The following is a 144179-nucleotide window of genomic DNA, read 5'->3' as shown; positions in this document are numbered from 1 at the left end:
ACTTCCTTTGCTTAATACTAAGATTCTAATGTACTCTCTTGATGTTTATTGAAGGCTTCTTCCCGAATGACAGGTTAAAAAAATCCCATTAAACGCCAATGTGTTTTATTCCTATCTAGACTGAAATGCCAATTTGCATTACTTCAGGAAATGCACCTTACTGACGCAGATATTAACAAATTTAAAAAACAATGGGTGGGTGAACTCTATTTTTCCCTCTCTGTGGTAAAAATGGTGTGGCAATACTTATGTCTAAATATATCACTTCTTACCTAGGAGAATGACGAGGAGGGTAGATGGATATTAGTTCAAATCAAAATTGATGATACAATTTTCATGATAATGAACGTTTATGGTCCTACACACCCTCATCTAAGTTTCTGGAGAAATATCTCTCAAAAGATATGACCCCACACGGGTCCAGGACTATGCACAGGCAGTGAAGATTACATTAATTTTCTATGACAAACTGTCAACTGCCACTAGGCTCCAGCTGAGGCATGATGTGCAATACAGACTGTGCCATCACTCCCCTACACAACTTTGACATGGGACCACCAGGAATGCTTGGAACTATATTCTTTTGTAGCCCAGTATGTAAAGATTTTTCCCTCCACAGGTTTTCTGCGCTAACACACCTGGGATACAGCCCCCAGAGACTTTCTGGTTGTTACAATTAGTTTCCACTTGTTTATTAATGATTACCTATTATTTCCTCCTGTATTTGGTGACAAATCAGAGTCCACTACCTATAGACCATACACTCAAAGCCTAGATAACACTCTCTGTGTATTGCAGACCCGAATCGATAGGGGCCAAAGAAACTTGTACACTCCCTAAGGAGGCCGGTCTCCTTTGGACAGATGGCTGCTGACCCACGAGCATTTCGGTGAGGGAAGGGTAGGCTGGCACAGACACTATAGAATACACATGGTCCCTGCGTGTTAAATACATATTTGCACGATATACGGACACAGTTATTGAAATATAGCTGTATATGAGGGTACTGTAGTGTCCTAAATTAGCAATAAAGATATTTTTAAAAAATATCTCTCAAAAGGTTGCACAATACTCCACTGAGAACTTCCTATTGGGTGGTGACTGCAATCAAATCATTGATTCCTTCCTCGACCGGCACTCAACTACTAGATTCCTTCCCCATAAAGCCCAAAAAGTATTCAAACACACTATCACGCACAATGGCTTATAAGACTCTTGGAGACTATTCAACACCACTCTCCAAGAATGTTCCATTTACTCATTCCCTCACAATTCCCAAACCACAATTGGCTATGTGTTTCTTAGTAAAAATTTGACCCAAAACCTGGTTCATTCGAACATTGGTTCCGTTTTTATCTCGGACCATGCCCCTGAATGTATTGATCTTGATATTCTTCAGGATAGCCCATCCAAATCTCATTGGAGGTTCAATAATAACTTATTCGTGACAAGGCTTTCCTCACTTCCTATGAAGCTTTTTTACACAATTATTTTGAGATCAATGACACAAGGGAGGCCTCTTTTCAATTTGTTTGGGATGTATTTAAAGCTGCCTTTAGAGGCTTCATTATTAACTATTTCTCTACCAAACGGACGGCTATGGTAAAACAATCTTCTTCCATTCTAACTGTTGTTAAATTATTAGAGGACAGGTACTTAACGAGTAAAAATAAAGCTGATTTGGATGTCCAGGTAGCAGCTAAGATTCAGTTGAATAAATCTTCTATGGTTAAAGCACGTGGTACACTCCTAAAGATTCATGCTAGCTATTATGGGGGTTAGAACAAAACTGGCACCTGGCATTTATTAGAAATGTAGGAAAGAAAAATCCTCCATCAAATCAATCACTAATCATTTTGGCGCTCGTCTTTCTCCAGATTTGGACATTGCTAAGTGCTTCGCTGACTATTATCAAGCCCTGTATGCCCTTGAATCTTCACCCTCTGAGGAGTCAATTGCGTCAATGTTCTCTCACTCTACAATTCACAAGTCCACAGACATCAATTTGGCTTATCTCGAGCTCCCACTACAAGTAGAGAAATTGTTTTCAGCAGTCAAACATCTCCCAACAAGTAAGACGTCAGGTACGAATGGGTTCACAGTTAAATTTTATCTTCACTTTTCGAAATTACTGTTCCCTAAGTTATTAAGTTATTTAAATTAATTAATACATTTCTCTCATTGAATAACCCCTCAGGCTCCTTAACAGAAGCTATGATTTGTCTCATTCCAAAAAAAGATCGTGACTTATCACTATGCCAAAATTATCGTCCAAAATCACTAATGAACACAGACTGCAAAATCTTCGCTAAAGCATTAGACTCAGACTCAATCACCTCTTGCCCGATCTAGCTCATATTGAGCAATCTGGATTTGTTAAAATTAAAAATATAGCAGATAATTTGCATATATTTCTCAATATTCTTAGCAAAGCCCCTAAACTTAATCATTCCCTTGCTGCGATAACCCTGGATGCCAAATATGTTTTTGATAGGGTAAATTGTTAATTTCTAATGCATGCCTTACATTGGTATGGGTTTGGCCCTAGATTCCTACAACTAATCTCTTTATTATACTCATCGCCCAGTTCCTCTGTTGTGGTAAATGGAGTACAGTCCCCATACTTCCCTCTCAATAGAGGTATGAACTAAGGTTAACCCTTATCGCCCCTGTTATTCATTCTTGCTCTTGAGCCCTCTTTGTATCGACTAAAGCATTCTGATAACCTCTCCAATGTTCAACTAAAGAACATACATATTTAATTTACTGCATATCCGGATGACATCCTTCTTTATATTTCTAAACCGGAATCCTCCCGCCCAAAATTCTTTGAAGAGTTAAGAGCATATTCACAGGTGTGTGAATATAAACTTAATATAGAAAAGTCTGAAGTAATACCCTTGAGCAAAGTTCTATTTCAAAACCCCATTTGCTGCAGTAGACCTATCCTGGAACCCTGAGAAGATAAAATGTCTGGGCATTTTGTATCGCAATATTCTTAGAGACACGCTACAATACAATATGAATGCTCTTCTCTCTAAGATTGCTAAACTAACGCAGGGTGGGTCACCCTTATTTCTGTCTTGATGGGTTCCCTTGATACCATCAAAATGATGATACTTGCTATCATTAATTGTTATCTTATGATGCTACCTATCAAAATTTCCGGGAAGTATTCCACAGCTATAGACAAGCTTTTATCTCGATTTCTCTGGAATGGAAAACCTTCTTCTATATCTTTACATCACTGGAGGCTACCCATGTGCATGGGCAGGGTGAATTTCTCATATTTTTCCCTTTATATTAAAGCATTTGGCATTAAGCAGTGGCAAGGTTTTTTTTTTTGACAACACCCCCCTCCCCAAATTCTCAATCCAAATTGTGGTATACCTTGGAGCTCACCATGATTTCTCCTTTTTCTCACACACACATTTTTTATATGTCTCACCCGCCCAAATATTGGATTCCTTCAGTTATATCTCATTCCTGTTCTAAATTTAAGCAGTTTTTGGTTGCTCATTTATCCCCTTATGATCAATTTATCTAAAGTACCATCTGGAATAACAAATGGCTCTGGAAAAATGGAAAGTAGCTGTTATGGCGATATTGGTTGAACAAAGGTTTATTTACAGAATCTCATTTACTACACCATAATAATGCAGTCATTTCATTTGAATCACTTTCCTCTTCCTATAATCTTCCTCCTAAGTAGCTGAAACAATATCAGCTTTTAGAATTAGCCTTTACTGTTACACTTGGCTCTTTCTTGTCCTCTCTCATTCAGGGTCTTGGTTCACAGATCAACCCTGACTCCATTACCAACCCCTCCAAAGCTGCACTTATATATAAAACATTGACAATGCCTCCAATGGACAGACCTAAATCTAAACTTGAACTCCTATGGGAATTTGACCTTCAATCTGGCTGTCCTATAACCTTACGGGATCAAAAATGGGAGAATATTCATACTACTGCATGTCCAGCCTACTTTACTCAAACCTTATACCAGCCAACCTTGCTCAAACCAGATATTTGTGGGCGTTGCAATTTCAATCCTGGTACCTACATTCATATGTTTTTTCTATGCCCTAAGTTATCTCAACTCTAGGTGCATGTTTGGACAAGGTTTGGGGTTATTACTGGCATCCATACTCCATTCTCAATTGCCGCTTTATACTTGGGTGGTTTCAGTAATTTCTGGTCTGATAATAAAATGTCCGGAAAATTGGTGGATCTTTTAATCTAGATTGGTTTGCAAGTGATTACCTCCACTTCGACAATATCACTCTCCGACAGTGGTAGAACCTGGCTTGTCATAACCATTGACTGGATCAGTATAAGTTACATTTTATCTGTTTTTAAGCCAAATGCGATATAATATGGGCACCCCTTACCAGATATTTGTCTTCAATGGAAAGGGATAGAGCCTAATCCATTTCCAAGGTATAGCATATTGCCCCTAATTTATTTATTTATTTTTTGTTTAAATTTGTTTTATTGAATTTCTGGTTTTACATATATCTGGTCATACATCAAACAATCAGTGACATTGTACACATATAAATTTGTCCATGTCTGCCCGTGTTGCAGCATATCATGAATAATTATCTCAAAGACATGTCCAGTGTGCTTACAGTAGTGGTGATGACCTTCAATCAATCAATCAAAGACATTTATAAAGCGCACTACTCACCCGGAGGGTCTCAAGGCGCATGGGGGGGGGGGTGCCGCTACTGCTCGAACAGCCAGGTCTTGAGCTTCTTCCTGAAGGAGAGGTGGTCTTGGGTCAGGCGCAGGTCGGTCGGGAGGGAGTTCCAGGTCTTGGCGGCCAGGTAGGAGAAGGACCTTCCTCCTGTTGTCGCTCTTCGGATGCGGGGGACGGCGGCGAGGGCGTGGCTGGTTGATCGGAGATGGCGTTTGGGAGCGTAGAAGTTGAGGCGGTTGTTGAGGTAGCTCGGTCCTTGGTCGTGTAGGGCTTTGTGTGCGTGGGTGAGGAGACGGAAGGTGATTCTCTTGTTGACGGGGAGCCAGTGCAGGTCTCTCAGATGTCCGGAGATGTGGCTGCGTCGGGGGATGTCGAGGATGAGTCTGGCTGAGGCGTTCTGGATCCGCTGGAGTCTCTTCTGGAGCTTGGCGGTGGTTCCGGCGTAGAGGGCGTTGCCGTAGTCCAGATGGCTGGTGACGAGGGCCTGGGTGACCGTCTTCCTGGTCTCGGTGGGGATCCACCGGAAGATCTTCCGTAGCATGCGCAGGATGTTGAAGCACGACGAGGAGACGGCGTTGACTTGTCTGGTCATGGAGAGGGAGGAGTCCAGGATGAAGCCTAGGTTGCGTGCGTGGTCTGTCGGTTTGGGTGCGGTGCCCAGGGCGGGTGGCCACCAGGAGTCGTCCCAGGCGGAGGGCGAGGAGCCCAGGATGAGGACTTCTGTCTTGTCAGAGTTCAGTTTCAGGCGGCTGGTCGTCATCCACTCGGCTACGTCTTTCATCCCTTCGTGAAGGTTGGCTCTGGCGGCGGCGGGGTCGTTGGTCAGGGAGAGGATCAGCTGGGTGTCGTCAGCGTAGGAGATGATGTTGAGGTTGTGTTGGCGTGCGATGTCCGCGAGGGGGCTCATGTAGACGTTGAAGAGGGTGGGGCTGAGCGAGGATCCTTGAGGGACGCCGCAGATGACTTCGGTGGCCTCTGACTTGTACGGTGGTGGGCGGACTCTCTGTGTTCTTCCGTCGAGGAAGGAGATGATCCATTCCAGTGCCTTCTCCTGGACTCCGACGTTGCTGAGGCGCTGCACTAGGGTGCGGTGGCAGACAGTGTCGAATGCCGCGGAGAGGTCTAGGAGGATGAGGGCCGCTGTTTCTCCGTTGTCCAGCAGGGCTCGGATGTCATCGGTGGCAGCGATGAGGGCGGTCTCGGTGCTGTGGTTGGCTCGGAAGCCAGACTGTGAGGGGTCGAGGGATCCATTCGTCTCGAGGAAGGCGGCCAGCTGTTTGTTGACGGTCTTCTCGATGACTTTGGCTGGAAACGGGAGGAGCGAGATGGGGCGGTAATTCTTGAGTTCGGTGGGGTCCGATGTTGGTTTCTTTAGTAGAGCGCTGAGTTCGGCGTGCTTCCAGCTCTCAGGGAAGGTGGCGGTGTCGAAGGAGGTGTTGATGATGTCCCGCAGGTGGGGTGCGATGACAGCGTCGGCCTTGTTGAAGACGTGGTGAGGGCAGGGGTCGGTCGGAGATCCGGAGTGGATAGAGTTCATAGTGCGGATGGTGTCTTCTGTGTTGATCGGGGTCCAGGCGCTGAGGGTGGTGGTGGGAGGCGTTGGTGCGGTCGTGGGGAGCGTTGTGTGTGTGCTGAAGCTGTTGTGTATGTCAGCGATCTTGTTGTGGAAGTAGGAGGCGAGGGAGTTGCAGAGGTCTTGCGATGGGGTGATGTCGTTGTTTCCGGCGTTGGGGTTGGAGAGCTCTTTCACGATGTTGAAGAGTTCCTTGCAGTTGTGTGCGTTGTTGTCCAGCCGGTCCTTGAATGCTGTTTTCTTGGTGGCGTGGATCAGTTGATGGTGCTTCCGGGTGGCGAGCTTGAGGGTGGTCATGTTGTCCGGTGTTGGCTCCCTTCTCCAGGCTTTCTCGAGGGCTCGGCAGTTCTTCTTGGAGCTCTTGAGTTCGTCGGTGAACCATGGGGCCTTCTTGCTGCCGGGTCTGCTGGGCGGGGTCCTCAGTGGGGCGAGTTCGTCCGCGCAGTTGTTGATCCACTTCGTGAGGTTGTCGGCGGCCTGGCTGGGGTTCGCTGAGCTGGCGGGAGGGTGCTGGCTCAGGGAAGCGGCGAGCTGGTCGGCTGTGATCTTGTTCCAGCTTCTTCGAGCGACCTGTTGCTGGTGGTGGTGGGTCGTGTTCTTTTTGAAGCTGAAGTGGACGCAGCTGTGGTCCGTCCAGTGGAGTCCAGTGGCGTGGCTGAAGGCGATGTCTTTGCTGGATGAGAAGACGGCGTCGAGTGTGTGTCCGGCGAGGTGGGTGGGGGTGGACACCAGCTGCTTGAGTCCGAGGTTGGCGAGGTTGTCAAGCAGGGTGGTGGTGTTGCGGTCGTTGTTGTTCTCCAGGTGGAAGTTGAAGTCCCCGAGGAGGATGTAGTCAGCGGAGGGGAGGGCGTGCGGGCTGATGAAGTCTGCGATGTCTTCGCTGAATGGTGTGCGTGGTCCCGGTGGCCGGTAGATCAGGGTGCCTCTGAGGGTGGTCTTGGGGTCGGTGTGGATCTGGAAGTGTAGGTGTTCGGCGGTTGTCAGGGTGTCGTCAGTGTTGGTCGTGATGCGGATGGTGTTTCTGTGGATGATGGCGATGCCTCCTCCTCTGCTCTGGTTGGCGCGGTCCCTCCGGATGATCTTGTATCCCTCTGGGATGGCGATGGCGATGTCGGGCGCTGAGGAGGCGTTCATCCAGGTTTCCGTGAGGAAGGCAACGTCAGGAGATGTGGTGTCGAGGAGGTTCTTCAAATTTAAACATGAACATTATGCAACATAACATTAATATAACAAAAAATCAGTGCATTTACCCTTCCTCCTGCTCTTGAGTGACCAACAGAACATCCCATACTGACAATTATGCATCGCCATTGTACTTCGCCTGCCTCACCTTCATGTACACTTTTTTGCTGTGGCAATTTTTGTATATTTATTACCACTATCAACTGTTCTCATTATATTCACGTCTCCACACTTGTTCCTTGAATAGTCGACATGTAGCTTAGATACGCGCGTGGGGCACACCACATCTAGAGTCCCATGTATAGCATCTGCTGACTGTGACTTGTACGCCTATGCTTTCCCTGCTCTACTATATTTAGCAGATTTTACACTTCTTCTCTAACAGATGCGCTATTTATTGTTTCGGAGTAGCTCTGCCATGCTGCGCGAAAATCTGACAATATCGCATCCCACCCTGTCGCCAGTGGCTGCTTCCCTAGCCCCACCCATCTTCGCGGCGAAGCGCTATACTTTCCTCTTGTGCCCAGCAGAGAAGTGATTGAAACCAGGCATTCACAGCTGGGGGTTCAGGGGATTTCCAGCGACTATAAGTCCCAAGTCTATGTAACAGGACGTCACTCAATATTTTTGGGGCCTTTGGTATAATCCCAATATACATGTCTCCCATAACCAATCTAGTGTACGTTCCGTGCAGTGGGCTAATTGATTGGTGACTATTTCCCAATATGATTGGATAGCCATGCAGGACCACAGCTTGTGTAGCAGGCCTCCATCTATCGTGTCACATCGCGGGCACTTGGCATTGGTACGATTAAAATACTGATTTATCCTAGCTGGTGTCAGATAAGCTCTATGTACTAATCAGTACTGAATGAGTCTGAATCTGGCATTTTGAGGGATGCATGTGTGACTCTTTAGAATGTCCTCCCATTCCCGTTCTGTACTAGGGCGCTGCAGATCTGTGTCCCAAAGGGCTCGGAGGAATAACAATGTTGGTGCGGTGTGCAGGTTGAGGGAGTCCCCGAACCATCTTGTAAGATGCCGGCCTGCCCCTAATTCATGTAGGTATTGTATTGTTACGGGCTCTTGTGTTGCGTTACCCCATAATGTGCGTAATGTGTGTGTCACTACGGCGTACACTAAGAACTGGCCCTGCGGCAAGTTGGATTCTTCTGTGAGCTCTTCAAATGGCAGCAGCTGACCATCCCTGTATAGGTCACCTAAGGTTTGCACTCCTGTTCCCTCCCATTGGGAAAGCTCTGCACCAGTGATTGCCTGACGCTGTCTAGGCGTGCCAAGTATGGGTAGGGACAGCGCATAAGGGGTGACCAGCTGCGTAATTCGCAGGCTCCGACAAAAACAATTGTAGGCCACCCTTACTAGTAATTGGGTAGGTGATGTGCCCATTCTTCCTGGATGGAATAGCGTTACTATCTGAGGATGAGTGAATCCCGGCTCTTGTGTGGCAGTGTCTTCTAAATATCATGAACCTAGCATTCTAGCCACCCATTGAAGCTGCGCAGCAAGGTAGTATTGCTCCATATTCGGGGCAGAAAGGCCCCCTCGCTCGGCCGGAGTGTACAGTTTGGATAGCGCTACCCTGCTGCTCGTCTCATGCCAAATAAATCGCCTCATGTCCCGTTCTAACCCCTTCAAAAACACTGGCTTGATATGCAGTGGTAAGTTCGTGAAGTGGTAGAGGAGCCGCTGGAGTACCACCATTTTCAGAAGCGTGATACGCCCCATTACCATCAGGGGCAGGGTTCTCCAAAATGCCATTTGTGACCTAATTGCTTTGACAGCTCGTATAAGGTTACCCTCAAGGAGGTCCACTGGATCCCTAGACACAAGTATCCCAAGGTAGCGGAACACTGCTAGCTGCCATTGTACTGGTGTGGCATTAATGAACAATTGCGGGTCTGAGGTGGAGTCTAAGAAAGGATACAGGCACGACTTCTCCCAATTTACCTGGAGACCTGAGACAGAGGCAAAATCAAGCAATATTGTTTCTATGGTCTCACAGGGCAGCCTGACATCTCTAAGGTATACGAGTAGATCATCTGCGTACAATGAGACCCCATGTGTGCAGTCTCCTAAGGTAATTCCCCATTCCTCCTGTGTCCTGCGTAGTGACTCGGCCAGTGGTTCAATGGCCAACGCAAATAACAATGGGGAGAGAGGGCATCCCTGCCGCGTGCCACTTTCGGTTGGGATCTGTTTGACAGGTATGGGCCTGTTTTGACTCTAGCCACTGGCTGCGTATATAGCAATCTAACGAGTCCTAAAAAGGTGGCCTTGCTCCTAATTTATTGTTTTTCATATTTATTTCTTCCCACCATGTTGCTTTCATTTATTACAGAAATGTTAAAATACTGTTTCAGGAAGGTTTTATTGTTGAATACTTTCTTTTCCCTTCTCTTCTCCTTTTGATTGCTTACTCTCTTTGTTCTTTAATATTGCGCTAATGGAATGGTATGTTGGCTCTTATGTGCACTCTGCTCTTACTTTAATAAACATATTACATTTTTTTTTAAATTATCAGTTTCTGAGACGGAGCCTTGAGGAGAGGGCACAGTCAGGAATGGAACTACAGATATACTTAAGTGGAATATCAGTTTTGTTTATTCTGCAGAATACAAATTGTTGTGGATCTCAATTAACTTGTTTTTAGCACAGCAATGAAAAAGAGGCAAATAAGATGTAATGCTCACGAGAATATTAAAAGAAACTACTGAATTTTTCATCTCAATCCCAATTTGTTTTCCCCTTCTTTTAGAAAAATATGCTCCTTGAAATGTGCTACACATAAACAGAATAGTCAGTCTAATGAGTTTTAATAGCACACATTTTTTTAGAGGTTTTTGTTTTTTAACTGTAGTTGACATCAAACATATGAGGGATTAAGTTTTTTGTCCTTTCTTCTTCAAGTTGAGAAAGAAGCCTTACTGGTTTCCATGCCTTACCACCGTTACATGTATTGTAAAATGCTAATGGTTATGTGCGCCTTATCATGCACCATTACATTTTATCACTGAATTGCCGTACTGTTTTTATGCCTGCCTCCAGGCCACTAAGAACCTTGTATGCTGGCTAAGTTTCTAATGCACTGCAGTCATTTTATTTCGTGTTGTAAAATTTCCCATTTTCTGCACAGTGTAGTAAGTGAGGATTGGCACCATGAAGCAAGATTTTAGAAAATTGTGACTTCAAGGCCTTCCTGCGCTTTCAGTATCAGCGCTTTAATGTTTTCTCACCTTATGCTCATGAGAAGATCATAACGCCTGCTCTTTAGTTAGTATCAGTTAGTCGCAGTCTCATTAACATATTCTTGCTCCCATTTACTTGTATTGAGAAAAAAACTGTATACAAATGATCACCAAATATATGGATTTTAGTGTTAGATATGGCAAATGAAATAAGGTGGTATCTCAGGACCTTTGAAATGGCATTTGCCATGCATTATTGTGCTTGCTTATTGCCTATTTTGCATTAAACACATGTTAGACCAAATAGGCTATCCGGAGCGTTCTGTTGTATTGTGAGCCCCAATGTACCCCAATATAGGACGAGGTAGCGGCACAACCTTTTACCCTCATTTGTCCTACTTTGCTCTGCATAACGGATCTGGCGCTGGCCTATTACCTAGTTATTATTATTATTATTATTATTATGGGATTTATGGAGCGCATGGCTACCCTAAGGCGTCCCGCACTAGGAGGTCACATAGCTGATAGGGGTCGGGCGGGCCTTAACGGTATTGCTTAAACAGTCAAGTTTTAATCACTTTGCTGAACTGTAATTCTTTGTTTATCAACCTATAGTCCAGTGGTAAAGAATTCCAGAGTTTAGGAGCAAGGTGGGAGAAGGATCTCAATCATGGCAAGCTCTGTGGGCGATGACCAGTATTTTGAATTTTATTCTGGCCTCTACTGGGAGCCAATGAAGCCCGGTTATGTGCTTTTTCACCAACTCCCGTGCCGGAACATTGCACAGGAGCCTTGCAGCTGCATTCTGGACCACCTGCAATCTGTGGGTTACATATGTAGGTGCCCCCAGGAACAATGAGTTTCCATAATCTAACTGCGAGGTGACTAAAGAATCGGCCACTGTTTTCATAAGCTGTGTAGGAATCCTGTCTAGAATTTTCCAAAGACTTCTGAGTAGTCCAAAACAGGTCAGTTCAACATTCTTAGCCTGTGTCACCATGTAGAGATCCGTTTCTAACTTGAAGCCCAGATTTTTTGCTATTTCTTTGGGCATGGGTGGACTGCCTAGGCAAACAGGCCAACCTATGGTGGGCCTGGGTATTGCTTTACTCCTGAGAAACAGTAATTCAGTTTTGTCCCCATTTAATTTTAGACAACTTGTTGTCATCCACTCCTTGACTTTCTCCAAGATAATCTCTCAGCATCTTTGGTATTTGTTTGGGTTAGGTGCCGAATAAATGTTGTGTGGTTTTCTTCGAAAACTTGCCTAATTTATTATGCATGAGGAATGTTAGTATCACAGCAGAATTACCATCTTCTACATTATAACTCTGTACAAAAGTCACCGCAACCATCATCCTTGGACGACAGGCCCACAGTGCCATGGCACATCTAGGTAGAACTTCTAAGGGTACCTTTCGGGTATATAAGTACCACATCTTCGCTGGGATTAGCAGAGGAGAAGCTTCCATGCTGACACGAGATGCTGAAGTTCCTGCACGCAGACACTCCAGTGGTCTAACATCCCTCGCGGGGGGTCCAGCTCGAGACCAAGACGGGGTCCTTTGTTCTTTCCCATCAGGTAATGAGGTTGGCTCTTTCCTAGGGGGATTCTTGGCTATACACCTACATACATGCTAGGTACACTTAGGTACATTTAGTTAGGGTTTGCATATTAGGAGTACTCATGATTACTGCCATGTATCTATATGCCTGCGTATATTCACTGTTTTAACACCATGGTTGAATTCTACCTTTTATTCACTCTGTTCGTACTTATAATCGTATATATCTGTTTCTGTCTATTGGTTGTTACAGCACACGTATTTTATGCTAGAATGACATTGGTTCAATAAATGCTTCTCATTTGAGACTGCAACACTGGCTTTGCCTCTGTGGAGAGGTGCAGTAGTCCGCTTTCTTTTTCTAGGTTTTATGCTCTTCCAACTCACCCCCCACAAAGGCTATCACTTCCAGTCATCTTGCCCCACCATTTACTGCATATCAATGGGCAACCCTAATCGCCTGCTGCCTGTACCCATCAACCTCCACCACACCTCAACTTCGGATCCATTTATACCAAGTAAGTGATACAGCAGAGCCGAGGAAGCGCCAAGACAGGGCTACTGACCATGCTGCATTCCCATCAAGCCATGACCACATCACTCCCAACCCAGAAGGATCTAAGAACTTCTTAAGTGCAAAACCTCCTTCACCCTCTATAAAGCAACACGAATTAAAACGCCAGTATACCCAAGAAACCAGGAATGGGCAAGCTTCAAAATAAGAGATACAAAATGGTAGAACCAGGAGCCATGCCTTCTCCCTTGCTGCACTAAAAAGTGAATCAACATCCCACCCAACACAAATTTACAAACTCACTCAGTTCATAATGGAGCACAGTATTTTCAAGATGCTCCGCGCTCACAGCTAAGCATTCCAAGGCCTTGAATCAAACGTTCCAACAACTTGAGGAATGATAGAATGTGGCAAGGTGGTTTGGAAGTTAAACTGGGGCAAAACTAGTCGTAAACTGTCAAACAAATGTTTTATTTAAGACTAACGCCATCATTCAGAAAAGAAAGATTTGTTTCAAATGTGACTGCACCAGAGCAAACCATATTTGACTCCAAACCTATTAAAAAGCTCATACAAATCGTTTTCTTTTCGTTGACAGCGCATACAGCACAATGACTGAAGGCCTCCTGTCCTCATCCATGCATGAATTACGGTTTACAATGCATGCTGCTGTCATTATGTCCTGGAGGGAACAGCTCTCGCTGTGAAGAACAGCAGCTTCACCGGATCCACATAATTCACAGGATTGTCTGCTCTTTACATGTGCATCTGCGCATAGGATCATGCATACTTCTGTGCTATCAATGGCCATGTGTGGTATGAAGATGCAAAAGGGCAGCACGTTCATATTAGTTGGGTCAATCAGAGCCAGGTCCTGGGAAGAATGAATGTGGAACCTGTAGGTCACATGCTCCCTGTGTTGGGCCATTACCAATTGATAGTTGGAACAACCCACTGCTGTGCATGGGTGTGAGCGCCTGCGGAAGATGCCACCCATCAAGGGGGACACCAGTTCACTGACTGTGCCTACTATAGCACTGGAATTGACAGGTGGGAGATCAGTCTGGGGGCCAGCCAGAGCACTGTGGTAGAGGGGGTGTAAACATTGGCTATAAAGATTACAAGGCAGAAAGGCATCTTTGCTCAGCTGTAGAGCAAAATCTCTGATCTCTGTCATACTGCCAGAAGTGACACCATTAGAAATGGCAATGAAGGAAAAGGCAGCGCAGAAAGTGATACTACAGGAAATTATTTTATGTGGTCACTGTGCCTAATGTACGTTTTACTTCCCAGGTCTTATGCTACACACGTACCTGATAGTTACGAAGTGCTAGGCAGCTTCTTCTGTGCAAATCCGTACTGGCCCTGGGGGGCGCCCAAACATATTGGCACAGTGGGCAACACCAGCGCTAAAGCCAGCCCTGTTGTGCCGCTTATTGGGGTGGAGGATGCTAACATCCCTCAAAATGGTCTTTCATTGGGTCCTCAGCTTCTTGGATGTGCTTAACAGTGAATGTGTGCACTTATGTTATATTTAAATTCATGTTTCATGTTTGACACCTTTTTTTGTGTTCCCAGTAAGAATGACTGTGAGTATGACTGGGAATCCTGGTGCACAGTAAGGTCATCATTTACCCAGTGCTTAATTTGTACAAAAAGAAGTGCCAGTGCTGAAAACGTTGCCAAGAAGGCCACAGCCCACATCTTCCTCCGGTGTGCCCAACTCTAAACTCCCGCACTGCCTCAGTCTCTACCCTGTAACCATGCTCTGCTGTCTGTTCCCTAATGTCATGCCCCGAGGTTCGCGTCGCCCGGTGCATTGGTATTTAAGGGATCTCGAGACCAGGAAACGCGCTTAGCGTTCTTGTCTCGAGACCCCTTCGTGTCCCAACGCTCAGCTGCCTGACTTCCGTTTCAGGTTCTTCCTGTTTCCGGCCTCGTCCGTGTGTACGGAGCCGACTCGCTGGTGAACGCCGCATCCTGAGTTCCCGCTGGCGTGTTGTTCTACGTTTGCTGAGAGGTACCCTGGTAAAAACAACCCAGGGGGTATCCCACAGGACCTGTGTCCTTTACCATAGTGCCCGGGTTAGTCATAGTGCCCGGGATCGTTGTCCTGTTCTCCAGTGCCAGGTATTCTGGTGCTAACGCGGAGTGAAGCCCAGGCCTTCCTTGAGACCCGGATAGTTCCCCATTTCCTTCCATGCATACGCTGGGGATGTATATTCTCCGCTCACCCTGATTCGTATTATCCCATTTCCGTACTGCCCTTATTCTCCCCTTGTTTACCCTTTAACCGTCACTTCAAATTGGGTAGTAGCATTCCTTCCATCTGCCACTTACCTGGGTATTAGTACTGTTCCCTTGTATATTCTCCCGAGAGAGAGAGAGAGAGGATTGCAAGCGCCCTCTCCCCTTCCATTACCTGTAACTCCTTTGGGTTTGCGTGAAACACTGCGTGAAACACTGTATTGTTGAGCTCCATCTCGCCAGAAACACGGTAAAGGCGCCTTGCGCTATTTCTTTATTTCTAACGACTAAGTAAGGTACTGGTTTACTTTAATGTGTTATTATATGTTTCTGTAGATGACTTTCCACAGTGCGCCTCACACAAACAGAGTCCAGGGAGTTGGTAGTTCCACTCGATCATTACAAGAGGGGGTAAGCAGATAATAGCGATACAACCAGATACATAAGACTACGCTGTACTCTGTAGTGATGGTGTCTTCTTTTTTCGCATAGGGTTTAATTTGCCATATGAATGCCTTCCTGGTACCCACTAGAAAACACGATCTACGGGTAGGTGAGGTCCAGGTTGACGAGATATTACAAAAGGGGGGGATCATTAGCTAAGTGATATTGTGACATAGTGTTTGCTTTACAGGGAGTGTGCCAGTCGTACATTGCAGTCCATCCCGGTCAGAAGCTGGTGACTCATTGAAGTGTACCCTCCTACCCTTGTTTTGTTTCCCTGTTTTCCCTAGCGCATCTCCTGAGTCTCTAGAGTCTGATAGAGTCGGGAGACCGCTGGGGAGGGCTGAGGACTAAGCTTCAGGTTCCTGACGCTCCCGCGGAACAGCAGTTAACCCTTACAGAACGCTAAGCCCTAGTGGTGTGTTCTGCCCGAGCGTCATGGATCTGGGGGCAGTTTCCCTTGCCGATGTAGCCGGCATGATAGGGAACTTACAAATAGAAACACAGGCTTTGGCTGCGAGAGTAGATGCTCTGCAGCGACAGCAAGGAGAGAGGCCAGAGGCCCCGTCATCTATCATCCAAGTCACTACCCCTCCTTCCATTCCTTTAGCACCCCCTGAACGGTTCTCGGGGGATGCTGCTCGGTGTGCCACATTCCTGAGCCAATGCCAATTACACTTTACATGTAAAAGTAATTTTTTTCCATCTGACCAATCTCGAGTGGCTTTCACGATCTCATATTTGAGTGGCTCCGCTGCAGATTGGGCCATCCCTTTAGTAGATAGAAATGATCCATTGCTGCATGACCATGCAGCATTTAGAAGAGAGTTCCGCAAATTGTTTGATCGACACACATACACTCACTCAGCAGACACAGAGTTGTTAGCGCTCAAACAAGGAAATCAAGACTTGGTCCAGTATATCACGTCCTTTCAGAGACTTGTAGTGGAGGCTAACTGGCCAGAAGAAAAGCGTAGCACCCTCTTTTACAGGGGTCTACGCGATGAATTGAAAGATGCTTTTTCCCAGATCGTAGATTTACCCGAGGTATGTGGGGAACTCATAGACCTAGTAGTCAAGATTGAACATCGTCTACAAGAGCGAAAGCAAGAAAAGGGAAAAGGGGAGCATCGATACATACCGTCTAGGGAATAGAAGAGCGAATCTCCCAAAACCACAGACGAAAGTGAGCCCATGCAAATAGGATAGTAAAGGGTCCTCTAACTCCAGAAGAAAGACAACGAAGGCGTACTAACAGACTCTGTTTATATTGTGGGAAAGCAGGCCATTTCTTGAGATCCTGTCCGGTTAAACCCACTCAATCGGAAAAGACGGGAAACTAGAGAGCCCGGGGCCCTGTGAGGCAAGGATCCCGGGTGGTTCCAATGGTTTTGTCTCTTCTGTTCACCTTTCTAACCCTGTTTCTCATCTCTACGTATCCGCCCAACTAATCCACGCACACATAGGGCTGCAGGTTGCCATTATGATCGATTCCGGTGCATTTGGGAACTACATGGACTCAGAATGGGCTAGAGAAAATATGATACCCTGTAGAAGACGAAATGCAGTGAATAGGGTTACTACCATTGACGGGCGTCCCCTTGTCTCAGGACCTGTAACTCATCAAACAATCCTGTTACATATGGTCATAGATCCTGATCATCACGAGGAGATAGAGTTTGACTTGATTCAGTCTCCTCATATTCCGGTTTTACTAGGCATACCATGGCTAAAACTCCACAATCCCGTGATAGATTGGGAGAAATCCACTCTTTTGTTTCGCCCTCTTACAGAACCAGAGGTGAAAATTGCAAGTACACACGTCACCGAGAAGCAGAAGAGGCCGTGGGTCTTTCTAAATTGCCCTCTCCCTACCAGGATTTAACTACAGTATTCGACCCCAAGGAGGCGGAAGTTCTTCCTCCTCATAGGGCATATGATTGTCGCATTGATTTAGAGACAGGAGCCCGAATACCGTGCAGCAGGGTGTATTCCCTGACTGAACAGGAGAATACATATTTGAGGGAATATCTAGACACCATGTTGACCAAGGGTTTTATCCGTCCCTCACGCTCTCCTGCCTCTTCCTCATTATTTTTCATACCCAAACGTGAGGGGGGTCTTCGCTGCTGTATAGATTACAGGAAGCTAAATCTGGTCACTATAAAAAATCGGTATCCTCTGCCCTTGATTTCCTCCCTCCTTGACAGAGTACGCGGAGCCCAGTATTTTACGAAACTGGACTTGCGTGGCGCCTATCATCTGGTGCGTGTCAAGGAGGGAGATGAGTGGAAAACCGCCTTCTGTACAAAATATGGATTATTCGAATACCTCGTGATGCCTTTTGGGCTGTGTAATGCTCCGGCAGCATTTCAGTTTTTCATAAACGAGGTACTCCGAGATATGCTTGACGATTTTGTAATTGCTTACATTGACGACCTGTTAATCTTTTCTGCCTCTATGTCAGACCATGTTCTCCACGTGCGAAGGGTGTTGGAAAGCCTTCGCGATAATCATTTGTACTGTAAGTTGGAAAAATGTACCTTTCACACACAGGAGGTGCCGTTCTTAGGTTTTGTTGTTTCCCCATGGGGTTTAGCTATGGATCCCAGTAAGGTTGCAGTGGTTCTCTCTTGGCCTGCCCCTGGTTCGGTTAAAGAACTACAAAGCTTTTTGGGCTTTGTCAATTTTTATCGACGTTTTATACGTGATTTTTCGGACTTGGCAAGCCCCCTCACCGCTCTGTTGAAGAAAGGTGTTTTGTTTACTTGGTCTAGGGAAGCAGAGGATGCGTTTCAACGTTTGAGATTGGCATTCACGAGAGCTCCCGTCCTGAGGCATCCAGATCCGGCCTTACCCTTTGTAGTAGAGGTAGACGCATCACAGGTGGCTGTGGGAGGTGTCCTTAGTCAAAAGGACCCTGTTTCAGGACACTGTCACCCTGTAGCCTATTTTTCACACAAATACACACCTGCTGAATACAATTACGCAGTGGGGGAGAAGGAGCTTCTTGCGATAAAAAAGGCCTTTGAGGAATGGAGACAGTATCTCTTAGGTGCACGTTTTCCAGCTACGGTGTACACAGACCATCGCAATCTCCAATACCTCAAATCCGCCAAGGCATTGTCAATGAGACAATTACGGTGGTCTCAATTCTTTGGGGAATATGATTTTACGATTCACTACAGGCCTGGCAGGAGGAATGGGAAAGCTGATGCTTTATCACGCTTAGGTTTCACACAACCCAATGAGCCAGTAGAAATACCACACATCATACCCTCAGATGCGATTGTAGGTGGGGTGTTCACCGAAGATGAGTTCCGCAAAAGGATTCGGCTAGCTCAAGCCTCAGGCCAGATGCGGGAGGTGGTGGGCACCCACGAGACAGGGATGAACGATGGGTATGTCTGCGTTCAAGGTGGGGTTGTGTTACCTACCCCCGAGCTACAAGAACAAGTTATGAAATGGTATCATACCCATCCTTTAGCAGGTCATCCGGGCATAAAGAAGACCATCCAGACGATTCGTGAACGGTTTTGGTGGCCTCACATGTCAAAGGACATTGAAACTTACGTCAGGGTTTGTTCTACATGTGCCCAAACTAAAGCATCCCACCACAATCCGGTAGGTCTTCTCCTGCCCTTAGCCTCTCCGCCTGGTCCCTGGCATACGGTATCCCTCGATTTCATTGTGGAGTTGCCGGTTACCAAAAGACATCACGATACTGTCTTGGTGGTAGTGGATCTGTTCACAAAGACAGCTCACTTTATTCCTCTAAAGGGTTTGCCCACATCTATGGATTTAGCGGCAGTATTCTTGCAGCAGATAGTGCGTCTGCATGGTTTCCCTTCTGTTCTGGTTTCTGACAGGGGGGCACAGTTTGTGTCCAAGTTCTGGAAGGGCTTATGTTCTTTGCTTCACATAGATGTCAGGTTACCTTCTAGCCATCACCCGCAGTCAGATGGGCAAACTGAGAGAGTCAACCAGTGTTTTGAGCAATATATTAGAAACCAAATATTGCAGTCACCGTCAGATTGGGATGAGTGGGTGTGGATGGCAGAGATAGCATACAACAACAGCCCACACTCCTCCATCAAGTACTCACCTTTCTTTTGTTCTGCGCGGTTCCATCCTAAACTGTTGCCATCCGGGTGTTCTCCAAATAGTCCCATTCCAGCAGCAGAGAATCTGATACACAAACTAGTAGAGCTACACAAAGACACTACAGTGAACCTTGACATGGCAAAGGTACGATATAAGGAGGGAGCAGATTTGCACAGGAGACTGGAACCTATCTATACTCCGGGGGATAAGGTGTGGCTTTCCACCAAACATTTGACACTCAGTGGTTCACGCAAGTTCAATCCCAAATTCATTGGTCCATACAAGGTGGTGAAGGTAATCAACCCGGTGGCCTTGAAATTAGATCTGCCTGCTTCCTTTAAGATTCACCCTGTTTTCCACGTTTCATTGCTTAAGCCAGTGGAGCCGGGGACTTTGTTACCTAAACGACCCGCGCCCCTTAAAGTTCAAGGTGGCGAGGAATACGAGGTGGATCACATTGTGGATTCTCGTATAGTAGGGAAAACCCTCCAGTATTTGCTGCATTGGAAGGGATATGGTGTGGAAGAACGTACATGGGAACCGGCTATAGCTGTGCACGCTCCGCGGTTAATTCGTCGTTTTCACCAACGATTTCCTGATAAGCCCAACCTGTTGGGAGGACGTTGTGGGGGGAGTGTGCTGTCATGCCCCGAGGTTCGCGTCGCCCGGGGCATTAGTATTTAAGGGATCTCGAGACCAGGAAACGCGCTTAGCGTTCTTGTCTCGAGCCCCCTTCGTGTCCCAACGCTCAGCTGCCTGACTTCCGTTTCAGGTTCTTCCTGTTTCCGGCCTCGTCCGTGTGTACGGAGCCGACTCGCTGGTGAACGCCGCATCCTGAGTTCCCACTGGCATGTTGTTCTACGTTTGCTGAGAGGTACCCTGGTAAAAACAACCCAGGGGGTATCCCACAGGACCTGTGTCCTTTACCATAGTGCCCGGGTTAGTCATAGTGCCCGGGATCGTTGTCCTGTTCTCCTGTGCCAGGTATTCTGGTGCTAACGCGGAGTGAAGCCCAGGCCTTCCTTGAGACCCGGATAGTTCCCCATTTCCTTCCATGCATACGCTGGGGATATATATTCTCCGCTCACCCTGATTCATATTATCCCATTTCCGTACTGCCCTTATTCTCCCCTTGTTTACCCTTTAACCGTCACTTCAAATTGGGTAGTAGCATTCCTTCCATCTGCCACTTACCTGGGTATTAGTACTGTTCCCTTGTATATTCTCCCGAGAGAGAGAGAGAGGATTGCAAGTGCCCTCTCCCCTTCCATTACCTGTAACTCCTTTGGGTTTGCGTGAAACACTGCGTGAAACACTGTATTGTTGAGCTCCATCTCGCCAGAAACACGGTAAAGGCGCCTTGCGCTATTTCTTTATTTCTTTATTTCTAAAGACTAAGTAAGGTACTGGTTTACTTTAATGTGTTATTATATGTTTCTGTAGATGACTTTCCACAGTGCGCCTCACACAAACAGAGTCCAGGGAGTTGGTAGTTCCACTCGATCATTACAAGAGGGGGTAAGCAGATAATAGCGATACAACCAGATACATAAGACTACGCTGTACTCTGTAGTGATGGTGTCTTCTTTTTTCGCATAGGGTTTAATTTGCCATATGAATGCCTTCCTGGTACCCACTAGAAAACACGATCTACGGGTAGGTGAGGTCCAGGTTGACGAGATATTACAAAAGGGGGGGATCATTAGCTAAGTGATATTGTGACATAGTGTTTGCTTTACAGGGAGTGTGCCAGTCGTACATTGCAGTCCATCCCGGTCAGAAGCTGGTGACTCATTGAAGTGTACCCTCCTACCCTTGTTTTGTTTCCCTGTTTTCCCTAGCGCGTCTCCTGAGTCTCTAGAGTCTGATAGAGTCGGGAGACCGCTGGGGAGGGCTGAGGACTAAGCTTCAGGTTCCTGACGCTCCCGCGGAACAGCAGTTAACCCTTACACCTAAGTCATGCCTTTTACTTCTTTACCTACACTGACAGGTGAGTGCAAAAACAAAATGCAATTAATATTGAGACCACCACCTGCAGGGTCAAAAATCGTAGCCCCGGCCCTGTGAAAGAAGTGCCGGTGCTGAGCACCTGAAAGCCCCGGCTCAAATTAAGCACTGCATTTACCATGCTTTAAAAGCGAATACAATTGAATATATAATGTAAAACGTGCTGTAGAATGCACCATTTTTGCCTTTTTTCACCAAATTATGTTGGTAGGAGAAAAAAAAAAACACCCTTGTAGTGGTCACCGTATGGGGGCTAGTCTGACAACATTTGCCAGGACTGCTTTGGGTTCCCAGTCTGACCCAGCGTCTGTGCAAACAAGAGCCGAAAATCAACAGGGGTTTGCTCACCTTCGCTTGAGGCAGAGTGGATTCCACTTTTCACTCTCTTTTGCATTTATTATCGTTTTTCGTCACCTAGCGTCTGTTGTTCCCAGCCGTGGTGTAGCATGGGGGGCCACAGTGGCGGTTGCCCCGGGAAATAAATTCCTCGGGCACAAAATTGGGGGCGAAAACTGCAAATTGCGCCATGTAACACATAATACTTGCCTTGCCCCGGGCGCTGGCAACCGACGCTACGCCGCTGGGTCCCAGCACTGTTCATTTAGCGTCAATTGTCCCTTTTGCAGAAAGCTTTTTTAAACACATTTTATTCCATGTTAAGGCTTTCAATTGCACCGATTACACACGTTAAAAATGTTACTTTGCCAGAAAGCTTTATAGTGTTCCTGTCTCTCTTATTCCTTCTTAAACCCCATCATCATCATGTACAATGTCTTAGGAGTGATCTCTGAAGGCCACCAGTGAATTGTAACAAGAAACCATTAACAAAACAGCCTTCCAAACTTGGACCTTTTCGTCGAAGGTTAAACACGCAGAAGATAGATAATATAAGGCGAATGGGGATACGCATCAGCGTCAAAGAGTGAGCTAAGTGCGTCCTTATGGGAGTAGCCGTGCGCTCCATAAATACCCAGTAACATTAACATTAACATTATCACACATATTGGAACTGAATATATATATCATTCTAACAAAGGGCCTTATTATGATTTTGGCGCCATACCACCACCCGCTCCGATACCACCAAAGCCATTAAAAAAACAGCCCGCCAGAGTACGACTTTTAAAGTCTCTGGCGGCAGTTCTTTGACGGTCCTACTGCGGTGCCTTTGAAAAAGGCAACGTAATGGGAGCGTCAAAGGCAGTTCCTGCAGGGCATGGACTGTTAAGTCCATGCCTTGTAGGAACTGGGAGTGCATGGAGACAGGGGGGCACAACATGTGACCCCCTGCATGCACCCCATGGCGCAGAGGCACAAGGGGTCCCTGTTTCCTCACCGCCACATTTTTCATGGTGGTCGCATCGTAATATGCTTGGCGGGACCACAGTGGCCCCGCCAAGCACTTTGCGGCCTCAAGACTGCCGCACCACCGCCAGGGATCTCTGATCTCTGTCCCAGGACAGCCCGAATGCCCAGAAGAATGCGACCGCTGTGCCCCCACGAGTCTTGTGGTCCGTGGACTGCCAGTTTCATAATGAGGCCCAAAAAGATTTTAACAAATTGGTTAAGAGAATTTTCAACTTTCTGATGAAACAGTTTGGCTGTGGCATGCAGGTGAAAATGAAATGGAAACAAGGAATAAAATCAACTAGACAAAGGGCCTGATTTAGAGTTTGGCGGACAGGTTAATCCTTCACAAACGTGATGGATATCCCGTCTGCCGTATTACAAGTGCTATAGGATATAATGGACTTGTAATACGGCAGACAGGATATCCGTCACGCTTGTGATTCTGTAACCCAGTTCGCCAAACTCAAAATTAGGCCCAAAGAGCTTTACTTAGAGATCAACGAATATGAGACGTCTGCCAAAAAGTGGCAGGTTTCCTCTCCATAGTATTAAGAGGGCATTGATGTGTCTGGCACTCTAAATAGGGTAGACGGGAAATCCAGCACTTTTAGCAGATGTCCCTGCACCACTAAGCTCTAAATAAGGCCCTGAGAGCGGGTTACTTTATTAAAGGTAAGCAAATTAACCAGCAGTGTTATTTTGCATGCCGCATCTATCCCCTGGTTTCAAATAAAAACAACTGCTGTGATATGGGCACAATTAGCCACTCCGGGTCTGGTGCCACTGCGCCCACTGCACTATTGCTAGTTACAAACATGAACTACACTCTTTCACCTGTCCATGTTTCAGCTAATAAATAAATATCGACCATCATCTATCAAGGAACCCTTACTAACCAGGTACACAATAAAAAAACATCATGATAGGCTAAAAGTTGCTGCTGAAGTAGAGGCATTTTTGGAACAGTACTGAACATTTGCAATTTTGGAAGTGAGTACATTACATACTCCAATTTTGCAACTGTCGTGTTTTCAGAATTTGAATGCTGACAGTGATTGCTTATAAACAGAAAATAGATTCAGCCTTACTAGCTAAAAGGTTTTCAAATGGCAGTTAGATTGTAAAAGGCTCCTAGTAATTCTCAAGGAGCTATAGTGGTTACTTTTCCTTTTACCACCTCAAATCAACAACATTGCCTCCAAAGTACCGGGAAGTTTCATGGTTATTTGTTTGCTTACTATTTGCAATGTGCTATATTGCCAGGAGCATATGTGCAAGCCCCAACAAACAATAACTGCACAATGCATAGTAAAACATCTAAAAATAAATACCACTAAAATAATAAAAGCCAAAAACACATGGGGTAGGCGCTACAAAAGAAATTATTCAAACTAATGTGGAAGAACTAATCTAGGGTGCATAAAATGTACAGTGAGAGGGCATCTGTTTTTTTGTCAAATATTTTCATTAACATTTTCTTAATAGAAACCCATTGAGTGGTCGTACATTTAAATTGACTTTGTTTCGTGTGTTTTTTATTTTTTTGTGTTTGATAAGCTTTATTGAATAAACAGAGAAATAGACAATAAAAATACCAGCAATGAAATCAAATATTGTGGTGAAGTTATCACAGAAGAAGAAAGTAGCTAGTATAATAAAAAGGAAATAAAGCTATTTTTAAAGTTTTATATGGAGTGAGAAAGGGAAGAAGGGAAGGGAAAGGAAGGAGGGGAAGGGAATAATAATAATATACTATTAACACAACAGAAAATTGCATATTACATTGCACATTGTAACGGAATGTAAACAAGGCATTGACCAATTAATACTATAAAACAGAACATCGGAAATGGTAAAGAAAGAGAACAGAGAGAGAGTATTCAAGGGGGTTTAAAGTTTTCAGAATTGAGGGAGGATTTACGATAAACAACAATCCGGTCTAAAAAAGAAGTAAGGGGTAACCAAAAAAGGACTCTATTAACTGTTGGTGTACAAGAAGAGGCGAATGCAACATCAAGCCTATGAAAATGGCAGAGACTATTCCACCAGTGTTGTATAGAAAGTTTAGAAAGAGTTTTCCGATTGAGGGTAATGTGTTGAAAGGCTAGAGCAAGCATGAGATCAAAGAGACCATGATCACATGAGGGTATAGGCAAAGAGTCGAAGAGACGACCAGCAAACAGTAAGGGAGCAGAATAAGAGATAGAAAGTCGAAAAATACGAGAGATATAGGACCAAACGGATCTAAAAAAAAAAAAAGACAGAGGGACAAAGAAAAAGAAGATGCATAAAGTGAGCGTTGGGAGAACCACAAGTCCAACAGTTAGAGTCAGAGTTAGAGGAAAAACAAGCAATAGAAACAGGGGTCAGATAAAGTCTTTGATAGAGAAAAAAAAACAACATAGATTGAGTAAGGGAGGCAGAGCGAGAGATTTTTAAGGACCTAGACCAAAGTTTGTCCCATAATGAGATAGGCCATACGCATCTCAGATCAGACTCCCAGCAGAGTTCTAGTTTAGATTTAGCCCGATATGGACAGGGGGCTGAGTAATATTTATATATAAGGGAAGCTTTGGGTAACGAAAGGAGAAGTTTAAGAAGAGGGTTTTGGGACTCAGAAAGGGGAGGAGGAGGAAGAGAATAGTAGACGTCAAGAATAATAGTCATGAGAGAAGTGAATTTCTGTAGAAAGTAACGGGGACAGTGGAATAAGACTTGAAATTGGGAAAAGAGCATGACGAGAGACCATCAAAAAGGTGTTTAACCCAAATAATGCCTTTTGATCTCCAAGACCTCCAAAAGATGGGTCGGTTGTTCAAAAGAATAAGAGAATTATGCCAAATAGGAGAGTCGAGGAAGGCATGGCGAGAGAGAGGGTTAGGCAAGACTAAAGGATTCAGAAGAGAACAAGTATGTCTAAATAGAGGGGAGGATGTGTGAGGGGTTTTGACTGAAAAAGCTGTTACTTCCTTGAGGGACAATGGTAACAATAGGGCTTGTTCAATAGATAACCAAAGGTGGGTAAAGGGAGAGTGTACGTATAAGAGCCATTTCGAGGCTTGACGAAGAGAGAAAGATTTATGATAAAGGCGAAAGTCAGGAATGCTGATTTACGAAGAGAAGAGAGGGCAATTCTAGGTTTCTTATTCTTCCAAAAGAATTTAGTTAGGGAGGAATCAATACGCTCCATGTATAAGGCAGGAATATGAACGGGAAGCATAGAAAGCACATAAGTTAAGATGGGAGCAATCATCATTTTAATTGAGTCTAAACGACCCCACCAAGAGAGGAAAAGGGGATTCCAGGAAGAAAGCAGGTTATCAATACGAGACAGAGCAGCGGTCATATTTAATTTAACAGAAGATTGAATAGAGTTTGAGAACCAAATGCCTAAGTATTTAAGTTTTGAATCATTCCAGGAAAACCAGTGGACGAAAAAGAGTGGGGAAGACAAATTTTAGTGAGGGGAAGAATTTCTGTTTTGTCTGAATTGATCTTGTAACCAGAGAACTGGGAGAAGGAGTCAAACTCATGAAGTAAAGGAGAAATAGAAATGTCAGGTTTGGAAATGAATAAAAGGATATCGTCCGCATAAGCGGAGAGTTTTAATTGCTGGTCCCCAAAAGGAAAACCAGATATAGACTCATTGTTACGGATAGAGGAAAGAAAGGGTTTAAGAGCTAGAACAAAAAGAAGAGGGGATAAAGGGCAACCTTGACAAACTCCACGTTGGAGAGGGAAATAGGACGATGTACAACCATTAACTAACACTGAGGCTTTGGGAACAGAATATAGAAGATAAATAAGTGAAAACAATTTGGGGCCGAAACCATGCCATTGTAGTGAGGCAAATAAGAAGGACCAGTCTACTCTATCAAAAGCCTTTTCCGAGTCAACAGAAATGGCTGCTAAGAAAGGGGAGATGGAGGGGATTTTGTTTAAAACATTGAGAAAAAGCCGTGAGTTATCAGAGGTATGTCTTCCTTTGACAAATCCACATTGTTCTTTCTCAATAAGATGAGGCATGAGAGGATCTAAACGTAAGGCAAGAATTTGAGCAAATAATTTATAATCAACATTAACCAAAGATATAGGACGATAGTTCTTACAATATTTAGCATCTCGGCCTTCTTTATGAATTAAACAAATTGTTGCTTCCTGAAAGGTACCTTCTGTTTTACCAATTAAAGTAAATGTTTGAAAGAGTGACAAAAGTTTTGGTAGTAACAAATCAGAAAAATGCAAATAAAATTCAACCGAGAACCCATCTGGACCAGGAGTCTTTCCCTTGGTGAGAGAATTTAAGGTATGGGACAGCTCTGTGAGGGAAAAGTCTGATTCAAGATCGAGAAGATTAAGATGAGATGAAGGAGGAGAAGGAATTTTGTCAAGGTATTGTTGAATGGCAGAGGGGGACGGAGGAGATTCTGGAGTGTAAAGATTTTGATAGAAGAGCTTAAATTCATTTAATATTTCTTGGTCTTTATGTAAAAGGGAGTCACTAGAGGAGTAAATGGCGTCTATGAGGGTGCGTTCCTTACGCGTCTTAAGATAATTCGCCAGAAGTTTCCCTGACTTCTTACGGCCCCCATAATAATGAGCATTACTTCGCAGAAGGATGGAAGATGCATTATCAGAAGTGGTTTTATTAAAAGCCAGTTTAGCACGAATCAGTTCCGACAAAACCGAATCTTTTGAAGAAGTGTAAAATGTATGTTCTAAAAGTGTGATAAGTGGATTTACGTTGCTGAATAAAGCGTTTCTTTTTTTTAGAGACAAAATCTATGATAAATCCCCTTGCAGTAGCCTTAAAAGAGTCCCAAATGATATGAGGAGAGGAGTTAGGGGTACAATTAAGATCAAAGAATTCAATTACAAAAGAACGTAAAGACGAAGAAAAAAGAGGATCTGAAAGGATAGAGTTGTTAAAACGCCAACGAGGGGATCTGGGATGTGGAGGGAGTAAATCAAGATCTGTAACTATTGGTGCATGGTCAGAAATAACAATAGGTTCAATAGAGGAGGAGAGAAGATTTTGGGATAAAGGTTGAGAAAGGAAGATGTAGTCCAAGCGGGAAAGAGAGGCATGAGGAGGAGAGAAAAAAGAGAAGTCTAAGGAGTCAGGGTGGGAGAGTCTCCATGAGTCAATGAGATGTGCTTGGGAAATAGTATCAATACATTATTTATGGGATTTGTTAGGAACAAAACAAACTTGAGATTGACGATCGAGAAATGGGTCTACAACCTGGTTACAGTCGCCTCCTAGTATAAAAAGATCATCTTGGAATTGGACACATTTCTGTGTAATTTGAGGTCAAAAAGAGCAATCAGGGTGGGTAGGATCATATATATTAAATACAGTCAAAGAAACATTATTAATTAACAGCTTAACTAGTATCCATCTACCTTCTGTGTCAATTTCTTGAGATAATACTTTGCATTTTAACTTTTTATGATATAGAATTATGACACGATTTTTCTTATTGGTAGAAGGAGAGAATAGGACCGTACCCACCCAGCCTCTCTTTAGTTTCAACGCTTTGGATTAAGTGAGGTGGGTCTCTTGCAAAAGTGCTAAATCAGGGATATAAGAGGCGAGGTGGGAAAGGATTCTCTGTCTCTTAATTGGGTTGATAAAACCCTTTACATTCCAGGAAATAACTCTGAATGCAAAAACATTAAAACTTTAGACAAAGTTAAATATGCAAGAAATACATTAATGGAAGAGTGAAAGGAGAAACAAACATAGGAAAGGGAAAGAAAGTTAAGAAGGAAAGAAGGGATAAAGGAGACAAAGGAGAAACACAAGGAAAGACAGTACACATCCGTAAAGGACGACTGCAAGAGACATACCTGAGGGGGACAAAAACAAGAGAAGAAGAATGGGGCAATGGCGACGAACGGAAGACGAGACGCCCAAATCGAGGAGTCCAGCCACACCAGGACACAGAAGAAAGTGCGGACGTACCAAGCAGCTATGAATATGAGGGGAATTAAAAAGGCATAAATTCAATAAAGAAATAACGGAGAGAAGCATGTCAAACAACATTAAGAAATACAAAAACTAATAAGTATGACAAATATAAACATGTTAACCTAAAGAACAAACAGAGAAACCGAACAGAGGAAAGATATAAGTATAAACATATGCAACTCATATATTAACTGATGACAACCATGAGAATCTTGAGAACGAGGACAGAGGACATCATCCCATAGGAGGATTAGAAGTATCCATGTTGGCCAAGGAGTGAGAGTGAAGAAACTTCTTGAGTTCTGCAGGGTCATCAAAAGACAAGGTGCGATTTTGATAAGTCACTTTAAAGGTGCACGGATGAAAAAGGCCATATCGGGCACCCATCGAACGGAGAGAAGGGCGAAGGCTGAGAAACTCTTTTCGCCTTGCAGCTGTGGCATTGGAGACATCTTGAGAAAGAAAAACTCTCTGACCTAGCCAAGAAATTTGTCGTTTGGCTCTAGCTGCAGATAGGACAGAAAGGAGGTCCCTAAATTTCAAGAAGAAGATAATAACCCCTCGAGGTCTGGTTGAGGATGAAGAGAGTGATGGACGCGGACCAAGTCTATGAGCTCTCTGAATGTTCAGTGACGTTGAAGTAGGCATCTCAAGTAGCTTCGGTAAAAAAGAAGAGAAAAAGGTGACAAGGTCATCTCCCTCCAAAGCCTCCGACAAACCATAAATGCGAAGATTATTCCTTCTGTTCCGATTTTCCAAGTCATCTGTGTGTCGTTGGAGATTGCGGACTTCCTGTTCAAGAGAGGTGAGTCTTTCAGAGTCATCCTGAACCAACGAGAGTTGATGTTCCATAACAGAAACTCTGTTTTCCATTGAAGACCATTTCTCTTCCAAAAGCTGCATCTTACTATTTGTCTCTTCCACGAACGGGCGCAAGGCGCGAATTTCCTCCAGTACTAATTCCAAAGAGATAGTAGGAGACGATTTATCTGGAGACGGAGGGTCCTGTTTCAGCCGTTTAGAAGTGGAAGAAGGTGGAGAAGATTTCTGAGACGACGATTGCGTTGGTTGGGAGCGAGCAGAAGATACTCCAGCCATATCAGCAGTGGAAGAGGGAGGAGCAAGTGCAGAATTAAAAGAGTACGAGGGTGACGTTGTGGAAGCCATCTTGGAGACAAAAACAAACTGAGGTTTACGTAATTTGCCCATATGAGGATGACAGAGCAATGAGAGAGACTTTGTGTTAACAGCGAAGCGTCACAAGGGGGAGTAGCAGTCCAATTGCAAACCAAGGTGATGACTTCAAGTAAAGATAAGTTGAATCAATAATGCCATCAAGGAAAAGGCATAACATGGCACAAGTTAACAGTGTCCGGTGAAGCAAATGACATCAGGAAGCATATCAGGGAAGGAGATGTTATCCACTGAGAGACATCAACAATAAAAAGTAACACTGTGGTAGCGATTTGGAAGCTGAGAAAAAACATGCGCCCAAAAGTTGGCCAGTAGGGTCGAGTGACAAACAATATGCTGAGGCAAATGCAAAACCAAAAGAGTCACAAAAGCAAGTCACTCAGCAGACAAAATGAGCTTACTGAAGCAGCCAGTGTCTTGGAAAAGTAGCACACTGCAGCTGCCAGCACGATGACAGGAAACTTGTACATTGATGAGAGCGGTTGTAAAGATGTTGCGCTTGAAGGTGAAGAGAGATGACGATAGCGCGCTACACAAAATGACAGCAATGTGAGGAGAAACTTCGGCGCTGGAAATTAAATGAAGCGCAGCGTGCTTTAAGTTAAAAAAAAACCTCACCCAGTAGGCAGCATGTTCCAATTCACCACGTCATGTTGTCTGCTTAAAAATAGGTACGGGAAAACGCATTTGCGGCGTGTTCTGTGTCCCGGTACGGCGGAGCTCGAAACTCAGGCGGCCATCTTGCGCGGCGCCGAGACCACGCCCCCTCGTTTCGTGTGTTTTAAACATTAGGAATTACAGTTGTTTCTCTGGGTTGATATCTATCTAATACATAGTATAATTGCTTCAGTAAACAATATCACACTATTGTGCATGTCTTTTCACATGAAGATACATCTCCTTCCTGTGGATTACTGGTGTACTAACTACCGGCTATAGTGCTCAACTATTAACTGGGGTGGCATTCGTGAGATTCGGGATATATGAGTCAGACGGGGTACGGGGGCTACTGTGTATCCTGCTTGTGAGTGTGGCTAATTTCTGCGGGTTGGGGCCTGTCCAGCCATCACCGTCCGTCTGGCTGACCTAGTGTGTGAGTAGTTGTGTCATCGTACGCTGTTGCGCACTTGCAGTTGTGTGGGAAATAGTGTGTGTGCTGCCAATCTGGGTCTGTGTTTGCGAATCTGCTGGGGCTTGCCAGAGAAGTCTGAATTGTCACGCGTCGTTTGTTGTTTGAATTGGTGTAACAATAGGGTCCACTCCATGGATATGGGGCATTTGTGTATCCCTTTTACTTCCTCCTCCCTGAGTGTTTCTTCCTCTGCTGCTGCCCATTTGTTCACTGCTCCCACCCAGGCTGCTATCGGGGGTCCCATAGGGGCCCGCCAGTGCATAGCTATTCCTCTCTTAGCTAGTAGTATTGCTAGTGATGCGAAGCGGATTAGAACTTTGTGCTGTTTCCGCCTTCAGAAGATTCAGAGTGTGCAGGCCTCCTAGGTGTTCATGTTAGATAGACCCGCGAGGTCCCTGAGTGTCTCGTTGATAGTGTGCCAATACCATCCTATTGTAGAGCAGGCCCAAAACATGTGATGAAAGTCCGTGTCCAGTGTTTGTCTTCTGGGACATAGGAACTGAGTGGATGGATAATACCGCTGGAGACGCGCTGGTGTTTGATACGCTCTGTGTAATATATAAAATTGTATGTTTTTAAATCTCGCATTTCGGGACACCTTCTTGGGGTATTCGAATGCTGTCTCCCATTCTTTATCGTGTAATTGGCGCCCCAGCTCTTCCTCCCATGTTACCTGTAGCGCATCTAGTGGTTTGTTTATGAGCTCCCGTATGGCTTTATAAAGCCAAGTGATCAGGTGCCGACCCGTCCCCATGTGCATGATTGTGTGAAGGACCGGGTGGATTGCTGGTTCTCCTTCTGTCAAATTATGATATGAACGGTAGCTTTCTATGATTTGCCTGTGGAGTAAGAATTGGCCAGGGGGAAGGTCAAAATCTTCCATTATCTGGCGGAATGGTCTGAATTGTCCGTCCTCAAATAGGGATTCTATCTAGGTTAGAGAGTGCTCTGTCCATATGCGGAGCATATTGGCTGTATAGTACGCCTCTCTTCTGGGCCAGTCCACCAAAGGCAGTAGAGGACAGTACAAAGGCACCCCTAGCAGACATATGGTGTATCCTCTGCAGGCATTTACGAGCTACCGACACCTGTATTGGGTATGTGCGTCACAGCTTAGTGCCTGGCAGTAGCAAACAGTGGATTTCCGGAGTGGGAGTAGGGCCCGTCGCTGCGTGGGCCTCCCCTACGTGCCTACCCTCCGTCCAATAGGACAGACACTGTAGTTGCATTGCCAAAAAGTATGATTCGAAGGATGGTGCACCCAGCCCTCCCTCATTGGTGGGCAGTTGTAACTTAGCCAATGCTATTCTAGGTCTGCCTGCTCCCCAGATTAGCAAGCTAAGTAGTAAGTCTAAGTCTCTGAAAACTGCTCGGGTGGGATTACAGGTAAATTTGTATAGTGATACAATAGTCGTGGGACTATTATCATCCTGGCTAAGGCCTACACGTCCTATCGGGGTGAAAGGAAGGTTCTCGCAAAATCCCACCCTGATCTAATCCCAGCCAGCGCTCTGCAGTGATTGCCTTCGAATATATCAGATGGGGAGTAATACAAGCGAACCCCGAGGTATCGGCGGGTGCTTGCGCTCCATGCTATGCTCTGCTCCCCTATCCTAATGTCCTGATTGGTAAGGTTTGGGTGTAGTCGATAAACCGTGGACTTGTCCCAATTCGGTCTGAGCCCATGATGCCTCTGTGAATTCTTCAAGTGTTGTCCATATGGACGTCAAGTCTGCGGTGATGTCTCGTACATATATTAAAAGGTCATCAGCATACATGGAGACACTATGTATGATGCCCGCTATGGGGATGCCCCAATTTCCCCCTCCTGGCGTAATCGTATTGCAAGGGGCTCTCTTGCTAAGGCAAATAGCAGTGGTGAGAGTGGGCAGCCCTTTCTCGTGCCTTTCTCCACCCTAAATGAGGATGATATGTATTGTCCCATGCGCATGCTCGAGATAAGTTTAGTGTACAAGAGTTGTGTGTATGCTAGGAGAGTTGGACTTATCCCTATCCATTGTAGGACCGTACAAAGGTATGGCCACGTAAGAGTATCGAAGGCCTTCTTGAGCTGTAAAATGAGACAGGCTGCTCTGGGAAATGCGGTGCTCGCCTGATCCTGCACATGGAATAGTCTGCGTACATTTTGGGAAGTGTTTCTCCCTGGGACAAATCCCCATTGGTCTGGGTGGACCAGTGGCCGCAGAATTTGTGTATAACGGTCCGCTAATATCTTTCCTAATATCTTACAGTTAGCTGATAGCAGCGTGATGGGACAAAATGAGGCCAGCTGTTGTGGGTCTCGGTTTGGTTTTGGGAATGTTACTAAGACTGATTCCCTAAGGGATCTCGGGAGCTCTCCCTTTTCTAGCGTGTCTGCAAATACCTCCACGAGACTGGGGAACTAACAGGGGGGAGAAGGCTGCATAATATTCCAGGGGGAAACCATTCAACCCTGGTGCTTTGTTACGTGCCAGGGCATGGGTTGCTTGGGTAATGGCCATAGATTGGATCTCCGTGTCTGGTGCGGTTTTCTCAGCCGCTGCAATTTGTGGCATTGTCAGTGCGTCAAGGAATTGGTCTACTGCTCCCTGCCTGGTCTGTGCTGGATTGCTGTATACCTTAGTGTAGTACTGTTGGAACAACTGTAGTATTTCTGTTTGGGAGCGCACTGGATTACCAGTGGGATCAAGCACTTCTGTAATGGGTATTACTTCAGTATCCTGTCTAGCTAGCCAGGCTAGTAGTGTTCCTGTTTTATCCTTCTCCTTGTGTACCTTAGTTGCGTATGCCTTAAAGTTGTATCTGCGCAGGTCTGAGCCAGCGGCTGCATGGACCGTTTTCGCTACTGCCACCTAAGCTATAGTCGCCCTGCTCGCATCTTCCTTTTTTGTTAGGGTTGCTAGCTTCGTTTCAGCTTGTGTTAGTGCTCGTTCCAGTGTCCTCTTTACTTCCACTAACTGTTTTATACAATCTCCCTGGGCTACTACCTTGAATGCATCCCGCTCTATTAATTTGAATGTCACTGTTCCCGCGTTATTAGAGAAGTATTCTTGTATGCTTTGCCCCTATTCATGTTTGAAAACCTGGCCCATCAGGCAAACCCGTGGTATTCTCCAGGTGGGTACTGGGGGGTGGGGGGTCTCCATTGTAGTCTTAGTATATGGGCGTCATGGTCGGAGAGGACCCGGCCTAGGTAATCCGCATGCTGAATTTTGGGGACTAGCGACGCTGTGCATAGAAATCTATCTAGTCTTACTCGTAGATTGTGTGGGATGGAGTGGAACGAGTATAGTCTGGATTGCGGATGGCACGCTCTCCATGCGTCTGTAAGTTCCCAATGTGTGACCCATGTTTGATAACGTTCTGATTGCTTGTGGGCGAGAGAGTGTGGGGTGGGATTGGTCTAGGGCGAGGTTCAGTACGCAGTTATAGTCACCCCCCAATATCCATGGTATAGATCTGAATTGGGCTAGGACTCCTGTCAGGTGGTCCCAAAACCTTTCTTGTTCGGTGTTTGGGGCATATACTCTACCCAAAAGTACTGGTTGCCTATTTAGAAGTCCCTCCAAGAAAACATACCTCCCCTCTTTGTCCACCGTTCTACGGAGACAGGGCATCTGTCTAATGGGAAATCTGTAGGTAACGAGGGATGGGTGGGGTGGTGTAGGAAGCTGGGTTCCTGTTGCAGCAACCCCCCCCACATTTTGCCATACTACTGATGCACGTTGACTTGATGTGCCCTGGGACCCTGCCAATCAGGTTCCCAGGGCCTCTGTTCTTTACCAAAACTGTTCCTAGTACAACCAATTGGCACCTCTCTGGCCACATGTCAGTTCCTTGTAAAAGGTACCATGGGTTCCAAGGGGGCTGTGGCCAGGAAAGGCTTCTCAGGGCTGCAGCACTTATTGTGCCACCCTTAGAGGCTCTGTACCTTTACACACACACTGCCATTGCAGGCTGCGTGTTTTTGTGCAGAACAAAGTGAAGAGTCGACATGGCACAAATCCCTGTGTGCCATAACTACAACCCACTGCTGTGGCATAGGTCAGCAACCCTCTAGCTGGGTGCAGTAAACCAGTGGTGAGGGTACATGTGCATTAGCCCTGTACCCCTACAGTGTCTAGAACAATTCTTAGACATTGTAAGTGCGGTAATGCCATTAAGAGTATATTGTGCTGGGAGTTTCCCATTATGAACTACACAGCACCATAATGGCGTTACTGAAAACTGGGAAGTTTGATATCAAACTTCTCAGCACATTAAACCTACACTGACGCTAGTGTGGGATTTAATGAAAAATGCATTCAGAGGGCATCTTCGAGATGTCCCCAGAAAAACGACCATCCTCTGGTGGGTTCTCTGACTGGTACACACCAGCCTGCCACCACAAGACATGTTTCTGGACACCTGGGGTGGGAGCCTTCGCTCCCTGAGCCCAGAAACGAAGCCTTTCCTGAGCGGAGGTGGTCACACCTCCTGCAGGCCAGGAAGAGCCATCTGTGGCAGGGGTGAGCTCCAAAGGCCTTGCCGCCTTTGTAACACAACCCCCACCCTCTCCTGCTATCAGGAGCAGGCCCCCTTCCTGTGTCCCCTCCTTTTCAGTGGGAAAACAGGTGGGAAAAATTAGCACAGCCCAGAGGGTGTGCCCACCTCTGCCAATCCCACCCCTCCGTGGGATAGGTGAGGTGAAGCCCCCTCTTCAGAGCCCGCCATCTTGCAGATGGTAGGCACTCTCCAATCAGGATTAGGGATTGTGCCCACTCCCCCACTTGAGATAAGCACACCAAGGGGGTAGTCACCATAAGGTCAGTAGCCCATTGGCTTCCGACCTTCAAACCCCTAAAATGGCCCCTAATACAGTATTTAGTGGGTAGCCTTGAACCAAGAAGACAGATTCCTGCCTTATATAAAATGATGGCTCTGCCTCGATTTGTTTACGCGCTACAAAATACACCCTTCCCTGTCCCACCAAAATATTTTCAAGCTGTGGAGTCGGAGGTCAGGACTATTCTCTGTAACAATGGGATTCCCCTTATCTCATTGACTAAGCTCACGAAGAGCTGGTACGATGTGGAATTGCTCTTCTGGCACTCAAGAGATACTACTGGGCTTCCCAATTAGCTGTCACCAACCACTGGGTACGCTTACAGAATGGATAGGTACAATTTGATAGCTGGGTCTTATCAACGGGCACTATATGGAGGACGGAAAAATGCCCCGATATATACTCCAACCGCAACCACGGTTACAATTTGGCATGCGGTGACCTCGGCCTTGGGTTGGAAAAACAAGATTACCCTGGCCACCCCTCTTTTCGAGTCTGATCAATTGGGGCTTCTGGCACACAGTCCGGGATTTTATAAATGGGACCTCAATAGGCTTTCGACAGTAGGTGATTAATGAGCGAGAGGCTCAGTGGTCCCCTTTAGTGACCTTCAACAAGACTATGATTTATATCCGATTGAAACTTTCCGAAACCTCCAGGTCCGAAATGCGTTGTATAAAGCTGTGCCCAATGGTACAGATCTCACAGCCTTCTCACCATTGGAGGAAAGATTCCTCGATAATTATCTGAAAGAAAAAGTAATCTCCCTGATCTATAGGAAGAGTTTAAATAATACCTCAGACGCTTTGGTGAAGATCCGATCTAAGTGGGTGGAAGATGTGGGAGACTTAGATGATGAGGAGTGGCAGGAAGCACTAGCCTCCCCTCTGGAAGCTGCAATCCAATCTAGATTTAAATTAATCTAGCTTAAGCTCCTCTACAGAGTTTACTACGCTAGTGTGGCACTGGCTATGATGGGTATTTTAAGCTCATCACTGTGTCTCAGAGGTTGTGGTCAAGTGGGCACGTATCTACATCAGTGGTGGGAATGCCCAACTATACAGTTATATTGTAGAAAATAACCTAAAAAATGTGGAAAGTTTGTGGTAAAAGTATGGAAGTCACCCCCCGACTGATTGACAAATTGATGGTGGCAAATGTACGAATGCACTGTGTCACTTTATTATATGTTAATATGTTTTTGTTTTTCTTATTCAATGGAAAAGAATTTATTTTAAAAAAAAAGACAGATTCCTGCAACCTACAAAGAAGAAGGACGAAAGAAGATGCCCAGCAGAGAAGACTGCAGAGAAGAACTGACTTGGCCCCAGCCCTACCGGCCCGTCTGCGGCTTCCAGAGATCCTGCGCCAAAGGTCACCTTGTCCTGCAGCCAGCGACCTCCAGAAACCCTGGGAGAACTGACTGCCTTCAACAAAGACCGGATCTCCTGTGAACAGCAGCTCTGTTCAAAAGAAACCCAAAGACAGACTCTGAGCCTGCTGAGGACAAAGAAACCTGACGCCTGGAACCACCACTGGACCCGAAACCTACAGCCAGAATCCGGGTGGCCCACCAGTCCCAGCAAGGTCCCCCAGTGCTGCAGACTCCAAGTCCACCGTGGGTTGACCCCTCCAGGACTCCCCGACGTCGCCTGCATCCTCTGCAGGGAGACCCGCCAACTGCGAATGGCCCGGTAATGTGATATCCAACCTCAAAAGACACCCCTGTATCCAGCTGCCTTGTGCCCTAGGGAGGAGAACCTGAGGTGCACTTACATCCCTGAGACCTCCAACTTACCTGTTCAGCTGTTGGTTTCTCCCAGAAGTCTTCCTGGACCGTGCCTGTAGCCAAAATCCAAAAAGGCAACTCCCATTGAAAACAACAGGGAACACGACACCAAAACAGCACCCTGCACCCGGCCGCTCCTGTGTTGCTGTGGGTGCAACTTGTGTGCTTAACTGGATCCCCCTTGCCCTGAGCTTAGGTCCAGGAGCTTTGCTCCCACAAACCGGAGGCCCCCTATCTCCCATTGGAAAACATTGGGCCTCAGCACTCCGCATCTGGCCGCCCTAGTGTCGCTGAGGGTGTTCTGAGAATGCATCCTCGACCGTTGGGGGACCCTGGTTCTAACTCCAGAATACCAACTCCCACAAATAAGTATGTACCTGCAAACCGTTAGCTTCATTTCCTTCCATAGGATTGCATTGACTGCTTTTCCTTGAAAATTGTGGAGTTGGTTGGTATGAAACATTGAAAAACTGCAAATGTACTGAAAGTGAATTACCTTTTGTCAAAGAAATGTCTCAGTGTGATATCTAGGCACATCACACTGAGTAGCAAAAGTAATCTAAAAAGTAACGTGCACAGTAATCTCGAACATAACTGAAAAGTATTTTCGAACTGTTGACTTACCTGTAATTCAACCAACTGCATTTGAACCTGAATTCAATTGTAAATCACTGCATAAGATTTTGCAAAGTACCATTTACACTTACCTGTTCCAGGCTTGCTTGGTTCTAGAAAATAAATATAATTAAATAATATTTTATACAAACAAATTGGTCTGGTTCAGTCTTTGAGTGTGTGATATAATTTGCTGCTTGAGTGTGTACAACAAATGCTTAACACTGTCCTCTGATAAAGCCTTACTGCTGGCCCACACTACCACAAATAGAGGGTAAGGTGCCATCTACTTTTATCTGTGCCTACCTTTGGGGTTCCACTGGACTCTGTGCACACTATACCTCATTTTTGTATCGTATATACAGAGCCAGCTTCCTACAGGTGGGAATAGGATAAGAGAACAGAAGAAAAAGCGAGGAGTCAGAGACAGGCCTCATTGCTGAAGCAGATACTATTGTTTCTGTTTAAGGGCAGAATTCACCCAGGAAGCTGATAATTGTACTCTTTATTTATTTTCAGCAGTTTTTTTAAATTGAAACTCTCCTCTAGTCAGGTGATATCACATTAGGTAAACACTTCAGAACTTCTAATTGAGGGGTCCACAAAAATAGTGTTTGGTCATTAATATAAAAGTCTTTAGGGACCTTTGAACTCGGACCTAAAGAAAGCCATCTAACCTTTCAGGCGACTTCTAGTGGCTGAAACATGTAAACCTTGGATGTCTGGTTATGTTGCATGATCCTAGGACATCTTCTATCATTTTTAACCTTTTGAGAGGTATCCTGAATGAAGAATTGTACAATAGGAATAGAGCTTACCTGTAGGCAATTTTAATCTTAGATCCCATTGCTCCCTCTAATAAAGAGCTTCGCTAATCAATGGCATCAAGCACAAACAACACATTTGGGCAATTAGGTGAGGACCCAAGGATGAAGCATACAACCAGTGCTACTGGTGGGTGAGGTTTTTTTTTTATAAAACCAAATAGGTTCCCCCTCCCCTTATTGATTTAAAAGAAGGACTAGACACGGTCTCCAACCAATAGCTTGTGAGCTCCTGTAGCTCTCCAGCTATATCTGAGTAGCTCACCTGTGTGCAGTGCAGCTTGTTAAATTTGAAAGCTTGTGCTGGGTTGAATTAATATACATATTTAAAAAAATGAGATTATACAACAATAATATTAGTAGCTCTCAATGTTTCATTAAACATAAGTAGCTCTCAGTATAGAAAAGGTTGGGGATCCATCTTCTAATTGAATTCCTCCTCGTAACTCCTCACAAGCTACTCTGTTGATTTCCATGTTAAGGACATGATGGTTGACAGTGACCGGATAGAAACGAGCTTTATCACATTTTCCTTTTGAAGAAGGTCAGATTGTTTTCGAGCCTCAGCTCCTTAACACTGCAATTCCACAGCTTTGATCCTGCAACTTTTAGAGTTTTGCAGTGCCTAATTTGTGCCGGCGGTTTCCGATGCTTGGCAACGGCACTTCGTTCTCAACACCGGCACCAATGACAGTCCACCACTTGGTGGCTCTGTCTGTCTAATTTTGAGGTGAGCACAACAACAGTGTTTAACTATTCTATACACATTAAAAATAAATAATAGTGTAGTGAGCCACCCGGCCACTGCAATACATTGTAGTGCAGTCAACTCCCTGGGCCGGGTGCGGACCAGGGAGTATATAATAAAAGGTGACGTCAGCGCACGTAGCTGACTGGACGAACTGAGCAACCGAGTAGACGTCCCTTATTTCAGCTCCGCTGTCAGTAGTTAGGCCTCCCGGGCCCCACGCACCTAGAAATCGGTTGAAGCCCCGACCGCATGTCCCAGGTGTTGTCCCGTAATCCCTTTAGGTTATTCGTGCCCCTCTGGGCATTACATTGGCGACGAGGTAAGAGCGGACCCTGCGGGCTGCCACGTGGCGTGCACGTGGCATGGCCTTGGCCTTCGGCTGGGTGTTTGGGGCCTGCACGGGGAGTGTGGCGAACCTGCCTCTGATCTCGCTGTGTTCTCCCGGCCTGCTCAGCCTGTTGCTGGGCAGAAGTTGCCTGTGCCTACTCGAGAGGAGGTGTGGCATGGCCTGGCACAGTCAGAGTGGTGTAGTTATTTTGCCCAGTGGCCTGGTGATCAGTGACTGCTCTGGTGTGACTTGGCTGAAGGCGAGGTGCTCCCAGCGGTGATGCCGGACTCTCCGGATAGAGCCGTTGCCTCGGGAGCGGGGGCGGTGGGGACCCAGCCTGGTCGCATGGCCACGAAGGCTCTCCCAGAATTCAGTCAAGTGGCAGACCCGGCGACGGCAGCTCCGCGCTGGTGGAAATGGCTGGGGCAGCTGGAAAACGACTTTGTTGCCACACGGGAGACGGACAATTCAGTAAAGCAGTCACTGCTGCTGTTGATGGGTGGCGATGAACTATATGACCTGTTCCAGGATTTGCCTGACACTGGTGACCATGATGACTATGAGAAGGCGGTCAGGGCCCTGAATCGCTATTTTGATCCGCAGGTCAAATCGGATTTTGAACATTTCAAGCTGCGGCAAGCAAAACAACGTGACGACGAGTCCATTGACATGTTCTTCGCAAGGCTGAGGAAATTGGCCAGCACCTGTGTGGGTATTGACTGGCCGTTCGAGACCAGAGCCCAGCTGATTGTTAGGTACAAGTCCATAGAGCTACGCAAGCTGATCCTGCGGCAGCCGGGGATCACGTTGGATGAAATTTTGGTTTTGGGACGGTCGCATGAGTTTGCCGACATGAGGGCTAGTGAGATGGAAGTGGCGCTGGCGCAGAGGTCCGGGGGAACACAGCCACTGTTCTCGATGCCCGTCAAGGAGGAAAGGGTTGAGGCGCTCAAGAAGGGGTATGGCCGAGAGGCTGGAGCTGGCGCTAAACGAGTGGAGAGGCGCCAGAAGCGCGAATGCCAAAACTGTGGCATGGGAGCGCATGCACCAAGAGTGTGTCCTGCACAAGGGAGACAGTGCCTCAAATGTAACAAATATGGACATTTTGCCAAGGTGTGCCAGAGTGGGGTGCCACAGGGTGGAGGTAAGCCTCAGGGACGGGGACTCCCGAAATGTGCAAAGGCGGTGAATAAGGAGGATGACCTGAACGGCCGGTGCCAGCAGCTGGCCGTCACTGAGGACAATGAGGACAATGTGTTTGTCATTTCCCTCATCAGGGGGGTCAACACTGCCAAGAAATCGCCATCTACGTGCCAGGTGTGGATTGGGGAGTCGTGTGTTCGGGCACTGATTGACACAGGAGCGTCAGTGAACATCCTGGACGCTGATCAATATAAGAGGCTCCACCCGAGGGAGCACTCCGATTCCATTGCAGGGAGTTATTGATGCGGAGGTCAAGTACAAGGACAGGGTCACCAACACTCGATTCTATGTCACATGTGATCGGGCTGGATCGCTGATAACTTGCCACACAGCCGAAGATCTGGGGTTGGTGATGTTCGCGAGACATATCGTCGCAGGCAGACCAGATCCTTGCTGAGTTCCCTTAGCTATTCCGGGGGTTGGGTTGCTTGAAGGGAGTGGAGGTTCGGCTGCACGTTGATGAGACTGTTCAACCGGTGGTGCTTCGCCATCGAAGGGTGCCGTTTCATCTCCGACCACTGGTGGAAGCCGAGCTGGACCGTCTGGAACGGGATGGAGTGATCAAAAGGGTGTCCGGTCCAACGCCGTGGTTGTCGCCACTGGTTATAGCACCCAAGCCCAAACAGCTAGGGGCCATTAGGCTGTGCGTAGACATGAGACTACCGAACAAAGCCATCCGCCGGGAGAGGCACATCACCCCGACCATTGACGAAATTGTCACGGACCTCAATGACACACAGTGGTTTTCAAAAGTAGACTTGAATTCTGGGTACCATCAACTGATGCTAGCGGAGGAGAGCCAATACATTACTGCGTTCTCTACACACGTGTTATGTTATGTTATGTTATGTTATGTTATATGGCATTTCTATAGCGCACGGCTACTCCGACAGAGTGTCCCGGCGCTTTTCACTTGCAGCTCAGCGAGAATAACATAGCAACACAGAAACAGAACGGGAGAGATCCGAAGAAAAGAAGGAAAAAAAAACCTACAAATTAAAAAGCCAGGTCTTAAGGCTCTTCCTAAACAGAAACAAATTAGACATGCTGCGTAAACCCAGAGGCAGCGAGTTCCAGAGCAGGGGGGCTTTCAAACTAAAAGAGCGCCCCCCAGTGCGAGCTTTCCTAACCCGAGGCACCACGGCCAGGTATAGAGCTTCTGATCGTAAAGAGCGGGCTGGGCGATAAAAAGTCAACCTCCGCTGCAAGTACTTTGCCCCTGTGCCAAACAGAGCTTTATGCATCAGGGTCAAGGTTTTAAACATAATCCGTTTCCGGATAGGCAGCCAATGCAGCGCCTGCAGCAGCCCAGAAGCTCCTGCTCGTCTATGGAGTCCAAAAATAGCGCGAGCCGCAGCATTCTGCGCCACCTGCAGGCGCTGGACCAAATAGTCCGGAAGCCCCAGAAAGAGGGCGTTGGCGTAGTCCAGTCTAGAGCCTATAAGAGCCTGGACAGTGATCCGCCTGTGCTCCTCAGAGAGCAATGGTAGAAATTTGCGGAGCATCTTCAGAATACCAAAACAGGTGCCGACCAAACCAAGGATATTTGATCTTAACGTAAGCTTGTTGTCCAGCTTAACTCCCAGGTTTTTGGCGACCAAAGAAGACTGAGCCGGGGGACACATATCCATAGGCCACCAGACCTGCCATTCAGGGTCAGCGGTACATCCGAAAAACAGGACCTCCGACTTGCTGGAGTTGGCCTTAAGGCTGTTCCGCTGGAACCAGTCAAAGACCATCCCCAGACAGCCCCGAATACCCTCTCCATCAAATGCCTGATCTTTCCCGCATGTGAAGAGCAGCTGAGTGTCATCTGCGTAGGAAACAATCTGGGCCCCAAACTCCTCCACCAATGCCGCCAGAGGGGCCATAAAGATATTAAAAAGAGTCGGGCTCAACACAGATCCCTGTGGAACTCCGACTCCCAATGGCGGCATCTCTGAGGTACTCTGGGAAACCCAGACTGTTTGACGGCGGCCCTCAAGAAAAGATGTAAACCATTTGAACACTGTCCCCCTAAGACCGATGTCATAAAGCCTGGCGAGAAGCGCCTCATGGGGGATGGTGTCAAAGGCCGCCGACAGGTCAAGCATGACAAGCACGGCCCTGCCGCCTACATCCAGCGTCTCCCGGATGACCTCCGTGACCTCCAGCAGTGCCGTCTCAGTACTTAAATTGGGACGGAACCCGGATTGTGATGGATGCAGGAGATGGTTGGTTTCTAAGAAACCAGACAAGATGCCATGGACATGCTTCTCCGTGATCTTAGCTAGGGCCGGGAGAAGGGAGATTGGCCTGTAATTGGCCAGCACCTCGGCGTCTAGTCCAGGCTTCTTCAGGAGGGGGATCACCATCGCCCTTTTCCAGGCGCATGGGACCCTACCCTCCCTCAAGGAGGCATTAAGGAGAGGATTAACCAATGGGTTCACCACCGATGCCACCCTGGCCAAGAATTTGGCCGGGCAGGGGTCCAATGGTGAGCCAGATTTAAGATTGGTTAGCAGCAACAGGGAAGCTTCGTTGGAGATAGCAGTGAACTCCTCCAGCACGGCAGCTGGCATGGACGATGAAACAGGTCCCACCCCAATGCTGCACCCCCCCTCACCGGACCTCTCCGGAAAAGAGGCCTGGATGGCCTTGATCTTCTCAGTAAAGAAGCTAGCAAGATCACAGACCCATGTGTCAGATGACGCTGGAAGGGGCACAATGGCTCTCAGGGTCGTGAACTCCCTCACCACAGTGAAGATCTCCTTACAGGAGTTCATAGACGCCTCTATCCTCCTGGCCAAGTATTCCTTCTTCGCACACAAGATGTCACGATGGTACACTTTCACTACCGCCCTATAGGCAAGTTTGGCCTCCTCGTCATATTGGAAGCGCCAAGCCCTCTCCGCAACCTTACACTGGCAGCGGGACAGGCGAAGCGCCTCTGTAAACCATGGCGCAGATAGTCGTTTGGCCGTGGACCGAGGGGCAACTGCAGGGGCGAGATCGTTCAGCCTTTCTGCCAGCCAGATCTGCAGGGCCTCGATGTCCCGCTCCAAATCGCCCGTGAGGAAGCACGGATGGTCCACCAGCGCCTGCGCCAGCAACTCAGGCGTCTCTTTGTGCAGTGCCCTTGAGACTGAACTAGGTTGTATAGGGGTGTCGCTGTGTAAGAACACCACCACCGGTATAGAAAACTTAAGCAACCTATGATCAGTCCATAGCACTGGCACAATATCAATGTTGACAAGAGAAGTCGACGAAAACACTTGGTCCAAAGTGTGACCCCTCTCATGAGTGTAGCCCGTGACAAAGGGTGCGAGACCCAGCGGAGACGTAATGTCTATCAATCTGATTGCGTCTGGGTCGTCCTCCACATCCAGATGGAAATTAAAGTCACCCGCCAACAAGCAGTGCTGTGTGGACAGTGCCAGCTCGGAAATGGCCATCTGCAGGTCCTCAAAAAAGGAACCCGCGGGACCTGGAGGCCTGTATACCAGTAGCCCTTTCAGTGCTTGGTGCGGGGACAATCTAAGCAAGAAAGCAAGAGCCTCAGAACCACGAAGAGGATTGAAGGGGAGAAGAGAGCAGGAAACACTCTTCTTAACCACCACCGCTACTCCCCCTCCCCTACCCTTAACCCTATCCTGCCGGAAGATGTTATAGGCCGGAGGGATGGCCGCGAAGATATCCGGGTTAGACGCCTCACCCAACCAAGTTTCTGTCAGTAGGAGGCATGAAGGGCTTTCCCTGACCAACAGATCATAAATGTCCAAGGCATGGCTGCCTAATGATCTGGTGTTAAGCAAAAGGCAAGAATGAATAACACAGGCCTCATCAGGTCGGCGGGCAGCCACCGGAGCCCAAGTAGGCGACCAGCCACAACCCGGGCAACATCGTTTCCCCTTGTAGCGTCCCGGGAATGTAGTCCGACAGGAGCGAGAGGAAGGCCGCATGGCATGAAGAGTGGATGACGAGTAATGAATCATCCTAGCGGGGCGCCAGGTTTGGCCAGAGCCTCCCGCCAATCCGTCGCCTCCGAGTCGCTGACGGGCGCAGACGGGCAGGACTCTGGCGAGACTCAGGCGTAGTGAAGGCGCTTCACCGCTGCGCGTGACCACTGCGCTGCGGAAGTGATGTAATATAGGAGTGACAGGCGGAGTGCTAGAGCGCTCACCTGGATGTTGCAGGAGCGTCCCAACCCACTCCAAGATGGAGGCCAAAGTGCGCGCGGGAGCCCCGTGAGCCCGGACCCGCCAGGACAGCGGTGCGTGTTGTGAAGATTTTACAATGCAGGTAAGGGCCAGGGAAGGAAAACCCCGCGATAAAAACAAGGAATAACGAAATAATAAGAAACCAAAATACAGAACAAGGAAGCTTAAAAACAGTACAAGAAGCCAACAGATGAGCGTGTGTGCGCTGCAAGCGCTAGATGCCCAGTGACGGTCACCTTTACCAGGCTGACCAGCAGGGACTCAGCGCCTGAAGTAGATTTTCCAGTCGGAGCACTAGAGCGCTCACCTGGATGTTGCAGGAGCGTCCCAACCCACTCCAAGATGGCGGCCAACGTGCGCGCGGGAGCCCCGTGAGCCCGGACCCGCCAGAACAGCGGTGCGTGTTGTGAAGATTTTACAATGCAGGTAAGGGCCAGGGAAGGAAAACCCCGCGATAAAAACAAGGAATAACGAAATAATAAGAAACCAAAATACAGAACAAGGAAGCTTAAAAACAGTACAAGCAGCCAACAGCTGAGCGTGTGCGCGCTGCAAGCGCTAGATGCCCAGTGACGGTCACCTTTACCAGGCTGACCAGCAGGGACTCAGCGCCTGAAGTAGATTTTCCAGTCGGAGCACTAGAGCGCTCACCTGGATGTTGCAGGAGCGTCCCAACCCACTCCAAGATGGCGGCCAAAGTGCGCGCGGGAGCCCCGTGAGCCCGGACCCGCCAGAACAGCGGTGCGTGTTGTGAAGATTTTACAATGCAGGTAAGGGCCAGGGAAGGAAAACCCCGCGATAAAAACAAGGAATAACGAAATAATAAGAAACCAATATACAGAACAAGGAAGCTTAAAAACAGTACAAGCAGCCAACAGATGAGCGTGTGCGCGCTGCAGGCGCTAGATGCCCAGTGACGGTCACCTTTCAAGAGACTGAGCTTTGGGGTGTCCTCGGCGGCGGAAGTGTTTCAAGAAGCAGTACTACAGGCGCTATCTGGCCTTGCGGGTGTTCTCAACGTCAGCGATGACATCCTGATATTCTCGAAATCGCTGGAGGAACACAATGTGAGGTTGACAGCGGTTCTTTGGAGACTGGGGGAACAAGGCCTCACCCTACATCACAACAAGTGTGACTTCTATGCTACGGAGGTCGAGTTCTTTGGATATCGGTTCTCAGCCCGGGGATTGCAGGTGGATCTGGCTAAGGTGGAGGCCATCAGGACAGAGGCGATTCCCCAAATGGCCTCCGAAGTGCGAAGTTTCCTGGGAATGGCCAACTACTGTGGCCGGTTCATTCCTCGTTTGGCCACCATCTCTGAACCTCTCCGGCGGCTCACCAAAAAGGATGTCCAGTGGCAGTGGTCTGATAAGGAATCACAAGTGTTCGCCGACGTCAAGAAGGCTCTGCTGAAAGGCGCAACCGAAGCATATTTTCGGCCGGGAGCCGCCACCAAACCTATTGTGGATGCTAGCCCGGTAGGACTGGGAGCTGTGCTGCTACAGAGGACAGATCAAGATGAGTGGGTGCCTATAGCCTACGCCAGCCGGGCCCTCACGGCGGTGGAAACCCGTTATGCTCAGATCGAGAGGGAAGCCTTGGCCATACGGTGGGCGTGTCAACAATTCCACATATACCTGTGTGGGCATGAATTCACGGTGTTGACCGATCACAAGCCACTGGTGCCTCTCTTCGCGGGCACGGCCAGGAATGGGCCTCCACGAATTGAGAGGTGGGCTGTCCAGAGCCAGCAATACCGGTTTGAAGTGGTATACCGCCCTGGGGTGAACAACCCGGCTGATTATTTGTCACTGCACCCTCTAGCGCCAAGTTGAGTCCAGGAGCAAGTGATGAAGGAGCAGAGGTATTTGTAAGGCAACTGGTGGAAGAAGCAAGCCCTCAAGCTATGCTCTTAGAGGACATCAAGGAAGCGTCGCTGCAGGGTGAGTGTCTACAGGGGGTCCCCCGCACACTACGTGACCATCAGTGGGAGTGGTTCCTAAGGGGAAATAAACAGCAGAGCGGCCGACGACAAGGAGTATCGGGAAGGTCTCTGGAGGTGTCAAGGGGAGCTGAGTGCGTCGGGAGACAGAATCATCTTGCGGGGCCCAAGATTAGTGATACCAGCAGCACTGTGGGGCCGGACCGTTGATCTGGTACACCAGGGGCACCAAGGGATAGAGAAGACCAAGGCCCGCCTGAGAGCGAAAGTATGGTTCCGGGCATGGATCGGCTCGTGGAGGAGAAAGTACGGAAGTGCCATGCATGTCTGGTGATGGAGACTGACCCGCCGGAAGCGCCCATTATAACGGAAGGGCCGAGCCTATCGCTATGGTCGCGAGTAAGCTTGGATTTTGGACGTTTTCCAGATGGGCGGCAAATGGCCGTGTTCGTAGACAGCCATTCAAAGTTTACGGTGGTGGAGGTGGTCGCGTCGACGGCTTTTGAATACATCCAGCCGGTACTGGAGAACACTTTTGCATTGTTGGGAATGCCGGAGGAACTCCGAACAGACAATGGGCCGCCGTTCCATGGACAGGAGTTCCGTGATTTCCTTGATAGGCATTGTATACGACATCGGAAAATAACACCACAATGGCACCAGGTGAATGGAGATGTGGAGCGGTTTATGAGGACATTAATCAAAACATTGAGGATTGGGGTGGCTCAAGGTACCAACCTGGAATCCAGTTTGCACCAATTTCTAAGTGCATACCGTCAGACGCCGCACTGCACGGCCAAATGTGCGCCCAACGACCTCCTGCTGAAAAGAGCAGTGCGGGATGGTATACCAAGCAGTGAAGTGTGGACTCCTGCGGTGCTGGACGTGGAGCGATCCAAGGCCCGCCGACGAGTTAACAATGAGAGAGCCAGCAGGAAGAGAGGAGCTTGACGGGCCGATATTCAAGTAGGCAGCCATGTGGTCGGAAAAGACCGACACCCAGGATCTAAGTTCCACACCTCGTTTGAGCACGAGTTCTGGAAGGTAGTGAAGGTACAAGGAACTCTCATTGTGGCAGAGAAAGGAGATCAGCGGATAGCCCGGAACATGTCATGGTTCAAAAGGCTTTTGGTCCGAGTGAGGCAGTGTCGGAGTCCGAGAGAGAGCTGTGGGAAGAAGCAGATGCCGAAGTGCCGATGGAAGGGAGCCCGATGATCAAGGCCACCCCAGAAGGACAGGGGGGTGTGGCCGAACAAAGTACCTCCAACCACAGCCGTGACAGTCATCCCACGGGGACCAAAAGCAGTGAGTACCGGAGTAGGCACACTCTCTACGTGTTGCGCAGCAATCCGGAGCCGAGCTCCAGGTTGCGGGACTTCCTGTGCTAAGGGCTGCAGGAGGAAACAGTGGACATTCGGACTGCCGTGAAGATGCCTCATGAGGCAGTCTCTGTAAGTGACTGTAATGACTTTCTGTTTTGGTTGTTTGTTCTACATTTATAGGTTGGATGGGATGTAGTGAGCCACCCAGCCACTGCAATACATTGTAGCGCAGTCAACTCCCTGGGCCGGGCGCGGACCAGGGAGTATATAATAAAAGGTGACGTCAGCGCACGTAGCTGACGGCACGAACTGAGCAACCGAGTAGACGTCCCTTATTTCAGCTCTGCTGTCAGTAGTTAGGCCTCCCGGGCCCAACGCCCCTAGAAGTCGGTTGAAGCCCCGACCACAAGTCCCAGGGGTTGTCCCGTAATCCCCTTAGGTTATTCGTGCCCCTCTGGGCTTTACAAATAGCTCCCGCCCATGCCATTCTTATAGCTTTGGGAGACCTGGAATAGTCTGAATTGTTGCACTTGTAGGAGTGAGATGGCATTTATATTTCCTCATCACATTTTGACCCATAGTAAGAGGGGGAAAGAAGGAGGAAAAGACAAACATAGAAGCAGCGACAAAGAAAGAAAACAAGATATACAAAGAACCTAAAAGAGTGAGATCAAGGGGCAGGGAGTGTCTTGTGGTGGATGAAAAAGGTATAAGGTGGAATCAACACTACGTAGGCTTGGTATTCCGAACTCTAACCTTCAATAGCTTCTGAGTAAAACTTTGGGCACCAGCACTTATTCTTTTACAAATCAAGCACTGGAGTTTTGCCTACAAAAGAAGTAGCTGTCTGGAATATTTTACACTGGAACAAAGAGTTCTGGGTTTTTCAATCCCAGACTCCTCAATTTACCACCTTGAGTGGCGCTAGACAAAACACTGTTATGAGGCATACCTTCAAGGCGCAGCGTGGCGTGTCACACCTCCTGAAGACATGCATTCTCAGTTTGGTAGTCGGGTCTGGTGGCTCCTAGGTGAATCTGGAAGTGTCTGTATCAGGTTCCACCTGGAATTAACATCCCATGTATACGGTGAAGTGTTCATTTGAGACTGTCTCCCACACACCACAGTTACATTGGGAACACAGGGAGCCATTAACATGCATTGGTCTGATGACTCTGTGATGACGTCTTGCAGAACCTTTCACATTTTAAACCAGCTTGGCGCCCTTTCTGCCCCCAGAGAACTCCTCACTTACTTATGTAATCTCCAGCCACTAGAACCCTCACCGATACATCTCAAAGTATTGAAGCTTTTATGGGAAGTGTTAAACAGTAGAAAAACCAAAGCAACCCTTGTTTTGCAGCTGTTCTCTTTTTAGACAAATGAAAGGAGGTGGAGTGAGAGAGGACAAAAGCACACACGATCCCTCTTTGTGAATTTATTTTTTATTAGAGAAAATAGGAAATGCGCTTAGAGAGCCCTCGATGCACCATTCATGCTTCCAAGATTTGTCTCTACTTATTGCCTCAAAAATCCACCATGCCAGTGCTGGAAGGCATTTTATCTATTGCTGGAGTTTGAAGAGGAGGAACAGGTAAGATGTTCATTGCCTAATGATTCCACGCCCGATCTCCCAGTTTAGAGAACAGCTTTTACTTTTAGCATATTCAAGTGTATTCATGTTGACCGTCGCTCTTGAAGATCTGGGGCATATTCATGACTTTTGTGCGCAGGGCAGTGCAGCAGGTCACCTTGCGCTGCAGGGCCGGACTGGCCATAGTGGGTACCGGGAGTTTCCACAGTGGGCCGCCAGGGTGGGGGCCAGATTTGGGCCCCCCGGGGGCTGTTTTTGTTACAGGGGTGCCGGCAATATCAGCCCCCTGTAACAAAATCTTCCGTAACCGGCCCTACCAAACAGCTCGGTTGCACCCACTCCCCTCCCCCTCCGGGGGCCAGCCAAGCAGTTTGCCAGGACCTGTTTCAGTTCCCAGTCCGGCCCAGTTGCTCTGCCCTACGTCACAGGGAAAGAGCAGGAATTCTCCGTGTTGATGCAATACAGAGCATTCCTGTACTTTTCCCTTGCACTGGCGCCGTTTCAGCAGCCTAGCGCCAACGTAGGCACCCTTGCACTGTGATGCAAGGCTGCCTGTGTGTAGGTAAGCTTGTTTTTGTGCAGGAAAAGGCACCTTCCTGTACAAATAGAATCCTAAGAGGCGTTTTCCTCTTTCTATGTGTGCTGCAGAATGCTGCCCACATAGAAATAGGAAAAACCGAGGAGAAATAAATATATTTCTCCTTGTTCTTCCCCCGGGGGAAGTGTATCTTTTTGGTGCATTACCAGGCTTACAAGATCTTGTAAATCTGGAAATGTGTCAAAATACCATGGGAGTTGTGTGGGAGCACCCACGCAATGCCCATGGAACACCTACCCAGCGCAGAGTGACGCAGTGATTTGCGCTGTGTTGCGTTACTCTGTTTTTGGAGCCACCCAAAGCTATGTAAAGTGCTTTTGCATGTCTTCAAAAATATGACTTATGGTTTGCTTCGCTCTTGCACCACATTGCGTGGTGCAAGAGCGACGCAAACCGGATCATAAATATGTCCGCTGGTTTCTAATTATGAGTTCAGCATACCATGCGATTGGGTGGAAATTTCTATACTGAAAGTTGCAATGAAGTGAAATATAAAAATGTGCAAGGTATAACCTAACTGTACAGTGCAGTGCCAAGTATTGTCCCACAAAGAAGTTGTTACCAGTTACCACCCTTCCCCGACCTTATCACATTCTGGTGTTTGTACTCTGGTTGCAACCAGACCAAAGGGACACAATAATTTCAGTATCCAGCACCGAGTTTGACGTGCCTTGCTTACAACACATCAAATACTTGTCATAAATGAAAGTGACTATGAGATATAATTAACACACACCCCGCCTCCCCGCGCCTCTCACTGGCATTGCATCATGTGACTTGCAGGTCGTACACATCGTTGCAGCAAACACTTAACATCCTGAACCGTACTCATGGAGTTTGGAGTTTGTTACCTGCTTCTGTCCCTCACCACTTCATTCAGAAATCTAATTATTGCCAACTCCCTCAGGCTTTTTAAAACTACATACAGCGAACCTGTGGTGGAGGCCTCCCTAGATTTGCACGTGCCCTTGCGCGCGCCAACAAACATAAACCTTTCACAATGAGCTATTGTATCAGGACTAATTATGAGCAGGTGAGTACCCATTCATTTGTACCCTCAGCTGAACCCAGCGAATGAGTTTTAGGGAAGTGTGGCAAAGTGCAACTAGGTGCCGGGTGGAATCCTAAGTCAGATCACATCTCATAAATACTGGGTCAACAAAACTGCCATACACTTAAAAGTTTCACTAAATATAAACTCTCAGTTTTAGGTTGGTGGGTTATCTGCACAGAGCAGGTTACGTCGTTGGCTTCCTCTATGAGGTTGGGATTCCCAGTCTTGGGACGGGATTGTCTCTTCTTTTGGATTCTCTGTTACACTATCCTCTGGAATGGTTGAAGATGTCAGACTAGAGGACGAACATGAGCGCCACTCTCACTCCGGGAAGTCTCCTGAGGATCTGGACCAACACCTGTCTGACAGAGGTGTGATACGGCTTGGTAGTTCATATCTTTTGAAACAGGGACACTTTGCGGGTGATTGTCTCATGGACTTGTGTGGCATTGGCCATTGGGCCCTGATGGTGGTGAAGGCATGTAGACCGTTCTCATATGGATTTCTAAATGTTCCTCTCGAATGTCTGTTTTAATACTTGGTCTCCCACCAGTTAAGCATTTCTCTTGTGGCTAGCCTCAGTGCTCTCTCTCACTAGGGAGCCTGATGCCATATGTTTGTATTGGGAAACATCGGTTACATCGCGGTGTTTACACCGCAATACCTTTACAACGCGGGTATTACAACGCAAGTCAGTACAATGACTTGCGCCGGATGGCGCTCTAACCTAAGGAACAGTATGATTTACTATTCCAACACCTTCCCTACTATACCTAGACTATAGTTGGAATAGTAAATCATACTATTTCTAAGTCCAGCGCCCGCCAACACAAGTCGTTGTAACGACTTGCGTTGTAATGCCTGCGTTGTAAAGATATCGAGGTGTAAACACCAGAATGTAACGTCGTATATTCGTTTGTATTGAAGTGGCACTAGTAGGGTGTCTTTGAATGGCAGTCTGAACAAAAGGGCCCCAGGGGCATCTGAGTGTAGCAGTGTGGGGTGTTCTGATAGATTTACCAGAAGATGTGGACTACTTACTCGAGATCCTCAGATCCTCGCTCTGTTCCATGCATAGCCTCAGGGTTTTATTGAAAATGTGCATGAAAATTTCCACTTCCTGTTCGCTTGTGGCTTACAGTGTGATGTTCTAAAATGGTCGAGGTGTGTTTGGAATTAACTTCACTGCAATGGGATACCATTGTCAATCTTGAGGATGCTTGGAATACCATAGGCGGTGTCGTGTTTTGTGAGTTAGAGATGACGAAACCCTTTTGGTTCCTGACGAACTCCGTAGAACAGTAACATAAGTGCTTGGGTGTGGTTGATAAAATTCATGATGTAGAATGTTCAGCTGACATTACATGCTGAGGAATAGTGACATGTAATACCAAGCTCAGCGTGTGACATAATCATTACATGCTCTGAGGCTGCGGAGGATGCTCCAACTGGTGACGAGATAGGACATAAGGAACCCGAAGAACCAACAGTGCTCTCCCAGAGAGTTTACCGTGGTCCAGCAAACTGCTCGTGCTTGCCACGCACACCTCCGTTGAAGTGAAGATCAGTGGTTGGCGTATCTGGACTTGGAGCGCCACTCCAGCCAGTGCAAAGCTTTCGAAGAAGGCAAAGACCTTACAGAGAAATTTGTGAATTATCGGCCAGTAACCTGCTGGTGAGGCCATTAAAGAGGTATTGCGCCACAACGCAACTTAAAGCCATAAGCCATACAGAACGATAAAGCTAAAGGCAGCGACAGCCAAGTACAGAGAAGCACTAAAGGCAGTAATATCCAGGTGCAAGGAAGTGCTAGAAGAGAAATAGCCAGATACAGAGAAATGCTAAAGGCAGGGGAAACCCGGTACAATTCAGAAGAATGAAAATGATGACAAACACATGCAAGAGACAAAACAAGTACTTACGTAGAAGAGAAAGAAGGCGTTGCGCATCCGGTGAGTGAGCCAGCACTTCCAGTAGCACATACTCTCAACGTCAGTAAGTTCCACAACTGGTTATAACGCTGCTGTTTTCATGAATCCACTGCTTCCATTTGATACCGCCAAAAAACAGAATATTGGCATCAGATGGGCTGCCTGGATTGAAATTTTTCATGGTTTCATTGATGCATTGGAAGAAGCAGATAACAAAAATATCATCAAATATCTCAAGAATCTTGTTGTGGTTGAGCAGGACAGGGCAGCGCCCTGGCCACTGACAACGGCCGTGTTTGTCAAATACAAGGTACCACATGGTGAAATTAACCCGATCGAATGCATGAGGTGGTCGTGGGTTGGCCTCCGACGTAGGATGACTATTCCGGTGCTGTATGCCCCACCAGCTCCACTGGCAGGGAACCCACCGTTTCCTCTGATGTGTGATAAGGGGGCGGCTATCAGAGCTGCCGATTTGGAGAGCAATACCATTGCGGACCTCTTCCCGGACGGGCAATTCCTTCCCCCTTCCCACTACAAGAGCAGCCACAGCGCTTGACACTCAGCTCTACTACCAACTGCGTGCAACTTGTAGGGCGGCATACAATACATTCCCGGCATCCCCCCTGGCCCTTGAGGTGCTGGAACAACTGTATGGTGCGGCTACGCCACTGAAGCTAGTCACAAGAATTTACTCCTCTTCTATAAAACTACCTCAAGAGGGCACGTCTAGCGCATAGGAGGAGTGGGAGCTGGAACTTGGGAGTGAGATAACAGAGACAAGCTGGGCATTTTGCTGCGGCCAGACAGAAAAACTTTCAAGTACTTACATAAGATGTAACACAAACCAGCTCACCTGCACAGAATGGGGCTGCGAGACAACTGGAATTGCTGCCGCTGTTCAGCGGGGGGGGGGGGGCCTCCATCCTGCACCTGGACTGGAATTGCTGGGCAGTGGCACATTTTTGGATTCGGGTCTGCTGGGGGACGTTGCAAAGATACCAAGAGCAAACCGGCACCTAGCGGCGATGCTGCTGCTGCTGGCCAAGCACAGGGAAGATATACACTGGGGATGGCTGTCCGCGCCGGCGCACGCCACGTGGCTGTCGAATGCAGCACATCGCCAGGAGCAACATGATGTATATTGGGAGCTCATGCCTGCACGCTCCAGACACCTAGATATTTGGGAGCCACTTACCACTTACCTTAAAAACAGGACAGATACTACAACGAGCTAGAAAGGAGAACAGATGGGGGAACTGCATGCGGTGGGGAGGGGAGGGGCGGTTTATGACCAATAATTGCATGATAACTGCATTCCACTGCTGGTGGAGGTTGGATGAGAGAGGAAACTGTCTTATAAGTGCTCTCCAGTCATATCATGTGTAAGATGACCTAAAGCCTCTCTTTGAAATTTTTCAATTGCAGTGCAGTTGACTTGTATGTTTTGTGCACTAAAAAAAAATAAAAAAATATCTCAAGAATCTTGCAGAGCAAAGGAAGTAATAAAGAAAATGCCACTTGCTGATGAAGTCTCATACGTCAAATCAAAGATCTGTTAAATATCAAATTCAATACAATGCCGGATGTCGATTACAAAAGATACAAATTCAACCAAGAAAGGCAGAAAGCAGATGAAACAATCGATTGGTTTATTGAAAGACCTGATACGCTCATCTACTATTGTAAATTCAGTGAATTCAATTATGAAGAAGCCAGACGTCTCAGAGTCATAGATGGTTGCCTTTCCAATTTATTCAGATGATGGACGCTGAGAGAAACTCTCAGTCTGGAGCGAGAACTCATGGCTACAAGAGCAGAGGAATGTACAGAACGAGAAGCTGATGACATCAAAGGCTACAGTGTATACATGGGCTGCATCAACGCCATTAAAAAGTCTAGGTTGATTTATAGCAATCAGGAAGCACAAAAAGACAAATGTACAAGCACCAGTTCACGCACTTCAAGGTACTTCGTCAAAATGCCTGTTTGCTCAGTTTCGCTACTGCGGCTGAAATGGGTCTGATATCTGTAAATTACAACATAAATGCTCAACATGAAATAGGGAGTCAGTTTCCATCGTTTTTCATGGATTAGGAAAACTTAAGGCAGTGAACGTGCAACTGCATATTAATGAGGGCATTTATCCTGTTGCTCAGTGACATAGTTGAATTGCATTTCATTTACAGGAAGCTGTTTAAAAAGAACTTGAGACATTATTAAAGCATGATATCATTGAGTGATAATTGCCGACACTGATTGCCCAGCAAGACAGGATAATTACGTAGGCACTGGAGATAGTCAGGCATGTTAGTATACAAATATTACTGTAACCAGTGCAACAGACATTCAATGTACAATTTCACTTACAAATGTATTGAAGTTGATAACCATCGTCACATGTAAACCAGAACACAAATTGGATAATGGCACACTTGATGTAATATGTGTAATGTGTACATTGTGCTTGTTTATATTGAAAATGCAAATAAAGAATTTTAAATAAAAAAAATGAAATCATTGAGTGATCTACTGGTCCGACACCATGGGTTTAGCCCATAGTGGTAGGGCCTAAAAAAAGGACAGTGAAGGAGCTGTAGACATCTGTGCTGATGTGCATCAAGCTAATCAGGCAATTGAAAGAGCATAACATTCAGGTCCACATATTGCCAATATGATCACCCAGCTGAATAGTGCCAAAGTCTTCTCTTGCCTTAATCTAAACAAAGGATATCATCAATTGGAACCAAATGGAACTAGAAGACAAGTGCAAGTATATTACTACTTTTCTACCCATATTGGTTTGTTCAGATATAAAAGATTACGTTTGGGCGGGTCATAAGCTTCAGAAATGTTTCAAATAGTTATTCGCCACATAATACAGTCTGCCATGCATACTTTCAATTACAGTGATGATATATTAGTCTTTGGGGCCACACAAAAGGAACATGAAAAAGCTCTTACAAAAGTGTGCCGATTACTTGCTGATGCATGTCTCACTTTGAATGCAGAGAAATGTGAGTCCCACAAAACAAAACCCAAATTCCTTGGTCTTATTTTCTCTGATGGGGCAATTACTTCAGATCCGGTTAAGCTACAGGCTTTGTCAGCCACCTGTCCCCCACAAGATGTCACCCTGTTACGTTCTTTTCTTCGCATGGCCAGCTATTGTTCAAGGTACATCATGATTTTGCCACAGTAAGTGCCCCCTTCAGAGACTTAACAAAACAAAGTGCTTTATTTCAATGGTCACATCAATGTGAACAAAGCTTCAAGAAAATCAAACATGCAATTGAGAATGTCACTGAAATGCCTACTTTGATACTTACAGAAGTTGTTGTTGATACAAGTCTAGTAGGGTTGGGTGCAATTCTTACCTAACACAATGGACATTCAAATGCTCGAAGGCATATTGTGGCTTATGCTAGCAGACGTTTGTCACAAACTGAACATGCTTCTTCACAACTTGAAAAAGAAAGTCTAGCTGTGGGGCGAGCTTGTGAACATTTTCACGTGTTTCTATATGGAAAGAATTTTACTCTTGTCACAGATCATCAAGCATTGCTTACCATTTTTGGCAATCCCAAAGCCAAGATGCCCCCTCACATTCAGAGGTGGGGGTTACGACTGCAGGAATATGACTACACTATTGTGCACCGACCAGGGAAAGATCAAAACCCTGCTGACTACTTTTCATGGGTGCAAGTACAGTGTCATGGTACCACTTCCAAAACGTCTGAAGACAACATTAACTTCATTGTAAAGTCTAGGTTACTTGCTGCTATATGAGTGGAACAAATCATTGCTGCCATTAGCACAGACAGTAATATGCTAATACTCAAAGACATTATTGCACATCAATCCTGGAAACAGCACACTCGACCTCTTACAAAGGACAGTGAATATAAGAAACTCAAAAATTTGAAATATGAACTTTCCATTACCCAAGAAGGTATCATCTTACGAGGTTAGAGAATTATCCTAGCGGAGAGTCTGAGACAGCAAGTATTTGAAGTGGCACATGAGTGACATTGTGGAATTGTCACCACTAAGTGAGCTCTCCGAGACCATGTTTGGCTTCCTTATCTTATTGATGAAACAGTTGAAAGGGAATTAAAGGTCTGACATTTGTGCAACTGTTTATCTCCCAAAACAACCCCGCATCCATTGAACATGTCTGCTCTTCCAAAGCATGTGTGGGAGAGAATCACTGTTGACTTCTTTGAACCCCTTGAAAATGGACATCTTCTAATGGCAGTCATTGATGAGTAATCTCATTTCCCCTTGGTAGAAGACCTCTTGTCAATCACACAGAAAAAGTAATTGAGAGGCTAGATGGTATTTTTTCAAAATGGGGTGTTCCTTAAATTCTGAAGTCCAGCAATAGCCCATCTTTCAACAGTTGAGAATTCAAAGATGTTCTTACTCATCTGAACGTCAAGCATCAGAAAAGCATACCTCTTTGGCCACATGCAAACAATGTTGTTGAGCGTTTTATGAGCACCCTCAAAAAAGACCGTTCAGCTTGCTGCACTGGAAAAGCTTGAACTCTAATCAGCTCTTCATTCTGTTCTAATCAGCTCTTCATTCTGTTCTTCATGCATACAAACACGCGACTCAGATTGCCGACCTCATAGAGGACCATGAAATTGATATATTTTTTCTCACGGAAACGTGGCTCGGCCCTCATTCTCAATCTGACATGGTCTTAGCAACCCCACAGGGCTATTGTATTCAGTCCTTACCCCGTCCTCTAGGTAGAGGAGGAGGGATAGCCATTATCCATCGAGAACACCTCCACTTCAAAACCTACGACGCCCAGGTTACTGACGCAGAAAGCCTGTATTTCTCCGTAACTCTCAACCCAACCACCTCCCTTACAGGACTCCTCATTTATCGCCCTCCCGGCACTCCGGGCCCCTTCATCAGCTCGCTTCTGGACCTAATTACAACCCAAGCCCACGCCTTCTCTAACTACATGATAGTTGGCGACCTGAACATCCACCTTGAAGACCCGGCCAACTCGGCAGCCCTTGACTTGATTCAAGATCTAGCGGCTCTTGACATCCGGTTACTAAACTCCGGTGCCACCCACACCAAGGGCCACCTCTTAGACCCTGTACTTACAAACTCGCCTTCAATGTCAGCCAAAGAGGCCTTGCCCCTCCCCTGGACAGACCATTTTATGGTCTCCTTCCAACTACCTGTAACCTCCAAGAAAAATCGCACACCCCCCACTTTTAGCAAGGATAGGACCTGGCCCAGACTCTCCACGGACGAATGGACTCAGACCCTGGAAAAAAACATCCCTGCCCAGGCAGAAGACCCAAATACCGCAGACAAAAGATTCAGAGATTGGATTACCGCCTCCCTAGACCTTATACTTCCACTCAGAAATAGGGAAAATAAAAACGGCAAACGTGGCTCAGCTCCATGGTATTCCACAGAGCTAAGAGCACTCCGCAAAAACTGCAAAAAGGCCGAACGTCTTTGGAGAAAGACCTGGCAAAATGCCAACAAAGAAGACTACCAGGCTGCGGTCAAAATTTACAAAGAAGCTATCAAATCAGCCAAAGCTTCCTACTATACCACACGCATACAAGAAGCATCCAATTCAGCCCGAGAATCTTTTTTAATCGTCAAAGAGCTGACCAAGGTCCCCACCACCTCCTCCTCTAACACACCCAAAGTCGACAGAAGCAATGAATTAGCCATTTTTTTCGACGAAAAAATCACCCGTATCCTGGCTTCCCTCCCTCCCTCCAGCCTTCCCAGCCTTACGGAAAGCAGTCCGGTCCCCAATTTGTCTGAAAGCAGCTGTCGTCCTTCGCTTAAGACTTTTCGACCTGTCATCCCCGCAGAGGTTGAGCGAACCCTTGTAAAAATGAAAAGTGGATCGCCTCTGGACCCAGCCCCTATCAGGTTCCTTAAGACAGTAGCCCCAGTAATAGTTCCCACCATTACGGACCTCATCAACTGTACGTTTTTACATGGCATCGTCCCCGACAGCTGGAAGAGTGCGGTGGTCAAAGCACTCATAAAAAAACCCCAGCTGGATCCAGCAGACCTGACCAACTATAGGCCAATATCCCTACTCCCTGGCATTAGTAAAGTCACCGAGAAATTGGTAAATATCCAATTATCTCAGTTCCTTGAGACAAACAAACTGCTCAGACAATCCCAGACCGGATTTCGCCCAGGCCACGGAACGGACACCGCACTGCTTGCGGTGATTGAAGAGGCAAGGGGCTTACTAGATTCAGGAGGATCAGTGGCAGTGATCCTCCTGGATCTAAGTGCAGCCTTCGATACGGTCAACCACCGTGTCCTTCTGAGCAGACTGGCGAAAGCAGGACTTACCGGGACAGCTATCGGATGGATCGAATCCTATCTTACAGGACGCACCTTTCAAGTCTGGGATGACAGTCACCACTCATCCACCCTCCCACTCACCAGCGGCGTGCCTCAGGGCTCTTCCCTGAGCCCCACGCTTTTTAACGTCTATATGGCCCCCCTCGAGGACGTGGTAACACCATTTAACATCAAAATGGTGAGTTACGCCGATGACACCCAACTGGTTGTCTCCCTGTCCCAGCTGATTGACCATCCGGAAAACCTGACTAACTGCCTCATAAACATCCACAACTGGATGAACGAATCATCTTTGAAATTGAATGGGACAAAGACAGAGGTAATGTTACTCGGTAAGCAATGGACATCTATCCCTCCCACGATATGGCCCGATGTGTTCGGTGAAATCCCCCCCCCTAAATCTGAAATCAAAACACTCGGGTGTGGCTAGAGCCACAACTCACGATGAAGACCCAGGCTACCAAAACCTCGGGCACATGTTTTGGGCTCATGTGTAAGACTCGTAAAATCCTGCCCCTACTCCCTCCTATGTCCAGAAAGCTCCTTATCCAGGGCCTAGTGCTGTCCCGCTTAGACTACAGCAATCTAGTCTATCTGGGTGCCCCCGAGGCTACCATCTCGAAACTCCAGCGCACACAGAACGCGGCAGCACGTATGATCACCCACACCCCCTCCAGAACATCTGCCAAGCCAGCCCTTAAAACCCTGCACTGGCTCCCGGTGCGCCAAAGGGTGCACTTTAAAGCAATGTGTATCACACACAAGCTCTACAACGGTTCCGGCCCAGCGATCCTCAGCAACATGATTACACCCTATACAGCAACCAGAGTGCTACGATCGCAAAATGAGAATCGAGTCCACATTCCCAGATTCAAAAAAGTCCGCACGGGAGGCCGCCAATTCTCCGTTCAGGCGGCCAAAGGCTGGAACGCACTCCCCCTGGCCCTCAGATTGGAATCCAATTACCTTGCGTTCCGAAAAAAACTTAAGACCCACTTGTTTCCCAAGTAACACCCTTCGACTACCTCCCGTCTCAATAGGTTCAAGTTACATAGCGCGGGGATACCCTTGGGTCACCAGGCGCTGTAGAAATCGCTAAAATAAAATAAATAAATAAAATAAATACCAGTCGACTCCCCATTCAATTATAGGTGAAAGTCCTGCAACCCTGATGTTTGAGAGAGCCATGAAGACCAAGTTGCCACATTGGACCACTAAAAGAGTGACTGATGATGTTGAACTTCGTCAAAGAGATTCATGTACCAAACACATAATGAAGACCTATGCAAACACTGTCTTTACAGAAGGAGACTGAGTCCTTGTCAGTCAGAAACAAACATACAAGTCTAATGCGCCTTTTGATGCTGAGGGTTGTGACTAGTAACGGACACATGGTGACTGCTCACCATCCTGAAAAGTACATTATGTGAGATTCTTCGCATTGCAAGCACCTGCCTAAATATTCGCCAACTCCAGATGACAGAAGTGAGAATTCTCCACCTGAGAATTCTGAGAGCCCATCTACTACACCGGTATCTCTGTCACCAGTACCAGTCATGGACACTTCTCTTGTATCGCCACAGGATCACATGACAGGATCTGGGTAACTGATTCAAGCTCCAAAATGACTTATTGAAGAGTTATGATGTGTGTATCTTATATTTGCAGTTTCTGTTTAACAAAGGGGGGGATGTAGTGTCTTGTGAGTTATTTAACAAAGGGGGAGAGTAAGAGATGATGGGACCCTGTTGGTTTTTGACAGACTCTGTAGGACTGTGACCTAAGTGCTTGTGTGTGGTTGATAGACTTCATGATGTAGAATTTTCGTTTAATGGATATTCGCTGAGGAATAAAAACCTGTAATACCAAGCTCCATGTAAGATGTAATCATTTACATGCTCCGAAGCTGGGTAGGATGCTACAGGCTTTGATGATCTTCTCCATTTTAGTTTGGAGACTGTCAAATGATGTAGACTGCACTATTTCTGCAACAGGATATTTAGTGTAAGCTTGAACAAAGACTAATAGGTATTGCCCATTGGGAAGGATGCAGAAATCAGTGCTTCTCTGTTATAACACAAGCAGGTTGATCCCTTTCCCCCATTTTAGCAGTCAGCATTTGTTGATGGTTTGTTCAACTAGCACAATCATATTGGGAAACAAGACCTGATCTCATAATCTGCCCTCTTCTTTTGGCCATGCCCTGGTAATCCTGGAAAGCAAGTTAGACACTCTGTCCAGAAGCGTCTAGGGATTGCTATTTTGCAGCCATGTAGAATTAATCCTTCATCTGTGGCACATAGTTCATGGTGGTATCACCACAGTGCTGATGTAGTACAATGTCTCTTTGCATTTCTGGCTTTTACGCCAGCTAGGTAGTGCTTGTGCTTGTTGAAGACATGGAGAGCCCTGTTTGTTCTCTCAATGATTTCATCTAAGGATATTGCCTGAGAAAATACTGCTTTAGCCCAAAAAATGACTTTGCCCTCACATCTTTAGTTTGTGACGTCGCCACGTGGGTGTGTGTTTCTGGGTGTCTTGAAAGTTAGTCAGCTGTACTGTCAATTTCTGGTCTGTAGGACAATAAATACTTGTACTTCTGCAATTAAAGTGGCCACTTTTTGAAGCAAGGGTGAATGTGGAGCCATGCCAAAAAAGAGGTGAACTTGTTACCAGTCGATCGACACACCAGGCAAATGAACGCTGCCACATGTTTGGGTGGTTCCCAGGATGAGGAGAACAATCACTGGGAAGACAGCTTCATTAAATACATGCAAATGTATTACGCCTTAACAGAGTGGTGGGAGGTGCAAAACAACGCGGAAAAATTAACCTTGTGAAAAATGCTCTACATTTCCCATGATGCAATGCAATTTTGTAGGCACCCTTTGGATTACGCTGTACTTCTGTTTATATCGGTAGAGATAAATTGGAACCAGCACGCATATCGGTGCAGATTATTCGTCGCAGCGGACAGAGTTCAGTAGTACCGAAAGCAGTGTTTGGCATGTTACGGTCTGGTAAGAGGGAGGTTCCCTCCTCCTGTTTTTGTCCTCATATGTTTATTCAAGGAATCGATTCCTCGTAGGCTCCGCTTTTGTTTATTTGTTAAATGGAGTCTTCAGAAGTAGCTTTTCAAAACAACATTTGGTAGCTTTCACCTTTGAACGCTCTGAACTGTTGATGACTGTTCCTTGGCTCTCTTTGAAAGTTACTCTGAATATCTCTGGGATCAGTTATGAAGAAAACCGTCACAATATGGATGAGCTGGGGGCGTGGCCAACCGCAGAGCAAAATGGCTGCACCTTGAGGCGGCTTCATCTCAACAAACCCGTTAAACTGGTTTGAGCCGTGAACTTGGCGATTTGGCTGAGTAATAGCGGAGACAGGCGGCGGGGAATGGCCTGCTCAGCGATGCAGCATTGCAAGTGGGGGAGGGGCATCCAGGCCTCTGCGCTCCCTGGACCTGCCGCTCCCTGTGGCGATCGGCCTCCGGAGTCTTGGCGAGAGACTGCCCAGCAACGCTAATGATCCTGGTCACCTTGGAGGTGAGCGGGGATACAGAGCGTCTGCATACGTCTGTCCCCGGAGAGGCGCTGTTAAATGGACGTCCGGCAGAGGTGGAATAACTGCCTGAAGTAAGCAGCGAGGGAAGCGCGGGCTGATACAGCGCAGGGAAATTAGCAGAGAAAGCGTAACGGCTGTGTGTGAGCTTAGGACCCCTGCTGCCAATGCGAGTGCCGGCCGTGGAGGGGCGGTAGAACGGCTACAGATGCTCCATCGGAGTTATTGCGTCTCAATTAATTGCAAGGCCATTAAGTAGTGACATTCCAGGCTAATAATGCATAGGCTATCCTGATTGCAGTGAGGAGGCCCTGGTGTCTTCCAAAAAACAGTGACGACACATCCAAAGGAGTTCACCCCCTAGGATTAAACGTGCAAGGCCTGCGGTGGGGTGAGTCGGGTGACCGCGTTTATTTATTTATTTATTTATTTTAAACATTTATAAAGCGCGGCTGACACCTTGCAGGTTTCCTGGCGTTTGGTGCCTGGACTGTTGTAGCTTGCTCACAGTTGCACTTAGGCTGTATGGGCAGAAGAGGCAAACGGCCATAAGTGAGGGGCTGCTTAGTGAATCAAAGAACGTCCAGTCTCCTTTGATGCAGCCTTGAAGAAGTGAAGGGGTGGTGTCATCGGAAGGGCTCTCCGGTTTAAGGGATTAGCAGCTGACGGCGGGCACTGAGGATACCCCGCTGCTTTACCATAAGGGCCCAGCGATAAGGAGGGGCTTGGAGCGGCCCCAGTGGCTGGTCCACTATGAAAGACTGCCGCAAGAAGAGTGGCTGTGGATGAGTTTATATAACCCGCAGCTACTAACAGTCACCAGCGCCACCATCCGGGCCGTCCTGGTCTAAGGTTGCAACCTGAGAGTAGTAAGTCAGTGACAGACAGACACTACTCAGCTGGTTTTGTTCCCTGGACTTGGGACTGATGCGGAACTAAGATGGCCGGGGGTCGGAACACTAAGGCCTCCATGCAGGCCAAACTGGACAAGTGCGCCTGGAGTAAAGGGGCAGGCCCTAAAGATGGTGAATCAGATGACTTGCCCGAGAAACAACAGTAAGTTGCTGGTGCTCAGGAACTGACCCTTCAAGATATAATGTTGTCCATCATGACGGTGAGAACGTCGCTGGAGTCCGGGATTGATTCTGTATCCTCCGAGATCTCCCTAATAGGAGCAGATATGTGCTCCATGAATACAAGACTCAAGGATGTCGAATCGACCGCAGGGTCCCTAATCACGGACAAGGCCGCCCTTCAAAATAGAGTGGACGAACTCCAAGCCCGTGGGGAAAAGATGGAGGCTCAGCTGGACAAACATGAAGGGCGCTCGAGACGCAACAACGTTCGAATACTGGGGGTTCCAGAATGCGCAAAAGGGCAGGCAACTGATTTGTTTGTGGAGGAACTGGTCACGACTCATTTAAAGCCTACCAGATTGTCAAAATTCTTTATGGTTGAGAGGGCGCACAGAGTACCTGGAGGCAAGCCAAAACCTGGTGCCCCCCCGAGACCCATAGTGGTGAGAATATTCAACTACAGAGACAGAGATGTCATACTTCAAACTGCCCGTGCATCACCCCCAATTGAATTGGACAACAGTAAGGTGACCTTCTTTCTAGACTTTATGATCCGTGTGCAACGTCAGCATCGCAGTTTCCCTCGAAATCTAAAAGAGTATTGCGGGAGAAAGACATTAAGTATGCTATGCTCGGGGCGTGGCTGACCGCCTAAGATGGCGGACGCGAACTAGTGAGGCTCCGGACCCTGGGGGGAATTATCCTGAAGAATCACCGTGCTGCGGGGCAATCTCGCTGCCTGGAGGGTCCCGACCGCTGATAATCGCGGCCCGGGAGGCGAGCTGTGGTTCCAATCCGGTGGAGCGGCGGCTGAGTGATGGCTACTGGCGCTTGTCTGGGGGCATGGGGTGCACGGCCTGCCTGCAGGCTCCCGCCGGGGCTGGCGTGCTGCAGCCCTCACGAACCCCGGACGATCGTGCTCCTGAGGACCCCTACTGCGACTAGCGGCTGTCCCCGATTGGCCGGCGGGCCGCGCCGACGGCAGACGACTACTGGGTCGGGGCGCCGCCGGTGGGACTGCTCGGCCCACGACGCAACGCAGCGCTGAATGACGTTTAGAGCGGGCGCCTCGCAGAGCCGAGTGCGGGCCTCCTCTTCCCCCCCCCCCTCCCTTGCCGATGCTCCGCTGCCTGCTGCATGTGAAGAGCGATCTGGCTGGACTGGACACGAGGCATATTTAGAGCTCCTTAACACTGAATGGACATGATACCTGGTTGGACGGACAGGCCCATTCCCGGGGAGGCACACAGCGGATTTCCCCACTTGCTGTTGAGCCGTATAGACGCCGGGGGTGGCCTTGTTGGGGTCTCTGAGATCGGTGGCGAGTGCGTCAATCCCTGCACACAACAGCGGGAGCAGCGGTCTCCCTGGGACTGGTCCACCCTGGAAATGGCGGTGGTTGGGCGTAGTGAGAGTGGGGCGAAATAGTGGCGGCGGACAGCAGCGCGATACGGCTGCTGACAGGCCGTGCAACCTACCTGCTCTCTGAGAACGGGGGCGGACTGAGGGGGGCACAGGAAGGATTTACATGATGTGACTGGGCCTGGCTAGGAAGGACTCTGCCCCTCCCCCCCAGCCCCATTTCTTAATACCTGTCTGGAGGTTGCGATTTCGCGAGCGCTACCTCGACTGTGGGGCGAAACCGCTCGAGTCTATCGGGTGGTCCACCTCCTCTTCTAGCATTGTTGAACGAAGCTCCCAGACCTGCACCGCGTTCAGTGACGGCATAGTCCACTGGTAGTCACTTTACATAACTTAACTGCACTTGTGGCTGACTGGTCTCCAGGATGGACAGGCTCAAAGGCAAGATGCTGGACACCGGCCTAACTGGGCACTAGAGACCCATCGCCGGGCACCTCCACCACTGGGCCAGCCGAGACCCAATCTGATAAGTTGAACTTGATATTAAAAGAGGTCCGGGACTCTAGGTAAATAATAGAACAACAAATCGGATCCCTCACGACCGGCCTTACTCTCCTGAGAGCAGACCACGGGAAACTCGCCGACACAGTGCGAGACCATGAGAAGGCATTGGCTAGCATTGACCCCCAATTCTCAGAACATGCTACGCACATAAAACAGCTGCAACACCAAGTTAGTGGCCTTCAGGACCGGATCGAGGACGCGGAGGGCCGCAATCGACGAAACAACGTCCGAGTCATTGGGCTTCCGGAGCGTAGCGAGGGCACCAAACCTGCGGACTTCATGGAAGCTTGTTCCGGGAGCATGTCGCCCCTGACGGCCTGTCTCCCTATTTCTGTGTGGAGAGGGCACACCGGATTCCAACTGGGGCGCCAAAGGTCGGGGCGCCTCCCCGTCCTCTGATTGTTAAAATCTTAAATTATAGAGACCGAGACGTACTTTTACAAAAGGCGAGGGAAAAAACGCACATCCACTTCGAAAATCAGCGGATCTCCCTGTACCCGGACTACACTATAATGGTACAGCGTCAGCGGACCTCCTTCCAGGCAGTGAAGAAAAAGTTACGGGCAGCCCCGTTTAAATACGCCCTATTGTTCCCGGCCAGACCCAAAGTCATACACGACAGGAAGACTTATTTCTTCAACAGCCCCAATGATGTAGAAGATGGGCTGGAGGTGATGGACCTGGAACAAAGTCAGGATAAGTCTTCGGGCTTGGTGAGAAATAGCCCCGTAACGACACAACACCAACAAACCCGTGGTTACAGTCGAGGCCCGAAGAACCCTGCAAGAATCGGTCCGACTCCAGCTCAAAAGATGGCGGATAGTGCGGAGGCGCTAGCAACAGCTGGATCTTTTCGCGAGGATAATACGAAGATCACGACGGACTCAGAGGACAGCACCATTCAATCCGACTCGGACCACAGCATTACTCTTTTTCCCTCAGCGACGCCCCAGACAGGGGATGGTTTACTTGATAACTGCATGGCAAGAGACTGACTCTCTACATTGTGGGACTGCACCGGAAGGGCCGATTGAGCCACAAGAACGATATAACAAACCAAGCAGTATCCTTTTTTTTTTCCGGAGATACCTCGCTCATGCTCATAATGTGTATACAATTCATATCAATCAATCAATCAATCAGTGACACTTGTAAAGCGCGCTACATACCCGTAGGGTCTCAAGGCGCTGGGGGGGGGAGGGGGGGGTGCCGCTACTGCTCGAACAGCCAGGTCTTCAGCTTCTTCCTGAAGGAGAGGTGGTCTTGGGTCAGGCGCAGGTTGGTAGGGAGGGAGTTCCAGGTCTTGGCGGCCAGGTAGGAGAAGGACCTTCCTCCTGTAGTCGCTCTTCGGATGCGGGGGACGGCGGCGAGGGCGTGGTTGGCTGATCGGAGGTGGCGTTTGGGAGCGTGGAAGTTGACTCGGCTGTTGAGGTAGCTCGGGCCTTGGTCGTGTAGGGCTTTGTGTGCGTGGGTGAGGAGGCGGAAGGTGATTCTTTTGTTGACGGGGAGCCAGTGAAGGTCTCTCAGATGTCCGGAGATGTGGCTGGTTCGTGGGATGTCGAGGATGAGTCTGGCTGAGGCGTTCTGGATCCGCTGGAGTCTCTTCTGGAGCTTGGCGGTGGTACCGGCGTAGAGGGCGTTGCCGTAGTCCAGTCGGCTGGTGACGAGGGCCTGGGTGACGGTCTTCCTGGTCTCGGTGGGGATCCACCAGAAGATCTTCCGTAGCATGCGTAGGATGTTGAAGCACGCCGAGGAGACGTTGTTGACTTGCCTGGTCATGGAGAGGGAGGAGTCCAGGAGGAAGCCCAGGTTGCGTGCATGGTCTGTCGGTTTGGGTGCGGTGCCCAGGGCGGGAGGCCACCAGGAGTCGTCCCAGGCGGAGGGTGAGGAGCCCAGGATGAGGACCTCCGTCTTGTCCGAGTTCAGTTTCAGGCGGCTGGTCGTCATCCACTCGGCTACCTCTTTCATCCCTTCGTGCAGGTTGGATCTGGCGGCGGCGGGGTCGTTGGTCAGGGAGAGGATCAGTTGGGTGTCGTCGGCGTAGGAGATTATGCTGAGGTTGTGTTTGCGTACGATGGTCGCGAGGGGGCTCATGTAGACGTTGAAGAGGGTGGGGCTCAGAGATGATCCTTGAGGGACGCCGCAGGTGACTTCGGAGGCCTCTGACTTGTACGGTGGTAGGCGGACTCTCTGTGTTCTTCCGTCGAGGAAGGAGATGATCCAGTCCAGCGCCTTGTCCTGGATTCCGATGTTGCTGAGGCGCCGTACTAGGGTGCGGTGGCAGACCGTGTCGAATGCCGCAGAGAGGTCTAGGAGGATGAGGGCCGCTGTTTCTCCATTGTCCATCAGGGCTCGGATGTCATCGGTGGCGGCGATGAGGGCGGTCTCGGTGCTGTGATTGGCTCGGAAGCCGGACTGTGAGGGGTCGAGGGATCCGTTTGTCTCGAGGAAGGCGGCCATCTGCTTGTTGACGGTCTTCTCGATGACTTTGGCTGGAAACGGGAGGAGCGAGATGGGGCGGTAATTCTTGAGGTCGGTGGGGTCCGCTGTAGGTTTCTTTAGTAGGGCGCTGAGTTCGGCGTGCTTCCAGCTCTCAGGGAAGATGGTGGTGTCGAAGGAGGTGTTGATGATGTCTCGCAGGTGGGGTGCGATGACAGCGTCGGCCTTGTTGAAGACGTGGTGAGGGCAGGGGTCGGTCGGTGATCCGGAGTGGATGGAGTTCATCGTGCGGATGGTGTCTTCGGTGCTGATCGGGGTCCAGGCGTGGAGGGTGGTGGTGGGGGGTGGTTGTTCGGTCATGGTGTGCGTTGGTTGGTTGTTGAAGCTGTTATGTATGTCCGCGATCTTGTTGTGGAAGTATGAAGCGAGGGAGTTGCAGAGGTCTTGTGATGGGGTGATGTCGTTGTTTCCTGCGCTGGGGTTGGAAAGCTCTTTCACGATGTTGAAGAGTTCCTTGCAGTTGTGTGCGTTGTTGTCCAACCGGTCTTTGAATGCTGTTTTCTTGGCGGCGCGGATCAGCTGGTGGTGTTTCCGGGTGGCAAGTTTGAAGGAGGTCCTGTTGTCTGGTGTCGGTTCCCTTCTCCAGACTTTCTCGAGGGCTCGGCAGTTCTTCTTGGAGCTCTTGAGTTCGTCGGTGAACCATGGGGCCTTCTTGCTGCCGGGTCTGCTAGGCGGGGTCCTCAGTGGGGCGAGTTCGTCCGCGCAGTTGCTGATCCACTTCGTGAGGTTGTCGGCGGCTTGGCTGGGGTTCGCTGAGCTGGCAGGAGGGTGCTGGTTCAGGGAGGTGGCGAGCTGGTCTGCTGTGATCTTGTTCCAGCTTCTGCGGGCTGCCTGTTGCTGGTGTTGGTGGGTCGTCGTTCTCTTGAAGGTGAAGTGGACGCAGCTGTGGTCCGTCCATTGAAGCTCTGTGGCGTGGCTGAAGTCTATGTCTGTGCTGGATGAGAAGACTGCGTCGAGTGTGTGTCCGGCGAGGTGGGTGGGGGTGGACACCAGTTGCTTGAGTCCCAGGTTGGCGAGGTTGTCGAGCAGGGTGCTGGTGTTGCGGTCGTTGTTGTTCTCCAGATGGAAGTTGAGGTCTCCCAGGAGGATGTAGTCGGCGGAGGGGAGGGCATGCGGGCTGACGAAGTCGGCGATGTCCTCGCTGAATTGTGTGCGTGGTCCAGGGGGTCGGTAGATCAGGGTGCCTCTGAGGGTGGTGTTCGGGTTGGTGTGGATCTGGAAATGCAGGTGTTCGGCGCTGGTCAGGGTGTTGTCGGTGCTGGTCGTGAGACGGATGGTGTTCCTGTGGATGATGGCGATGCCTCCTCCCATCTGGTTGGCGTTTCGGTCCCTCCGGACGACCTTGTAGCCCTCTGGGATAGCGATGGCGATGTCGGGAGCTGAAGAGGCGTTCATCCAGGTCTCCGTGAGGAAGGCGACGTCAGGGGCTGTGGCGTCTAGAAGGTTCCAGAGTTCGATGGCGTGTCTGTGGACGGAGCGGGTGTTGAGCAGGATGCACTTGAGGTGGGTGCTGCTGGTGTTCGACTTGGTGGGTGCTGGTGCGAGGCTGGTCCGGATGCAGGTGAACTTGCAGGCGTGGCAGCTGAAAGGTCCGTGGGTACGTCGTGGAGTGGCTTGATGGCATTCTGGGAGTCGGCCGGTGTTGAGTGCGGTGAGGGTGGCGGCGGAGTACGTCAGGCGGGTCGGTCGGGATCTTCGTTGGCCAGGGGTCCTGGCGCTGGGCGCGGTCCGGTCGCGCGCAGACGGGCTTACCTTTGGCGCGCCTTCGGCGCACAATCGGCGCGCCCGCTGCGCGTGACCGCTGCGCGTTCGCACGGTCGCCATATAAGGCGAAGTGCGCGGGTGGGCGGGGCAGCTGGGAGGCGGGAGCGGGGAGGGAACAGAAAGGAAAAAGGGGCGTGGTCAGCGGTGGTGGCGGGAAGCGGGGAGCGGGGAGGGAAGGCGGAGGGCGGCGAGGTAGGCGGGCAGACAGGCAGGAGAACGCAAAGGGCTGAAACTGACTAGAAAAAAAATACAGGCACAAAAGTCAGACAAAAGCTGCTAACACGGGAGGAAAATGCAGTTCAAACAAGCACAAATGCTAGACAAAACAAGCACAAAGTCAGACAAAAGCTGCTAACACGGGAGGAAAATGCAGTTCAAACAAGCACAAATGCTAGACAAAACAAGCACAAAAGTCAGACAAAAGCTGCTAACACGGGAGGAAAATGCAGAAACTGACTAGAAAAAATACAGGCACAAGAGTCAGACAAAAGCTGCTAACACGGGAGGAAAATGCAGTTCAAACAAGCACAAATGCTAGACAAAACAAGCAAAAACAGACGCCAGCGGTGTCAGCCGGCAGCGAGGCAGACAGCGAGGCAGAGGGCAAGGCGAGGGGGCACACACAGCAGCTGGTGGCCGTGCGGCGCGGGGGTGTCCCACAAGTGGGTCACCCCCTCATTCATATAGTATGATCCGAAATATTATGTTTTTTTAGTTTAGCTATATCTATGGAAGTTAACACAGCATGTACGATTTGATAAGGACTTTTAGATAGTGTCCGATGCTCACATTTACCTTAGTATTGGGGACCTACACTAATACATAAGGTGATTCTTTTCATAACCTGCACAGATAGATATATTATGAGAAAACCCCCCCCAGGGCCCCGTAGAGCCACTGGAGTTCTGTACCCAAGCAAGCTGTAGTATGGTTGGCGGTGCTAACCACCCACACAGCGCATGCACCATTCTATGGACTTTGTATGTTCAAGTTCTTTGTCTGGCTCAGCACTGTTTATTACCTGCGCCGAGTATGTTTAGTTTACGAGGGATGGGGAATTCCTGGTCTGTGTCCATTCATTGGCTCCAAACTGTAAGGAGCACAGATCATATTGTATTATGCCTCTCAATCACGCCACCTTAGGATCTTACAACCTGCTGACCTGGAATGTGCGAGGGCTGGGGGCAGTGCACAAGCGCCACAGAGTTCATGCTTACCTTCTTAGGCGAAGGGCACATATCGTCTTCCTTCAGGAGTCACATCTGATGGAGTCGGAGGCATTGAAGACTCGCAAAAAATGGAGAGGCCACGTATTCACTACCAACTATTCGGCCTTTGCTAGAGGGGCGACAATCTGGATTCGCCATGGGGTCCGGTTTACAGAGTTAGATCGCCGCACAGACGATCAGGGCCGTTATATACTGTTAAAGGGCACCTTAGACGGTCTGCCTATAGTCCTGGGGAGTATCTACGCTTCGAATTTCGATCAGGACAAATTTTTTCAGAACTTGGGTAGAGCTCTGGTGGGGTGGGATACCATTCCCTGGATTCTGGGAGGCGACTGTAATGCTGTCCTTGACGTGGACTTAGATAGATCCCATCCTCCATTGCATGGCACTGGAGTCCACAAACAGGCTGAACTTCTAAACACATGGTTGCAGGGCTGGCGGCTTAATGACGCATGGCGCATGTTGCATCCCACACATAGGGAATATTCCTTTTACTCCCCAGTTCATCAGCTCCATACCAGACTCGATAGGTTCTTGTGCTCCCACACCATTGTCACACACATACACCAATCCACTTATTTAGCCAAAACTTTCTCTGACCATAATCCGCTGGAGATCACGCTTACGCGGGGCAGAGTTACAACCCCTGTCCCGACCTGGAAATTATGGCTCCAACTCCTGGAAGACGCCCCGTTTCAGACCACAATTTCTGCCATCATTAATAACTACTTTGATGAAAATTGGAATACAGCTTCCTCCAACCTCATAGATTGGGATGCGCTCAAGGTGGTGGTGCGGGGTTCTGCTATCAGCGCCGCTGTAGGGGCTAGACAAGAAACACATAAGAGTCTTATTGGTATAGAAACTCTAATGACATAGTTAGAACAAGCCGCGGTGACCGACACAGACAAACGGGAATCCCTACGGGAGGCTCGCATTAAAAATGCGGAGACCCTGGAAACCCTTCGACTTATAGACCACCAAGCTTTCACACAATGGAAACATACTGAGGCCGACAAATCAGGTACACTACTAGCCCGACTACTGAGGGATAGCCCGGAAGTGCCAATTATCACTAGCATACATTCACCACTGAAGGGCTTAGTTCATTCTGAACTGGAGATTAATGAGGCATTTTGCACTTATCTTAGCAACCTATATGCGGCACCAGCGCACATTGAAGATAACCTAGTAGATTACTTTTTAAATGGCCTGACGTTCCCTGCAACCACGGAAGCTACACGTAAAAATCTCTCGGGCCCATCACCCAACATGAAATAAGAGTTTCAATCAAAGGCCTCAACCGTAACAAGGCCCCTGGCTTAGATGGTCTACCTATTGAATTCTATGACACATACTCCGACACCTTAATCCCTAAATTGGAGGAACTCTATAAGACGGCTTGAGATACCGGCCACCTGCCACAATCCACTATGCAAGCCCTAGTGGTGTCCCTCCCCAAGCCAGGACGGGATGGCGCTGACTTATCTAATTACAGACCTCTGTCTTTATTGGCTACCAAATACAAAATCCTCAGTAAGGCCCTCGCTAATCGTTTAGTACCTGCCCTCCCCACCCTTATACATCGAGATCAATGCAGGTTCCTTCCGGCAAGCAGCACCTCTCTAAACACTAGAAGACTTCATCATATCATGATGGCCACCCCCCATGGAGTATGGTAATGCAGGATGCTTGGCGCTGGACTTGCGTCAGGCCTTTGACTCTATAACATGGGGAATATGTTTGCAGCCCTACAGCGCTTTGGCCTCCCCTCGGATTTTCTTCAATGGGTACGCCTGCTCTACGTTAACCCCACTGCAAGGGCACACATTGGGGCCACATCTCCCGAGAATATACAATACACAGGGGTACGAGGTTGGGGTGCCCACTTACCCCCCTCCTGTTTGTTCTGGCGCTGGAGCCGCTGGCCTTAGCCCTGAGAGAGGCGTCCGAAACTCTGGGGATACCAATTGATGGCATCACGCACTTTATCTCCATATATGCGGATGACATCCTTATATATCTGCGCGACTTAAAGGCTGGGGCGGAACCCCTCCCCGGTGTCTTCTCCGCCTTTGAGACTATATCAGGCTTAGCTATTAGTGAAGGGAAATCTAGCGCCTTCTATTTCCGGGACGGACCGCACCCAAATATGCTCCAATTCGGCATCTACCAGTTACCTGTAGCACACGATACATTTAAGTATCTGGGTATCCACGTATATAGGACACAAGCAGACCAACTGGAGGGTAATTTAATGAAGGCTATTGCTGCAATATGTCCAGCATCTCTTTCTGGACATCCCTGCCACTGTCAGTAATGGAGCAAAAACCAAAGGAAATTATGGACGGAGTGTTGAACATTGCAAGCACTCACCCCCAGTCAACTGATCTGGGTTTAATCCATCACCGTTCTTTAGCCCACTCTGCCACCCCAGTTCAGACATGGCCATATGCAAATCAGTCTGACCCTGTGCCTCATGGGAACAGTTCAGCCCGAACTGCCAAGCCATGTCTTCCCTGGACCGGAAACAAGCTTCCTAGGACCGGTTTCTGGCATTTCAGCCGTCTTCAGCCAGGCTTGCTTGAATCCAGTGGCAAAGTGAGCAAGGGACTCACGTCTGAGCATACCCTGCCAACTTATGGCGAACAAAGCAAAAACCAAAGGAAATGATGGACGGAGTGTTGAACATTGCAAGCACTCACCCCCAGTCAACTGATCTGGGTTTAATCCATCACCGTTCTTTAGCCCACTCTGCCACCCCAGTGTAGACATGGCCATATGCAAATCAGTCTGACCCTGTGCCTCATGGGAACAGTTCAGCCCGAACTGCCAAGCCATGTCTTCCCTGGACCGGAAACAAGCTTCCTAGGACCGGTTTCTGGCATTTCAGCCGTCTTCAGCCAGGCTTGCTTGAATCCAGTGGCAAAGTGAGCAAGGGACTCACGTCTGAGCATACCCTGCCAACTTATGGCGAACAAAGCAAAAACCAAAGGAAATGATGGACGGAGTGTTGAACATTGCAAGCACTCACCCCCAGTCAACTGATCTGGGTTTAATCCATCACCGTTCTTTAGCCCACTCTGCCACCCCAGTTCAGACATGGCCATATGCAAATCAGTCTGACCCTGTGCCTCATGGGAACAGTTCAGCCCGAACTGCCAAGCCATGTCTTCCCTGGACCGGAAACAAGCTTCCTAGGACCTGTTTCTGGCATTTCAGCCGTCTTCAGCCAGGCTTGCTTGAATCCAGTGGCAAAGTGAGCAAGGGACTCACGTCTGAGCATACCCTGCCAACTTATGGCGAACAAAGCAAAAACCAAAGTTAATGATGGACGGAGTGTTGAACATTGCAAGCACTCACCCCCAGTCAACTGATCTGGGTTTAATCCATCACCGTTCTTTTGCCCACTCTGCCACCCCAGTTCAGACATGGCCATATGCAAATCAGTCTGACCCTGTGCCTCATGGGAACAGTTCAGCCCGAACTGCCAAGCCATGTCTTCCCTGGACCGGAAAGAAGCTTCCTAGGACCAGCTTCTGGCATTTCAGCCGTCTTCAGCCAGGCTTGCTTGAATCCAGTGGCAAAGTGAGCAAGGGACTCACGTCTGAGCATACCCTGCCAACTTATGCCGAACAAAGCAAAAACCAAAGGAAATGATGGACGGAGTGTTGAACATTGCAAGCACTCACCTCCAGTCAACTGATCTGGGCTTAATCCATCACCGTTCTTTAGCCCACTCTGCCACCCCAGTTCAGACATGGCCATATGCAAATCAGTCTGACCCTGTGCCTCATGGGAACAGTTCAGCCCGAACTGCCAAGCCATGTCTTCCCTGGACCGGAAACAAGCTTCCTAGGACCGGTTTCTGGCATTTCAGCCGTCTTCAGCCAGGCTTGCTTGAATCCAGTGGAAAAGTGAGCAAGGGACTCACGTCTGAGCATACCCTGCCAACTTATGGCGAACAAAGCAAAAACCAAAGGAAATGATAGACGGAGTGTTGAACATTGCAAGCACTCACCCCCAGTCAACTGATCTGGGTTTAATCCATCACCGTTCTTTAGCCCACTCTGCCACCCCAGTTCAGACATGGCCATATGCAAATCAGTCTGACCCTGTGCCTCATGGGAACAGTTCAGCCCGAACTGCCAAGCCATGTCTTCCCTGGACCAGAAACAAGCTTCCTAGGACCGGTTTCTGGCATTTCAGCCGCCTTCAGCCAGGCTTGTCAGTAATGGGGCGGATAGCCATCTCTAAGATGGTGATGTTACCTCGCCTTTTATATTTCTTTGTTAACCTGCCCCTGATGGTGCCACAATCCACCTTTAGCACGCTGGACATGCTGTTGCTGGAACTTATTTGGGGTAAGGGAAGACGTAGAGTTAGCCTCAAGAAGCTGCAACTGGCGTCACATAGGGGAGGGCTGGGAGTTCTGATTTCCGGGCATATTATTATGCATCCCAGCTACAGTGGCTGTCTTACTGGACGGCAGGCAGGAACCTACAAGAAATAGGTTCCGATGCTCATGATTTAGAACGAGGTACCCTGCACAACCTGTTGCTCCCAAAAATAAAAATACCCTCAGCTGGACCCCCATTGTTAACAACTGCACTACGGTGCTGGAAAAAGGCCCTACAGTATGCCTCAGGCATGGTCCCATACGCGAGTAATATCCCGCTACTAGGGATACCACTCACGGGATGTAAGCTCACAACGACTAGACTATGGGACTGCTTAGATGCTGGCGTGGTGGAGGTTGGTTCTCTATTTGGAGATGGCATTCTATCAGACCATGCCACCTTTGTGCGGAATACTGGCGCACCAGACCGCCTTTACTTACTACATGCAACGATTATGCACTATATTAGGGCGACATGGGCGCCTCAACGCAGTGAGTCCCCACAACACGAACTAGTACATTTACTTTACTATATGGGGAGGGGTGGCCACCTAGTCAAATGGCTCTATACAGGCATTCGAGCGCAGGCGTCCACTGCCCTTACGGACCTCTGCATGAAATAGGCGGAGACCACTGACACGGAACTCACAGATAAAGCCTGGGAAAGCATCTTAGAACACCCCAAACGTGTCTCCCTTAACGCCAAACTTAAGTTTATACAAACTATGGTGCTTCACAGATCTTATTTAACCCCGAAACGGATACAACGCATGTTCCCTGAAGCCCACAACTGCTGTCCGAGATGCAAAGCAGAAGATGCGGGCTTCGTCCATATGTTATGAGCTTGCCCACATCTTCGTGATTACTGGGGAAAGATCCGGATTACACTTGGGGAAATCACGCACCTCACAATTACAGACAACATCCTGGAATGCCTGTTGGGCCAGCACAAGTGCACTAGCGCCCTGAAAGTCCAATTACGTTTCTTAGACCTTGCATTTATATTGGCCATTAGAACAATCACTATGCGATGGAAGTCCCCTAGGAGACCCTCAATACACGCATGGCGGGACGAGGTAGCCAGATGGGGCAGTGCCGAAAGCGCGGCATTTAGACGCGAGGAAGCACGAGGACTACGAAAACACCCCATGTCTATGGAATGTGACATTATGCTGGAAGAACTCAAACAATCGGATATTCCACTCATATTTGCTAACCCTGCCCCATGACCAACCTAGATAGGTGGCACATAAGTACCGACAGCTCGAGTGGATCCTACCGACTGGCCCATTGCACACCAGCAGCATCGATCGGATAATGATAATAAATTAGGAGCACAAGGTGGGATGGACAGCAGAAGTCTGACAGGCCAAGAAGAGGGAGGGAGGGTGGGTGGGAGGGGGAGATAGCTCAGTTCACGGTATGAGGCTCAGATACACAGGCACTTATCCTTGGGATGATAGAATATATTAAGGATGTCTTCAATGTTTCTTCATTTTATTGTATGTATTATGATGTACTACATTGGTTACAGCGATTTGAAGTTTGCAACATTTACTATTGGTAATGATTGGACAACAACCAACAAAAACGAAAATGCCATAAGTACCTGATATGATATATTGTACTCAAACTGAGGTTCAATAAAGTTTGTTTTAAAAAAAAAAGTATGCTATGCTCTTCCCAGCCAAGTTGAGTGTGGAGGCAGAAGGGAAGGCTTGGTTCTTTACTACTCCTGAAGAGGCGTAGGACTGGCTGGATGGTTGAGAGGGACCTTTTTATCAACTCTTGTGTCTGACAGAATAATCTGCCCAAGAAATATTTCTTGCAGCCTTGCAGGAACTATTGGATTACATGCAAAGGAATCCATTTGATGTTCAAACAGGGTGTTCTACTGAAGATGCCTCTTGCCAACAGGGGGAAATGCTTTTACTACTCCTCCTATATCTGTGGAGATTCCTGCTCCTATTCCATTGGCCGCACCTGAAAGTTTTCATGGAGAAGCCAATAAGGTTCAAGTCTTCATGACCCAGATATTGTTACATTTTACTTGTAAACTATGGGCTTTTCCCACTAATCAAGCTCGGGTAGCATTTATGATATCTTATCTGGCAGGTGATGCTGCACAATGGGCGGTTCCCTTAGTCCGTAGAGATGCTCCTTTGTGGTACAATTGGGATGAATTTAAGAAGGAGTATGAGAATGTGTTTGATAGAAGATCAGCCACCTTTTCAGAAGATAAGGAGCTGCTTGAGTTAAGACAAGGTAATAAGGATCTGGTGGTTTATGTGAATACCTTTCAGAGTTTGGTGGCAGAAATACACTGTCCAGAGGAAAAGAGGGCAGCTCTGTTTCATCAAGGGTTGAAGGATAAATGTAAGGATGTATTGGTGTAAATCGATCAACAACCTACTACCTGTACTGATCTCATAAACCTTACATAGAGGTTAGATCGTCGTCTTAGTAAAAGACAAGGCGATAGGAAGAGAACTGAATGTTTTCCTAATAGGTATGAAAGAACCAGAAACTTGGGTGGAGCTTCCAGTTTCACCAGTGAACCTATGGAAATAGGAACTGTAAGGGCCTCTTTAACCTCGGATGAGAGAGAGCAGAGACGCATAGTTATTTAGTGAAGTCAAGAATTAAGTCAGGCATCTCAAAGGCAGTGATATCTATGACAGAAAAGAAAGCGGAAAACGAGGGAGCTCAGGGGTTCCTGAAGGGAAAGCCTTGGGCAACGCAGACATTCCTTCCTTGAGTGATCAAGTGGTACGCCCAACTGAACACTTTTTTCTTACCCATCGAGTAAAAAAACAAATTCAGGATGGAAAAATGCAGAAGCTATGGTTGATTCAGGGGCCACCAGAATTTTCATGGATTAGAAAGTTGCATAATATTTACTAGTTACCTTGCTTAAGAAGGTAAGGCATGAAATAGTACTAGCAGTAGAGGGCAAAGAATTAACCTCAGGTCCCATTTGATTTCAAACAAACAATATAAACTTGATTTGTAACGAAGATCATATAGAGGAAGTGGGGTTTACAATAATTGCGGCCCCTCTATTCTGCATCATTCTAGGCATCTCTTGGTTGGTTTTGCATAACCCCACTTTTGATTGGGTACAGAAAATAGTAAGGTTTGAAAGCCCTGGGTGTCAAGACCAATGTATAGAAGACAGGGTAACCTTGGCATAGGCCTTATCCTCATTGCACCATATAGCCACAGCAGCTGAAAAGGATATTGAGTTACCCGATTGTTACCAGAATTATCATGATGTGTTCTGCGAGAAACAAGCAGAAACATTACCCCCACACAGACATTTCGATTGTCAAATAGATCTCACTCCTGTGGTAGTGATACCGTGCAGGCGAATATATGCTCTAAAAGAGCCAGATAATGATAAGTTAAAGAAATACTTGGAGAAATACCTTGCTATTGGTTTTATTAGACCATCTCAATCACCAGCAGCCTTGCCCTTATTTTTCATATCCAAGACCAATGGCGAAAGAAGAACATGCATTGACTTTAAAGTATTGAACAATGTGATAATAAAAAATCGTTATCCTCTACCCTTGATACCTGTACTTCTAGAATAGGAAGCCTATAATTTGGTAAGGATGCAAGAGGGAGATGAATGGAAGACGGTATGGATTATTTGAATATACAGTAATGCCATTTGGGTTGTGCAACGCTCCTGCAGCAATCCAATACTTTGTAAATCATGTGCTGCTCGAGTATTTGGATGATTTTGTGGTGGTTTATATAGACAATATCCTTATCTATTTGTCTGACGATGAAAACCATTATAAACACGTATGTACAGTATTACAGACATTACGTAAATATGGTTTGTTCTGCAAGATAAGTAAGTGCAAGTTCCATGTTCACATGGTGGAATTTTAGGGAGTGATATTATCCGCCACAGGTCAGGAAATGTCGGGGGAAAAAATCCTTGCAGTTAAAGAGTGGCCTAGGCCATCCAATATCCGTGACATTCAATGTTTTGGGGGGTTTGCGAACTTTTATCCAAGATTTATACCCCAGGTCTACAATATGGTTACACCCATAACAAAACTGTTATGAAAACACATTTCTTTTGCGTGGTTTTCTGAAGCTGAATGAGCTTTCCAGGAGATAAAAAATGCTTTCACGTCTTCTCCAACATTGGCACATCCAGATCCTGAAAGACCTTATATTGTGGAAAATGATGCTTCGGATGTAGCTATAGGAGCCGAACTATCTCAAAGGCATGTTAGTAATGGTCAAATGCATCCCGTGGCACACATGTCTCCAAAATCGAACGAAGCTGAAACTAGGTATACCATAGCTGAGAAAGAATTACTGGCCATCAAGTATGCATTCAGTGAATGGATATATCATTTAATGGGAGCCAAAAACATGGTAACTGTCTATACCGATCATTGCAACATACAGTTCCTTCGTTCAGCAAGAACGTTGTCACAAAGGCAACTACGCTGGATGCTGTTTTTTGCAGAATATCTTTTTATTGTTATCTACAGACCAGGAATCGAAAATCGGAAGGCAGATGCTCTCACAAGACAAGAATCTTCATTTGTCATAAATTAAAAACAGAAACAGTCTATAATAAATTCTAAGCAGGTCATAGAAGTGTTTCAGACAGAATTGTTCTTAGATAAAGAAACACAAGCTAGTTATTCAGCGACTTGGAAAGATTGGCCGATTAAACATCCTCAGTGGATATCAAAAAAAGGACTTTTCATCAGAGACCAGCAGTTAATACCTAGTAAACCGTTACAAAAGAATTGCTACACTGGTGTCATGATCCTCCTAGTGTAGGACCTAACTGGTTTGATTAGACACTTGATAGGGTGTTATGACAGTTTTGGTGGCCTTCAGTGAGAGCAGATGTAAAAAACACCATATGTGAATGCAAGAAATATGCACAAAACAAGACAGATCGTGGTAAACCACAAGGATTGCTTCAGCCTCTTCCCACTGCAGTAACACCTTGGGAAACCATTTCATTAGATTTTATCGTTGGTTTACCTAAGGATAAAGGCAACACCACAATTCTGGTGGTAATTGACAACCTCACAAAAATGGGCCATTTCATAGCATGTCCTCAACTATCTGCTTCAGGAAAACTAGCTCAGCTATTGATGCAGCACTTAGTAAGATTACACGGTCTTCCTATTACTATTGTTTCTGATAAAGAATCACAATTCACTGCATGTTTTTGGGAGGTATTGTGTAAATCATTGCATATGAAGTCAGCGAAATCAACTAGTTTCCATCCTCAGACTGACGGACAAACGGAGAGTTTACACCAAACGTTGAAACAATATTTAAGATGCTATGTGGATGAGAACACTGACGCCTGGGTGGATTTGCTATGGTTAGCGGAGATAGCTTACAACAGTGCTTAACACCAATCCACGAAAACAATGCCATTCTACAGTACGTATGGGTTTTATCCTAGATTAGTACCAATGATACGTTCAGTACATAACAAAGTAATGCCAGAAGTGAATGAAAGAGTGAAACACATACAGCAAACCCTGAAAAGAACATATCATTAGCTCAAAAAGGCTAAAACACAATACAAAAGAAACGCAGACAAACATCGCAAACCTAACCCTGACTTTCAAGTAGGTGATGTGGTTTGGCTATCTTTCAAAAACATACGTTTTAGGAAATATAGCATTTTTAATCCTAGATACATTGGTCTCTTTAAGATAAAGAAAGTCAGCAATCCAGTTTCTATGTTGTTGGCTCTGCCAAAACATTGAGAATGCACCCGGTTTTTCAAGTGTCTCTGTTGAAACCTCTCACTAAGAAAAAGTCCCTTCCTCTTTGGGTGGATAATGCATTGGAAAATGAGGTGAGGAAAATTCTGGGTTCTACGAAAAGAGGATCCACTTTGTAGTATTTGATATCTTGGAAAGGTTATGGTGCGGAGGAGAATTCATGGCAACCTGCAACTGCTCCCCAATGTATAAAGGCTTTTCATGATAAATATCCAAATAATCCCGGGTCCTGTCAGCGTTCTTCGGGAGGGGAACGTACTGTTACCACTAGATAGACACACCCCTCCAGAAGGCAAATGAACACTGCCACATGTTTGGGTGGTTCCAAGGATGAGGAGAACAATCACTGGGAAGACAGTTCATTAAATACTTGCAAATGTGTTACTCCTTAACAGAGTGGTGGGCGGTGCGAAACAACGAGGAAAAATAAACCTTGTTAAAAGCCCACTACATTTCCCATGATGCAATGCGGTTTTGTAGGCATGCCTCGGATTACATCGTAATTCCATTTTCAACTGAAGAGATAAATCAGAACCAGCCCACATATCGGTGCAGATTATTTGTCGCAGCGGACAGAATTCAGGAGTGCCAAAAGCAGTATTTGGCATGTTCCGGTCTGGTCAGAGGGAGGTTCCCTCCTCTTGTTTTTGTCCTTGTATGTTTATTCAAGGAACCGATTCCTCGTAGGATCCACATTTGTGTATTTGTTAAATGGAGTCTTCAGAAGTAGCTTTTCAAAACGATAATGGATAGCATTTATCTTCGAACGCTCTAACCTGTTGATGACTGTTCCTTGGCTCTCTTTGAAAGTTACTCTGAATATCTCTTGAATCAGTTATGAAGAAAAACGCCACAATATGGATGAGTTGCTTCCTGTACACTTTACATTTATAGAGATGGGATTGTTCTGCTAGCATATCAAAGAGTTGCTTAGTCTTTTCATTTTAATGGAGAATAAAATGTTAAGGAAATCCCTGAATGAACGTCTACTTAGCAATGAATTCAGCGCTATGATAAAAAAGTCTAGGTAGGTGGTTTTGCCTGTAGTATGATAACCTACTGCTTACTAGGCTTAGGTATTAAATATTACATCCTGATTTGTTTTTCAGTGCTTGCTTTGAGTCAGATTACGCTTGAGAATAAACCACAAGACGAGATGAGAATCGAACATTCAGTATTTGGAAGTCATCTTTTGTTACAGGTATTTCAAGGCCTATGTGCACATACATAAACATATATATATATATGATCAAGGGCCGGAGGGTTCGAAACGCGTCATGATGGCTGGTGTCTGAAGAATCTGAATAAAATTATTTTGCGCACTGATAACGTGGTCCGTGCTCTGTCACTCAGATCAGTGGCAGAAAACTGCAAGCGGAGTGTGCTAATATATATATATATATATATATATACATACACACACACACACACTAGACTAAAGTATATTGCAGTAAGTTTCAATTATCTATAGGATCTTACTCAAGTTTCTCTGTATTCCAGGTCTCGTTCCCCGCTGTTCTCTTTCTTCCCTTTTACCACTTGATCATCTCAAAGCTCTGTACTATAAAAGTCTTCAGAGATTGAGGGTGTCGAGAGGTAGACCATATTGAGCTATGAACTGATCCTGAGTGGGACCTTCTTCTCAACTCTTGTGTCTGACAGTACTAGAGGCTTATAATCACTTATTAATCAATAAAACTAATCTCTATGCCGGTGAGAACTTTGCTTGTGTAAGCAGCAAGAGTGCAGACAGATTTACTGAGTTCTTGGAAGAGTTCTGTTTTCCAGGTTTATGGGGCAAGTGTCAAGAACAGGGTTCATCTTTTTCAGCTATTGTGGCATTGTTGAGCATGTCCTTCTAGATATTCTGGGATGCGGGCTGATGCTCTTCGGAACATTCTCATGTGTACAGGGTTTTTTAAATTATTGGAGTGGTTCTGTTAATGCCTTTGTGTTTTGAGAGGAAACATTCACAATAGTTGGCCATGCCTACAAAGAAGTGGACCTCTGAGGCATTTTAGTGACTTAATTTGAAAATTTGTACCCAAAGAAATTGATTTTATTTCTTCAAATTCCGCATTTATCCCTATGAAGGGTGAGTCCAGATTCTGCAACCCTGAGGGGTGGTACAGAGTTTATATGGTGTTGAGGAGTTGTTTTTTTGCATATCATCATAGAATGTCAGCAGTGATATCCATGATGCCTTCCAGCTTCAATGATGGTGTTTGAAAACCTCCGCTGCAGAGGATATTCCAGAGTTCAATCATTTGTAAAATTCTTACTCCCCACGAGTTGAGAATGTGGTTATGTAGTGGCCTGACTCCTAAAGCAAAAATTGGTGGCATACCAAGTTCAATTCTAATTTGGAGAGTGAACAGGTATTGTGCATGGTCCGACCTCATCGTCAATGCAGTGGAGTCAAGTATGCCTCCTTTTTTTTAAAGATCTGTTTATTGTTTTAGGTTGGGTTCATCTTCAACCTTTGCAACATGTCACAGCGACAGCTAATGCGAATCTCAACACAGGGAAGCAACTAACTCACGGAGTAACCCTCCTTCCACAGGTATTGCAAAGATGACGCAGTACAGTATAATGCAGGATGGACAGCTGCAACAAATCACAGTATGTATCTGAAAAACAACTAAATAACTGTTCAACCAACCTAAATCCTCCCCCCCATGCACTCACTCCTTGGTTAGGTGTCAAAGCCACACTAAACATAACCTTGATAATAGGGATGGCACCTCATTGTCTGTTCTGGGGGTTCGAATGCCTCCAAGAGCTCGCTCCAGGTCTCTGTCATTGGGTGTTTCCTCTGCAGTTCTCTGATTGCAGTGCTACTTGCTCACTCCTTGCCTATTGGACCACATCTCTCTTCTATAGATGGGGCCCTGTCTGCCCTCCAGTTCATGGCGATACGCCATTTGGCCAATGCTAGTACAAGCAACAGAAACTTGTAGCCCACCCATTGACAAGTATGCCTCCTTAGAGTTCCATGCCACCTCAAGAGTGCTGGCAAGCACTCTTTAAATTGAGGTACTGAATCAGGACTAAGCCCAAGCTGTTAAATTCCCCTTTATATGTATCCTCGGCCATGGCAAATGTGTTAGTTGGTGGCATGTGTGCCAAAATGCCATGTAGGTGCTGGTGGCACACTACAACTCCACTGCATCCCAACTATGTTGTATTTTGCTAGACAACCATGGGATAGTGGGTTCATTTATTTGCTTGGTTATTAAACCCACTCTTCCACTTGGGTAAAATGTGTTCCTTTTAATGGAAAGCATCAGGCCCAAACTGGGCGTAGTGGGCATTTGACGTTACCCCAAGGAGGGGGGGCTGGAGGTTGTGGGCCGGTTTTGGAGCGGTGGGGGCCATTTTTTGTTACTTGGGGGTGATTTGGCAGCAGTGCTGCAACATCGACCCCAGTAACAAACGCAGCAGTGCTGGGCAGGAGCGGCCCGTGCAGGTAAGAGTGATGGGGCTGGGTCAGGGTGATTTGACAGACAACGATGAGGATAAATTAAACAAGACATCTGTCGAATCCCCGCTCCCACTGCTCTGAAGTGCACGGGCCGCTCCTGGTGCTGGGGGCTGGTTTAGTTAAGCAGCAGTGCTTTACACTAGCACCCTTGCCCACCCCCAGATCCCCCTCTGCTGATAGACTTGCCAGGTCTGCTTTGTGTTCTCAGTCAGGCACTGGAAAGCATACGGTTTTAGGACATCTGGAATATATGCTCGAAAACAATGAGTCAATGTCAGTCTCCACTATTAATGAAAGAGGAGGGATTTTAATTAGCAAGTAAATGAACATATAAAGACAGAATACAATGAAAGTCCCCTGGTGCAGAAGACATTGTAAGCACAAAGGACACCTCTGAATTCAAACTAACTGGGTTTGTAACATTTCTACGTAATACTGTTACAAAGGTTTTCAGCCACCATGTCCCTAACACTGGTGATGTAATTATTGTCAATCTGTTTATTTCTAGCAATAGGCCATAAAGCTAAAAACATCTTCATTAAAAAAGATAATTATGCAGGCAATTTCATTTAAATGTAAACAGGATAATAGCATTACAGAACAAAATCTAAAATATATGCACTTCAATGTGCTTACCATTTAACACACAGAATGTTGATGCTTGTCAAATACTAGCAGATTGCCAATTAAAAACGAAAGTGCCGTCAATAAAAATAAAATGTCATTAGACTGCTCGATTGAATGCTCATTAAAGGTTATCATCAAATAGATAATCTTTTTCGTACAGCCCAATTTAAAGTTAAAGTTAAACTAAAGAACCATTAAAATTAGGAGCCCATTTCAACAACATTAAACACAATTTTTACTTTCAGCAAATCTTCGTTACCTTGTTACCTCTTGCTTACCTCTGTCCTTAAATTATGAGATTTGACCGCACCTTGGATACAGGGCACCCCGTTGTCAACTGAAAGGAAAGGAAGATTGAACGTTTTCCTCTCCATGTCTACAAGACCCCTTTTACCCAGAACCCTCTTGGTTTGGCTGTCTTGTCTTGGGGGCAGGCACCTCGGGCCCGATTCACAGAACTAATTTAAGACAAAATCCTAAACTTACTGCTTTTGGAATTCACAGAAGTTAGGATTTTGTCTTAAATTTGTCTTAAGACAAAATTAAGACAGACTTAAGTTAGGATTTTGTCTTAAGAGGGTTCTGGGTAAAAGGGGTCCTGTAGACATGGAGAGGAAAACGTTCACTCGGCCCCCTCGTGCTTCCTGTCTCGTGGCACAGTGTCCCTGCTTACCTTTTTGGCCTGGTTAGGTCTTTTTCTCCTTTGTTCTTTCTGCCAGCACTCAGGTTCTGCTCGGTAATTTGTTCCTGTGTTTTGTTGGCCTTTTGGGCTAGTTTTCGCCGGACGTATGTACAACAATGTATGCTTGACAGGCTTGTTGTAGGCGTGTTGTGTTGCTACAGATGTTTGGCCGCTCCACCTTCCTGAGCTGGGCCCGTAGGGTGGAGGATGCTCTCTTTGGCATTGCTGTGAGCCTCTGATGGCCGTTGATATCCACCCTAGACTGTGGGTAATGGATAGAGGTGAGCGAGCCAACAAATTAACAGGGCTAGCCAGAGCCGAGTCTGGGGTCTTGCTTGGCTCTTAGAGCCCATGTACGAGCCAAGCCCTCAAAATGTTTGTCATGTAAATCATACAACAACAAACAACCATCACATAAAATAGGGTGACATCTCCTCAAAATTAATATTAGTGTGTTTCGAAAAGATATGGATTCTTCGACATTAATATGTCACTTTATTGCACTGCACTGAGAAGTACTTATTCATAGGGATAGTTTTTAGAGCGGTGATTGGAACCATTCCTGCCCCACCCCCACACTAGCAACAGGGCCCTTAGTGAACTAGGAGGCAACCCAGGTGTTTTGTGAACCATGTGGCCCATATTCTTATAGCTAGAGCAACATTATAGTTTATTAATTCAAACACAGTATGTTTTTGTACTGCTGGTATCCCAAACTCACATAAAGTCATAGTAAAGAAAAAGGAGAATCAGTAAAGTAAAATATTTTACGAGTAGTAAATGCCCTTTGTGAATACCGAAAGTCACTTTACCATTGTTAGTCGGGCCCAAAGACACTGTTATCAGGCCGTAATGTACTTCACCATAAATGTTAAGGCCCATATCAACCCCCTACCCTCCTCCCTCACACCTCCTGCTGTCACACCGCAACGACACCTCTCTCGCCCCCCCCCCCATCCTCACCTTTTCAAGAAACACAACATTTTCTTTCCGCCCAGGGCGCTGTCCCGGTCCCTCCGATTTAGGGGCGGCCATGCATGCATCCTTTTTTTAACCTTGTGCGTATTTTATTTGCACGTTGCTGTGAACAGTAGTAATGTGAATTTATTGTTGGGCACCAAGTTGATGGTAATATCCACACGAGGCTTTTCTTGGTTTCCTTCAAATCTTTTTCGACATACCGTTGTCTTGTTGTCACTAATAAACGCACACGAGTCTCAGATCATGCTGACTGGACTCGAAATCTTCAATTTACATCCAGTTTGTAAATCCCCTAAGGGTTCAGCTCAGAGGAAGGAAGAATACAAGTGTAGTCTTTCTTTCCGTAATCTCATTAATATTCGTTATTGGCATCCACCATTTCTTAATCAGGGTACAGAACCACCGATTCAAGAACGTCACGTGATCGGATTTCACAAAGCCAGGGCCTCCTTTCCGGATAACACTCTTGCCTGCTGCGCGCGCTCTCGAAGAAGGCTATGAAATTGTTCTTTGCGCAGTATTTTATATGCAACAGCATTATCCTTAATTCAAGATCCAAATAAATTTACAACACAGCTTAAATTGGACTCGAATGCTAGTGACAAAAAGCTGCAAATGTACATGTTAATCTTGTAATCCTCTCTAAGCACCTGGGAAGAATGATTGCTCGATGATTCCGGAAAGTTCCAGAAATCTTGCAAACCAAGTTTAAGTAACATGCATTCAACCATCCGGGGGCTTCTCTCCATGTTAGGAAACAGAAGGCCTCATTTGGAAGTGGGTGGTAAAGGCAGATGTTCCAAAAGAACAACTTACTTACCTGTGGTAATGCTATTTCTGGTGAATATGCTAACCCCAGATTCCTCACCTTTAGAATATCCTAGGTGCTGGGTTGACAGCCACGCTGCCGCTCTTCATTTCAAAATGTCTTCATTCAAAAATATAATTCTGCAGGGCGTGTAATTTAAATGTAAACAGGTAGGTGGCGCCATGCAGCTCTGCCTTGACTTCGATCGTCCCTAAAGTGACAATGGAGCCCCGTGTAAGAGCCACTCCTGCGCATCAACCTCAATTTCTTTCTTGACTCTGTCTCAGGTACTAGTGTGCAGATTCCTAAATTGAGACCTTTTTAGATGAAAAAGAGACCATTCCACAGTACAGGGAGGGGGGGCAGTAAGGAACCTGAGGTTATATAGAGTATCCGCCAGAAAGAGCATTATTGAAGATAAGTAATCTGTTCTTCTGATGGATGCTTCTAGCCGTAGATTCATCATATTTAAAACAGATACCAAAGCAGTACTTCATAGAATGGTAGGGATGTGGAATGCTTCAGATCAAAAAGTACTGCAGGACCAAATGGGCAAAATGCCCACCTTGTTGGACCTTGCTGACAAGGCAGTAGTGCTTCGTGAACGTGTGTACTGCCTGATAGATGTCAAGGGCAGGCACTACGCATGCCAACGCACTGGTAGCAGCCTTGGCCCAGTTGGAAATGGCCTGCAATTCCTCTGGAAGCTGCTTCTTGTCCAGTGTGCAGCCGATCTTAATGCAGAGGACTATCTATCATCCTTGACAGAGTCCTTCTTTGCACTGCCTTGTCTTTGTTTGTCTCAAAGAACCCATATTATGAGACCATTATATCCTATGGCACTTGTAATACTGCGGACGGGATATCCTTCACGTTTGTGACGGAGTAACCCATCTGCCAAACTCTAAATCAGACCCTACAGCTCTTTTGGGGTCTTTAGAACGATGAGGTGGATCAAAGAACATTGGGAGAGTGATGGACTGCCCAAAGTGAAAAGTGGTCATGACATTTGGCAAAATGCCACCCTGATCCCTAGCACCACATTATATGGGAAAAAGGTGGTATAAGGTTGATGCACCAAGAAAGCCTGGCAGTGGCGGCCAGTGATTGCGCTGGCAGGGCGGCGGTAGGGCCACAGACATGCAAACTCATACTCCCCATCTACATGGACACTGATTCACACCCATATGTTCACAAGCATGCGCACATACACCCACTCTTCACAAGCATATACGCAAGCCACAACCATTCACAGCACGCGTACACTAATTCACATACGTTCGTACATTCATAAAAACATGATACATTTAAAAATCACATTTCCTCTGGTGTAGCTGTCATCTTGAGGTTCGTGGAAGAATGGGACTGCAGCCTACTCTCATTCGCTGAACCTGTGAGAGCAGGTGACACTCCCTCGTTACAGAGTGAGATGGAAAGAGGGTGGGACCCTTTCACCCTTAAGGATGGACGGCGCCTGGTCTTCAGAATCAGGGGACATTGTGGATAGTTGTGCATTGGTTCGAATGGCGTTCACATGAGAAAAGCGAAGGTCAAATTAATAGCCCACTGTGGTATCACAAAGGGTTTTGGAGGTAATAAATTAGTCCAACCTTTCAGAAATAGCACCACAAAGGGGTTATTTGAACAAGGAAAGTTGGTCCAGTAAATATTAAAAAGCCAAAAGAGCTGACAGATAAGTTTTAATGCTGCTCAATGCAAGTCCTTGTTGGGCCAGAGATAAAAATGAACAATAGGTCAGCTAACAGTTTTGCCTGCAATTGATCAGTACTGCGGGTGCCACACGAGGTTACAAACTTGTTCCGCATCTGGTGCAAACAAACTATGCAAAAAGATGTTTAGCTGCAAGGATGACATCCACAATTTTGGGTGACAGGTTCACGTGCAGAACCCTGCCCTGCTGTTGCGATGAGAGGTTCCTCTCAAGCCTGTAGCCTGTTTGGAGGACAGATGTTCATGCACAGAAGTTCCAGGTACCACACACTCCTTGCCCAATCCGGTACCACTAAGATTAATTGGGGCTGTTTGTTCCGTCTTCAAAACTCAGAGCAGGAGATGCAGCAGGGGAAAGGAGTACAGAAATCCCATGCTTCACCCTATCCAGAATGCCTCTCGGAGAGAAAGCCTTCTAGGAAACTTCAGCGTACCAAAGTTTTGACATTGCACATTCTCGATGGTAGTGAAAAGACCCAGCCAGGGTTCTTCCCATTGCTGAAAAATACTCCGTGCCACCCTAGGATGTAACCGCCATTCTGGATCTGACAGGCACTGCAAGATGAGCTTGTCCGCCCTGGCATTCAAAGATCCCAACAGGTGGTCCATGATCAGAGAGATGCTCTGGAGCTCCAGTCAATCCAATGATGAAGTGCCTCCTGGCAGTAGATGGTGTTGTCCATGAGAATGTAATTCAGCCTCTCTTTGATGTATGGTAGGAAAGCATTTAGCGCTAGGCGGATGGCCCACAGCTCTAGCAGATTGATGTGGAGACAGCCTCCGCCTGAGATTAGAGTTCTCTCATTTTCACCTAACCGAGATGACCTCCCCATCCCATCAGTGATGCATCTGTCACCACTGTCAGATGTGGGTGAGGCAGGAACAGGGATCTCCTGCTAGTCTAAATGAGGTTGAGCGACCACTGCAGGTCTTTTGCAGTCTCCTGCAAAACCTGGATAGAATCCAACAGGTTCCCCTTGTTGCAGGGCCCACGGACACTTTGGGCTCCACTGCACGGCCCGCAGATGCCACTTGGCATAATCGGCAAGCAGGGTGCAGGACGCCAAGAGGCCCAGAAGCCTCAGAGTCACTCTCACCAGATTGCGGACAGAGGCTGAAATGTTGAGATCATAGCCCAAATGTGTTGTATTCATTGATCTGGCTGAAAGGACTGAAACTGCACTTTATTCAGGAAGACGCCAATGAAAGGGAGCTTCTTCTGTGGAGTCAAGTGTGACTTTGGCACGTTGTTAGTGAACTCCAGGGTTCCCGGATTACCATTTGGTTCATGAGGGCATAGTCACCTCTAAGACTTGGAGTCATGCACCAAACCCAGTCACCAGAGGATCACCTCATGGGGATCTGCCACAGGCATTTGTTTGTGCCAGTGCATACAAGGATTAGATCTTCTAGTTTTAGAAGGGGACATTGTTACCTTGCACACTTGAAATAATAATTTTGCAAGAAAAAACTCATCAAGGGATAAGGAAAAAGTTAGGGGTGAACTCCGGATCCAAGAATGAAGGCGCAGAAAGAAAGGAACATATTTTGACTTGCAGGGGTGACACTTATATGCAGCTCCATCATCACTTTCAGGGTAGAACAAATTCAAACTAGATCTGCTTGGCACCACCTACCAGCACGCAGGAGCATTGCTGGCAAAAGCTTCCATATCCTGTCCGTGTATATTCTAAATATGAGGAATCTTCGGTTAGAAGTATCTCTCAGAACGAGGCTGATGCCCCATTCATCCACCTCTCTGAGCTGCCGTGGATTAAGATGGAATGCGGTTTGCAGTATTCCACTAGGTGGAGCCAGAGAGAGCTACACCATGAGAAGCACAATTTAAGTGTTCCTTGCGCCGATATTAAGGGTGTTGGAGGGGCTGCCAAATGAAAGGAGGCTCCTGTCTGGAACCAAAAATAAAACATGGTGGTCCCGTCAGAAAATATTTTTAACATGAGTTCCACACTCTGGTACAAATCTCCTAGTGAGTGGGGGCATTGATCATGTGACTCACATACTGGACTCACATACATGACAGTAATTCTGCCATAATTCCTATAGCTCCCCTATGTAGGTCAAGCGTAACAGTGCTTGCGCTGTCACTTAGTGACCTGTTGTAGATGGTTTGTGGAGTTAAACTTCACCCACTGCTTGCCATTGCTTTGTGTTTGTCTGTGCCACTGTCCTTTAGAAATCCCTGCATGCTACTGAGCAATTGTTCCTCTTTTCCCGCATTTGTGTTTCTGCTTTCCTGCCACGGAGCACCGGCCAAGTACTGTCTCCTTACGCTTTTAGTGTTTAAGTATACCTCTGAGGAAAACTTTTTCTTTCTTGGCCCACTCTTCGCGCTTCCACTTTATGACGGGCGCCCGCTTTTGTTTGCTTCTGCATATCAGCGCAGCACGCCGCGCTTTATCTTTTTTAGTTTGCAAGCGCTTGTGTTTTCAGCTGATCCTCTTTTAGTTTGCAAGCGCTTGTGTTTTCAGCCAATCCTCGTTCAGTATGCAAGATCTTGTGTTTTCAGCTGCTCCTCGCCTCCTCCAGCCCCTTTCTCCAGGTGAAAGGCATCCCGGCAGATACATGTGCTTAAGACCTAAGGACACTAGCGGTTGTCTGCTCTCTGCAGATATACCTACTTTAGAGCTGAGAAAATCTACCAGCTGCCTACTCTCTGGACCCGGTGTGAGCGATTAACTCGACCATACCCATTTCTTTGCATTCTGTGTCTTGTAGCTTATATTCCTGACGTAAATCCAGGACTAAAAGTTCCAGAATGCAAATAGACAGTGAGGACTGTGCTGACACTGCACAATGTGTGGTGGCACTTTCAGATATGCTCTGCTCGTTCTAAGATACAATACGTTTGTCTTGCACTTAAGCTGCCTTTGTTGGTACTAAAGGTTCTTGTGTTTGTCAATAATTAACACACCTAATAAACCTTTGCCATTCCAAAATGGCTGTCGGTTAGCGGCTGCTAATAGTTGCGATGGAGTGTTGTCCTATATATCTTTCCATGGTCTATTGTGGGTACGCAGTGTGGCTTGTATCAGCTGCATCCAGCCGCAGCATCTCTACCTTAGCAGCATGTATTACTGCAATGGGGACAACTGCAACTAGACTGACAACGCCAAGGTAGGTGACCCTGGTTATTTCTGTTTGAACACTCCATACGAGAGATGGGTTTTTTCAAACCGAGCAGTGATTCATGGTTCGCAGAGGCCCAAGCCTTTTAAAATAATGCTTCTTTCACGAGGCATGTTTACGTTGCTTACTAACTTTCTGCATGTCTCTGCAGTCCCTAATTCACCCCTGCCGTTGCTGCTTCGTCGCTTGTGTTGGTTCCCTTCCTCCCCTACCACCACCCTCCCCCCATCAGTTTCTGGTTGCTTTTCCACCCCCTGCCACCCCACCCCACCCTCTGTCCTGCTTTGACACCAACATACGAAATATAGCGATGAAAAATATTGAGCCAAATGGCAGATTCCTGTCATGTGAAAGAGGTGACCTAGCACCACAGTAGAATGGGGTGTCCTACGCGGCACAAGAGAAGGTGTCCAGAGCAGCACAAAGGAGAATCAGGTTAACCCTGATGATGAATTTAGACATGACCATGGAAATAATGATTAAGATGAGGTTATACTTTGTCCTTGACGACTGTGAGGATGATGGCTGAGATATGGATAAAGACAAGATTGAGAAAGATAGGAAAGAGCGAGGAATTGTAAAAGACCCACAATGGGAGGAAATGTTAAACCTAGAAATTACTAGGCACCCCGGGAGTGCACATTGGTGGCCGCTCCCTCATGTACCAGATTTCATTAAGCTGTGGGTGAAAAGGCCTTTGGTAAAGGAAGATTGGGTTCTCATGAGGGAAGAGTTCTCTCGTCCAGTGACTGGAGACAAAGCATGAGCAACTCCTGATTTAGATCCTGCCATCATCAGTTATTTGTTTAAAATGGGGCGTGACCCCAGAAAGGGTCTTAAAAGGGCATTGAAACAATGTCAAGATAGGTTACTGGCGGCTTCACCTCGGGCTCGCGGGGGGTGGGTATTATGATCAAGAACTCGCTCCCGTTGGAGATTGATGAGGTGCGCCATGATGAGAGGGGACGCTACACGGTTCTGGTGGGAAGAATGGAGGGTAGAGTGTTTATCTTTATATCCGTGTACGTCCCGCCTGGGTTACAAATCACCACATTCGCGGACCTGGGGCGCCTCCTTCTGGACCTTCCGAGTGGCCTGCTGGTGGTTGGAGGGGACTTTAATGCGGTAGCCTCTGGGTCTATGGATCGCCATCCCCCTAGGGACCTCCCCCGGGCACAGGCGTGGCTGCCCGGCCTTCTGGACACGCTGGGCCTGGTGGATTGCTGGCGATTAAAGCATCCCGAATTGCGACAGTACACCTTCCACTCGGGTGCCCATGGTAGCCTCTCGCGGCTTGATTACATCCTTGTCCCGGCGGCCCATGCAGGGAGGGTGGGGGAGGTGCGCCATCTAGCACGGGGTATCTCAGACCACTCCCCATTGTTGTTGCATTTCGATGTCTTCCCGAGGGGGGATGGCAGGGTGGCCCCAATCAATGCATGGTATTTGCGTGACCCCACCATTCGTGCCGATTTGATCAAATCCTTACAGCGATATTTCGACGAGAATGTGGGGTCGGTCTCTTCCGCCATCTCCCTGTGGGAGGCTTTCAAGGTAGTCCTTAGAGGGGAGGCCCTCTCCTTTATCTCCCATGCCCGGCGGCTCGAGCGGGAGGAGGTGACCCGGGTAGAGGCCGAGATTGCAGAACTGGAGGGTGACCTGGGGAGCGGGGTAACAGACGCCAAGTTGCATGTTCTACACCTGAAGCAGGCGGCCTATCGGGCCCTCGTCACGGAGGCGGCCAGGGGCCTCGGTAGAGAGCAGCAGGGGCGATTGTATGATGTGGGTGATAAGGCTGGCAAATTGATTGCGTGGTTGGATAAGAGGGAGAGAGCGAGCCGCGTGGTGCCTGTGATTGAGAGTATTGATGGTGCGTGTGTCACCGAGCCGGAAGCCATTGTCTCCTGCTTCGCGGATTATTTCCGAGAAGTCTACTCCCCGGTTTCCCCCTGCTCGGAGGAAGATTCCCATGCCCTGCTTCGGGACATCGCACTGCCCTCCCTAACGGTGGAGGACAGGGATTCGCTTGACGCCCCTCCCACCTCGGACGAAATTGCCTTGGCTATTCGCTCGGTTGCATCCGGCAAGGCCATGGGCCCCAATGGTATTCCCATCGAGCTCTACAAGCTACGCCCGGATGTGTTGGCGCCCCACCTGCGCGCGATGTTCCTGGCGGCCCACTCGCAGGGTTCCCTCCCGCCGGACCAGCGCCTGGCCACAATTGTGGTGATCCACAAGGAGGGGAAGCCCCGTGAACGGGTCACATCCTATAGGCCGATTTCGCTTTTGAACGCGGAGCCCAAAATCCTTGCCAAGGTGTTGGCCAACCGGTTGGTTGGCGTGGTGGGCGACCTGGTCCACCAAGACCAATCTGGCTTTATACCGCACCGCAACACGGCGCTCAATCTGCGGCGCTTGCACGGGGTGCTCGCGCGTGTCCCATTTGTGCGGGAGCCGGCCATCTTGGCATCCTTGGACGCCACCATGGCGTTTGATACGCTTGAATGGCCATACATCTGGGCGATGCTGGCGAAATTCGGGTTCGGCCCGGGTTTCATTAGCTGGGTCAAATTGCTATATTCGGGCCCATTGGCGCAGGTGGTAGTGAATGGGCGAGTCTCGGCCCCATTCGCGCTGGGGAGGGGTACGCGACAGGGTTGCCCCCTGTCGCCTCTCCTGTTTGCCCTGGCCCTGGAGCCCCTGGCGGAGTGGCTACGGTGGCACCCCTCTATCCGTGGTCTCCGCTGGACCCCCGAGCATGAGGACCGTGTGTCCCTCTACGCTGACGACATCCTTCTGTATCTCGCCTCCCCGCGTAAATCACTGATCGTCCTGGTTGATGTTTTGCGCTCATTCGGTCGCAACTCGGGCCTGGTCATCAACTGGGCGAAATCCTGTGTCTATGTGCTCTCCGGGGAGGCTCCGGCCCTACCACGGGACTGTCCGATCCAGATTGCCCCCCACGGTTTTCGGTACCTGGGTATCTATATCACACTTGACCCGGAGGCCCGCTATGAGCGGAATTTGCTGCCCCCCCTCCAGCGCTTGAGGGAGGACGTGGTGCGCTGGCGGCGTCTGCCGCTCTCGCCGCTCGGCCGAGCGGCTTTGTTCAAAATGATGTCCCTGCCGCGATTCCTCTACGCCCTCCAGAATACTATGGACTTGGTCCCGGCACGCTATTTCCGTGAGGTGGAGGGCCTCCAGCGGCGCCTGTTCTGGGACGGGAGGCCGCGCATTGCTCTGGCTAAATTGACGCTCCCGTGGTACGATGGGGGGGTCGCCCTCCCGGACATTAAACGGTATTACTGGGCCTCCCAACTAGCTGCAATTAATCATGGCCTTTATGGGCCCGCCTTGAACCCGGCATTTGAGATGGATAAAATGCTCCTACCCGGTGGCGATTACAATCGCGCGCTCTACTCTGGCGCGCCCGACTCCCGTTTGACGGGACCGACGCGTGTTATGGTGCGTGTCTGGCACGCGGCTAATGCAGCTATGGGATGGAAGAACCGTTTGACCCGGGCGTCACCGCTGTATGCGTCTGAGAGGTTGGGCTCCCTATGGACGTCGAAGGGCTTCGAGAAGTGGGACACGATCGGAATCAGCACGGTGGGAGATCTCTGGACGAGGGGGGGATTCAAAACTTTTGAGACGCTGCAGGCGGAGTTTCAGCTGCAGGGCAGTGAGTACTTTCGGTACCTACAAGTCCGCCATGCGCTGGGCTCCGTCTTCCCGGACGTCGCATCCATTCCGGAGTCTTCCCCCCTGGAGGACAGAGTGCTGGACGGCCATGTACCGGACAGCACGATCTCCCTCATATATTAAAAACTGATCAACGATAGATCGTGCCTGCTGACTAGTCTCCGCGAGGCCTGGGTTGCCGACGGGCTGGAGCTGGACGGCGAGGATTGGATTTCCGCGGTGGCCTCCCCGAAAGAGGTGGCCATCCCGGCTCGCCTTCGTTTCGTCCAGCTCAAGATCCTTCACCGGGTTTACGTGACGGGGCCAAGGCTTCTGCGTATGGGTTTTGCTGGTGACGGACTGTGTAAGCGTGGCTGTGGTGCGCTGGCGACTTTCATGCATATACTGTGGGAGTGCCCGAAGGTGGAGCGATTCTGGCGTGGTGTGCATGAGGTCCTGCGTGTGGTTACGCATGTCGCGCTGCTGCCTGAAGCGAGGAGATGCTTGCTGAATGTATGGGAACCGAATGATTATTCGGTCCCGCAGACGCGGTGGGTGACTCTGGGATACATGATAGCTAAGCGTGACATTGCTCAATTGTGGGGATCCCAGAGGCCCCCTGCGGTATCGGCCTGGAAAGAGCATATGGATTGGTGTATGTTTCGTGAAAAGGTGGTGTATGTGGCGAGGGGTAAGCCTGGGGCGTGGGTGAAACTCTGGGGCCCCTGGAACGCCTACCGCGGGGGTATTTGTGAGCCACCACTGCTACCGGCTGCCTCACCTGTTCCGTCTCCCTAGACGGCCCCCCTCCCTCGGCCGCGGGCGCGCGGTCCCCCCAGTCCCTGACCTACTCCCATTCCCCTCCTCAGAGTTCTGCTGCTGGTTTGGATCCCCCACTTATGGAGCACGTGCTGTCACTTTGGATCGCGGGTTGCCTTGCGGGTGTGGTTTTTTGGTGTTGTTTTGTTTCAAGAAAAGGGAACCGTACTATGGGCTTGGAGCTGTGTGGCCTGCACCATTGATTACTCCTGTTTCACTGCTCTGCACTGCCGAGAGACTTTTACTGTATGTATGCAATATGCTTTTGTCATTCTAGCGGCCGGCCGGGTGGTTGTAGGCCCATACCTGTAACTTTTACAACCTGCAATAAACGGTTTCAAAAAAAAAAAAAAAAAAAAGATAGGTTACTGGATATTATGGGGTCTTTGGCAAGTATCCCTGACATGGGCGAGGAAGCAAGAGTTAAATCAGTACAGATGGATAATGAATTATTATGAGGTTGGCCTCACAGGGCAGTTTGTTTTTTGGGAAACACCAATGTGGCTTTGATGACAGAAAGGCATATGGCAATATTAATGAGAATTAGCCCAAAATTGGGAGATTTTGCAAAGAAAGAACCTACAGAAGACCCAAAAGGGTATTTACTTGGAGAAGGCTTGGTGAAGGTTGTAGGTAAATATGTGTCCACCTTCACCAGCCTATATAAGGCGCAGTATCCCCTAAAAAGATTTTTTGGAGTCTGTGTTTTTGAACAGGCTGGGGTAAGGGGACGTTTTCCCGGACATTCATTCACAAGGGCTCATTACCAATCACAAGGACATGCAGTCTTCAGATGATTTCAATCCACAACAGGGCTCTATCCACAAAGAGGAAGAACAAGCAAAGGGCGTCAGAGTTCAGAGAGAATCCGGTACAGTTAAAAGAGCTGGTACAGATGGCTTTCCAAGAAGACCTTCGGGGTTTGGTGACAGTGGAAGTGCAGGAAATGTTAGTAAAAGGGGCTACATAGAAAGAATCAGAAGCAGAACAAACGTTTCTAAGTACAATATTTTTGGTCGAAAAGAAGGATAAGGGCGGGCGGCCCATGATAAATCTGATGAAACTAAATTGGTTTTTAGTTCACAGACATTTCAAGATGGAGGGTATCCATAGATTAAGGGACATTTTGCAAAGGAATGATTGGTAGGTGAATTTGGATTTAAAAGATGGGGATTTTACAATTTCAATGGCAGAGGAGAGTCGCAAATGTCTTCGATTCAGGTGGTTAAGTGTCCTTTATCAGTTCACATGCCTTCCTTTTGGGCTGGCATCGGCACCTTGGTGTTTCACGAACGTGATGAGACTGGTAGCAGCGTTTCACAGGGAAAGAGGAATTCGTATGATAATGTATCTAGGCAAGTTTTTTAATAATGTCTCAGAGTCAGGAGGAGTTGAGGGAGAATCTTCATTTGATAATATTACTGTTGGAGTCTTTTTTGATCAACAGGGAGACGTCGGTGTTACAACCAAGTCAGATCTTGGAATTCTTAGGATTTCAGGTAAACACAGTAGAAACTTCCTTGAGTTTACCAGAAAAGAAGGTGGTAAAGATAAAGAAAGAAGTGAGAGGTATTCTGAAAAGGCCGTCTATAACTTTGAGAGCATTTGCAAGAGTAATTGGATTGTTTTCAGCTTCAATACAGGTGGTTTTTCCAGAACCCTGTTGCATTACAGGGCTTTGCAGAGATTAAAGGCGGAATGATTGAGGAAGGGTTTGTGGTGTGAAGACCAGACGCATCTCTTGGAGAAAGCATAAGAAGAATTGAGATGGTAGTTAGACGATCTGGATACATGGAATGGCCATGGGATTTGCCCAGGTTATGTGTTGGGGACAGATGCGAGCCTTTTCGGTTGGGATGCGTGTCTGGGTCAACAGGAGACAGGTTGCAGATGGACTTGGCAAGAGAGTTTGGACCACATAAATGGGTTGGAAATGAGAGCAGGACTTTTTGCATTACAGAGTACTGGGAAGGAGTTGAGAAACTACAACGTTTTGTTAAAGATGGACAATGTTTCAGCAGTATGGTATATAAACCAATTAGGGGGAAGCAAGTTGAGGATTCTGATTCAGATTGTAATGCAAATTTGGAGTTTTTGTCTAGAACAAAAAATAGGATTAAAGGCAGAGTAGCTTCCAGGACTGGACAATGCAGTGGCATTTCCCCCATTTGCGATGATTCAGAGGGTACAGTTGAAGGTTAGGAAGCGGAGATGTCAGGTAGATTTGGTGACTCATTTTTGGACAGCTCAACCGCGGTTTCCAGGGTGTTAAAATTAGCGACAGAGGAACCCTTTCTGATTCCAGAATCGGGTGAGTTGCTGTTAGGGCCAGAGGGAGAGTGACATGCGTTGGTCTTAGAAGGGTATTTGAGCCTTCTTGTTTGGAAGATTTCAGGGTGGGAAACCAATTTGAGGGGCTTTCACAACAGGCTCAGGAGTTGCTAAAAAAGTATTGGGCTCCAGCCACAAGGAAGAGATATGTTGGAGCATGGAAGAAATGGTTGTGTTGGTGTATGGAGAGGGATTTGGATCCTGTGGAGACATCTGCTGTAGAACTTTCACAGAGTTTGTCTTTGTTATTTGGAAAAGCTTTCAGTTACAGGTCTATAAATTGTCATAGGTCTGCAGTAGCAGCAGGCATGGTCTTGTAGGAGCTTGTTCGATAGGTAGAGATCCTTTAATATGTAGAGTAATGAAAGGAATTAAGTTACAGAGACATCCTAGGCCAAGGTACACTTGTTTGTAGGATGCCAACTTGATTTTGAAGTTGTTTGGAGGATGGACAGCGAATAAGTATTTGACTTTATGACAGTTGTCTGGTAAAATGGTAACTTTGCTGTGCTTAATCTCTTTCAGGAGAGTTTCAGATATAAGAGCATTAGAGGTAAGTAATAGGTTTTATAGTCCGAATGGAGTGGTTTTTCAGATTACGAGGCATATAAAGACAATGACTTCTTCTATTTTTTGCCCAGAATTTGATATCTTTCTGAAACTTTGTGTGGTAAGATGGAGTATGAAAGCAGAAAAGATGGAGTAAGTAAACTGTTGATTTCTTATGTTATGCCATATAATCCGGTGAGTTCTGCAACAATAGCTCATTGGGTGTGAAACTGTATGCTTGAGTCAGGTGTTGATTTGCAAAGGTGTGGTGCGCATTCGGTAAGGGGAGCTATGGCAAGCAAAGTATTTACGTCAGGTGGCTGCTTGGAAGAGATTTTGAAGGTAGCTGACTGATCCAATGTGGACATGTTTGCAAGGTTTTACTTAAAACCTTTCGAACGAATGTATGAGATTACAACACATACATTTACACCTCATACCACTACAATGACTTTTTTAAAACTACATTTACAACACATTCCAGTACATCGCATTATACCTTTACAACGCATACCATTACATTGCATTTAAGGTAAGTGTTGGATAGTGTAGGGGGTAAAAATTACTATTCTAACTCCAGGGGGTGCAACATTAGGGTAAGTGTTGGATAGTGTAAGGTTAAAAATTACTATTCTAACTCCAGGGGGTGCAACAGTAGGGTAAGTGTTGGATAGGGTAGGGGTAAAAATTACTATTCTAACTCCAGGGGGTGCAACAATAGCGTAAGTGTTGGATAGTGTAGGGGTAAAAATTACTATTCTAACTCCAGGGGGTGCAACAGTAGGGTAAGTGTTGGATAGTGTAGGAGTACTATGCGTTGTAATGGTATGCGTTGTAATGACATGCGATGTAATGCCTGCGTTGTGGTGACATGCGATGTAGTGTCATGCGTTTTAGTGACTTGCAATGTAATGGATGCGTTGTAGTGACAAGCGTTGTAAAGGATGTTGCGATGTAATGACTGCGTTGTAAATGTAGTGCGATGTAATGGTTGCATTGAAAAGGTTGTTTCCCCTTTGGAACATGTGTCTTCTATGGTGCCAGCCTCCGTTCTTGATATGAAATTTCGATTCTCCAAGTATCTGAAGACAGAATCTGGATTTCATTAAAGACACTGAGGCTGGCATTATCCCTCCCCTCTCCCAGGATCTGTTGATAGGAGGGTAAGAGTTTACGGTGTAGTTTTAACAACAATGTGAAACACGTAAAGGATAATATTTGAAAGATCAATGTATGTGCAGATGCGCAATAAGCGAATGAAAAAAGTTGGAGGGATGGTTTGGATCTCAAATGTTAGTGAAGTTTCAGGTTATGGGAACGGAGCAGCTTACAAGAGGAAGATGGCTGCTGTCAAGAGGTTATGAAGGTTACAGAGACATTCTAGTTCTGAAATGTTTGTGTTTTGTTCTGTTTTGCTTTAAAGTGCTGCAAGGAGCTGGCAATAAAAGAGATATGCAAACTGCCAGCCTCCGTGTCTTGAATGACATCTAGATTCTCTCTTCACATACTTGGAGAGTCTAAATTCTACACAAACAAGAGTGGGCAAGTGATCCAAAATGACTAGTGACATCAGTATTAATGGCTACATTTTGGAATCAAAACATATCCAAATTGTCTTTTCTATCAGAAATACTGTTTCATACATGTTAAAAGTGACAGATTAGCATGATGTCTCACTCCTTCACAAATATGTATGTGTAAGCCAGTCTGTTTTTTGACACATAATTGTGATAGGCATACAATTTTTGTGGAAACACAAACACGAATGTAACACAGACCCTAAAGCATTTCTGTATGTCCCTTGTCATGTCCAGATGATAAAGAAATGATGGAGATAAATGGAAACCTTGAAGGGATTTTGCAGGATGGAAAGTTCCATCACATTGTCATGTAGTGGGGCTCAAAAGTGGACACGACACACTTTAGCTTGGGTATGCAGGTATTTATTCGAATAGAATTCAGTCAAGAATAACGGGGTTGACTAATTCTTGTCTCTATTCTTCTTTATAGTTGATGAAGAAGTCGGGACCACCGGATCTTCATGCGCCCCTCGGGAGAAAGACAGAGGCCACAGGTAAGTGTACAGAGTATTATTTCTTATTAATTGACCTTTTTAGGAGGGGTGTGAAGGGAATTTATTTGCTATACCTTCACTGTCACCCAGTGGTATCATGCTTTGAGAAAGAAAATAAAAGACAATATTCTCAACTGAGATTTCCAATAAACAAAAGTAATAACCTCATAGGCATACACCCTTTTCGTATGTATTTTCCTTCTTATGGAATATCACCCTTCTCACATTGGTGTTGATTTTGTAGGTTGGGGTAGTTAGCTCCGGACTCAATCACAAGGCTTAGGCAAAGATTTGTGATGGGAAATAGGTTTCTCGGAAAAAGACAAAAGTTTCACCCAAATCCGGTAACCAGGGTTCCTAGAGGACATACAATTAGACTAGCTTAAGGGTGTTCTCCGAATGGACTTCGCCCTCATTCCGCCTCCCGTTTCTTTCCAGGAGTCATGATCGTACCTGATTGAGCCACGCTCCTCCTGGATCCTAGGCTGGGCGCAACGTGTCCCTGGGCTTCCTCTCGTTGTCTCCAACTCGCTTACTCTGTTCTGAATCGCCCTCTTCCTGGAAGTGAGCAATTGGATCCTTCTCCTCAAACATCTCATCCTGACATCTTTCCCTGCTGCCAGTATGGTACCCAAGCTCTTCTCCCTTTAACTTTTTGCACTCCGGTCCTCTTTCCCGAATTCTCCACTCTCTTGTCAGCATCTGACCTCTCGCCGGTGACTTCCATCCATTTAAAGGGACCGTGTACCCTGGTCTCTGCTTCGTCCGCCTCCCACTTCCTATCAGGCTCGTTAATGGTGACATTTCCAGATGTTTCTTCTCCTAGTGCCTGACCTCGGAAACCAGGCTGCATAAGAAAAAAGGCATGTGTTAGTCCGGAAGGTCCTGTCTGTACAGTGCCATGGTAAAACCTCTGCTAAATCTTCTGGGGTGTCAGTGCTACTCTCGTCACCTTGACATACATATATGTAGGAATATCCCATCAGGAAAACTCAAAATCAGGCCAAACCCATTACACATTAGGCAACTGTTGAAATTTATCATGGTGTAATGTGCTGCACATTGTGATTTATATGTTAGTGTTTGAAGCTAGTATTATATAGGAATTAGTGTATGTAAAAACTACTGTGATGTACTAAAACATTTTGCACTACAGTGAAAGCCAGCATTATGAGTGAGACAATTTCATTTAGACCCAACACACCTCAAATAACTGTAGGTAATCAGGAGTGAAATATGAAAATGTTTTTTCTCTGTACTGAAGTGTATTATAAATGTTTCAAGGGCTATGTATTTACTTATGATGTAGAAGTCATTTGTCAATCATCCCACATCTTTGTTTCTGAATGACTTCAACAGCCTATGTATCTACATTGTATGTGAAACATTGCTGAACTACTTCAGTACAGAGTTCATGTATAATTTTTGACAATTGACATATACGTTAGTGACTTGGCGTAAGTGTTATCATTGTGAAATGCCCAAACAAAGGACACCTCCTTTCAGTTTATTCTGATATAGGTACAGCATTGCAGTATTCATTGACACACATTTATTCATATTTTACTTTTTGAGATTGAACAGTATGCAGATTTTAGTTCCTTGAGAACACACTGTACAAAGGTATTTTTAGCTGATATCCTTTTTGGTGATATCAGTTCACTATTCTATTTTTTTACAAATATTTTTATTGTTAATTTTCTTACTTTGCATCTTAAATATTGCAAAAAGCACCTTAATAACATCCATAACGATAACAGTTTTGCATGAGGTACATTTCAGAAGGACCACGTAGTAATCATACTAATAATAGCTAGTAAGGGATAACATTTATCTCGACGTTGTTGCATCCCTGATGAATGGTCCTATCTACGTAATCGTGGGACTTTCAACATGTGTTTAGCTTGTCCATCAGTACATATCTTAATCCACGATATCAGTGTGATTGGTAATAAGAAGTCTATTGCCTGGAATATTATCTGGTAGGTCTAACCTGTAGTAGCATCTCCATGGGCCCCATATTTTGTGAAATTTATGTGTGCATCCCATGGAGGTATAGGTCATGTATTCAGCGGCCATATAGAGGTCCATACCCCTCCTCCATACTTTCATCGTGGGAGTCTCTGCCACCCCCCACCACCTCGCCACATCTCTCTTGGCGATGACCAGGCATAGTGTCACAAATGTCAGCTGTGCCCTGTTTATGTCAACTTCGTTAGGTATACCCAGTAGGATAAATTTGGGCTCTAAGGGTATAAGTACCCCCATTATCTTCCCCAATTCTACTACTATTTTCATCCAGTACAGTTGGATTTTGGTGCTGCTCCATATTTTATAGTCAAAAGCAAGCCCGTCTGCGCCCGTCAGCGACCGCAACGTGGCCAGCGCCAGGCATGCTGCCGGTCGGGAGGGCGAAGCGGCCATATGTTGGTCTAGGGACGAGCTGCTGTCACACAAAGGTACTCATTGCCATGGGGCTCACCAGATTAACCTTGCAATGGAGACATTGCACACTGATGTTCCACATGCGGTCAGTAGTTTAATAACGCCGCAGGCTTGCAGGGGAACAGTAGCACTGGTAAAGCTGCTCCCCAGGGCATAGTGATCAGGCACACTGAAAGAATTAGGGTGTGCCTAGTCAACTGCAGATCTCTGCCCAAACATGCTGATGATGTTTGGCTAGTTTTAGCTGAGAATACTTGGAACGCCATGTTTCTAACAGAAACTTGGCTAAACGCGGACTCTGTGGCAGCAATAGCTCTTGCCATCCCGCCAGGTTTTAAAATGTGCTATGCTAATAGGGAGGACACATGCAAAAAGAACTATTGATGGACAGAATGCAGAACAATGTCATACATTCACCCCAGTACAGAGATCTGGGCCTAAATCCATTGTTTTTTTGCTCACCATGCCATTCCAGTTTGGACCCAGCCATCAGTCTTGACCCTGTGCCCAATGGGAACAGTCCAGCCCGAACTGCCAGGCCAGGTCCTCCCTGGACTGGAAACAAGCATCATAGGACCGATTTCGGGGTTTCACCCCTCTTCAGCCAGGATAGCTTGATTCCAGAAGCATGGAGAGCACGGAACTCACTTCTGAGCATACCCGTCCCACTCAAGGTGACAAATGCAAAAAGAACTATTGATGGACAGAATGCAGAACAATGTCATACATTCACCCCAGTACAGAGATCTGGGCCTAAATCCATCGTTTTTTTGCTCACCATGCCATTCCAGTTAGGACCCAGCCATATGCAAATCAGTCTTGACCCTGTGCCCAATGGGAACAGTCCAGCCCAAACTGCCAGGCCAGGTCCTCCCTGGACTAGAAACAAGCATCCTAGGACCGGTTTCGGGGGTTTCACCCCTCTTCAGCCAGGATAGCTTGATTCCAGTGGCATGGAGAGCACGAGACTCACGTCTGAGCATACCCGTCCCACTCAGGGTGACAAATGCAAAAAGAACTATTGTTGGACATAATGCAGAACAATGTCATACATTCACCCCAGTACAGAGATCTGGACCTAAGTCCATTGTTTTTTTGCTCACCATGCCATTCCAGTTTAGACCCAGCCATATGCAAATCAGTCTTGACCCTGTGCCCAATGGGAACACTCCAGCCCGAACTGCCAGGCCAGGTCCTCCTTGGGCTGGAAGCAAGCATCCTAGGACCGGTCTCGGGGTTTCACCCCTCTTCAGCCAGGATAGCTTGATTCCATTGCCATTGTAGACACCGCGGAGACACAGCCCTAGTCTGGTGCCTGCCACGCCCCCGGAAAGTGCGCGGGTCCAAGCGGTGGAGGCTCTCGTTAGGCGAGAGGGGGGCACGACACCTAGCGGGAGACAGAGGATTGAGACAAGGCTGTGTCGCTGATCTGTCCACTGTGGGTGCAGGAGATACTAAGTGATGTGAGGGGGTAAGCGGCAACCAAAACCAGCCTGATTGAAATGAGGGGAGCCCCCGTTGAGTCAGAGGGGGGTTCACCCCTCCTTCCCTGCAGACGTGAGGACGGAGAAGCAACGCGGCAGAGGCTGAGCAGGGTGTGGCTGGGTTCAATGTCGAGGCCGCTGCGCCCAAGAGACCACGTGTGACATCCCCAAAGGTCGCCGGACGTTGCGGCAGCCCTGCATACCTGAGAGGGCCCTCGACAGCGCAATAGATGATTGGAGGCCCCCGCCTGAAACAGAGAGCACCACCATGCAAAGCCCGTGTCCCTTAGGTCTGAGACGTCACAGGTGAGCCTGTGGCAGCACTGCTGGGCCAAGCTGGAGAGCGGGGGGAACCGGGGGTTGATCGGGTCTAGCCCCCCCCTGATGTGAGGAGACACAACGGATAGGCGGTGGGGGAGCGCCTGGGCGAGGTACGACAGCCAGCAGCTCTCTGAGAGCAGTGCGGAAGCCGGTTCTGGCGTAAGCTGCCCCTAATCCTGCATTGCCACACATTGGGGTGGGTGCAGCTATTTGGGGTGGGGAAGGGCATGGGGGCCAGTCAGGCCTTGTCCCTCCTCAGGCGATCTTTTCTGTGCTGGCCCCATATCACTGTGGCAGTGCTGGAAACGGAGGGGGGTGAGCCCTGTTAGACGCCCCTCGCTGCTCTAGTGAGGTGGTACATTGCAACGGACTGCCCTCCTTGGACACTCCTCTCTGTGCACTGACGTGGGGTGAGGTACGGCCGGGCCCTGCCCCAGAGGATCATTAAAAAGACGCGGTCTCCCCCATACGGTTGGCTACTGTGGCGGTGCACCAATCACAAACGCCTAGAGGGTAGTTGAAGTGCTACAGCGCCCATGGAGGGACACCATCCACATCTCGGCCACTATGCCGAGTGCACAGCAGTTAGCCATGGGCTGCATCCACTCCTACACCTACCAGGATGCCCCCTCCCGCGGCCTAACCAAAGGGGCACCCAAGATCACTGGACCATCCGCGGAGGCGAACCAACCTGACCTCTCAGCCAAATTGGACTCTGTGCTAGCAGCGGTGGAGAAAATAAGCACCACGCAGGAGCATACTCACACCTCCCTGGAGGGTAGGATGGACACCATCACCTCCGACTTCACGCTCGTACGAGCAGACCAACACAAACTGTCTGACAGGGTCTGCGATACTGAAGCAGCGCTGGCAGAACTCCAGCCCAGATCTCGTAATTTCACGACCACCCTGCAGGACCTGATGGATCGGGTGTGCACCTTAGAGGAGAAAGGGGACGATGCCGAAGAGAGGTCACGCCACAACAATGTAAGGGTGATTGGCCTGCCCGAGGGGACAAAGGGTCAAGATCCAGAGGGCTACACAGAATCCTGGATGAGAGAATTGTTCCCCCCAGGATCACTCTCACAACAGTTTGTAGTAGAACAGGCCCAGTTCCTGCCCACAGGCCTCCCCCGGGTGCTCACCCTCGCCCCTTCCTATTTTGCCTATTTTCCCTTCCTATTTTGCCTAATGAACTTTAGGGACAGAGATGTAATACTGCTGGAAATAGGCAAGCACCCTGGCCCCAGGGTGCAACATTTTACCGTCTCCTTCTTCCCGGACTACAATGCACAAGTGCAAAGGAGGCGTGCCACCTTTGGCGCAGTCAAGAAACAACTCAGAGTGTTGGAACTCCGATTCTCTCTACTTTTCCCCTCCCGCCTTCAAGTTATCCTGAATGGCAACACCCTATATTTTGATTCCCCTATGGAGACCTGGGACTGTCTCAAAGAAAATGGGTGGACAACGGCACTTAGGCCCCCTGAAGACCACCAGTTGCACAGGAGATCCCACCGCCGCTGTCGAGAGGAAAAAGGCAAAGACATGTGGCCACCCATTGCAGCCCCAGGCCCAGACCAGGTCAGATCGGAGCGCTAGGAAGCTTTGCAAGTGGAGGTGGCCCTCCAACCCACTAGAATGCCTTCACTGACAAGTTCCACCGGGTCCCCGTCAAGGTCCCGGAGAGGGGCCGACTCCATGCCAGAATTGTCAACAGATGCTGGTTTGCCTTGATTACCAGAGGTCACTTCCCAGACTTCGGATGGTATCATTTGAGAACGAGTCACACATAACCCCACAATGCCTCAAACTCACAAATAACAGCGACTAAGGGCTCTAGCCTTTCTACCTGTCCCCGTTGTTCCAAGCTCTACTCCTGAGACTAACCACACACACCCACATACTCAGCGCTCTACCCCCTGCCACAGAGGGGTAAATAGGGGGGAAGGAGCACACAAGCTATCTCCCTCTTTCTTTCCCCCTTTATTTCCGCGTTCACCCCCGAAGACAAACAACCATGCTGAACTATATTGCCATGAATAGGCGTAAATGGTTGGGTCGATCTCCCTATTGGGGGTCCGCTCTCAACAAATCGATTTCATTTTTTGTTTTTCCCCCTGGAGAAGTTGCCGCCACACATACACCTCCCAAGGGTGTCCACTTCAAGAGGGGAAGCAGACAGACTTACACCATCTCCATGACTAAGATAAACATAGTTACATGGAATGTTAGAAACATTCACACTCTTGCCAGACGGTACTCCATTTATGCTCATTTACAACGTAGAGCGGTTAGTATCGCTCTCTTACAGGATACGCACCTAACGCACCCAGAAGCAGTCTGATTACGCCGTCGTTGGCGAGGTCAGATCTATAGCACTAACTACTCTTCCATGGCCAGAGGGACACTCATCTGAATAAAAGCGGGGGTTCCAGGGGACGAGGAGGAGGCGGTGGTGGATCCCGTCGGACGGTATATGCTACTCAGGGGTAGGCTAAATGGACAACCTATTCTGTTGGGTTCCATCTAAGCCCCTAACACCGACCAAAGCGCATTCCTCTGTAGCCTGACGACATTGCTGCCCCGATGGAAGGATGTTCCGTGGTTGCTGAGAGGTGATTTTAATTCTGTGTTGGGACGTCTCTCTTGATTGTTCCTTCCCCCCTCTGAATCGTACCACAGCCTCTTCAAATGCACAGTCCCTATGTATGGATGGGGCATTGGTCACTGACGGACATCTGGTGAAAATGTCAGCCTCACACTAGGGTTTATTCCTTTTATTTGCCGATCCACAAGTTGCACGTGCAGCTAGACCGTATTTTAACTTCAGCGGCCTTAGCCCCACTAATTCAGTCCACAGAATATCTAGGTTGGACACACTCGAACCACAACCCACAAATAATGCACCTGACATGGGAGGCCAGAGTGCCCCTGACACCAGCCTGGCACTTACAGATGGCGGTGCTGGAAGACCCGGAATTCCGGAGCTTGCTAGGGTCTGCGGTGAACGGATACTTTGACCTCAATACGGTCTTTGCGGAGTTAGTAATGACGGAATAGGAGGCATTTAAGGTGGTGACTAGAGGGCATTGCCTAGGGCACACATGGAGCATCCATAAACAACTTGACACATCCCTGTACGCCATCGAGCGACAATTGCTCCGACTAGAAACACTGGCCATTGACCGGTCTGATACACAAAAGCAACTTGATGACGCTAATGCTGAGCGAGAAGCGCTACTAGAAAGACTACGTTGTCACAATTACCTTGCGCATTTGGCCGGCTCACATTCTACAAATTATTGGCTTACCTAATCAGACAAGAACATCCTCAACACCCTATACAGCTGCTAGTAGATGAACTAGGGCATAGGAACTATACTCAGAGAGACATTCATGCAGTAATGACAGAACATTACACCAGGTTATATGCGTCCCAGCTGACTAGAAATAACCTTCACATTGAGTCAATTCTCTCCATAGTGGAGCTGCCCACACTGACGGTTGACCAAATCCTCACCCTAGACTCCCCCTTGACAGTGGACGAAATCCGCGATGCACTGCGGTCCCTGGCATCATGAAAGAGGCCGAGACCGGGCGAGCTCCCCACAGGGTTTTTCAGAACATATGTGGAGACACTAGTGACCCGACTACACTCCTTATACACCTTGGCAATCAATGACATGGCTCTACCACCTTCACTGTGTACGGCTAATGTGATCTCCCTCTTGAAGCCGGGTAAAGATCCAACCTCCCCCGGATCATATAGAACGATAGCGATATTAAGCGTCGACTATAAAATTTTAGCAAAGATCTTAGCTAACCGACTGGTGCCCCTCATTCCTACCCAGGTGCACCCCGACCAGAATGGGTTTGACCCTCACCGTAACACTGCACTGAACATCTGCCGTTACTTTTGGGTAGCCGAGTACGGCCCTATTAACTGGCCTCGATCGGGATGCATGCTGCTGGACCTCGAGAAGGCCTTTGAATTGCTCGACTGGAATTTCCTTTTCGCTACCCTGGCCCAGGATGGCATAGGGTCTAATTTCCTTAGTATGGTTAAGCTGCTATATAAACACCCAACCGTCCGTGTTCGGACACGAAGGCGAACTAGTTGTCTGTGGCATGGGATTCCCCCTTATCATCCCTGACCTCTGGACCCATCTGTCCTGTGCCTCATTCTTGTGGAGCCATGCCAGGAGTTTCTATGCCTTGTCTCCGACCTCATAGAGTCTACGTAACATCACCAGTCTCTGTTTTTTTAAGTTTTCCATGGCCATATTTTTATATTGTTGGCGTATGATGTCTGACAGTCAGGTGAGACCTGGGTCTGCTACTGTTATTATCCGTTCCTCAAGAGCTAGTATGTTCTGCTCTAACTCCTTCAATCGTTTAAATCAATTCTTTTTTTCCCAGGCTATCCAATTTTGGGCTTTTTCTCGCAAGACAGTCTTAAAAGCCTCCCATACTGTTACACCAGATGTTGTTGTTGAGGTAGATCTCTGTATCTGCTCTAATACCCCTTATTTCTCTGCCTTCTCTAAGATCCCATGCGTTAAGATGCCACTCTTGGCGGCGATTGTGTCTCTGCGTCCCCAATCTTATGATCAGACGGAAATGGTCAGATAGTCCCCTGGCGAGGTATTCCGCTTGTCCTACCTCTTTTATTTCATCTCCGGAAACAAAAATATAATCTAGCCTTGAGTATACGTTATGTGCCCCTGACTGGTAGATGTACTTACGTGTGTGTTGGTGGCAGTGTCTCCATATGTCCGTGAGCCCCAAGGTGGTGGCAAATCGTGTTAGTGGTGTAACACCCCTTGGTTCTCCATCCACCCTAGATCGGTCCACCAGTGTATTCATTACGTTGTTAAAGTCCCCTCCAATCAAGTGAAAGGAGGAGGGTGTGTCTAACAGGATATCCACGACCTTTCCAAGTGTTGGAGCCTGGAGTCTTGGGGGTGCATAGACACAGATCAGTGTTATAAATTGTCTTCCCCAGTGACCTGTAATCCCCACGTATCTGCCCATGGGGTCTATCCTTTGGTGCAGCATCATGCAAGGGGGGGGGCTCTTGCTCAGTAGAGCCACTCCGTGTGAGCCCTTGGAGTACCCGGCATGAGCCAACATCTTGTGGGCTACTCAGCCCAGAAATCCACATTGGGTCCCCTACAAATGCATCTTTTGGAGCATTATCACATCAGGGTGTTGTCTTTTAATATATTGTGTCTCTAGCCCTCTTTTAATTTTATCTCCCAGACCATTGACGCTCTATGTCAGTACTGTAAGAGTATTCCCTATACTGGATGTATCATGAGGGATGGTCTGTCAACTGTTTGTTCTCAAGCGTCGTAGACATGGAATGTGTTTGCCTTTGGTATTGTCTGTGTCCCAATGTGTCCTCTGCGACAAACAAGTAACTGTAACAAAACCCCAACTCCCCCCCAATCAACTCCCCTCCCTACCTCCCATATCCTCCCCTCAGCATCATATCATCCATCCCAGTAGAAACAGCAGTATGCCGGAGAAGATAGGGAGGTCTGTCGTCCACCTCCCAAGGAATTACACATCACCCAACAGTGTGCTTTCTAGTAGCAACTAAAGCATAAGTCAATGTTCACTAATGTACCTTCTCAGTTCAGCATGAGGGGGGGCGGCCCAGCAGAGAGTCTCGGGTATTGGGTGGTGCTCCTGCAGGTGTCAAGTTGCTTGACTCATTTTCTTTCGCCTCTAAGTTAATCAGTTTATTCGGTGGCAATTGTAAGTCAGATTGGACGTCTTGTTCCATAGCACACCACATGCTGATCGGGATGTAGTCGCCTAACAGACCACACACAAACCTTTTGAATTCCTGAAAGAATTGATCAATTTGAATCTAAACTGTGACATTAAGTACTGCTATTAATTTTTTTTTAAGCTTTGAGAAAGCCCTGGTCCAGATGACCTTGTAAGGGCGAAACACGTGTCGGCTGTTAAATGTTTCAAATTGCTCTTTGTAACACCCTGGACAATGATGAAAACTTTAACATCATAAATAAACAGCAAAACACAAAATCATTATTTTGAAACTCCGAAGTCGTTGTTTATATACTAACATCTAACCAGGAGGAGGACACACTCATATATTCCTAATTGTTCCATGGCGGTGATCTCTGTTGCCAGAGGGTGTATGCCCTCAGTTCCTGACGACGTTCCAGATTCTTCCAAATCTGAGTGAGTCTCCAAGGAGGTGGCTCCAATTGTGTGACAATTTGTCTCTGGGTCTTTATCTGTGTCCTTCTCTTCCAGTCGACTCTTGCTTTTGGAGTTATCCCGCAGGGCATAGGGCGTTCCTTTCTGTTCACGGTCCAGGCTGAGGTTTCTGGTGCGTTTTCGCCTTGTCGATGTTTGAGATGTCTGCTCATGGACGTGCTGAACGATTCGTCAGTTCAGATGTCTTTTGGGAGCAGAGATTTGGTCTTTCCTCTACCCAGGCCCATGCTTCCTCAGGTGTTTGAAAGAAATGTGCCTTACGCGAATAGATAACTTTTAGTTTTGCAGGAAGAGACGCATGTATTGCAACTAGAGAGCTAGGAGTTTCGCCTTGACCGAGTCGAAGGAGCATCTCTGGTGCTGAACGTCTCTGCTGTAGTCCGGAAAAATCATTATTTTTGCGTTTTCGTGTCTTATTTTGCCTTATAGTGCACTTCTTGCAGCACATTATTTCCTTCCACCCCTTCCAGAAAGCTAACAAAACGTAGATTGTTTCTGCTTGCTCTGTTTTCTGCATCTTCCACACACCATATGATATCTGCATTAGTAGTGTGGAGAGCTGATACCCCTTTCTGGAGATCACATACAGTGTCTTTCACCTCCAAGACCTGTGTTTCGACTTATGTTACCCTTTCTGACATCTTGCGAAGTCCCTGGCGCAAGAATCCCAACTTTCTGCATACCTCCCCGATTTTGTTTTCTAAGGCTTCTCTTGAGGTCTGAATCGCCTGTGTCTGGTCATAGTTTCCGCAGTCTCTGGCTGTTCATTCAGGACCTTTGTGAAACGATCTAATTTCCCCTGGCAGGGTGACTTTGGTTCTTTATCCTTGGTCATCTTGCCACTTTGCAGTGTGTTTGTGGGTCCGTGTATTTTGTTTGTGCACCAGTTTCCTGGCTGGTCTTCTTGGACCTTGGGGAATGCTAAGTATCTTTATTAGATTGTAGGGGGCCCCCTCTGCGCCAGGGGTACCTGAGTTATCTCTCTTTGGAATGAGCCCTCTGTGTCTGTCTGATTTTTTCTTTCTGGAAACGGGCATCTATATCTCGCTATAGCGCAACTGTCAGGAGGCCTCTTTTTTGTTTTGCTGTCTCTTGTCACTTAGTACTCCCCGCCATATGGAGCTGCCATTTTCTCCACCAGCTCTCTCCTATTTAGGCGGCGTTTCTAATTGGCGGGTTCATTGACCGGGTAGTGACATGGGCCCAAGCTTGCCTTTTATGTAGTGCTGCACTTTTACTAGCAATGCCAGGGGGACATCTCAGTTCCAGGAGTTACATAGCTACTCAGCCCCTCTCCTGCATGAACCTTGGGTCATCACCTTCATCATTTCCATGGTGTCTCAGATCAACAGGCAAACAAGTTGGGAGTTTCCTTTCCCTCTCTGTTTGTTTTTTGTGTGTTTTTTTTAAATATATATTTATTAAACCCTTCCGTCTTATGTCTTGTTTCCTTCTCCCTCTCCGGATCGGCTATCGATTAACCGACAGGGCTGGGCGTTCATTTCTGGATGCCTGTTGTTGCGGATGGGGATGGGCCTTTTTGTTTGGGTCTTATAGCGGCCTCCAGCTCCCTGTGGCATTCTCTACTTTGTGCGGCCGTGCAGCCCTTCTCTACCGCGTGGCTGTGACGTCGGCTCTCTATGGCACCGGAGCCTTTCCAGGGGCGGCTCGATGTCTTTTGATCCCTTTCGCCGCCTTAGGGGTAAGTCTTCTGCCCCTTCGACAGACCGCAGGGTTCCCTTCCGCAGTCTCGGACCCCCGCTCACCAGCTCGGCCTGAGCCCTAGACTAAGCCTGCATTCAGCTGCGCTGTCCCTCCCACCCACGCGCCCTATTTATTAACGCTACAGCGATGGAGTACAGGGGTGAGGCGGGGGTGGACAGGCTCTCCTGATCCGGCACTGCGACCAGCAAGGCTGTCGTTCTTACCCTACCAGGGCCAAGCTGTCTCTTCGTCAATCGGGGGCTTGACGGAAACCTCCTAAGCTTTATTGCTGCGGGGTGGTCGCCATCTTTCCCGTAGGCTGTCGGGGAAAGCCCTTCACCGGATCTCTTCTCTGGTCATTGATCGATGCTGGAGCCGCCGCCAGCTTTTTATTTATTAGTCACAGTCCTCCCCTAGTTCCTGGGGACTGTGTTATTTCTGTAGTTCGAGGCCAGATTGCTGTCAGATGGTTGGTCCTGGTAGGAGCTCCTCTACAATGCGTCTTACTCACCCATTGTTCAGGCCACGCCCCCTTAGTTCACCATTCATAACTACAAAGGCTAACCATTCAGAGGTGCGAAACAGTTCCTGGAGATACATAATGATGGCTAAGAGACAAGATCATTCATGATATAGGCGCTGTCATAGAGAATGACATAACTGTGATAAAATGTTTTCTGAAAATGTTGCATACATGCATGAGCTTATGCTATTGTTGAAGCAAAGTTTGAGAACCTTGAAGTAGGTGAAATCTGAAATCTTGGAAACTGTTTTGTGATCAAAGGTCCTAATCAGTCTGTTGACACAGATTCAATAAAACTGTGGATATGTCATTTCAGCATTATCCGAGGCAGGCGAAGGAGAAGGTGCAAGCCTCAGCGGAGAAGCAGCTTGCCACAGTGGTTCCGGTACTGACATCACCGAAATCGAGGAACCCAGTGGCCCACAGTGTGAGGAGAGTGCAGTGGAAGCCACCAGCAAATCTACATCTTCTTCTGAGGCCACCTCCAGCGAGTGCTCCCTAGTGGTGGCGGACCCAACAGGAAGTCTACAAACCGCATCCTTGTCTACCACCCAGAGTACCATCTCCACCCTCCCTCTTGCTCCCCCCAAGTTTGCCAAGCCCGCCCCCTAAAAGGGGTGGTGTCTCCTTCACTTCAGGCACCTCACCCCAGCCCCTGTTCCTCTGGCTGCGCTGAGTAAGGAGGCTATTGACCTTCCCAGGAACATCTCTGGTGGCCAGACTGCACTACTGAATTCCATCCAGGGGCTTGGCTGCCAATTAAAACAAATAGTAGCCTACCCGGAAGGTATTCACAGTGCTATGTCTGGCATACAGAGGTATTTTCAAAGTTTAGCCTCCTCACTGGCGGCAGCCTTCCAACCATCCCAACCCTGTGCCCGACCTCCCGCCCTGACCCATCTAAATTCCCTATTCCCAGACCTGTCCCAAGTATACTCACACCTTTGCACGCACCAATTCACATAGACACAAGCAGCACACACAAACACAAAAAACACAGACACGCAACAAAATAGATAGACACCAACCTCCAGCACAACCACAGACACTGCACCCACCACCACACACATCCATCACCACCAGCACACACCCAGACACAGGACCCACCACCACAGACACATCTACCTCCAAAAGCACACCACCAGACACCGCACCCACAACCACAGACAAATCCATCACCACCAACACACCCCAGACACTGCACCCACCACCCTAGACACATCCACCACAAGCACACCCACAGACACCGTACCCACCACCACAGCCACATTCACCACAACCACACCAAGTATCTTCACAGCACACATATCCACAAAACAGAAACGACAACACTCACCCATACAACACCCACCAACAAAGTAAGAAACACCCAAATATTCACAACATACACCAGACCCATAGACACATGCACCCTCAACAAACACATGCACTACAGATACGTCCACTCCTTCTACCTCCCACTCCAATTCACTCCCATTTTCCTTGTGAGTGTATTTTGTTTACCCTTGCCCTAAGCCCTGCCACACCCACCCCTCACAAATGCACTCCTAAACCTTTTAGCCCCTAACCCATCCTTTCCACATCCCAACCCACCCCTCAAAAGATTGGACCACCCCTACTACACACCAAGGTACTCCTAAAAAGACAAAGGCCCCATCCCAAAAGCAAGACCACCCTTTCCAAAATCACCCTCCTCCCAAACCCAAGACCAATTCTTCCAAAACCACACACCTCCCAAATCCAAGACCACCCCTCCCAAACACCCCCCCCAAACCCAAGGGCACCCCTCCCAAACACCCCTCTCCCAAGTAACATCTTTGAGGTTCCTGCTCTGCCCACTATATGCCCCTTCCCTGGAAGGTTCCCCAGGAAGTGCAATTGGAGGCAAGCTGAGTGCAACAACCCACCTGTGCACAGGACTTTGTTGGCACCATTTGGACTGCCATTTGCCTTGTTTAAAAGAAGTTGAGAGATTAATCTCATTGTGAATAAATCACATTTTTTCTTTTCACCAAGTTTGTCCTGGCATTAATTTTACTAGAAATGCGCAATCCATATTTTTCTTGAGCATGATGGCAGGAACTACTACATGCTTTTTAGATGTGTACTATGTAAAGTGCATGCACTGGTTCATATGGTATGTGATGGTCATTTGAATTTAGGTGCAACCATTCAACATGGTAGTGGACACTTACACCAACAAATAGATGTTGAGACATTATTTAAGGATATTTTACTATAGGTGTTTTGTTTCACCTTAATTACTATATATCACAAAAAGAGGGGGGATCTAGGAGCTAAAAGAGGTCCAGTGTCCATGCTCCCTAAATTCGATATCTAACACCAGGAGGACAAAGTTCCTATGGGCGGGTGCACAAAGTCACCAAGCCCTAAAAAAGAGAAAAAGGAAGAAAAGCAGAGTGTGAAAATTTCCTAGATTAGAAACCCACTCAAGAAACTGGAAGACCACTCTTTGTCCTCTATTGCCCTCACAAACCCCGAAGGGTGTCATGCTTCATCATCGGGCGGTTGCTCCTCGTAGGGCCGGCGCTGCAATTCCCTACGGGCCCCGCGAAGGGTCTCTTTATCGGAGATCTTTTGAGGACCACCGGATGGTGCATGTGGGTGTGTGGGGAGTGGGTTGGTTTTTTTTTTTTTTTTTTTTTTTTGAAACCGTTTATTACAAGACTCAAAGATATACAAATATGGGCCTACAACCTTCCGGCCGGCCGCTAGCAATGAAGGGAGCATACGATATACATTTATAAAACACATGGTGCTGCAGCAGAGCATGCATAGGAGTTAACATCGTTACGAGCCACACCATCCAGACCCCACTATACGGTTCCATTTTAAACTTAAAGAACAACAAGTACAAACAAACCCACAAGGCAATCCTCAATCGGAAATAGCGATCACGTGCTCCCCTAAAGGGGAAATCCTAGCCATCCATAGAAGTCTCAAGAGGGGGGAGAGATCAGAACTAGGGCTGGGGAAACCCAACGCCCAGGTGCCGGGGGGATGAGTTGGCTAAGGGGACGGGGCCGGCGACGGATCAGGCAATAACGGCGGAGCACAGATTCCCCCGCGGTAGGCATTCCAGGGGCCCCACACTTTCACCCATGTCCCAGGCTTACCTCTCGCCACATACACCACCTTTTCCCGAAACATGCACCAATCCATATGTTCCTTCCAGGCTGAGACAGTCGGGGGCCTCTGGGATCCCCACAATTGGGCAATATCACGCTTGGCAACCATATACCCCAGAGTCACCCACCACGTCTGCGGCACCGAATAGTCGGTAGGCTCCCACACATTCAACAGGCATCTCCTCGCTTCGGGCAACAGCGCCACATGCGTAACCACTCGCAGCACCTCATGCACACCACGCCAGAACCCCTCCACCTCCGGGCACTCCCACAGGATATGCAGAGAAGTCCCCAACGCACCACACCCACGCTTACACAAACCGTCCTCAGCATAGCCCATACGCAGGAGCTTTGGCCCCGTCATGTAAACCCTGTGGAGTATCTTGAGCTGGACGAAACGAAGGCGAGCCGGTATGGCCACCTCTTTCGGGGAGGCCACCGCGGAGGTCCAGTCCTCGTCGTCCAGCTCCAGCCCGTCGGCTACCCAAGCCCCACGAAGGGCAGTCAACAAGTCTGAGCGGTCGTTGATCAGTTTTTTGTAGATCAGTGAGATCGTGCTGTCCGGGATGTGTCCATCCAGCACTCTATCCTCCAGGGGGGAACACTCCGGGATGGAGGCAACGTCCGGAAAGACGGAGCCCAGCGCATGACGGACCTGCAAGTACCGAAAGTACTCGCTGCCCTGCAACTGAAATTCCGTCTGCAGCATCTCGAACGTTTTAAATCCTCCCCTCGTCCAGAGATCCCCCACTTTGCTAATGCCTATTATGTCCCACTTCTCAAAGCCCTTCGAGGTCCACAAGGAGCCCAACCGCTCAGACGCGTATAGTGGTGACGCCCGGGTCAAACGGTCCTTCCACCCCATAGCTGCATTGGCCGCATGCCACACTCGCACCATGACACGCGTGGGGCCCGTTAGGCGAGCGTCGGGCGCGCTAGAATAGAGCGCTTGATTATGGTCACCACCTGGAAGGAGCATCTTATCCATTTCAAATGCCGGGTTTAAGGCGGGCCCATATAGGCCCTGATTAATCGCCGCTAGCTGGGAGGCCCAATAGTACCGTTTGATATCCGGAAGGGCAATCCCCCCGTCATACCATGGGAGCGTCAGCTTCGCCAGGGCAATACGTGGCCTCCCGTCCCAGAACAGGCGGCGCTGCAAACTCTCCACTTCGCGGAAGTAGCGCGCTGGGACGAGGTCCATAGTGTTCTGCAACGCGTACAGGAAACGCGGCAGCGACATCATTTTAAACAATGCCGCCCGGCCGAGCGGCGAAAGCGGCAAACGCCGCCAGCGCGCGACATCCTCTTTCAGACGCTGGAGGGGGGGAAGCAAGTTCCGATCATACCGAGCCTCCGGGTCCAGAGTAATGAAGACACCCAGGTACCTAAATCCCTGCGGGGCGACCTGGATCGGACATCCCCGCGGGAGGATAGGAGCCTCCCCGGAGAGAACATACACACACGATTTAGCCCAGTTGATGACAAGACCGGAGTTACGACCGAATGAATGCAAAACATCAACCAGTACTATGAGTGATTTACGTGGGGAAGCTAGGTACAAAAGGATGTCATCAGCGTATAGGGATACGCGGTCCTCATACTCGGGGGTCCAGCGGAGACCACGGATGGAAGGCTCCCATCGCAGCCACTCCGCCAGGGGCTCCATGGCAAGTGCAAAGAGGAGCGGCGATAAGGGGCAGCCCTGCCGCGTGCCCCGGTCCAGCTCGAACGGAGCCGATACTCTTCCGTTCACCACCACCTGCGCCAATGGGCCCGAATATAGCAATTTGACCTAACTGATGAACCCTGGGCCAAATCCAAATTTCGCAAGCATCGCCCAGATGTATGGCCACTCAAGCGTGTCAAACGCCATGGTGGCGCCTAAGGACGCCAAAATGGCCGGCTCCCGTATAAACGGGACACGTGCGAGCACACCGTGCAAGCGCCGCAGATTAAGGGCTGTGTTGCGATGAGGAATAAAGCCGGACTGGTCCTGATGAACCAAATCGCCCACCACGCCGACCAGCCGATTGGCCAGTACCTTGGCGAGAATCTTGGGCTCCGCATTCAGTAGTGAAATGGGCCGATAGGATGTAACCCGGTCCCGAGGTCTCCCCTCCTTGTGGATGACCACGATGGTAGCCAGACGCTGGTCCAGCGGGAGGGAGCCCACCGAGTGTGCCGCCAGGAACATAGCCCGGAGGTGGGGTGCCAGCGTATCTGGTCGCAACTTGTACAACTCGATAGGGAGACCATTCGGACCCATGGCCTTGCCGGAAGCGACCGAGCGTATGGCGAGGGCGATTTCGTCGGAGGTGGGAGCGGCGTCCAGCAACACCCTGTCATCCCCGGAAAGGGACGGCAGCGCGATATCCCTGAGGAGGGCACGGGAATCCTCTTCCGAGCAAGGAGACACCGGGGAATACACCCCACGGAAATAATCCGCGAAACAGGAGACGATTTCTTCTGGCTCCGTTACACACACACCATCCGTTTTCTCAATCAGCGGGACCACACGATTCGCTCTCTCTTTTTTGTCCAACCACGCTATCAGTTTACCAGCCTTATCACCCACATCATACAGTCGCCCCTGTTGCTCTCTACTGAGACCCCTGGCCGCCTCCGTGACGAGGGCCCTATAAGCCGCTTGCTTGAGTTGGAGGACATGTAATGCGGCATCCGTCACCCCACCTTCTAAATTACCCTCCAACTCGGCTATTTCAGCCTCCATCCGGGTCACCTCCTCCCGCTCGCGCCTCCGTGCGTGGGAAATAAGGGATAGGGCTTCCCCTCGGAGTACTGCCTTGAAGGCCTCCCACAGCGGTACAGCCGAAGGCACGGACCCCACATTCTCATCAAAATATCGCTGAAGGGATTTAATCAATTCAGCGCGAATGGTGGGGTCGCGCAGGTACCAAGGATTGATTGGGACAACCCTACCCTCACCCCTCGGAAAGACATCAAAGTGCAGTAGGAGCGGGGAGTGGTCCGAAATACCCCGTGGCAAATGGCGCACCTCTCCCACCCTCCCAACATAGGCCGCCGGGACAAGGACATAGTCTAGTCGTGAGAGACTACCATGGGCTCCCGAATGGAAAGTGTACTGCAGCTGCGTGGGGTGTTTTAAACGCCAGCAGTCCACCAACCCAAATGTATCCAAGAGGCCGGGCAGCCACACCTGTGCCCGGGGGAGGTCCCTAGGGGGGTGACGATCCACAGTCCCAGATACCACCGCATTGAAATCCCCCCCACAACTAAAAGCCCCCCCGGAAGGCCAAGGAGAAGGCGCCCCAGGTCTGCAAAGGTGGTCGACTGCAGCCCCGGTGGGATGTATACTGACACAAGGACAACCACTTTGCCCTCCAGTCTTCCCACCAAGACCGTGTAACGTCCCCTGTCATCGTGGAGCACCTCATCAATCTCCAACGGGAGCGAGTTCCTCACCATGATGCCCACACCCCTTGAGCCAGACGTGAAGCCCGAGTGAGCCACTAGGCGATAGCCACGCCGATTCATGGCGCAGAAGGAGTTGCCAATGAGGTGTGTCTCCTGCAGAAAGACTACATCGGGCGAGATTCGCTTCAAAAACTGCAGGACCACACCTCGTTTGATCCTGTCCCCCAGTCCATTCACATTCCAAGACAACAAAGTTAATTCCGTACCCCCCATCATACACAGAAGCCATCATTCGTCCCCCGGAGAGCACTTTAGAACTAACACAAAAGTACGTTTGCCTTGTGATAAAAACGAACAACACCCCATCCCTACCCACCCACCCCAACAGAACTCCCCCCTCCCTGCACCCCTGCATGAGCCCGAACAGCCCCCCCAACGTGCAGTGTGCCTGTCGCCCCATATATAGTTAAACTAACTAAACCCCCTAGAGGAGGAGGGAGAACCCCCAACAGACCCAACACAACCTCCATAGGAGGGGAACTAACAAAGACTGACACAGAATCGAAAGTGGCATCATTTTCGTCCAGAGTGAGGCTCAATGTTAAACCCTCAGTCCTGATCCAGCGTGCCGTCTCCCCCCGCCGCCCCCCCCCCCCGCTCCCCTGATCACGATCCCCGGGCAGAGTATCGAGCCAGTCCCCGGCCGCTTCGGGACGATCAAAGAAGTGCGTGCGACCATCCACCTCCACTCGCAGCTTAGCTGGGAAGAGCATGGCGTATTTGAGGTTTAGGTCCCGAAGATGGCGTTTGACGCCTAGGAAGCTCAGTCTCTGCTTCTGGACCGCTGGGGTGAAATCAGGGTAAAAATTTACCTCCATATTGTCAAACTTGACCGGTCCATGCAGTCTGGATGTTTGCAGGATAGCGTCTCTGTCCCGAAAATTGAAAATCCGGGCAATGAGAGGTCTCGGAGGGGCTCCGACCTTCGGCCTTCCCCCGGGAACCCTGTGGGCCCTCTCCACAGCGAAGAATTTACTCAGCCCCCGTGGCTGGAGATGGGTAGCAATCAGGTCCTCCACAAAGAGATCCGCCGCCGCCTCCTCACGTCCCTCAGGCACCCCGATGATGCGGATGTTGTTCCTCCGTGCCCGACTCTCAGAGTCCTCCAGGCGGCGATCCATAAGCGCACTCGCCTGACTAAGCCGGCGCACCTCTGTTTGTAAGGCCGCCACATCTGTCGTTAGGCCCGATGCGGAGTGGGCCAAGGAATCCACTCGGTCGTTGGTTTTGGAAAGATCGGCCCTCACCAGGCCAACATCCACGAGGACCGAGTCGATCTTCTGCGCCAGTGTATCAAACCGCTGGCCCACCGAGGCCTTCATCTCGGCAATGGCGCCCATGATATCTCGCAGAGTCAGATCTGCGGGCAGGTCTGGGGCATCAGGAGGGCCCTCAGGGGACTTGCGCGGTCCATCGGGAGATCCCTTCTGGAGGGTATAGCGGTCCATACTATTAGCCTGATGGACGGCGCCACGCCGGGCCGATTTGGTCTTTGCCCGGTCTCCATCTTGTTTCGTGGCCATGGCCATGGCCTCCAATCTCTCAGTCGCACCAGCCACGTCGTGTGAAGCAGGAAAGCAGGGCCACGAGCTCCGGGGGGGGCCACCTCAGAGCAGCGGGGTGGATCACAGCCTGCAGGCAGGCAGGGCCTCCCAGCAAGGCCACACCAACACCAAGGGCTCCGCAACCCAACCTCGCAGAGACGGCAAGGGGGTGCGAAAGCGAAAGTGCGGGGTACGCGAGCCGCCAGGCCCTGCCTGCCGCTGTTGTTCACTTTGTCACTGGATCACCCCACAGCGCAAATCCGGGGTCCGGCGAGGAGAAGGCCGCAAACCTCAATCGGTGCTCACTCCGGTGTCCGAGGTCCGATTCGGAAGCGGGAAACGGGTGCCACCTCAGCTCAGGTTCACCAACATAGTCCCCTCATCCAGGGCAGGATAATTTCAGGATAATCGTAGGAGGTTGCGGAGGTCCTCGGGAGCCTCGCACCTACGCGGCCATCTTGGTTGCGCGCTAGCTGCTTCCTCGGGGAGTGGGTTGTTGATGGAGGGTAAATGAAGTGCGTGCTAGATGGTGTGAAAAATATGTAAAAAAAGGGTCATCATGCAGCAAATTTTATTAGATGTACCCTTAGCAGGCTTTGGACTGCTGGAAAATTATGACCCTAGATGCACGCTATGCCCTGGGGTCATAGGTCATAGGTCAGTCATAGGTCACCTTAATTACTGACATATGCATTGCACCATGTAATATTATGTGCAAATTGAAATTGTACATATTACGGGACTTGCACTACACAAGGGTTAATGTTGCATGGTTGATTATGTAGAGTGTTTCAGATTTGGGACTGCCATTGATTTTCCAGGTAATCTATGAGGTTAGGGTTACAGCTTGCCTATTGCAATTTCTACATGATGTTACATCGCACAATGATGTGTCATGCATATTTTTTATTGTGACATTTTTCGTACTTTATTTACACACACCTGTATGGTAAGTTTTTGATTTTTGATTTGATATAATTTTTTGTGCAAGTGTCCTTTTTAGGTCTCGTCTAGCGTTGCAGTGCGCATACGCTGCTTGCTCTGCTAGGCCTCTTGTAATCGAGGAGATTTTAGAAGTGGATTGGAAGCCCCGCCCATCTTTTTTATTGGCGGGCGTCATCGTTTATGGTAAACGCTCGCTCCCTATTTGAAATGAGGCTTATTTGTTACCGCCCTGTCTCCTTTTCAGCTCGCCCATCCGGACTGGATCGTGTACTTGCGGCGTGACATGGTGGGCTTTACTGGTGGGTGAGCTCTATTTTTAAAATAGACACTGATCGGAACAATGGCGGCTGCAGCGCTATGCGCCCGAAATTGTATGTTTTTATTTCTAGGGACACCGTGCTCTGTTTATTTTTATGCTTTTTTAAAAGTTTAAAACTGAGCGCTGCGCCGCTATAAGGACACCGCGCTCGGTTCCTTTATATTGTTTTTTTAACTTTAACACTGAGCGCAGTGCCCGCTTCAAGGACACCGCGCTCAGTGTTACCGTTAAAAAAAATGAAAAACTAGCACGTGTCCTGGAAGCGGCGCCGCGCTCAATTTTAAACTTAAAAGTGGAGCCGAAATGGTTAACAGGTGCCCTGGAGGAGGTTACCACATTCCATCTGCCCAAGAGCACACACTTTACAGCCTTCTGCTTGACCTAATCAAAGACTTCTGTCCTCCAGGGCTCTGCCAAGTTTTCTCAGTGGTAATGCGCCTAGTGGTCAACGGGCCGACAACCGGCTTTTCGCTCGTACTCACTCCAGCTTTCTTTCTTACTCCTCCAATCTTCCTCTCTTCTCTTTTCATCGCTCACTTTTCCTCTCTGCAGTCTCCCATACTCTTCTTTTGATCTCGAATATATATGTATATATATATCACGACCACAATCCTGACATCAAGAGTGTTTGTTTAAAAAAACAAAAGCAGGAACGGACCACCACGCAGGCAGAAATTCTTTTGTGTGCTTTTTAGGTCTCGGCTAGCGAAGGCTGCGCTTACGCAGTCTTGCTTGCGAGATTTAATGCCTTTCAGTAGTGGGCTTGAACCCGCCCCTCTTCTCCATTGGCTGGCTTCCTAAACGGAGGCCAGCCATTGGAGGAGAGGGGCGTCTGTCCATTTAAGCCCCGTATTTTTAGGATTCGGGGGCGTGTTTTTTACTTTCTTTCTCTCCTCTGGAATGTAAACATTCCAGCCAATGGCAAGAGGAGAGGAAGAAAAACACGCCCCCGAATCTGAAAATGACGCTGCGTTTCTCCGAGGCATTTCTGCTTGACCTCGGAGAAAGATGGTGGCGCTCGCTCCCTCTCCTCGGGCCGATTTCTCCTCGTTTCTATTTTATTGTAAAAACATAGTACCCTCCTCCCCTGCAGCTCAGGTCTCCCTGCCGCCGTGTTATCGGTCGCGAGCCCGGAGCAGGCACAGAGGCTGCAGAGATTCGCCCCGAACGGCCCGAGCCCTTTCCGCCAGCAGCTTCGCGCAGGCATCCGAGAGTGACGAACCATGAAGCTGCAGCGGGGGGGGGGGGGGGGGGAGCCTTTGTGCTGTCCACTCTGCGAGCTGCCTTATCCTCTTTCTATTTATATGTGCCGGGGTTGCTAGCGTGTCACGCTTCTTGCCACCAGCGCTCCTGACCCGGGAGGTGAGTAGGGTGTTAGAGCAAGCTGCAGTCTTTCAGATACCTGGGGATTATGTTCAGGAGCCCACAGTGACGAGCAGGGTTTCTTATTCCCCAGCACCCCGATAGCCAGTGACCAGTGGGTGTGCAGGGTCCCGTGCTTTGCAGTGGACAATGCGGTGCTCAAGACAAATGCGAAAGCTTGAGAAATGACCGCCAGACAATGCATATGGAGCCCGATTGTATTGTATTTGTAACCGCCTACAGCTGCTTGTTGTGTTATCTTTACTGCTTGTGACTGCTTTGGCTGTCGGTAGGAAGGTTGCTGTTGTGCTAATAGTATTGACAGTAGTGGGGGAGGGGTAGGCTGTGGCTGCAATGTGTGGGTTTACTGTGTCACCTATACTAGGAGTTTGTGTGTATAATCTGGGTGCAGTACTGTGTGTGGTGGCTCTCTGTAGTACTCTGCACACGGAAACAGCAGTACTAGCACAAGCATCCCTTTTGTGTGCCCACACACCCTAGCTGCATTACTAGTAGTGTGAATGTGTGCATTACTCTGGTTATGGGCACCTTGTGTATCTATTAGCTGGCTGCGGTGCTATCAGCATGGTGGGTGTGCGCCCCGCTGCAGTGCTTGCCGTGAAGGCAACCATCACGGATGCATTACTGCTACTGACAATGGGTGCAGTGCTGACCCCGGCTGTAGTGTAACCGCATGTTCGTGAATATTCTGGACTAGCAGCATGTGCTCTGGCTGTGGTACTAGTAGTTTGTGTTCGCTACTTTGACAGCAGTGCTAGTAATTTGTGGATATCTCTACACGTGCATACTATGGCTGTAAAGCAGACATTGTGTACACTGCTGGGGGTGTGTGTGTGACCATCCATAGGTACGTGACGGCTATGTGTCTAGTCAGTGTTACTAACTGCGCACCAGCACTGCTACATTTGCATGCAAACAATAAATCTTGAGCCTCCACAAAGATGAATATTTAATAAACCTACAGCTGTAATTGAAAATACAGGACTTTTCATCATATTTCTGGTGAGTATCCCATCAGACGCTTCAAATAACTACCTTTCTCTGTCCACAAAAGAAGCAGCCTGGTGCGTGGCATATATTTCTTTGTTTGGACGGTAATCTATCATCTCTCTGTGCTGGTCAGGGCACATGCCTTCTGGATGCTGTTCAACGAGAAGGTTTGTTATCTGTGAGGTGCACTGGCACCGACTGAATAGTGTCCTAGTTGCATGCCGAACAGAAGTCCAGGAGGACTTGATTCAGGCCACATTTTTCAGGATGCCTCCTGAAAGTCAACGAGATTCGCATGAGTTGTTTCTATGCACACATACTTTATGTGGATATCCAGAAGATGTGGAATTTATCAGTTTGGGTGAATGGGCGAGGGGCGGGGCATGGATATGCATGCGGTGTGGCTTTGCTTTTATTTGATAATGCATGGACAGATATAGGGGTCAGGCAGACTTGTTTCACCAGCCCTCCTTCCTATGAAAAAAAGCTCTGTTCAGTAGGGTTTACCACTTGTTGCGTGAGTTATAGTTGCCCGCACTAACTAGAACGGGGGAATTTCATTGTTTTTTTATCAGTAAAATTTCCAGCTAACTATAACATGTGTGAAACCTATGGTTTTTTCACTGAATTTGCAAGGTTTTTTAAATGCTAATTCCTAACTATAACGTGTGTGAAACCTATGGTTTTTTCAGTGAATTTGTACGGTTTTTTAAATGCTAAGTTACTTTACGCCATTCGTGGCGTGCGCGCCCACTTAACGCAGTTCGTTCCGTGCGCGCACGGTGCGCTTCGCGCACCACGCGCCCACTTTACGCAGTTAGTGCCGTGCACGCACGGTGGGCACGCGGTGCGCTACGTGCACCGCATGCCCACGTACGCTACATGGGCCATGTACGCACGATGCGCTTCGCGCACCGTGCGCACATGGAGGACATATGATGCGCTTCGTTGTGAAAGGTAATATTTTAATTTTTCACAAAGGGAATATGCCATGCACAAATGGTGCCCTTCAGGCACCATTTGCACACGGGGTGGAGAGAGTATGGATAAATTTTGCGCTTCGTTGTGAAAGGTAATATTTTAATTTTTCACATCATTAAGATGCCATGCACAAATGGTACCCTTCGGGCAACAATTGCACACGGGGTGGGGAGAGTATGGATAATTTTTTTTTTTTAATTAATTTGTACCGTACGCGTACGGTAAGCGTAATCGGCGAAATTATCGAAAAAATAAAAATTCCGTTTTTGGCCTTGTGGGGTCTTTGAGGACTCCGTCAACATGGCTGGGTGCTTAGGAGCTGTCTAAACAGCCCCTTTACATGTTTTTGGCCTTTGTTTTTTAAGCCCCTCTCAGACTGCGAGAGAGAAAATGGCGGCCGCCGCTTCCTGGTTTCGACCGATTCGAATGTTTACTAAGATCTAACAGCCAATCAGAATCGCGCTCGCGCACGTCACCGTACGCGTACGGTAAGCGCACCGTAAGCGCACCGTAAGCTGGCTCAGATATATATATTGATTTAAAGGCCTTTTTCTCAGAATCTACTGAACAGATTTACACCAAACCTACAAAAGGCACTTCCTTGACCTGAGGACTACCTCTCTGCCAAATTTCAAGTAATTCTGTTCAGCCGTTCGGGCTGTAGCTTGGACTAAAGGTCCTATGGAAAAATGCATGGGGAAAACGCGTTTTGGGACCCCCCTTTTATCTCAGCCCCAGCTCGACGAATCCCCCCGAGACTTTTAGGGTAGGAGCGGAGCGTAGCGCCCCATTAGTTTTGAAAATTTCGCGAGGATTCGTCGACCGGCGCCAAAGTTATTCCAAATAGAATGTTGCGGTTTTCCTATGGAAACAGGGTCCTAACTATAACTACCTACTGGCGACCGCCAGTAGGTAATATATATATATATTCACTGAAAAAACCATAGGTTTCACACATGTTATAGTTAGCTGGACATTTTACTGATAAAAAACCAATGAAATTCCCCCGTTATAGTTAGTGCAGGCAACTATAACTCACGCGACCGCAATCCTCTGCTGATGCTAATACTGTATTTAGACACTTATTTGCCCATGTCTTCTTCCATTAAATTTTAGCTATACATATATTACAAATATTTTTTTTTCATAAAGACACATATGTCATCAGCAAAGGATTGCGGTCGCGTGAGTTATAGTTGCCTGCACTAACTATAACGGGGGAAATTCATTGGTTTTTTATCAGTAAAATGTCCAGCTAACTATAACATGTGTGAAACCTATGGTTTTTTCACTGAATTTGCAAGGTTTTTTAAATGCTAATTCCTAACTATAACGTGTGTGAAACCTATGGTTTTTTCAGTGAATTTGTACGTTTTTTTAAATGCTAAGTTACTTTACGCCATTCGTGGTGTGCGCGCCCACTTTACGCAGTTAGTGCCGTGCACGCACGGTGGGCACGCGGTGCGCTACGCGCACCGCGTGCCCACGTTACGCTGGATCGGCCATGTACGCACGATGCGCTTCGTGCACCGTGCGCACATGGAGGACATATTAAGCGCTTCGTTCAGAAAGGTAATTCTTTTATAAATTTCGAATGAGCACATATGCTACGCGCACCGTGTGCCCACGTTACGCTGGATGGGCCATGTACGCACGATGCGCTTCGCGCACCGTGCGCACATGGAGGACATATTATGCGCTTCGTTCAGAAAGGTAATTCTTTTATAATTTACGAATAAGCCTAATATGCCATGCACAAATGATGCCCTTCGGGCGCCCTTTGCATACGGGGTGAGGAGAGTGTGGATAATTTTTTTTTTTATTATAATTTTTACCGTACGCGTACGGTAAGCGTAATCGGCGATTTTTCAAAAAAAAAAATTGAATTTTTGGCCTTGGGGGTTCTTTGGGGAGACCTTCATCAAGGCTAGGTGGTTAGGAGCTGTCTAAACAGCCCCTTTACATGTTTTTAAACCTTTGTTTTTCCTCCCCCCCTCAGAGTGCGAGAGAGAAAACCGTAAGCGCACGGTAAGCGCACCGTAAGCTGCCACAGATATATATATTGATTTAAATGCTATTTTCTCAGGATGTACTGAACAGATTTACACCAAACCTACAAAAGGCACTTCCTTGACCTGTAGACTACCTCTCTGCCAAATTTCAAGTAACTCTGTTCAGCCGTTCGGGCTGTAGCTGTGTCTAAAGGTCCTATGGAAAAATGCATGGGAAAAACGCGTTTTGGGACCCCCCTTTTTTCTCAGCCCCCGCTTGACGAATCCCCCCGAGACTTTCAGGGTAGAAGCGGAGCGTAGCGCCCCACCTATTTTGAAAATTTCGCGAGGATTCGTCGACCGGCGCCAAAGTTATTCCAAATAGAATGTTGCGGTTTTCCTATGGAAACAGGGTCCTAACTATAACTATCTACTGGCGACCGCCAGTAGATAATAAATATATATATATATATATATATATATATATATATATATATATATATATATATATATATATATATATATATATAACGAGCGATATAACGAGCGGCCACTCCATTCCGGAGAGGCTGTTAACAGGATTTACCGGGCCTATTGAATTAAACCTGTTCATTTTGCGGGTGAAACTCTGGGTGAAAGCCTGCAGGAGTCCGTGCGCACACAGGCTACGGTGGCTATTAGTTTGCATTTACGCCACTGAGCCTTGCCTTTACACCCATGTGCACGCCCATTTCTCTGGACGGCGAGCACGCACCTTTTCCCCTGCTCACAACCAGGGCCCTCTCTCCCACACACATCGCTGCCTCCCCACACAGTTTCTCCCTCCTATACACGTTCTGTCATCGCACCCACATACAGCCTGTACCCTCCCCCTTGACCCAAGCATGTACCCCCTCTCATCCACACACAATCATCACCCCCTCCTTCCTCCTTTCCCTGCCGTCAGCCGGCCCCTTTACTCCTCCAAACACTCTTCTCCGTTCTCCCCCACACGCTGCCAGTCCGTTCACCCCCTCACATCCACATTTTTCTGTCTACACACAATAAACGCTCCCCCTCACTTCACCCCTTCAGAGCAATCTCCCACACCCCGCTATACGGCCTTTTCGCTCTCTCTTCTTTTACAAGGGTCCCCCATTTACCTGTACCCACTCTCCTCCTCACACAGCCTTCACCCCCCTTTGCTCTCTCCCCACTCTTCTCCTTCATTCCTCCGTACACCGGTTGACAGCAACCTAGTTGCCCAAACATCAGAGATTCATTTATTTTATGCATGTGTGAGAGAAAAAGTATCGCCTGTCTTGGGATGTTAGTGCACCACGGCATTCTATATCTAACACATTTACAATTAAAAAAGCATGTGCAATGCAATAGGTCTCGCATTTGCAAGAGTCTGAGCTATTGACATTGTAAATTACAATGCCTTTTATTTATGTGTTGGTTTTTAAAGCCTAAATAAAAGGCATTGTCATTTACACTGCCAATAGCTTAAACTCCCGCAAATGCACGACCTATTGCATTGCAAATGCTTGTGTTACTGAGGGCCGGTTTTGCAGCCCCCAGTCACAAAACCAGTGTCCCTCTCCTCCAGCCTCCAGCCCGATGCCCATTACACCAGTCTTGTCTTGGTACCTGGACCTGTTTGTTTTCACAGTCCCACTCTGGATGGGGTACACATGTGGCTCTGGTGCTGGGGTGTCACAGAACTAGACACCTCGGGCTGCTTTTATATTCTTAAAAAAGGTAAACAGTATTTTTAGGAAAAGCACATCCATGAACACAGACAGAGCAGCAGTACACATTTTATAAAATAAAATAAGGAAAACAGCTGACAAGACATTAAATGTTTCCTGCAGTGATTTTTAGGTCGAGCTTAGCGGCAGCACGCATGCGTTGCTTGCTCTGCGAGGCATGCTGCATTAGCGTATGCACTGGAAATCCTGCCCACTCTCCGACGGCTTGTTGTCCCTCCATGGTACCGCCTTGTCTGCATTTGTTACCGCCCATAAGGACTGGACCTTTTACTTGGTTTGTTACACGGTCTGCATTATAAGTGGGTGAGCACTATTTTGTTTATTGACACTGATGCGGACGATAGCGGCTGCTTTTTAGGTGTCGCTGAGCCCAGCGCATGTGCTGGCTCGGAGAGACATTTAGTATGTGAGATTTTTTAAGTGCTGCTGGCTGGCCTAGCACTTGCGTGCACGCTCACATGCACGCGCGCAGCCGCCATGCGCTAGGCCAGCCAGCAGCACTCATGAACGCCTTTCTGCATCATCGCGATCACTTTCGCTTTCACAGCGATCGTGATCGCGATGACTTTCGTAGCCAATGCTTGTTTTTTTTTTTATTGCGCGTGCACAACTCCCATTTGCAAGCTCGTCTTTATCCTTCAGGGTGGAGAGCTTGGCTATTGCAGAATTGATGGATTTTTTTAGAAGCATCATATGTGATTGGCAGCACCCATAGGTTTCCAACTTGCAGGTTTGCTAGAGATTGGTCTAAATACTCTTTGAAACTGCTGCTGTTAGTGCCGCTTGTGTTATAGGTTGCTGATCGCAGAAAGTTATTTAATGTGTTAGTCCCGCATGTTTAATTTGAAACAACACTTAACTTTTGCGCCCTGCCTGCCACTTAAATCCCTCATAAGACCGAACTTCAAGCCTACAAATGGTAATCAGTGGGCCAGCTCTAAGCCTATTACATTTTTGTCATGGTCCACAAGAGATCTTTCGCAAATAGACAGCCAGGCTGTCTGTGAGCAAGACTTAAAATGGGTATACGTCTTGGACTGTAAGCTGTGTAATGGACTGTTTTCCTATAAGCTACATCTCCCGCCATCTCCTATCTGGCCCTCAATGAACAGCAGCAATGTTTTACTTAAACAAAGTAAGTAATTTAAACTTCCAATAAGTCAACAACACAGTGTTTCTCCATATATTACCACCAATCCACCACCTTCATTTTGTAACCCTTCTTACTTGAGTGCGCAATAAACGCTTTCTGTGCCAGAAGGCTAATGGCAGAACTCAACTTCTAATTTTAAAACTAATAGGAAGCACAAAGGCCCGAGCTTGCAGAGACCACGTTCTTGAATGATGGAGGAGTGTGGACAGCAAAGCAAACTTGGGTTCGCGAACATAAAAGGGTACTTTTCTTTACTAAAACATTTCAACATTGTTTTTAGCCCGATTTTGAAAACAAGTGTTTCCTTAACAGTAACCCTATCACTCGAAGTACATAAGCTCTGTCTTATTCTCAACAACGGAGTATTACGACCCCAGTGCCCTTATTAGGAGTGGCCACATAATGCCAATGCAGTGGATAACAGCATGCAGCTTAGATAAGGCCAAAGCCAATAGGTCATGCCTATAAAAGCGATTGGCTTTAGCAAGGTTTTTTAGCCATGCGGTAGAGCAGTGCAGAAAGACAAAATAATTCACACTAGCACTATGACACGGCCAGCACTAATGAGGGAGGTTCTTACCTCTTGCCTAGGCAGCGATTGCACAGTCTCTTCGATACATGCTGTATTCAGGAAAGAACTTGAGGCTCCGTCCATTTTCTGCCCATCTTTTCAATTGGCTCCAGTTACTGTCCTTTCTAAATGGTTGCTTTTGATTCCTGAATAGGCTTAGTAGTCCCTCCTTTGTACCGCCAGGGACTATCCCCAGTTAGAAACATTTCTGATGTTGGATGAGATCCCAAGAGTTCACTCCTTTTGAGGAATGCAGATGATGGTTGTGAGGGGAAGGCACATGTTCCCGCTTCACGTGCCCCCTTCTTTGTGGGCGGGAGGGTATGCTTGCAGTTCTGCTGTTTCCAAGTGTTTACCCTCCATCACTCTCTGACACCTCTCTACCTCCCTCGTTTATGCCGTGGACGGCGCCCTCCTTAACCAAGCTGGCACGCTGAATTGAAAACCAGTCTCTTTTGCGTGTGTTTGTTTAAACTCAGGTCGGTGCTTCTCGCCCTGGGTCCATTTGAATGAGATGTATGTTCTCCGTGTGCTGGAAACGAGCATAAAATAGTGTCAGTGCGCCATTCTAACACCCATATAAAATTATGCACAATAACACGTGCACTCATTCCTTGCGGCAGGTTAGGCATAGCTCAGTGTCTGTTTATGTCTCAGTGTTTCACTCGTGTAATACCAGTCATTTAATTTACCCTCGTTGAGCAAAAGTGCTATGGTGCCAAAATAAGTAACATAATCCCATTTTGTGTGTGCGTTGGGGTGGGGCGCGGAGTAAAAGGATTTTGATTATTTCAAGTGATGACGTTTGGTGATAACGTATTTGATATCGGATAAACCTTTGCTTTTGAATTCCACCTCAGGTTCCAGACTTCTACAGGACTTTTTATATTAGCACAGCCAGTAATAAGTTGAATTGGATCTCCTCCCACCCACAGGCTACAGCCTTCCCTACTGCAGCACTCAGGATGTAGGATGACCTCATTTCAACGGTTATAGACACTTGGGCATTGGTGAAAAGGCTGTTGGTAACACCTGATCAGTACAGCTGCAAAGTGTCATTTTGCAGATGTTTTACAGTGTGCATATCTTACATTTGTACAGTGGCAAGGCTGTTTGTCCTATCTGTCTTATATTGCAGGTTTCATAATTGTTTGGCCTTCAATTAAACTATTCCAAAAGCCCATTGTGTTGGTGATTGTATATAAAGTGGAGTCAAGCTGAATGCTCCGCACAGTGCCAATAGATTTTGTCTTAAACCTCTGACTAGGGCAAAGAGACTGCTGCATTTATGTGCAGCATCCCCCCACATTCTCCTTCCGGATACCATATGATGTGATCCGCTGTAGATAAAATTAAGTGATGATGACTGATGGAGAAAATTTCAGAGACAAACTTTGTCTATGCCAGACCTCTCAAATGGACCTCCCTCTTAGCGTCAATGGTTGGGAGCATCACTCAGCACCACCACAGCATCACTCGGGAACACCACAGCATCACTCAGGAACACCACAGCATCACTCAGGAACACCATAGCATCACTCAGGAACACCACAGCATCACTATATTTTACCACAGCAGCACTCTGCAGCGCCACAGCATCAATCAGCATCAGTCAGCACCACCACAACATCAGTCAGCACCACCACAGCATAAATCGGGGCCAGCACAGCATCACTCAACGACACCACAGCATCGCTCAGTGCTTATTACACTTTTTAATTACAACTTCTCAGCATGCTGCAGAGCAGCCACACTTCTCTACTGCACAGCTTAGAAACATTGGCAAAGTCAATAGCTCTACCTAAACACTTATAAGGCCCCCCCAATGCATAGCCGATGGGTCTCGCCTTTAGAACATTATAAGTGTTTAGTTATCCTGCACAATATCCTTGATTAAACAACATCAAGAGTTGCATGGCTAAACACTTATAAGGTCCCAAAAGCGAGACCTATTGGCTATGCCAATGCTTGTTGTGTTTGCTGCTCGCCCACAATGGCGGCCGCATATCTTACAGAGCGCTATGCCACTCTAACTTGCATGCTGAGGGTGGTGCCCGCTTCAGGGACACTACGCTCTGCTACCTTTTTTTTTCTTTCTGTAAACTTTAATACTGAGCGTGGCACCTGCTTCACGGACCCTGCGCTCTGTTTTTTTTTTTCCTTACCTTAATGAAAGGGTGATAAGAGATTAAAACATCACAACAACCAGTTTAAGAAGATTTAAAGTCACGGAATAGGGCAGAAGAAAGAGCCGCTCCTGCTGCCAGGCAATGAAAACCAAGAGAGTGAAGAGCAGAACGCGAAATGCCATCCAGAGGGCGGGTTGGTTGTCCTGAAGCCACGAGGACCAGACACGAGTTCTGCTCAGGCCTTGTAATAGGACTGCTGCTACACCCTGCGTTTCACAGCACACCAGCGGGGATATTGCAAGAACTGGGTGAGGATCACGGTGCATTCCTGGTCCGAATATAGCCAGCCGATAATTCATTTATTTATCTATCAAACAGCATTTTCTTCTGAGCCCTTATATAGAAAACATAGTGGCAGTAAAATGGAAGAAGGTCCCAATGGGAAGTGTGAAATGGTGGTAAAATCGTACAGAGGTGGATGCTAACAGTCAAAAACACAGCTATAACAACATCTCAATATTACGCCCTGCTCCTGTTTCTTTATATGGTGATTTGGGTAGTCCGGGATTTGACTCATGACAACAAAACTCTTAACATCAGAATACAAACATTAGCATAGCCAATAGGTCTCTCCTTTGGGGCCTTATAAGTGTTTAGGCAGAGCTATTGACTTTGCCAATGTGTTTAAGCTGTGCTGTAGAGAAATGTGGCTGCTGTGCAGCATGCTGAAAAGTAGTAATAAAAAAGTGCCAGAAGCATTTTTTACCTTATATATGACCAAGAAGGCATTATGTCCAACAGAACGACCATATTATAAAATGTATGTACAATAAAAAATGTCCTCATTTTTCTTTTGTTCTTGCAATGCTTGTTAAAGTTTTTTTTTGAGGGGGCATAAACAATTGGAGGTTGAAGGTTGTGAACTAGTACCTGTATTATAACACTAGCAGCGGCCAGACGCTAGGGGAGAATCAACAGATGGCAGATTCCGAGAGCAGGCTGAGGTGGTGTTGAGTGATGTTGAGGTGGTAGTGGTGGTGGTGACTGGTGCTGAGACGATGCTGAGGTGATGCTGAATGATACTTAGGTCTTGCTGAGTGATGATGATGTGGTGGTGTACTATTGCAAAGGCGATGCTGAGTGATACTGATGTGGTGTTGAATGATGTTGTGATGCTGCTGAGTGATGCTGTGGTGGTGCTTAGTGATGCTGTGGTGGCACTGAGTGATGCTGTGTTGGCTGTGAGTGATGCTGTGTTGGCCATGAGTGATGCTGTGGTGTTGCCGAGTAATGCTGTGGTCTTGCTGAGTGATGCTGTGGTGTTTCTGAGTGATCCTGTGGTGGCGCTGAGTCAGTGAGAGAGAGTCAGTGAGAAAGAGTCAGTCAGTGTGAGAGAGTGAGTCAGTCAGTGAGAGAGAGTGAGTCAGTCAGTGAGAGAGAGTGAGTCAGTCAGTGAGAGAGAGTCTGTGAGAGGGAGTCTGTGAGAGGGAGTGAGAGGGAGTCTGTGAGAGGGAGTGAGAGAGTGTCTGTGAGAGAGTGTCTGTGAGAGAGAGTCTGTAAGACAGAGTCTGTGAGAGAGTCTCTGTGAGAGTCTGTGAGAGAGTGTCTGTGAGAGAGTGTCTGTGAGAGAGTGTCTGTGAGAGAGTGTCTGTGAGAGTGTCTGTGAGAGTCTGTCTGTGAGAGTCTGTAAGAGAGTGTCTGTGAGAGTCTGTGAGAGTGTCTGTGAGAGTCTGTGAGAGAGTGTCTGTGAGAGTCTGAGAGAGTGTCTGTCAGAGAGTGTGAGAGAGTGTCTGTGAGAGAGTGTCTGTGAGAGTCTGCGAGAGAGTGTCTGTGAGAGAGTGTCTGTGAGCATTTGTGAGAGAGTGTCTGTGAGAGTCTGTGAGAGAGTGTCTGTGAGAGCCTGAGAGTGTCTGTGAGAGTCTGTGAGAGAGTGCCTGTGAGAGTCTGTGGGAGAGTGTCTGTGAGAGCCTGAGAGTGTCTGTGAGAGTCTGTGAGAGAGTGCCTGTGAGAGTCTGTGGGAGAGTGTCTGTGAGAGTCTGTGAGAGAGTGTCTGTGAGAGTCTGTGAGAGAGTGTCTGTGAGTCTGAGAGAGTGTCTGTGAGAGAGTGTCTGTGAGAGTCTGTGAGAGAGTGTCTGTGAGAGAGTGTCTGAGAGAGTGTCTGTGAGAGAGTCTGTGAGAGAGTGTCTGTGAGAGAGTGTCTGTGAGAGAGTGTCTGTGAGAGTCTGTGAGAGTCTGTCTGTGAGAGTCTGTAAGAGAGTGTCTGTGAGAGTCTGTGAGAGTGTCTGTGAGAGTCTGTGAGAGAGTGTCTGTGAGAGTCTGAGAGAGTGTCTGTCAGAGAGTGTGAGAGAGTGTCTGTGAGAGAGTGTCTGTGAGAGTCTGCGAGAGAGTGTCTGTGAGAGAGTGTCTGTGAGCATTTGTGAGAGAGTGTCTGTGAGAGTCTGTGAGAGAGTGTCTGTGAGAGCCTGAGAGTGTCTGTGAGAGTCTGTGAGAGAGTGCCTGTGAGAGTCTGTGGGAGAGTGTCTGTGAGAGCCTGAGAGTGTCTGTGAGAGTCTGTGAGAGAGTGCCTGTGAGAGTCTGTGGGAGAGTGTCTGTGAGAGTCTGTGAGAGAGTGTCTGTGAGAGTCTGTGAGAGAGTGTCTGTGAGTCTGAGAGAGTGTCTGTGAGAGTGTCTGTGAGAGTCTGTGAGAGAGTGTCTGTGAGAGAGTGTCTGTGAGAGAGTCTGTGAGAGAGTGTCTGTGAGAGTGTCTGAGAGAGTCTCTGTGAGAGTCTCTGTGAGAGAGTGTCTGTGAGTGAATGTCTGTGAGTGGCTGTGAGAGAGTGTGAGAGAGTGCCTGAGAGTGTCTGTGAGAGAGTGTCTGTGATAGAGTCTGTGAGAGTGTCTGTGAGAGAGTGTCTGTGATAGAGTGTCTGTGAGAGTCTGTGAGAGAGTGTCTGTGAGAGAGTGTCTATGAGAGTCTGTGAGAGAGTGTCTGTGAGAGTGTCTGAGAGAGTGTCTGTGAGAGAGTGTCTCTGAGTGAGTGTCTGTGAGTGTGAGAGAGTGTGAGAGTGTCTGAGAGTGTCTGTGAGAGAGTGTCTGTGAGAGTGTCTGTGAGAGAGTCTGCGAGAGAGTGTCTGTGAGAGAGTCTGTGAGGGAGTGTCTGTTAGAGAGTCTGTGAGAGCATGTCTGTGAGAGTCTGTGAGAGAGTGTAAGAAAGTGTCTGTGAGAGTCTGTGAGAAAGTGTCTGTGAGAGAGTGTCTGTGAGAGAGTGTCTGTGAGAGTCTGTGAGAGAATGTCTGTGAGAGTCTGTAAGAGAGTGTCTGTGAGAGTCTGTGAGAGAGAGTCTGAGAGTCTGTAAAAGTGTGAGTCTGTGAGAGAGTTTGTGAGAGAGTGTCTGTTAGAGAGTGTATGTGAGAGTCTGTGAGAGAGTGTCTGTGAGAGTCTGTGAGAGAGTGTCTGTGAGAGTGTCTGTGAGAGAGTGTCTGTGATAGAGTGTCTGTGAGAGTCTGTGAGAGAATGTTTGTGAGTGAGTGTCTGTGAGAGAGTGTCTGTGAGAGTCTGTGAGAGTGTCTGTGAGAGTCTGTGAGAGAGAGTCTGTGAGAGTCTGTGAGAGAGTGTCTGTGAGAGAGTGTCTGTGAGAGTCTGTGAGAGAGTGCTTGTGAGAGAGTGTCTGTGAGAGAGTGTCTGTGAGAGTCTGTGAAAGAGTGTCTGTGAGAGTCTGTCTGTGAGAGAGTGTGAGAGAGTGTCTTTGAGAGAGAGTCTATGAGAGAGTCTGTGAGAGAGAGTCTGTGAAAGAGTGTCTGTGAGAGAGTGTGAGAGAGTGTCTGTGAGAGAGTCTGTGAGAATGTCTGTGAGAGAGTGTCTTTGAGTGAGTGTCTGTGAGAGAGTGTCTGTGAGTGAGTGTGTTGTAAATTGGCAGCGATTGGATTAGCATTAGCGGAATCCATCTGGTATTTAGAGGCTATCTTGTCCATGTTGTAGAATCCATTTTGTATTTCTGGCAGCCATTTTGTTTGCCATGTGCTCACCATGTGCTTTGTCCTCCCTTAGTGTTAACTGCTCTTGTAATCTGCCTAGCAACAAACTATATTTAGTATCTCCTACTTCCGCACATGCCCAGTTGAGTTTGCAGCTGCTAGTATCATGTAACTGTCAGGATATGTTTACCAGTGTTAGCAAACTGTCAACTCCTCCCACTTGTCGACTGTGCAGTTTCTGTATGACCATATCTGTGCATAACTCCTCTCAAGTATATTTGTACCGTCTTCTTTTAGCCCCTGAGTGGGTATAAAAGGACCATGGCCCTGCTGTTCAGTGTGCTACTTCATTCAATACCGAAGGGTGCTGTCTGAATGTAGTTCCACCTCATGAGGTCTATTAAACTCTGCATTTTCTATTTCAGTTTCTGTGCCAACTTCTTTCCAATAGTCTGAGGACTCTGTGCAGAGAAGGGCGAACCCCTTGCACTGGTAGGCCTAGCTGAGGCCTATTTTCTACAATTGGCGGCCCAACTTGGGGCTCATCGGTGACTCGGATGCCCAAAGGATTGGTCGCGACGAAGGATTGGAATTTCGCTGTGGACGCGATCGCTGCCCAATGAGACCTGAGTCTTGGCAACCACGGCGTTTTTCCTTTCTTTCTGATCTGACCATCCAGGTGGCGCCGGTCCTCGACTGAGATCTCTTCTATTGATTCGCCGTGCAGTGACCATTTGGTCGATTTTAGAACTTGGCAGGATGAATCTGGACACCAAGTGATTGGTAAGTGTCCTTCTGCGGCGCTTGCTGTTGGTTTTGATGCCTGTGATTGGTAAGGTAGTTTAGTAACGCTTACTGTGGCTTTGAGTATGGTATATTTGTGTTGGCCAACTTGGTTTGTTTTGACATATGTGACTTGCAATTCACATAGGCAGGTAATGAGGAGAATTTTCTCTAACTGAATTGATTTGAACGGCACATTGTACTAAAGGTACCTTAAGTGCTACTTTGATTATAATATTGCATATTCTGCACTATTTTTGGCATACCTGTCTCTAGCACACTTCAAAGAATGTGTTGCTTTTGGAATGGTACCTTGAGACTTAATGAAGCACAACCGGCCCCCCCGGAGGGGACGCCTAATAGGGATATGTACATTAAGTATGGTCTTTCTTCTATAATGTACAGCACATTATGGAATAAATATACGCGTAAGGATCCTGAGTTGCGTTGGCCTATGTATGGGTCATTTGATTTACGAAAGATTGAGTATGTGGAGCAATGTATGTTTAAACGAAAGACTAGGCACGATATGTTTTTTTGTGTACGAATGTGGGAGAAAGAAGTGCGTGAACGAATGAAACGTGAGCAAGCCTTGATTGGAAAAGAACAGCGGAAAACCGTTTTTGTGAAAGCATTAGAGTTAAAGAACAAAGAAATGAAAGAGTTGAAGGAGAGAGAAGATAGGGAGCGCGCTTTACAGGTAACTGGCCAATACCCTGTTCGGAGGCCCCTTTATCCTATACTTAATAAACCACAAGATGATTCCTTATTATTAGATCGTCCTCCACCTCCGTATACTGTTCCTTCTGCCCCCCTTGAGTTAGATGAGGACTCTAGTTTGGAGGAAGATAAGACGCGAGAAACTCGTTCTATGTTAACTGCTGCACGCTCGTCTCAGCTCCGATCTGCTGCTCGTAAAGCAGCTCATGGAACTGCCACCGCCCCTGAAATTCTTGATAGTATGAGAGGGTGGTATGAAAGGGAGCATCTGTATTTTACTGAGGTGTTTGCCGGTGAGGTCCTTGAGTTGTTTAGGAAATATTCTGAGGAGTTAGAGCCTAAGGATATAACAGATGATTATAAGCAAATGCGTGATGGTCTTTTTGTTTTCTCCCAGGTGGCTGATACAATCAGGCGTTTGGTTAAACTTCGTGTTGATGCAGTCCACTTGCGAGAGGAGAAAAAGACTGCAGACGGGGCTGTGCAGACCTCTCAGGCCGGCATGGCACAAGCTTCTATCTCCGGAACAGATAAGATTATGATAGTCCATGCGAAACCTATGCGGGAGGCCGCGCCCTTGTATGTTCCTCCTAAAGGACAGGGTACAAGCGATGATAAGGCCTCTCTTGATGCAAAGGGTTATTTTATTTATAATTGGGTTTACACTCCTTGGAATAGGACGGATGTTATGGCACTTAAAACTGCATTGCCTGATCCGCGGAAAAATCCAGCCGCTTTTTATGAGGAAGTTGAAGGTGCTATTAGTTCTTGCACTATGACTTTGCCTGATATTGATTTATTTTTCGGATTAATATTACCACCTGATATGTGGAGAACCGTTCGTAAAATTGATGATCAGGCAGCTTTTGGGGCATTATGGAAAGACTTAGAACGAATGGATGCCGAAAGGGAACCCGCACAGAAGCCATGTCAATTAATTTTAGATCTCCCTGCAGCTATACTAGTTAAGTTGAAAACGATTATTCCCCCTAAAAAGATAGATTGGACTGTTTTAGCGTCCTGTAAGCAAAAGGCAGATGAATCGGTCTCTGATTTCTTTACACGCTTTGAAGAAGCATTCCATGATTTTAGTGGCCAGTCTTTGACAGATGACACAGGCAGACATCTGTTTGTCGATAAATATGTCGCAAACCTGTTGCCAGGAATAGCTAGTCGCCTAAAGGCCAGTGAGAGTTCCTGGACCACGTCTTCCCCGGTCTCCCTTTTGACTATGGCTCAGTATTATGAGCGCCAGGAATTAGAGGCAAAGGGTAATGAGGACAAAAGGACTACAGAATTGAAAACAAAGATTATGTTGGCTCAGGCTTATGGTCCGTCTTTCAGAGGTAGCGATAGGGGTGGACGTGGGTCTTATGGTTCATCTTCCACTTCTTATACTCGTTCGAATTTGTCTGCTGACCAGTGTGCATACTGTAAGAAATTTGGCCACTGGGCTTCGGATTGCCCAGCACTACGTGCTCCGCAGTATACACGTGGTCGGGGACAAATGAGAACTCGACCAGGGTATTCAGGGCCTAGAGGAAACACAGGTGATCGTGCTAGGTTTGATACTAATATACGTGCGCAGGATGGGTTTAACACTTTTGATAGAAGGAACCAATATCAAATGTCTGATTATGTGCCATCTGATTCTCAAGATTCTGCTCATGCATAGGATTGCCTAAGATGGGGTAAGGAATCAGTTGAAGTTCCAGTAGATCAGAGGGGTCCCTATGTTACAGCGAATGTCTTGGGCTCCACTGATCAGTTTCTGGTTGATACAGGAGCTACTCATAGTGCCTTGTCTAAACAATTGGTCCCAAGGGCTCCCCTGTCTGGCTTAACCATCACATCGATAGGTTTCGATGGAACCCCTTCCCTTAGCCCATTGTCGCAACCACTTGCATTCCATG

The 144179-nt window shown here is 47.8% G+C and overlaps 2 protein-coding genes across 4 annotated transcripts in view; both read left to right on the top strand.

The window, feature by feature from the left end:
• The first annotated feature begins 63834 nt into the window (after window positions 1-63834).
• On the top strand, window positions 63835-118452 carry LOC146805577 (uncharacterized). Of its 3 annotated transcripts, XM_085620528.1 has the most exons (4): window positions 63835-64185; window positions 83903-83994; window positions 103647-103710; window positions 116759-118452. In XM_085620528.1, coding segments are annotated over exons 1-4 (453 nt in total). In that variant the 5' UTR covers window positions 63835-64184; the 3' UTR covers window positions 117055-118452. The 3 variants fall into 3 exon arrangements, 2 of the variants coding, with proteins under 2 accessions (XP_085476654.1, XP_085476653.1); XR_014967479.1 differs by lacking the exon at window positions 83903-83994 and having other exon boundaries at window positions 63933-64185; XM_085620527.1 differs by lacking the exons at window positions 63835-64185; window positions 83903-83994 and adding an exon at window positions 85356-85415.
• A 22670-nt stretch (window positions 118453-141122) lies between these two features.
• Window positions 141123-144179, top strand: part of LOC146805576 (uncharacterized) — an 8608-nt gene continuing 5551 nt past the window's right edge. The window contains exon 1 of the mRNA XM_085622856.1: window positions 141123-141546. The gene's annotated coding sequence lies outside the window, so the exon portion shown is untranslated. The remainder of the gene's footprint in view (window positions 141547-144179) is intronic.

Source organism: Triturus cristatus, chromosome 8 (assembly GCF_964204655.1).
Source record: "Triturus cristatus chromosome 8, aTriCri1.1, whole genome shotgun sequence".
Lineage (NCBI taxonomy): Eukaryota > Metazoa > Chordata > Amphibia > Caudata > Salamandridae > Triturus > Triturus cristatus.
Note: the sequence above shows the minus strand (reverse complement) of the source record. Positions and strands in the feature narration are given on the sequence as shown.

Coding starts and splice junctions, on each gene's coding strand:
- LOC146805577 (XM_085620528.1), top strand. Junction 83,995..103,646: donor GAAGTCATCTTTTGTTACAG/GTATTTCAAGGC, acceptor TCTTCTTTATAG/TTGATGAAGAAGTCGGGACC. Junction 103,711..116,758: donor GAGAAAGACAGAGGCCACAG/GTAAGTGTACAG, acceptor ATGTCATTTCAG/CATTATCCGAGGCAGGCGAA.